Here is a 123,298-nt window from a genome sequence, read left to right on the forward strand (position 1 = left end):
GAGGCATGAGAATCACTTGAACCCGGGAAGTGGAGGTTACAGTGAGCTGAGATTGTGCCACTGCACTCCAGCCTGGGAAACAGAGCGAGACCCTGTGTCAAAACCAAAAACAAGCCAGGCGCAGTGGTTCACACCTGTAATCCCAGCACTTTGGGAGGCTGAGGCGGGCGGATCACCTGAGGTCGGGAGTTTGAGAACAGCCTGACCAACATGGAGAAACCCCGTCTCTACCAAAAATACAAAATTAGCCGGGCATGTTGGCGCATGCCTGTAATCCCAGCTACTCAGGAGGCTGAGGCAGGAGAATCGCTTGAACCCGGGAGGCAGAGGCTGTGGTGAGCCGAGATCGTCCCATTGCACTCCAGCCTGGGCAACAAGAGCAAAACTCCATCTCAAACAAACAAACTAATGTGAATTTAAGATTGAAGGCTTTGAAAAAAATGTCACCTGCAGCCCGGTCCCAGCCCACCAGGGATTTGCTTTCACCTTCTCTTGCCAGCAAGAATACTTACATCTGATTTTCAATACCAGAGAATCCAGGTGTCTTCATGTTCTTCCAGTTTCCTGGGCCATTCTCACTCCATGTATACATTAGTCTCCCCACACAACCTCCCACCTGTCAGGCAATCCCCCTACCCCCATTCTTATCCAGACATTTGTCTTCCCACATCTTATATTACAAATATATGTAAACTATAGAAAACCCAGAAAATATCACATTTCTTTAGTTTAAAAAGAGATAAGATTTTGGCAGGTAATGTATTTAAGGTAATTAAGATAGAGGGAACTGTCAAGTAGGCTATGTTCCAGAAGGGTGAGTCTAGTTTGGCTTGAGAATAACTGAAGATGAGGTTGGAAAAATAGGTTCAATTCAGATCACTTGATGATCCTGAATGTTACACACAGTAAAGAATTTGGACTTGATTTCAACTTTCTAAGCCTGTTTCATCTGTACAATTAGGAAAATTACTATGTTGTGAGGATTAATGGAGAGAAGCAAACACATGGGAGAGATATCCTGTGACAAATGGAGCGGATGTTATTAGGAGTTGGAGACACAGATTCTTTTCCTTAGTGTAAACTATCCCCACCTCTCAGGGTGGCCTGAAATTCAGTCTCTCATTTATCTTATTTTTCTGTAATGCACATCTTAACCACCAGAGAGAGCCTGATACAAAGGAATCTCAACTCCAAGTACAACAGAGAAATTAAGCTGGGCATAAGATGTGGAATCCTGGATACAACTGCAGCGATTCTCAATGGTAGGGTAGGGAATGGATCCCAGTGCCTCCTCTATGGGCCTTCTTAGACCCATCCCAAGGAGAGGGGGTGGGGCATGCTGCCACAACCTAGGATTTAGCAGCTAGCCAGAGGTAAGGTCACCAGGAAAGAGGTGAGGTGGGTAAGGATAAGGGCCAGATCTAGTTTAGGGACCTGAATTTCTGTATCTCAAGCAAAAGAGACTCTCAACTCTGCTCATAAGCCACCAGGCCCAACTCCTTCCTGGGCTACCCCATGGCAGGCCAGGTCATCTAGCTGGCCCGGGAACTTTAGAAAATTTCTAAAGAGCAGGGGGTGCATCGTGGGGAAGGAGGAAGGGGAGAGAGTGGCGTATCTAAGAGCTGTCTTTAGGGTGACATCCACATGGCATCAAGACCTCAGCCTTTAGGTCTATCAGAAAGGGCAGTGGGACCTAGCTTCTCCAATCATGATTCACTAGCCTGGCATCTTAACAGCATTTTTACAAAACCTCCTTTGCTTTCTTGGATTTTTGTTACGAATGTTAAAATGAAAGCCTAGGGACATTGAACAATTTACCTGAGGTCGAAGAGCAGCAGCCAAGGGCAGAAGTGGGCCTGTAGGCAATAGGAGTGGCTCTGAGGGGCTGAGGAAAGGGAAGGCAAGCAGGTAGAGCAACAGCCTGCTTGTCGAGCTGCAAGCATTGGCTCTTGGCCAGGCCTCATACCCACTCCTCCAGGGCCAGCTCTGCTGCCAGGCCCCAGGCTGCCAGCCCCACCTCCACACTCCCACCCCAGTCCCCTGAGAGCCCATCACCTTGGCAACAGCCAGAGAAAGGCCCAGCTAAAATATTTATGGCTCAAAACAGCCTAGAGGCTTGGGAGGGGGGAAGAGGGAAAGGCTGATGTCATCCCTTCTCAGCTTACAGGGGAGGTGACTGACATACAGGGCAGCTGGGTGGGTGGGCCAAGCCCAACAAGTCGGGGCTCTCAAAGGAAGATCCCAAGGGCCATAAGTGGTAACAGGAGGAGGACAAAGACTGTGACAGGTGACAGGACTGGATAAGACCCACAAGCCTGGGAAAAGAGGAGGAAGAAAACTTAAGGGTTGAGCAGTATTGTGTCTAGACCCCATGCCAGGCATTTCAAACACATCATTTGCTTCTCAGATCCCATTCAGTACGTAGCAATTCTTTTTTTTTTTTTTTTTTTTTGAGATGGAGTCTCGCTCTGTGGTCCAGGCTGGAGTGCAATGGCGCGATCTCGGCTCACTGCAAGCTCCGCCTCCTGGGTTCACACCATTCTCCTGCCTCAGCCTCCTGAGTAGCTGGGACTAGGGGCGCCCACCACCACGCCCGGCTAATTTTTTGTATTTTTAGTAGAGACGCGGTTTCACCATGTTAGCCAGGATGGTCTCCATCTCCTGACCTCGTGATCTGCCCACCTCGGCCTCCCAAAGTGCTAGGATTACAGGCGTGAGCCACCGCACCTGGCCAGTAGGTAGCAATTCTTATCCTACTTTGATGGAGTAAACAGGCCCTACAGCTCTTCTTAAAGCAAAGAAAAAAAAAAAAAAAATTAAAACAAGCTCTGGAAATATGCAAATGATGAGCTGGGATTTGAATTCAGATCTGTTTGGCTTCAGCCCTGTAAGCTTTCCTATAAAATTCTGTGGCTCCCGAGTAGAAATCCTAGCAGACTGAAGGTATAGCGGTCTAGGAACCTAACACCAGCTCCTCAGTCAGTGACTCAGGTTCTGTGCCTCCATTTATATATGATGAAGATGCCATCTGATTCCCTAATTCCCCACCCCAAACTCCTCCCTTGTCAGCCCTGGACTCAGAGCATCCAATGTAAACAACAGGGTGACAAACTCATCGAGGCTGGCCTGTGACTTTTCTAGTTTTAGCACTGGATAGTCCCATATCCCAGAAACTCTCTCTTGGGTAAACCTAGATGATCTGTCATCCTAGACGAACCCCTCATGCAAACATAATGCTTTAATATTTCAAAGCACTTGTGGCTGTGAGAGGTACAAACAGGTCAAAAGAATAGGCCATGAAGTCTGATAGTATAGACCATGAAGTCTTTTTCTAACCATAGGCAAATTTTTTATCCTCCTTGAGTCTCAGTTTTTCTCATTTTCCTGGTACATACTAAGAAATCAGTAAATTATTAGCTGTTATTTACAGTAATCAACAATGAAGACAGAAACAGGCTCAGAGATTAAATAGCTTGCCCAGTGTAAATCAACTGACTTTAAGGAATCCCTTTCCATTATACTTCTGTTCCTGCTAAGGATGAATCCAAGCTCAATAGAATGCCCCAGGCACAGTTAAAATGCAGATAGGCTCTATTCTCTCCCTAAACTCAGTCCTTCCCCTTGTTCCTTTGTTAGGATAAACAACCAGAAGGCATTAGGGAAGAGTACAGTATCAGAGGTCCCTAGCCTCTCAGGAAGCTGAGTATAATCAACCTAGAAATAGGCCAGAGGAAACCAGAAGCCTATCAAAGGCTGACTTTCCAATCCTTCAAGGGAAAATGGCAGAACAAATAGCTGGTCTAGTATAGCTGGAAGGAAAGTGAGAGCTAAACAAGGGGGCTTTGGCTCTCTCCCAAAGCTGATAGAAGCTACCAGAGTGGGACCATTCATCACTTGACCAAACCTTTATTGAGGTCCTCAGGGGCAGATATTTGTTGGGGAGAAATATAGTACAGAGGTGGAACAGAAAAAGCCCTACCCTTTATGACCTTTTTGGACAAGGTAAGTAATAAACAATGAAGAGAAAAACAGGTTCAGATGTTAAATAACTTGCCCAAATTAATTGAATCTTCTCACTTGGCTTTCCTCAGCCTTTTATGGAAGGGCAGTGATCACCCTCCCTTGGGAGCCCTCTGGAAGGGTTCAAGGACTCACAGGCTGACACCCATAACACAGGTGTGGTAGTGGGGAAACAGAAAACGGTGGTAGGGTGTTTCAGTCAATTCTATGGGAGGCTAAAGGGAAGCACACATACTGGGAATGGCACAGTAGGAGTTGCCAGTTAATTCCCATCTAGGAGGCCATGCTACGGATACCCATTAGTCCCCTTCAACTCTTTAAAGTCTTGAACAGTTTAATTGTTAGCACCACAGTCCCCTGCAGCCCTGAGGACTCCATTCTGGGCCTAAAGACTCTTAAGGGATCCTGACTGGCTTTCTGTGGGTAAATCTGACAGATCAAGTAGAGTGAAAGAAAACTGCTGATCTCCTCTCCTGGGTTTCTCTGTGTTCAGCAAATGCCCTCAGGCCAGCCTTTATACAGCAGGTAGCTCTCCAGGTTTCAGGAGTCCTCTGATAGCTGCAAAGACACAAGGTAGAAAATTAAGAAAGCTCCCCTATTAGGGGGCTTCCCAGCTTCCCACCTGACCAGGATGCTTCCCTCACAATTGCCCCATCCCACAGCACAACTCTACTTGTTTCATTCAGTACACAAGTTTCTTGGGTACACAGATGGGTAGAAAACAGAAGTCCACAGCCTATGAATTCTCTTTTTACTGTCTGTCAGGTAATGAAAATGCAGTCTCACGCTCAATATCTCCTGTCCTTGGCCATATCTCAGCTGAGTGATCCAGGGAAGAATCAACAAAACCTTTGGGGGGCCTATCCAAGCTTTGAAGCCTCTATAAACAAAGGGAAAAATGCTTTCTGCTGTCCTAGAAATGTGAAAAAGATGAACAAAAATCTTTAAAGTCTTTTGAAGAATGGAAATCAGAAAATAGGCATCTTATTATCACTATTATTGGTAACTCAATGTTAGGCTCAAGGGGCGATGGATGTTATGAAGGATTCATCCCAGCACCAAATACTCAGGGTGGACTAGAGGAGACACATCTTAAATCTGCGGCACAGGGAAGGGGCTTGATCTCATGCTAAAACCTATAGCAATGCTCCTTCTTCTTCTTCTTTCTTTTTTTTTTTAAAGAAAGAGTCTTGCTTTGTCACTCAGACTGGAGTACAGTGGCAACATCATGGCTCACTTCAGCCTTGATCTCCTGGGCTAAAGTGATCCTCCAACCTCAGCCTCCATATACGATCACAAACACACACCAACATCCCTGGCTAATTTTTAAATTTTTGTCTCCATATGTTGCTCAGACTGGTCTCAAACTCCTGGGATCCTCTTAATGGCTTGCCAGAGTGCTGGGATTATAGGTGTGAGCCACCATGCCTGGCCAGTGCTTCTGATCTTTTAAATGGTGCTACCATCTCCCTTAGTTGTTCCAGTCAGTAACCTGGAGCCTTAATATGTTCATTCTATCGCCTAAAAGGTTTTTTTTTTTTTTTTTTTTTTTTTTCCTGAGACAGAGTCTCGCTCTGTCACTCAGGCTGGAGTGCAGGGGCATAATCTTAGCTCCAGTACTGCAGCCTCTGCCTTCTGGGTTCCAGTGATTCTCCTCCCTCAGGCTCCCAAGTAGCCGGGATTACAGGCATGCACCACCATGCCCAGCTAATTTTTGTATTTTTAGTAGAGATGGGGTTTCACCATGATGGCCAGGCTGGTCTCAAACTCCTGACCTCAGGTGATCCGCCCACCTCGGTCTCCCAAAGCGCTAGGATTATTACAGGCATGAGCCACTGTGCCTGACAAAAGTTCTTGAATTCATTGACTTCTCTATGTTTGCAATATTACTCTACTATAGACCTTTTTTGTTGTTGTTGAGACAGTCTCACTCTGTTACTCAGGCTGCAGTGCAGTGGCACGATCTCAATTCACTGCAACCTCTGCTTCCTGGGCTCAAGCGATCCTCCTGCCTCCACCTCCCGAGCAGCTGGGATTACAGGCACGTGCTACCATGCTCGGCTAGACCTTTCTTATTTCTTGCCTAGACTAGCAAGTTTCTTAACAGGTCCCCATAACCATTCTCCACTCATCAGCAAGTTTAAAAATCAGACATTGAATAATTTCATTTTCCACACCCCCCTCCTCCCATTCAAGTTGTCTTCAGTGGGATGTTAGGACTGCCATGTGTTAAGGGACTCTCCTCATATTCTATTCCTTTCACCCACCCTGTGAATTGGAAACCAAAACTCTATGATAAACTTTGCTTTTTAAGGTCAGCCAGGTGCAGTGGCTCACACCTGTAATTGCAGCACTTTGGGATGCCGAGATGGGAGGATTGCTTGAGGCCAGAAGTTCAAGACCAGCCTGGGCAACATAGTAATACCTTGTCTCTACAAAAAATAAAAAAATAAGCTGGGTGCAGTGGCCCATGCCTACAGTCCCAGCTACTCTGGAGGCTGAGGTGAGAGGATGTCTTGAGCCCAGGAGGTAGAAGCTGCAGTGAGCTATGATCACTGCAATGAGACCCCATCTGTTTTTTTTTTTTTGAGACAGTTTCACTCTTATTGCCCAGTCTGGAGTACGGTGGTGCGATCTCGGCTCACTGCTACCTCCGCCTCCTGGGTTCAAGCAATCTTCCTGCCTCAGCCTCCTAAGTAGCTGGGATTACAGGCGCCCGCCACCACACTCAGCTAATTTTTTGTTTTTTTGGTAGAGGTGGGGTTTCACCATGTTGGCCAGGCTGGTCTTGAACTCCTGACCTCAGGTGATCCGCCCGCCTCGGCCTCCCAAAGTGCTGGGATTACAGGTGTGAGCCACCGCACCCAGCCCCTGAGACCCCATCTCTTTCTCTCTTTTTTTTTTTTTTTGAGATGGAGTCTCGCTCTGTCGCCCAGGCTGGAGTGCAGTGGCGCGATCTCAGCTCACTGCAAGCTCTGCCTCCCGGGTTCACGCCATTCTCCTGCCTCAGCCTCCCGAGTAGCTGGGACTACAGGCACCCGCCACCATGCCCAGCTAATTTTTTGTATTTTTAGTAGAGACGGGTTTCACTGTGTTAGCCAGGATGGTCTCGAACTCCTGACCTCGTGATCCGCCCGCCTCAGCCTCCCAAAGTGCTGGGGTTACAGGCGTTAAGCCACCACGCCCGGCTGACCTCATCTCTTTAAAAAAAAAAAAAAAAAGAAAGAAAAGAAGAAGGTCCAACTAGGTGTGGTGGCTAACACCTATAAATCCCAACACTTTGGGAGGTTAACATAGGACGACCAATTTTGCCTAGGAGTTGGAAACCAGCCTGGGCAACAGATTGAGATCTTGTCTCTACAAAAAATAGAAAAAATTAGCCACCTGCCTATAGTCCCAGTTACTTGGGAGGCTGAGGTGGAGGATCACTTGAGCCTGGATCACTTGAGGGTGTAATGAGCCATCATATTGATAAGTGCTCCAGCTTGGATGACAGAACAAGACCCTGTCTCAAAAATAAAAATAAAAAAGGTCCAGATTCGTACCTCGGCTTCAACTTGCTTCAGTCCTATCCTCTGCCTATAATGTGCTGCTCTATGTCCTTTCCCCAAGCCCTCTGCCTAGCTAAGTCTTCCTTTATATGTTGGCTTAAACATCATTTCCTCAAGGAAAACCACAGTATTAGGTTGTATACCCTCATTGCACCCTGTTCTTTTCTTTGTAGAACTTAACACAATTGAAATTATTTATGTTATTTATGAGATTATCTGTTTAGTGTCTGTTTCCACAAATAGACTATAAGCTCCATGAAGCCAAGGACCATTTTATATTGTTCACCGGCCACTGGATCCCCAGTGTCTAGCACATAGTAGGTGTTCTAATGTATAATAGTGAATGTATTTTTAAAAATAACGAAAGGAGACATTTGTACTGATTTCTAGAGAGAAGCTTAGAAAGAATCACATCAGAGCATAAGATATTTCTCTTTCTCAAAGGCAGATGCAGAATTTGTTTGCTACATTCCAACCCCAGAGAGCCTGAGACCTGAGGAGCAACCATCTTATACCTAAAGCTAGGCCATGAATAGGAACCATGAAGGCTGCTGGAGTTAGAAGACCCCTGGGAATAATTAGCCCTGTATCTGAACCCAAACTCTTCTATCTCAAGTTTTCACACACATCACAGTGCCTAGAAGAAAGAGACTGGCTACCCTGAGGTGGGCACCAGAGGTTGACAAGGGAATAGCCAATTCAGGCATCTTAATGCAATATTAAGATCAGAAATAGTACCCAAATTTCTGGCAAGGTGCCCTATTTAGCTGATTAATCTGGGCTGATAGACTGGCTGTGCCTCACACTCTATCTAGAAACATCTCAACTAAGCTGTCTTTTTTAAGGAGTCCCTGGACAACCCCCGCCCCCACCCCCAATTTGCCCTGAAAGTGACAAGGCCTCCTTGAAGCAAGAAGCTCCCCAAGGTCTAAGGATGGGGTTAGCTTGTGTACATGAGAACTCCTATCGGCTCATTCCCTGCCTGAGATGCAAAGACAATCACCACAGTACCGGCTAGGAATGAGAAGTACAGTCACTGGTGAGAGGCTAGTGAATCTGTGATCAAGGAGTGCTAAGATGCTAAACCTTAGCAGCACGGCTATGAAATTCACATCCCTTCCAGATACATGTCTCTCTCTTTTTAGAAGAGAGCTGTATACGAAAGCAGAAAGTACATTCAAAACAAACAAACAAAAAAACAGAGAGTGCTACAGTTTGCAGAACACTAGATGAGACTGCATCCTCAGCTTCAGAGCCAGAATAGACAATAGAGTGGAAGACCTCCAGCCCTGGGACTGGAAAATGGATTCTAGAGGTCCGTGAACATTCTTCCCCATTACTTCCCAAAAAGGGTTGAGTCTCCTGCTTGAATGCAGCCTCCTTAGAAGCCGAGAGCAGCAATCAGGCTACAATAGGACTAGGGTGCAGTGCCCCCATAGGCTTGTGCTCCTAAGGGGCCTTGAAGAGCCAGACCTATTTTCTAGGCCAGGAAACAAAAGAACGGGTAGTTAAGGCAGTGTTGTGCACTTCCTCCTCCCCCACTAAGCAGCTGCTGTCTCAGACAGCTGTTTCCAGCCTGTCTGCTCGATGCTATTAAATATTCATCAGATGCTTGCTAGCTTTAAACATGCAACGACTATTAATCTGGGGAGCAGGAGGTACATGTGGGTCTCAAGAGAAGAGGGGAGGGCTCATAAGGATCCAGCTCTTCTTTTTTTGGAGACGGAGTCTTATTCTTGTCGCCCAGGCTGGAGTGCAATGGTGTGATCGTGGCTCACTGCAACCTCCGCCTCCCAGGTTCAAGCAATTCCCCTGCCTCAGCCTCCCTAGTAGCTGGGATTACAGATGCGCGCCACCACGTCCGGCTAATTTTTGTATTTTTAGTAGAGGCGGGGTTTCACCATGTTGGCCAGGCTGGTCTCAAACTCCTGACCTCATGATCCGCCCGCCTTGGCTTCCCAAAGTGCTGGGATTACCGGCGTGAGCCACCGCACCCGGCCCAGGATCCAAGTTTTTAAACTTCAGGAATCTGGAAACCAAGCTAGGAGTACCAGTCCTATACACCAAAGCCAGGAACTACTTCGGTGTAAGCTGATCATGCGGCCACCCTAGGTACAGAGGAGACCAGCAGGCAGCTAAGGAGGAACATAAAGACTTCAGTCTAAACTCCATCTCTTGGACTCTGTGGTTATCCTAACTTCTAGACATACATTTCTCATTCTGTATACCATGGATAATCATTGCTTCACAGGGTTGTTTGTGAGAATTAAATGAGATACTGTTTAATTCTAGGGTGTCCAATCTTTTGGCTTCCCTAGGCCACACTGGAATAACTGCCTTGGGGCACACATAAAATACACTAACGACAGCCGATGAGCTTAAAAAAAAAATCGCAGAAAAATCTCATAATGTTTTAAGAAAGTTTATGAATTTGTGTTAGGCTACATTCAAAGCCGTCCCGGGCCATAGGCTGGACAAGCTTGCTGTATATGATACTCTCAGCACAGAATTAGAACATAATTAAGAGCTTAAAATGGAGGCAGGGACCTCATCCATTGAGGACTTCTAGTGGTGAGCAAAGCCTTGCTTAACGATCCGTTAAGAGCAAAGTTTCTTTTAGTGGACAGTCAAGAGTTTTGGTTTCCATTTCGCAGGGTGGGCGAAAGGAATACGACACAAGGAGATTCCCGTAACATAGGTTAAGTCCAGACATCTCATCCTCAAACAACCCAAGTACCAGACAGGAGAGATGAGTCTCCTTTCTGAAAAAGGCAGGAATTAAAAGGCCTTCAGGCAGGAGGGAAGGCGGGAGGACAAGAAGGGGAGAATATCCCCTTCACTCTCCCACAAAGGAGTAGCGCCACTTTATAGAAGGCTTCCTTCCCTTATTTTCCCTACCTTGCCGGTACACTGGTAAACAGATGTGATGTAAGTCACTCTCATGCTTAAGGCATTAAATAGCTCAAACTTTAGAATAAAGTCCAAACCCCTTGATTAATATGTAGCTTCCAAAATCAGCACTAACTTATTCTTCCAATCTCTATTTATAGCTAATATTTGAGTGCTTACTGCGTGTCATGTTAAATGTTTTTTTTTTTGAGATGCAGTTTTGCTTTTGTTGTGTGCAATGGCGCTATCTTGGCTCACTGCAACCTCCACCTCCTGGGTACAAGCGATTCTCCTGCCTCAGCCTCCCGAGTAGCCGGGATTACAGGCATGCGCCACCACGCCCAGCTAATTTTTTGTATTTTTAGTAGAGACGGGGTTTCTCCATGTTGGTCAGGCTGGTCTCGAACTCCTGACTTCAAGTGATCCGCCCACCTCGGCCTCCCAAAGTGCTAGGATTACACGTGTGAGCCACTGCACCCGGCCTGGTGAATGTTTTATAAGCATTAGCTCACTCGATCTTCCCAAGTGTCGAAGTAAATGATATTATCCCCATTTTACAAATGATGAAATTGAGACTTGAAACTAAGGCAGAATTTGAAAGTAGTCTGCTTACACAGGGTATGGTGGCTCATACCTGTAATCCTTACCACTCTGGGAAGGTGCTTGTGGCCAGGAGTTTGAGTCCGGCTTGGGCAACATAGAGACTTGTTTCTATAAAAAATAAAGTCAAGTGGGCATGGTGGCCCATGCCTGTAGTCCTAGCTACTTGGGAGGCTGAGGCAGGAGGACAGCTTGAGCCCAGGAGTTCAAGGCTGCAGCGAGCTATGATCACATCACCGCACTCCAGCCTGGGTGGCAAAGCAAGACCCCACCTGTAATTAATTAATTAATTTAATTAGTCTGCTTAAAGCTATAATAAAGTGTTATTATGCTAAGCTATCCATTTGTCTGCCTGGCAAATTTTGATTATCCTTTAAATTGTAACTTAAATGCTATCACCTTTCTCTGGCACTCCCTAAGCCTTTCTCAGGCAGCTCCTCCAGGCTCCCTGGTATTCAGTTCTGCAAGAGAACATGATGATACACTATTGCAACTATTTTTTAATTTATTATTTTATAGGTATATTATTTTTTGAGACAGAGTCTTGCTGTCACCCAAGCTGGAGTATAGTGTCATGATCATGACTCACTGCAGCCTTGACCTCCTGGGCTCAAGAGATCTTCCTGACTCAGCCTTTCAAGTAGCTGGGACTACAGGCGTGCACCACCACATCTAGCTTTTTATTTTTATTTTTTTTGTAGAGATGGGAGTCTCACTATGTTGCCCAGGCTAGTCCCGAACTCCTGGACTCTAGCGATACTCCTGCCTTGGGGTTACGGGGTGAACCACCAGGCCTGGCCTGTTTAAAATTTTCTGGTCTCAGTTTCATCATGTGTAAAAATGGGATAATAACATCTACCTCACTGGTGGAGAAAACTACATGGCACAGAGTAAATAGTCAATACATGTCTGAATTCACAAAATGCGGTAATAACATGACTTTTTTTTCAGGATGCATCTTGTACTTGATGTGAAAAGAAACCACTCGGCTGGGCGCAGTGGCTCACACTTGTAATCCCAGCACTTTGGGAGGCTGAGACGGGTGGATCACGAGGTCAGGAGATCGAGACCATCCTGGCTAACACAGTGAAACCCCGTCTCTACTAAAAATACAAAAAATTAGTCGGGCGTGGTGGCGGGTGCCTGTAGTCCCAGCTACTCAGGAGGCTGAGGCAGCAGAATGGCATGAACCTGGGAGGTGGAGCTTGCAGTGAGCAGAGATCGCCCCACTGCAATCCAGCCCGGGCGACAGAGTGAGACACCGTCTCAAAAAAAAAAAAAAAAAGAAACCACTATGTCAGTTTAATTGGCAGCTTTTTTTCTTTTTTCTTTTCTTTCTTTCCTTTCTTTCTTTACAGCACTTAAAGACACAATTTACAATAAGCAGTCTCTTAGGGTCAATGAAATTTGGAATTACAGAAGCAGCAAGCTTTCAGCACAGAGAATGGACTTTGCTGTACAAAAATGTTGATATGCACCCTGTCCTAATGTGCTATGCAACCATGGTAAATTACCTCACCTCTTCTAGTATCAGTTGCCTAATCTATAAAAATAGGGACACACAGTAGGCATTCAAATTGAGCTCTTCTCTTTCAGCCAAACAAAGCTGCCTATTTTCCCTATCTCACTTTCTTCTTCTTTTAAATGTGGTCAAGATCAGTGGATGGCATAGACTGAGAATAAAATGAGGGAAAAAAATGAAAATGACTACTTACTAGTAGTACTGCCAGCAAACAGCAGCCTCTGTAGGGTCATACAAAGTACAGGAACATATCAAGAAGACAGTGAGCCCATGTGTTGCCTAACACACTCTAATCCACATTTTTGGTGGCCACAAAGTTCTAGCAGGTGTTAATGCATCTCTAACTTCATTCTTAGCCTGGGACAGGTGGTGGGATTTGGTGGAAGAGAGTATAAAGGTGGGACAAACCCTAAGCCTGTATCCGTAGGTAAGGAAGGGTCAGAGTATTCCCTCAATAGTAACTGTCACTGCCAAGTGTCCACCCTGGAGACTCTATGGAAACTGTGGTGGGGGAAGAGAGGGCTAGGAAGCGAGGAAGTTGGTGGTGGGAGAAGGGCATGCTGGAGCGCTGCCTCTGAACCTCTGGAAAACCACCTATGACCAGGCATGGCAGCTAGAACAGCCTCATTCCCACTTTAGCAGCCTGCAGTATAATACAGAAATAAAAGCATGCTTTGTAGTCACCCATTCTTGGGATCAAATCCTAGCTCTATCACTTACAAACTCTCAGTGATGTAAAAATAATCTGATCAGCTATTATGTATTATTGAACAGCTACTGCCAGAAATTGTATCAATAACTTTTAAGTAATAACTACTTCAAAAGGCAGTACACCTACATACATCTGTGGTTAACTGATTTTTGATAAGGGCGACAAGACCATTCAATGAAGAAAGAATAGTCTTTTCAACAAATGGTGCCGGGACAATGGGATATCCACATGTAAAAGAATGAATTTGGTCTGAGCACGGTGGCTCACGCCTGTAATCCCAGCACTTTGGGAGGCTGAGGCGGGCGGATCACCTGAGGTCAGGAGTTCGAGACCAGCCTGGCCAACATGGCAAAACCCCGTCTCTACTAAAAATACAAAAATTAGCTGGGCATGGTGGTGGGCGCCTGTAATCCCAGCTACTTGGGAGGCTGAGGCAGGGAGAACTGCTTGAACTTGAACCTGGGAGGCAGAGGTTGCAATGAGCCGAGATTGAGCCACTGCACTCCAGCCTGGGTGACAGAGTGAGACTCTGTCTCAAAAAAAAAAAAAAAATTTGAACCCCCACCCCAGGCCACACACACAAAAGTTAACATAAAATGAATCATAGACCTAAATGCAAGAATTAAAGCTGGGTGTGGTGGCTCACACCTGTAATCTTAGCACTTTGGGAGGCCGAGGTGGGTGGACTGCCTGAGCTCAGGGGTTCAAGACCAGCCTGGCCTGGCCAACATGGTGAAACCTTGCCTCTACTAAAAAATAAAAAAAATTAGCCAGGCATGGTGGCACGCACCTGTAGTACCAGCTACTTGGGAGGGTGAAGCATGAGAACTGCTTGAACCCGGGAGCTGGAGGTTGCAGTGAACTGAGATCATACCACTGCACTCCAGCCTGGGGGACAGAGTCAGACTCTGTCTCCAAAAAACAAACAAACAAACAAACAAACAAACAAAAAGAACTAAAACTAAAAAACTGAGAAAGAAACAAACAGGTACAATCCTGACCTTGAATGAGACAATAGTTTATTACCTATGACAAAAAAGAAAAAAACAGATAAACTGGACTTCAACAAAATGGAAAATTTTGGTGATTTAAAGAAAGTAAAAGTACAACCCACTGAATGGGAGAAAATATTTGCAAATCATACATCTGACAAGAGTTTAGCGTCCAGAATATATAAAGAACTTACAACTCGCTAATAAAAGACAAATTATCCCATTTAAAAGTGGGCAAAGTATTTAGATAGACATTTTTCCACAGAAGATACATAATTGGCTAACAAGCACATGAAAATATGCTCAATGACATTAGTCATTAGGGAAATGCAAATCAAAACCACAGTGAGGTACCACTTCACACCCACTAAAGATAGCTATAATAAAGTAAATGTTGGTGAGGATATGGAGCATTTGGAACCCTCATACGTTGCTGGTAGGAATGGTATAGGCTCTCTGCAGAAAACAATTTGGCAGTTCCTAAAAAAATTAAACAGGCCGGGCGTGGTGGCTCATGCCTGTAATCCCAGCACTTTGGGAGGCTGAGGCAGGTGGATCATGAGGTCAGGAGATCGAGACCATCCTGGCTAACACGGTGAAACCCCGTCTCTACTAAAAATACAAAAAATTAGCCGGGTGTGGTGGCACGTGCCTATATTCCCAGCTGCTTGGGAGGCTGAGGCAGGAGAATCACTTGAACCCAGGAGGCAGAGGTTGCAGTGAGCTGAGATCGTGCCACTGCACTCCAGCCTGGGCGACAGAGCGAGACTCTGTCTCAAAAAAAAATAAAAAATAAAAAATAAACAGAGTCACCGTATGACCCAGAACCCAGAAATTCTTCTAGGTATATACCCAAGAAACTGAAAACATGTCCACACAAAAACTTATATACAAATATTCAAAGCAGTATTATTCATAATAGCCAAAAGGTAGAAATAATCCAAATGCCTGTCAATGGATCAATGAATAAATGAAACGTAGTATATGCATACAGTGAAATCGCATTTAACAGTAAAAAAAAAAAAAAACAAAGTAGGGATACATGCTACAACATGGATGAACCTTGAAAACATCCGAAGTGAAAGGAGGCCAGTCAGCTGAGCATGATGGCTCACGTCTGTAATCCCAAACTTTGGAAGGCCAAGGTAGGCGGATCACCTGAAGTCACGAGTTCCAGACCAGCCTGGCCAACACGGTGAAACCCCACCTCTACCAAAAATACAAAAATTAGCCAGGCATGGAGGTGCGTGCCTATAATCCCAGCTACTCAGGAAGGCAGGAGAATCGCTTGAACCTGGGAGGCGGAGGTTGCAGTTGCAGTGAGCTGAGATCGCACCACTGCACTCCAACCTGAGCGACAGAGCAAGACCCCGTCTCAAAAAAAAAAACCAAAAAAACAAAAAAAACCAAAAAGGAAGCCAGTCACAGAAGACCACTTATTGTATAATTTCATTTGTATGAAATCATACAGAAAGTGGTCTTCTGTGACTGGCTAAACCCTTGGACTTAGCCTTCTGGAGGCTAAACCCTTGTCATCTTTAGAGACAGAAAGCAGAGTAGTAGCCTACGGCTGGAGGGGATAAATAGATTGGTGGAAGACAGATAAAAGGCATGGGGTTTCTTTTTGGAATGATAAAGACATTTTAAATGGGCCCTAGTGATGACTGAACAACTCTGTATATACTAAAAACCACTGAATTATACACTTTAAGTGAGAGAACAGTATGGTATGTGAATTATATCTCAATAAAGTTGTTATTTTAAAATTCCGCCAAAACTCTAGACTTCTTTGCCACTAGGACAGTTATGTCTGTCCAAAAAGAATCACTTAAAAATGCTAACATGACCTTTAATTTATACTAATAGAAGCTAACCACAGGCTGCAAACTGGTAAGCTAAAGGCCACATGTGGCATGCAGCAAATGTATTTTATTGGGACCAATAGTATTTAAAAAACTTTCTACCCGGGCTGGAGTACAGTGTTGTGATCATAGCATACTGTAATCTTGAACTCCTCGACTCAAGTGATCCTCCTTCCCCTGCCTCCTGAGTAGCTAGGATAAGAGGTGCAAGCCATGATGCCCAGCTAATGCCCAGCTAACTTTTTGTAGAGACAGAGTCTGCTATGTTGTCCCGGCTTGTCTTGAACTCCTGGCTTCAAGTGATCCTCCCAACTCAGCCTCCCCAGGTGTTGGGATTACAGGCATGAGCTGCCATGCGCAGCCAAGAAAATTTTTAGAGAAGGGAAAGACACAGTAATGAAAATGATCTTCAAATACCTGAAAGGATGTTGCTTCAGGGGTCCAAAGCAGATTCAGTTTAAATTACTGAGGTACAGGTCTCATTCAAAATGAGAGATAAAATACTTAGAGCCGTCTCTAATGAAATGGGCTGCTTTTGGAAGTAATGTTTCCTATGACTAGTATGAAGTACTATGTTACATGCTATAACCTGGATGAACCAAACACTATGCAAAGTCAAAGAAGCCAATTCCAAAAAGCATATATTATATGATTCCATTTATATGGAATGTTCAGAATAGGCAAACCCACAGAAAGAGTAGTGGCTGCCAACAGCTGGGGAGAGAAGGGAGTTGGGAGTGACTATTAGCAGATATAAGATTTGTTTTTAGAGTGATGGAAATATTCTGGAATTAAATAGTGGAAATGGTTGCACAGTATAAATATACTAAAAACTACTGCATTGTACACTTTAAAATTGTAAATTTTATGCTATGTGAATTTTTCCTCAAGACAGAAACAAAGGTAGAAAGGGACCAAATGAGATACTTACTAACTCTGTTAGGATATTATGATGCATACAGTGATAAATGTCAGGTATTATCATCAACTTCATTTGATGATAAATGAGGCACTGAAAGGGTTTTGTTTCTGACTAAGGTGACAAAGGCTCACATGAAGCAGAGCCAGGACAGATACCCAATCTTGCCTGTCTCTAAAGCTTACAGAATTGTAATAAAATTTCACAGGTTGGCCGGGTACAGTGGCTCACGCCTGTGATCCTAGCACTTTGGGAGGCTGAGGTGGGCGGATCACTTGAAGCCAGGAGTTCAAGACTAGCCTGGCCAACATGGTGAAACCACATCTCTACTAAAAATACAAAAATTGTCCAGGCGTGGTGGTGTGTGCCTATAATCCCAGCTACTCCGGAGGCTGAGGCAGGGGAATCGCTTGAACCCGGGAGGCGGAGGTTGCAGTAAGCTGAAATCACACCACTGCACTCCAGCCTGGGCAACAGAGTGAGACTCCACCTTAAAATAAATAAATAAAGTTGACAGGTAGTGAGTGATAGAATTTTACAGAAAACACTTGGATCAATGGGCGAAGCTACATGTCCAGAACAGGCAGAACACCAGCAGGCCTAGGTCCACAAACAGAACCTGCCTTTCCAAGCACAGTTCACAGTCCAAATGAAAGGTTTCCTCAAACTTCTAATCCATTTTTCTTCTTCAGACTACCCTAGGAAGAGTTGAGACTAAATTCTCTGCATTCAGGGATTCCCCACGCTAAATTTCCTAGCCATTCATGTGACCAACATCAAATGTAGGACTTGCCAGGTGCCCAGAATCTTGTTCAGTACATATGCCCCTCTCTTAAAGCTTCCAGATCTCTCGCAGGCTGAGAGGCAGGCTTGGAAGAAAAAGAAATTCCAAGAAGCCAAATTTCACTGTGAAAGGTTCTATATGCCTAGGGCTTACCTAGTTAGGCCTTTCTCCTCAGTGTCATCCTAATCCTAACACCTCAGAGCAGAGAAAAAATCAGCCAGTTAGTTGCTTAATGGCTTCAATTAATAGGAAAGCTCACTGTTGTCACAGCCCCCAACTACACAAACCAGGGAGTCAAACTCCACATCCTTTCTTCTATACCACAATTATCCCTATGAAGGATCTCCTAAGTATAAGAAATATCCTTTCCCAGCCGGGTGTGGTGGCTCACGCCTGTAATCTCAGCACTTTGGGAGGCCAAGGCGGGTGGATCACCTGAGGTCAGGAGTTCGAGACCAGCCTGACCAATAAGGTGAAACCTCGTCTCTACTAAACAATACAAAAATTAGCCAGGCGTGGTGGCAGGTGCCTGTAGTCCCAGGTACTCGGGAGGCTGAGACAGGAGAATTGCTTGAACCCAGAGGCGGAGATTGCAGTGAGCTGAGATTGCGCCACTGCAGCCAAGCCTGGGTAATGGAGCAGGGCTCCGTCTCAAAAAAAACAAAACAAAAGAAAACCAAAAAAACCAAAAAAAAAAAAAAGAAATACCCTTTCCCTAGATTAAGGACAGTATAGTATAGGGTTAAGATGACAGGTTTTGGCAACAGAAATCTTGAGCTTGAGTACCAGCCATACTAATTATGGGACCCTGGGAAGTTACTTAACTTCATTAGGTCTAAGTTACTTCTGTAAAATATGGATATTACTGGACAATTGTTTCTGGGCTACCCAGCATCCATTTCCCTTTCCTAACAACTCACCAACTGCCTTTTGAGGAACTGGTTTTTCTTACGCATGTGACTCAGCTAATCCAGTCTGATATTCCCTCTCTAAAACCTGAATCTTGAGTAGAGGCAGAAAGAGACCCGACATAGTTTGAGTTGTGCCCAAGGAGCCAGTCCTTGTTTCAAGATCGTTCCTGTGGTCTACCACTGTTGTCCCAGTTCCCTGCAGCCACTACAGTTCCCACACCAGATTTTTTAGCCTTTGCACTGAACATTGAGCCCTTAACACCTTTCTAATAAAGTCTTTTTCATTTACATTAGCCACTTTGTTGCTTGCAACCAATGAACTCCAAGTGGAACACCACCTCATCGGGTTATTAACAGGATAAACAGAGTGGGATTCAACAGATCTAAGTTGATATTGTCTGGCCTTATCAACCACTAGATGTAAATTCAGTATGGACATGTAAGTGTGGTCATGTCGTAAATAAGGTACAAATGACCACAAAAAAGATTAACCCATTGACCACCTTACAGGCCACCTCCTAGCATAACTGTTTTACAGTTATGATAAAAGGCCCGTGTTCCTTAATAGAAAGCCACCTTAACATACCTGACATGGGTCTTCACTACCCATTCTAGTCCAGGAAATGCTTCAGGAGTTTTCAGTCACCTGAAAATGGAGAAATAACAGATCAGTCTTTTGAAGAGGAAGTTTTAAAGACATACAAAATAAAAGATAAAGAGATCCTGCATGCAGTTTACACATTACAGGAGAAACATGCAACTTTTAAGAAATTTTAAGTAAAGTTTCATTGTGAATATCAATATGGGGACCTACAGGGACTCATCCTTACACAGTTTTAAATAGCTGAGCAGAAAGCTTTTGGGGTGCAGCAGGAGGTCTAATCTACAGTCATTGAAATTTTACAATGTGTCATTTAAGATGTCAGACTTTGTGCCCAGGTTACGTTACAGTTCACTTGTGATGGGCAGGATTATTAAGAGTTATGGCTAATTTATGCGGCAACATATGGTTTTTCTTTTTACAGCTATTTTTATTAAACAAGTTTTGCAAAGTTTTAACATTAAAATTAACAGCTAAAGAATTGTTTATGCAAGTTGCTGTCACAGTTTATGTAAAAGAGAAATATGTGCTATTAAAATCAGACATTTAGGTTACCTTTGGTTTTTTGCGATGCATGTTAGCTTTACACATCCTGATTCTCTTGCGATAATTTTCCTTTAAAAAGGGGGGTATAGAGTGATCTCTTTTCATCAAAACAAGACATAATGCCCTGAAAGCTGACTTCAAACCATGGTTGAAAATTCAGTTATTTACATTTTATCACAATCTACAAATACATTTTTTTGTTGGTGTGTTTTAAAAAGAAAAAAAAAAATGTCCATCATGCACTGCTGCAGGCAGCTTGGCACTTCAATACAAGAGGATTTTTCACCCCCGAGCAGTTTAGGTGGCTCTCTTAGGGAAGCCATGAGAACCCTGAGAATCAGCATAGAGTAGAAATGGGACCAACCAATTCCATCACTTCCTCTCTTGGTCTCTTAGGAGGGGGTTCAGAGCCAGCCTATCATGCCAAATCCTGCCCCAGCCCAGCTGAGTTATCAGCATTTCTGGGATTGAAAGAGAAACCCTCAAGGGCACCCAGAGTTGGCTGAACTGTCATGCCTAAAGGCAGATGCTGTCCCCTTCTGAGCTCACAGAAATTATTTGGTGTCACACTTTAGAGCCACCTAGGGGTTCTACAGAAGGTGCAAACCAGGCTGGCTTGCACTTTTAAATACTGAGACCTATCTATGGAAACCAATCCAAGTTTCAGCTCAGTTGAGTTGAAAACTCTCCATAAATTAGAATTTTTGATAGGATTGGATACAACAGCTTCCAACAACTTCCAGGGGGTGAAAAAGCTTTGGTTATTTTTAAACTAAAACTTAACAACTCCATCAACTTTTTTTTGGTAAACTTAAAATAAAATCCCCCCCACCACTTTTAAGAATGTTTCCAACTTTTAACAAGCCCATTAACTTTAGAGTTAATTTAAGTTTATTTGAAAGAGAAAACTATTTTATGGTCCACCCAAAAAAATGACAATTCATCACATTTACTTTGATTAAAAAAGGACTAAACTTTATTGACAAACTGCTGCAGACATTTTGACATAAGTTTAAGCTACCTATTTAGGCAGACTTACACATGTAGCATTTAATCTTCCGAGAACAAAATGGGAGGACGGTACAAATCCAATTAGGACTTTAACTTATGTACAAAGTGGATTTTGATTCCTTTTTCATTCAGCTGCAGTGTCCCTTTTTATATCATGCTAGTGTTGAGACATACTTGACTAACTTGGGAACAGTTCGATATATTGACAACTGTCAACTTAAGAAAATCAACAGCTTTTGGCCCCAGCGTCCAAGTGAACTTTTCATGGAGTGCAGAATCTCAAATGGACAAAATACTTTGTCTTTTTAAATACTGAAAATTTAATTATTAGTACTATGACTGAAAGATTCTTCATGGCTAAAAAGCTCTGCATCAAACTCAATTCAGGAGGCCTTCCCTCCCCACCACCATCAACCTCTTCAAAACCTACTCCCTCCCTCTAAGTATCTCTCAACACAGTATGTCTGGGGCTAGATTTCAAAACCCACGTAATGAAAAAGTCAGTTTTACAAGCCTAATTTTGTTGTTTTTTTATATCAATTAACGTTAAAAATTGCATCAACTATTTAATTCATGAGGATCTTTCATATTAAAATTTAACCTTAAGATTCAACCGCCATGTGCTTTTATAAAGGAAACATTTTTTAGAGACGTCTGAGCTCACTTTTACATGGTGGTGCCTACTGCCGTTAATGTTTGTGATTTTAAATCTTAAACAGCCCTGAATTTTGAAATGTAGCCTAGTTTGGGATTCTGCAACTACAACTTTACGGGATGCCTCAAATCAAAACTAAGAGAAACTTAACAAGCCTTTACTTCAGAACCTTTAAGCAAGCAATGTCATTTTTGAAACTAACAGGTTTGTGTGTTTTTTTTTTTTACTCAACTTCTTTTTTTATTATAAAAGGTACACTTCTGTTTATATTTAAACAACAAAGAAAAAAGCATCTACACACTTAAAAAATTAATTCGATATTCCTAAATCTATTTTAACTCATTTTAAAATACTACATACAGAAGCCAGAATGCAGAGTTAAGAATGGAATAAGGTGGGGAGAAGAAGGGGACCACGAAGAAAAACACTTAGACAATTACTTGTCTGTTGTGGGTAAAGCAACAGGAATCCTGGGAGATACAAGAAATCAGTAACAACTTTGCTCATAACTGATATTTTCCCCTCATGTTTGTTTTTAATAACGTCCATATGGGTGCTCTCTGTATGCTCCCTTCACTGGCCTAGCAGGAGGGGCCTTCAGCGACGGCCTGGTCCCATTCCAGTCGTCCTGGCCTGTGGGGAAAACAAAGACAGTTTATAAACCATGTGGCGACAGCACTTAGGGATAAGCAGGGATAGGTTACATAGTAAAGATCACCAAAAACACTGAGTTTCTTCTAATGTCTTGACACTTCCCCTGGTGTTCCTTGCTCTCTACTTGGCTTGGCCCTCTTGGGCAGCCTGGGCAATTTTTCAGTTTTGAGTGGAAGGACAGAAGGGAACAAATCCAAAAAGGCTGCCATTGACTCTGGAGTAATCTCCCACAACGAGGTTCTTCATAGACAAATGTGATCTGTACTCCAGTCCCCAAACCTGGAGATACCCAACACCTTGCCTGAGATAGTGAGGAACTCATTAATCTTAGTGAGTCTGCAATGGCCTTTCCTGTTCCCAAAACAATTTGGCAGGTACCCTCAGGTAAGGTGGGAAGACTTCTGGAAGTCTTTCAGATTGGAAGCAGGCAGCCAGCCCCACTTCCATGCAACAGCAAGTCATGTTTCCTTACGGAGAAGTGTCCTCTAGCTCCCTGGGAAAAGCAAGCAAGGGCCACTTTCCATGGGGCCCTCCACCAGCAGAGCTGATACTGCTCTCTCTGGTAGAGGGATGTGCAATCAAATGTTGCACTGACAGCACTGTTTAAGATAATTCCAAGGCTGCATGCGGTGGCTCACGTCCGTAATCCCAGCACTTTGGGAGGCCAAGGCAGGCAGATCACAAGGTCAGGAGTTCGAGACCAGCCTGACCAACAGGGTGAAACCCCATCTCTACTAAAAATACAAAAATTAGCCAGGCGTGGTGGCGCATGCCTGTAATCCCAGCTACTCAGGAGGCTGAGGCAGGAGAAGTGCTTGAACCTGGGAGGCAGAGGTTGCAGTGAGCTGAGATTGTGCCACTCCACTCCAGCCTGGACAACAGAGCCAGACTCCATCTCAAAAAAAAAAAAAAAAAAAAAAGAATAATTCCTTATCTCCTTTCTTAAGTCAACAGGTGAGAGAAGCCAGACAATGTGGTTCACATCCTCAAATGGTTCTCCTTTGTGACAGGGAAAAGCCTGAGGAATATGATCACATAATTCTAGATGTGACCTCTTATGAAAATAAATTGCGTTAAACTTATTCTTCCCACACCTTACACACGCTAGTTCATCCCTGAAGTATTTTTCCAGCTGCCTGTATTCACAAGTATCTGCCTCCATCTCTATAGGCCTCAAACTCCTATATAGATCTAAAGTCACACAGAACCCTAATTATACCCCTAGTATAACACACATGTCCATCACTTTCCAAGTGACTTCTGGGTATCAACAAGACAGTTTCTTTTTCTTTTTTTCCTGACGTATACAGATCATCCTGGACAGTTTATTTCTCTAATTCTGTTAATCAAAGCAGAGATCAGAACGGATTAACTGTGGCAACGTCGTATCAGGAGCACAAAGAGAAGCCTGCCTCTTTCAGTTTGGTCTTTTCTCCAGCAAAACAGAAATGCAATTTAGTCAAACACATACAGAGGCCCCACTGTACTGCCTCACTGATGGAGGGAAATACTTGGGTGCAATCACACACAGTGTTAGTGATTGGCAACTGTCCAGCGCTATTTCGCTAAAACTGGTAAAAACAGTTTCCTTGGGCAAGCAGCTGATTGGCTACTTCATACTGTGCTGAGTTGGGCTCAGCTTGTCTGTCTCTGGGAGGCCCTAAGGGGCTCCTCTTTTTCAGCTAGGGATAAGGGGAGACTGTCAACCAGTATCTTAGCGTGAATTGTCAATCGCTGAGCCCCTGCCAAGGACTCTCTGGAAGTCCCTCAGGTATGCTGAAAATACCTTATACTGAAAAGGTAGCTCTCGCTGCATCCACTGCCACATAGTATTCCCAGTGAGGCCTATTAACACAGGGCCATAACTGGCTCTTGAGGACACACTTGAGCGATGTGTTTTTAACCAAACCTCAGGGAAGGCAGCCTTGTCCTGCTGCTGTTGCAGCCTCCATAGCTCTCTTGGGATCAAGGACTGTGTTGATGTCTTCGAGCCAACAAGAAGCTTGGTGCCAGTACTGTCCTGAATTATTGGCTCTAGCCCCTACAGCCTCTAATCTGATTCTAATAGGCACTATTTTTTTTTTTTTTTGAGACGGACTTTTGTTGCCCAGGCTGGAGTGCAATGGCACGGTCTCAGCTCATTGCAACCTCCGCCTCCCAGGTTCAAGTGATTCTCATGCCTCAGCCTCCCAAGTAGCTGAGATTAAAGGCGCCCACCGCCACACCTGGCTAATTTTTTTGTATTTTTAGTAGAGACAGGGTTTCACCATCTTGGCCAGGCTGGTCTCGAACTCCTGACCACAGGTGATCCGCCTGCCTCGGCCTCGCAAAGTGTTGGGATTACAGGCATGAGCCACCACGCCCGGCCCTAATAGGCACTATTCTTGCCCCGCAACCTGGTCTGGCTAGCTGCTTGCCATCTAGGTCCCTTTCAGCTGACATTTCCTTTACAATGACATTCTTTTCAATGAGATCTAAATTTTTTTTTTTAATGAAATGGGGTAGATGAGTACAGTTGTGTATGATTAAGTTCTTGTTATCTACCAAAGTGGCCTAGATATCGGCAGCAAAGGCCCAGAAATACAACCCAGGTCTAGCTATTTCCCTGCCTAAAGTAGAAAAAAAATAACATTAGCTTATAAGTCTGCTGCTCCAACCAGGGCCAAGCTGGTCTTGAGCCCTTGTTTAAGACAAACACTACCCTTCCAAGAGTAACGATACCCCACCTCACTTTAGCAGTCCCTCTTTCTACCATGTACCGCAAAATTTAAGTAAGAGCAGAACTCTTACTGTCACATCTAGCAAAATCTTGGCCTTCTAAAGGTTTATCCGTAGGTGTGTTTGTCTGACTTTCAATACTTTAGTCACCAGCATTCTCCCAGGCACTTACTTGTACATTCTGCCCCACCACAGAGATAAAGACATACCATAAGCTTCATAAGAATCTTGAACCTCCCCATGTCCATAGTCATAATATTCTGAGTCCCTGAAAGCCAAAGGCAGAGTGTTAGGAAGCTACAGAGTAACTATGTTTCAACTTTCTCTCAAATACTTCCATAAGTCAGTCATTTTACTAAGTGTATTAATACAGGAAAATACTCATTCTGCCCCATCCCTAAACCGTAAAGTATTTCCAAAATATGTATAGACTATGTACTTATAAAATAATTGACAACTATTGCAAAGAAAAATGGATATCACAGAATATAAAGTGAAAAAGCACAATCCTAAATTGACCCTTTTAATATAGCATATATATACATGTATTCATAGGGCTCACCAGAAGGAAAAAAGAACTGTTTTATCACTGCTGTAGAATTCTGGAACTCTTTTTCAATCAATTCACAGGTAAGCTATATATATGGACACACAAGGAAATGGTCTTAAAGAGAAATGCAGAAAAGAACCTAAGTTATGGTAATGGAATTCAAGTTTCTTGTAAAATTTTATGCAGCTTTAATGTGGTTTTGATATTTTAAAATAATAAATCAAAATAACATAAAGGCATTTCTCCTTGTTTCCATGTAGTCACAGCTTGGAAATTTTTCATTTGTTACTCTCAGGTTCTAAATTATAATTTAAGGTTCACAGTTATCCAGATTTACAAATCCAAGTGTGTGCTTCACAGATGTCAAACGCAGAGGAAAGCATTGCATGGTGGCACGCACCTGTAACCCCAGCTACTAGAGAGAGCTAAAGTGGGAGGACTGCTTGAGCTCAAGAGTTCAAGACCAGTCAGGACTGCGGGGGTTGCAGAGGAGATACCCTCAAAAGGCGAACCATTCTGCTCCTTAGGGTTGTACTGTCTAAATCTCTCTGTTCCTTCAACTCCCTCCATCCATCCTCAGGACAAAAAACAGTGCTTATACTGCCTGACTCACCCTTGACTCTGGCTGTAATAGCCTTCGTAGCCTTCGTAACTTTGTTCTGCGTATGTATCATCATATCCCTAGAACAACAACAACAAAAAAATGAAATAAAAGATCAAAATCATAGAGAGTAGGAAAGGTAATTACATCCCATGGGAGTAGGTAGGCTTCTGAATTAAAAGGACATGACATTTCCCTCCAAAATGTTAATGCCTACTGTAGAATAGTCAAAAGAGAAAGGGTTACTAAACAAAGAAAACCCAAACAAATATGATATGCCACAGAAGAAGTGTGGGCAGGAAGTAAAGTACAAAATCGAGCTTTAGTATTATCAGTACTAGTAGTAAGAAATTCATTATAAAACACTACATTAAAGTACATTTTATTTCTTGTTTAATCTACAGGCGTATAGTAAAACCCTGCCTAAAATGGAAAAATCTTCTAATAGTTCAACATTCACTGCAAGAGAAGAGGGCAGATTGCAAATCTTACAGGCAGTCCATGACACCTACATAAAGGACCGAGGCCCTGTCATTCAACTTCCTTTAGCAGCCTTCTAGGTACTGGGAAATGGCACATTGTTCAAATTTCTTACATATTCTTCATATGTTTCTGGTGCAGGAGGTGGAGGCAAAGGTATCCTCTGGATGCCCGCTGTCCGTGCTCTTGGTGCTGGAGCACCCCTCACAGTAGGTGGGGGTGGCACGCCTCGAGTCACAGTGGCACCTCTGGTGATGGCTCCCCTTACTGGTGTACCACGTACCAAAGCCCCCCGAGGTGGTCCAACACCACGGCCCCTACAAAAAGAAAGTTTATCTTAAATGGAGCTTTTTATAAACAGGCCACTTTTATGTTCTGATTTGTTTACAAATTCTGGAATTAGGCAGATTTTATGAAGCCTTAACTAGGCTATTATTAAAGCACAGAGGAACGTACAGGGTAAAGGACCCACACTGCAAGATCCCCCAGGTCCTATAGAGGACCAATTCATCACTGCACTGCCTTGGGTAGGTCTGGAGAGTCTGAATACTCTATAAAGGTCAGTCACAAAAGGTAGAATTTTAAAGTCAGACCATTAACAAATGCTAAGACTGTCCAAAATTAGAAGACCAAAAGTTTCAGCTAGACTGCAGCACTTGGCTATGGTCAAAGTGCCCAAGATCTAGAACTCTATTTTTTTTTTTTTTTGAAATAGAGTCTTGCTCTATCATCCAGGCTGAAGTGCAGTGGCATGATCTCGGCTCACTGCAACTTCCGTCTCCTGGGTTCAAGCAATTCTCTTGCCCCAGCCTCCTGAGTAGTGTGGTGTATGCCACCACACCTGGATAATTTTTGTATTTTTAGTAGAGACAGGGTTTCACCATGTTGGCCAGGCTGGTCTCAAACTCCAAATGTCAGTTGATCCACCTGCCATAGCCTCCTAAAGTGCTGGGATTACAGGTGTGAGAGTATGGTTGTAGAATTCTGTTCTTTATGCAACATACAAATCCTGAGACCCTTCCTAAGCTAGAAATAAGAGCACCACTAAAAGAGATGACACTAGTAGTCAAATTCACATCCTATTTCTGGGTGTCTCCATTATTTTTACCTGGGAACAGGTGGTGGAGGAGGTGCAGCTCCCCGGCCTCTCACTGGCACCCCACGTCCACGAGAGGGTTCAGGTACTCCATTCAAGTAGGACAGCTCTAGAAATTGCTCCTGACAGATATCATCCATCATATCCTGGGAACGAAAGATACAAGGAGTATTGTATGGTATCTACACTTTCTACTGAGAAATCATCTGGTCCACGGGAGCCTTGAATTCTAAGAAGAGCTCTTGAGAGCCCAGATGAGGTCTCAGGTCATTCCTTCTCTGAAGTCAAATGGCACCCTATCTGTCACCTCTTTGAGAAAAGTCTTGATGGTAGACCCCCTCATTATTCATAATGTGGTCTCTGCCTAGCTCTCCGGATCACTTCCATTCTCTCTCTATATATAACCTCCTCACAAGCCAGACTGAACAACTTGTAGTTCAGAGCCTGGCATACTCTTACATATCCATTCTTTGCAAATAGTTTCCTTTTCCTGGAATAATAAAAGCCACTACCATTAATGGAGCTGTATGCACTTGGCTCTATATAATAAGCTTTATATAGATTTTTCAGTTTAATCTTCAAAATGAGGGCCGGGTGCAGTGGCTCACGCCTGTAATCCCAGCACTTTGGGAGGCCGAGGCGGGCAGATCACAAGGTCAGGAGATCGAGACCACCCTGGCTAACACGGTGAAACGCTATCTCTACTAAAAATACAAAAAAATTAGCCGGGCGCGGCAGGCACCTGTAGTCCCAGCTACTCGGAAGGCTGAGGCAGGAGAATGGCGTGAACCCGGGAGGCGGAGCTTGCAGTGAGCCAAGATAGCGCCACTGCAGTCCGGCCTGGGCGAAAGAGTGAGACTCCATCTCAAAAAAAAAAAAAAACAAAACAAAAAACAAACAAACAAAAAAAAACTTCAAAATGACCCTGAAATAAGTAGGCAGATCTCCACATTTTACAGTTAAGAAAACAGACTCAAGGAGTATACATCAACCAGCTTAAGAACACAGAGCTACTAAATGGCAGACTCTAGATGTGAATTCAGAATTACCTGTCTCAAAATCTAGGTGTTGGATCAACAGGCTTTTTTGTCCTTATACTGTCTTTTTTGTCCACCTGAGGGATTCTTAATTCATCCTTACAAGACTTGCCTAAATAAGTGTCTCTTGAAAAACTTTCTCTTGATGCCACCCCTACAACTCCTCTTTTCTCAAAGTACCACATAATTCCCTATACCCAAGCACTTATCACATAATTTTAGAATTGTCTGTCACTAAACTGTAAGCTCTTTAGGAGCCATTTTTGTAACTTTACACCCAGCATAGTATCAGACATCTGACAGATACTTAAGAAATGTTTGGGACGAACAAGAAACCTGAAGCTCAGAAAAGTGAAATGATAACCTGTTCAGGAAGACACAGATAGACAGACATACATAGTCCAGTGCTCTTCCTACGGCACCGTGAAGCATTGCTGGTATAGTTAATTGTTCTAAGGGGAAAATGGAGGGCTCTGGTCACAGATGCAAAAATAGCCTCACTTTTTTTTCCTCCACAAGAGGGAAAAATCAAATGCCATTGGCAAATCTTTTCACACTTCCTATTGAGAGCCATTCAGTCTTAATACTTCATGCATTTTTATATATCCCAGGCGTATACAGCTTCAATAGATGATGCTAGTCTTTGATGCCCCCCTCAACTCTCTAGCTCCTCCTACCTTACACATTACTGCTGCTTGAGACTCACACCTTGGAGAATCAAGTAACCAATGCCAGACCATTGCTCAGACTCCTCCAACTGCCACATCAACACTGAGGAAACCCACATCTCTCCGGCAAGCATCTTTTTCAAAAGATTCACTTACAAGCAAGCCTCATAAACCTAACCCTTCTGCGGAATATGACGTAGACTAACAATGAAGAGAGGAGATGGGCATTCCCTCTGCAGTCCTTTGGAAATTGAATGGCTTGGGTGATCAATAGAAAACCCCAAAAAGAGTAAATAGAATTTCCTTAAGATTATTAACCAGCTGTGTTTTTCTCTAGGATATGTTAAATGGTCTGTTTCATGTTGAACATTCTTTTTTTTTTTTTTTTTTTTGAGACAGAGCCTCACTCTGTCACCCAGGCCGGAGTGCAGTGGCGCAATCTCGGCTCACAGCAAGCTCCGCCTCCCGGGTTCATACCATTCTCCTGCCTCAGCCTCCCGATTAGCTGGGACTACAGGCGCCTGCCACCACGCCCAGCTAATTTTTTTTTTGAATTTTTAGTAGAGACGGGGTTTCACCATGTTAGCCAGGATGGCCTTGATCTCCTGACCTCGTGATCCACCCGCCTCGGCCTTCCAAAATGCTGGGATTACAGGTGTGAGCCACCGCGCCCCGCCTCATGTTGAACATTCTAATGAAGATGAGGTACTTGAAAGCAAAGCAGCTGCTAAGACATTTGAGACTGCTGGAATCCTTGGAGTTCAGCATTATGGGTACACAATGCCTAAAAACTTATTTATTTATTTTTTTGGAGATGGAGTTTCACTCTTGTTGCCCAGGCTGGAGTCCAATGGTGCAATCTCAGCTTACCACAACCTCTGCCTCCTGGGTTCAAGCGATTCTCCCGCCTCAGCCTCCCTAGTAGCTGGGATTACAGGCATGTGCCACCACGCCCGGCTAATTTTGTATTTTTAATAGACAGGGTTTCTCCATGTTGGTCAGGCTGGTCTTGAACTCCCGACCTCAGGTGATCTGCCCTCCTCGGCCTCCCAAATTGCTGGGATTACAGGCGTGGGCCACCGTGCCTGGCCCACACTGCCTATAAATTTTTGCCCTATCAATTTTCACATCATCTGACACCACATTTAGTTCTAATTCCCTCATTTAACATTCAAGAAAACCAAGGACTGTATCTTACCTCCTCCTAGTTTTCTGATGAACACATGACACTTACTCAATTCTACTTAATAATATTCCAAATCCTTCATAAGTCTCCAGATTCATCCTTGTTATTAAATATTCAACAGTAGTATGTTAACTCTGACAACCACCAGGCCTTGCTAAAAGGCAAAAATAGTACCATTTCCTATTTATTCAAAGTAATATTCCAACCAAGTATTCAAAGGTGGTAACAAGCAAGATAGATAAACTGGCCTGTCCCATCTCTATCTAGTCCTCAGTAATAGTCTGAAAAAAGCTGCTCACCTATCTGTTAAACATCAATAGTCAACCTCTTCCAAACTAAACTCGTCCTCAGCAAACTCCTCCAGGAAAGAAATCCCTGAGTGTGCTCAGGTCAGAATTTAACCCAATAACACTAGATGCTATAAGCTTCTTGCTGCTAGCCTCTACTCTCTACAGCATGAACTTCTTGAGTGCAGAGACCCACCTTAGTCACTTTCCTAACACAATCTCCTTGTTCCACACTACTACCAAAATACTCAGCTAGGTGAAGACCCTGTTAAACCTTAGTTAACCAAATATCAGAATGCAGGCACACTGTGGACCCGAGATACTGACAAGATACCGGTACACAATGAAAACCACATTAGACAAGGAGGGATAGAGTGGCCTTGGAGCATAATGCTTTGAGAACTAGGTGCAAGTAACGAACTACCTCAGGAAAATGAACATAAGTGCAGAATTTGGTATACATACAGGTTATGCAGAGACCTTAGTTAAGAACCCCTACCTTCACAACAGCATAAGATCCCAGTTCTCTTTTGCTCAGAAGACACAGGATATGGATTTCCTTACCGGTACTAGAAATTTCTTGACTTCCTCCATGGCATGGGCCATAAGAGCATAAGCCTCACATGGGGGTCCAAAGACTTCAATGAAGACATGCAGATCCATATTCAAGTGGGCATATTTGGGGTCTCCACCTTTGCGCAGCTCTTCCTCCTATGGAAAAATGCAGAGAAATGTCACACCATGGACTAGGGAGAAAACACCACCTTTACCTCTAAGCCAAAGGAACAGCAAGAAATACCCCTAATGTCCATGAAAAACAGTAAAGTTAATTGGTATGAGCTGAGAAGAATTAAACAAAAAAAAAAAAAAAAAGAAAAAAGAAAAACAGTAAAGTTTAAGAAAGTAAAACAAGCAGCCAGGCGCGGTGGCTCACGCCTATAATCCCAGGACTTTGGGAGACTGACGCGGGAGGATCACAAGGTCAGGAGTTCGAGACCAGTCTGACCAATGTGATGAAGCCCCGTCTCTACTAAAAATACAAAAATTAGCCGGGCATGGTGGCGCACGCCTGTAATCCCAGCTACTCAGGAGGCTGAGGCAGGAGAATTGCTTGAACCCGTGAGGTGGAGGTTGCAGTGAGCCACTGCACTCCAGCCTGGGCAATAGAGCAAGGCTCCCTCTCAAGAAAAAAAAAAAAAGTAAAACAAACTCTCAAGAACAGTAATTTGCACAGCCTGCTAAACTTGCACATGGTCTGCTGCTTACAGTTAATTGTTGTCTTAAATCCCTGAGATATCCACTGGAGCTCTTACTAAAAGCATAAAGAAGAAAAACTTAATTCTAGTCTCTATTCAGATAATAGCTGTTTGCCAAGCATTTGTTTTTAAATCACAGGTAGAGCTGTTAATCACCACGAGCTCTGCTTATCTGCTTATATGGTCTAGGGAGTGCTAGGGGAAGAAAGAAGTCAGGACAGAGGGAAGAAAAGCTCATGTAAATCTCATTAGTTAGAACACACTTCAGCCGTAACTATATGCATCTAGCAAGAAATGACCTGAGAAAACAAACATGTGTCCATTAGGCTACATAAAAGGAGGGTTGAAAGAATTGGTTTTTGGACTGTAGCAGGAATATCTCATCAAATAAGGTGACCCCAGAAGGCTAAGACTATTCTGTTTTGGTGAGAAGTTTCTTGTCACAGAGTACACAGCGTATGTGGCTACGGCATGGGGAAAAAAAAGACGCATTAGATTCTGTAGTCAGGATTACTCATGGTTCCTTTTGGAAAACATTCTTTTAGTGAGCCTCACATTCCAAACTGGCTATAAAACAAACCAACTAATCCTCAAACTCATCTGCTCTCACAACATTATTGTTCTCACTTTTCCAGGTTACAAAAAAGGGGGTGTGCTATTTGCATTTTAGCGTCTTTTGTCTGCTTTAGACTAAATTTTAGTATATTCAGTTCCCCTTTCAAGTTTTCACAGACAATCCTACCAATGCGCAATATGCTACTGCTGTTTCCATTACTATACAGTCAAAAAGTCCAAAAGAAAACTATCACCAGGGCACACCTAGGCTCTTCCAGGGTTGCCAAGCAAGTAAATTAACTTGGTGTATAATCTCTTGCATCCAGTGCAAACTTAAAGGAGCCACATTCTGTGTACACATACAAAATTCTTGCCTCTATAAGACATCCATACTGCATTCTGGGCAAGTAGAAGGCATTAGGATGTCCTCTTGCCTCACCAATGTGAGCTTACCTTGGCTTTGTCTCTCATTGAGCCCTTTCCCAATACAGAGATCTTTGCACCAGTCTCTTCCTGCAGTCTTTTGATTGTATTCCCTTGTGGTCCAAGAATCTTCCCCACAAAATTGAACTGACAGAAAATAGAGGATTTCTAAATATACATGCTACTATATAAAAACATTTCCACATAAATTACCTCACTTGATTTTAAACAACCCTGCAAAGGTAGAGTATTACCATTCCCATTTTACTGAAGGACACTGAAGCCATATTAATGAAGTGATTAGCTTAAGGTTATGAAACTAGAAAGTGGCAGTTCCTAGACCTGAATTTGGCTTTTCTGATGTATTCTGGTGCTCTTCCATAATACATTAAGACCTTTACTATTTTATTTTTTACTTTATTTTGAGACAGGCTCTCACTCTGTTGCCCAGGCCAAAGTGTAGTGACACAATCATGGCTCATCACAGCCTCAACTTTCTGGACTCAAGTGATCCTCCTGCCCCAGCCTCCGGAGTAGCTGGGTACAGGTGCACACCACAACACCAGGCTAATTTTTGTATTTTTTGTAGAGATGGGGTTTCGCTATGTTGCTCAGGCTGGTCTTGAACTCCTGGGCTCAAGCAATCTGCCTGCATCGGCCTCCCAAAGTGCTGGCATTACAGGCATGAGCCACTGTGCCTGGCCCAGCACTTAACATACATCAACATTTTTAAGGCAGTGACCTCAGAACAGAAGAGACTATATAGCACCCTTTGATAACACGCTGGATAAACTAAATGTAACCAAATGCTTTCCTAAAAAAAAAAAAGGAAGAAAAAAAAGCATTTACTTAAAAGTAAACTTTTAGTAAGAAAATAAAATTAACTTCAACCGATTGAGGATTCATATTATATTTCCTTTTATTTAGATTTCAGGTTAGTCTTTTGACAAAGAGCAACTCTTCAGGTTTTAATTTTTTTTTCTTTGAACTTGTAGCCTGAGCAATCATTTGAGAAAGAAACTTTTTGATAATAAAAAGATGATTATATTTCCTTCCTGGCTATAGCTATGTTATTAGTTAAGAACTTAGATATTTCAACTCTCAGTAACAGGTACTACAAGCATGAAAGAGAAGCTTCACAGGCTTAAGTTTCTAAAGCATCACAATCCCCAGGAGTCTTTATTATAGCCCATGACTCTCTCATAACTATAAAGATAACTCAAAGATCCAAAGCACTTTTTGCCTTACCTTGGGATACTGCTTGACAGGTATCAGCACTCGCTCTTTCAGTTTCATGTTCTTATGAGAAAATAAATCCAAATAATTCTCCTCATCATCCTTTTTTGAGTCTCCTTTCTGAATCTTCTCAATTTCTGAATAGGAAAAACAATTTATTTTTGCCCTGGTAAATAAATGCAAATTTTGAAGTCTGCTTAAAGCAATAACATGGAATACCATATAGTGAAACCAAATAGTTCACACAAATGTGCCAATTTCAGAAAGAAACTAGCTGAAAGCACTAAAGCTATATGAAGTTGACTAGACAGCCCAAAGCCTGCTTCTAATAAAAGAAGTGTACTCTTCCACCCTCACCTGAAACCATGACAACAGAGACATTTAAATGTTTCTTAAATCAATTTAACAAAATTAATTGGGTGAGATGGGGGAAAGGAGAATAAAGAAACAAACAAAAAAATCAAAATCTGCATCAAGACAAAGCATAATCTTACCTTGAAAAAAACAAAAGTAAATAATCTAAATATACAATGGATAGTTCCATTAAAGTTCCACGGTGACATTAGTACTCTAGATACTAGTCCTTAAGAGTCTGAAAGACCTTATTCTTACTCTGCTACTCACTAGTCGTGTGACCTAAGACAAGTTAATAAAATACGTAGATATGCCTAATTAAGGCCAATTTTTCATAAAGTACTTAATATATCGTTACCGTTATCTAGCCCAAATTCAGCCAATGCCTAAATGATACAAAATGCACAAGGTACTTTTTTTTTTTTGAAATGGAGTTTCGCTCTTTTTGTCCAGGTTGGAGTGCAATGGCATGATCTCGGCTCACTGCAACCTCTGCCTCCTGGGTTCAAGCGATTCTTCTGCCTCAGCCTCCCAAGTAGCTGGGATTACAGGTGTGTGCCACCATGCCCGGCTAATTTTGTATTTTTAGTAGAGAAGGGTTTTCTCCATGTTGGTCAGGCTGGTCTCGAACTCCCGACCTCAGGTGATCCGCCTGCCTCAGCCTCCCAAAGTGCTGGGATTACAGGCGTGAGCCACCGCGCCCAGCCACCAGGTACTTTTTAAAAAAAACATTTTATTGAAGTATAACTGATATGTAAAAAGTTATACATAATTAATGTATACAATGATGAGTTTGGAGATAAGTATACACCCATGAAACCATCACCACCATCATGGGCACAGACATATCCATCATCACCTAAAAGTACTTTCAATTCGCGGGTTAAGACAGTTTCATTAGATAGAAACTTGGCATACAAAAAGATTTCCTACCATTAAGGAACTTCATTCATTGAGTGACTGCAAGTGTTTGAGTGCTTCCTATAGTATGGAGAGGCAGATGAAGGGAGGGCTATAATAGGTACAATCATTAACCACTATGGAGGACTTAATAAGAGCCAGACATCTGTCTTGCAAAGCACAGGAGATACAACAGAGCGAGTCAGACTGGTCTCTTGTCTTCACTGTTTATATACTGGAGTTCCCAGACTATACAGGTGGCAATGAAGTATAGTTAAGTGCTATAACAGGAGTTCTAATAGAGATGAGGGCAGAGTGCCCAAGGATGAGCAGCAACTGAAAGCTTATATGATCCACTGAGAGTAGTTAAAAAAAAAAAAATTGGCCAGGTGCTGTGGCTCACGCTTGTAATCCCAGCACTTTGGGAGGCTGAGGCAGGAGGATCACAAGGTCTGGAAATCGAGACCATCCTGGCTAACACGGTGAAACCCCATCTCTACTAAAAATACAAAAAAAAATTAGCGGGCGTGGCGGTGGGCACCTGTAGTCCCAGCTACTAGGGAGGCTGGGGCAGGAGAATGGCATGAACCCAGGAGGCGGAGCTAGCAGTGAGCCGAGATCGCGCCACTGCACTCCAGCCTGGGCGACAGAGCGAGACTCTGTCTCAAAAAAAAAAAAAAAGTATATATAGTATATATATATACGTGTATATATACTCCCTAAAATCAGTGGAACATTCTAAATATCAGAGAATAGTCTGTAATAGAATATTACATAACATTCCCATCTTCTATAATTTTAAGGCGGGGGTTCTCAAACTTCTTCATGCATCACAATCACCTAGAAGAGGGCTTATTAAACTAGATTGCTGGGCTTCAAAGCCAGTCTGGGATTTGTGTTAGGAATTTGCATTTCCAACAAATTCCCAGGTAATTCTGATATTGCTGGTCCAGGGACCATACTTTGAAAACCATTGGCTTGAAGTATAAAGACACCCTACCTCAAACACGTTCCACAAATCTATACCCTTAACAGTTTTTATTTATTAATTATTATTTTTTGAGACACAGTCTCGCTCTGTCACCCAGGTTGGAGCGCAGTGGTGCAATCTCTGCTCACTGGAACCTCTGCTTCCCGGGTTCAAGCGATTCTCCTGCCTCAGCCTTCCAAGTAGCTGGAACTACAGGCATGCGCCACTATGCCCGGCTAATTTTTCTCCCTATTTTTAGTAGAGATGGGGTTTCACCATGTTGGCTGGGCTGGTCTCGAACTCCTGACTTCAGATGATCCACTCGCCTCGGCCTCCCAAAGTGCTGGGATTACAGATGTGAGCCACCGTACTGGCCTAACAGTTTTTAAAATAAATATTTAGAGAGGCGCAGCTGTGAAATATATAGACGAAGAAAAGTAACTGACTCTGACATGCCTTAGAGAATTTAGAATTTCAGACTGAATGCTTGTTTGTTAAAAAGCCTAATTTCAGATGCTATACTATACCATGAACTAATAGACACATACTTCCTGGTTTTCTGACAATTAAAATTGCCGACGAATTGTAAATATCCTTAATTAAAAACCTTTACTCCTATGAGAACTGTAAATGACAGTGCTCTTCACAATCCTGTTTCAGTGCTTGGAATAGAAAACAAATTTGACCTTACAGTTAACAGAGTAATGCTTCATTCAACAGTCTACTTGTGAGGGTAATCCTAACCCTAACCCTTACTGTTTGGTGGCAGATCCTGACCTCTACTTCTTTTCCCCTACTGCTAATATACTTTTTCTGATCAATCTTTTTGAGCCTACTGTACCTGACTACACCACTTTCTAAGTTCTCAGACTGGAAAACTTAGTTATTCAATCCTCAAAGTCCTAGAAGAACAAAGATGCCATAATTCTGATCTGAGAACATCGCCAAGGAGCTTTTAATAATGTGGAACAGGCCAGGAGAGGTGGCTCATGCCTGTAATCCCAGCACGTTGGGAGGCCAAGGTGGGCAAATCACCTGAGGTCAGGAGTTCGAGACCAGCCTGGCCAACGTGGTGAAACCCCATCTCTACTAAAAAAATATATACATAGGCCGGGCGCGGTGGCTCACGCCTGTAATCCCAGCAGTTTGGGAGGCTGAGGTGGGCGGATCACCTGAGGTCAAAAATTCGAGACCAGCTTGGTCAACATGGGGAAACCCCGTCTCTACTAAAAACATAAAAATTAGCCAGGCGTGGTGGTGTGCACCTGTAATCCCAGCTACCGAGAAGGCTGAGGGAGGAGAATCGCTGGAACCCGGGAGGCAGAGGCTGCAGTGAGCTCAGATTGCGCCACTGCACTCCAGCTTGGGCGATAGGGCAAGACTCCATCACAACAACAAAAAAGAATGTGGAACAAATTAGATACTTCATTTTATCTATGTCGCTTTGTGCTTCTGAGGGCTACCATTGAGTTAGACCTTTCAACTGTATTTTATACCACTTTCCAGAAACCTTGGTCAGTGCAAGACGATTCAAAGTCTGTTCATCTGCTATACTCCTACAAGAAGGTGTGTTTATATGCAATGTAATGCACTCTGTGAATTTAAGGCCTTTCATTTTTTCATTTCTTAAAGACCAGTGTGATAGTATAAGACCTTTCTATAACATGGATTCTTCTATTTTTGAACTACTCAGATCTTAGAATCCTTCTGTCCAATTATTTCACAACTTTTTAAAGAATAGCAGTGGCCAGGCATGGTGGCTCACACTTGTAATCTCAGCATTTGGGGAAGCTGAGGCAGAAGGATCACTGGAGCCCAGGAGTTTGGGACCAGAGCGGGCAACATAGTGAGACCCCTTCTCTATAAAAAATAACAAATTAGTCAGGCATGGTGGTATGCGCCTGTGGTCCCAGCTATTTGGGAGGCTGAGGCAGGAGGATAAGCAGTTGGAGGCTGTAGTGAGCCAAGATCATGCCACTGCACTCCAGCCTGGGGGTGACAGAGTAAGGCCCTGTCTCAAAAAAAGCAAAGGAAAGCATTTTTAGAGAATTCAGAGAAGGATCATTTAAATAAAACAGAGGGTTGAAAAGAGAATCAGAATTTTAACCTACAAAGCAAAGGACTGGTTGGGCACAGTGGCACATGCGCTTGTAATCCCAGTGCTTTGGGAGGCTGAAGCAGGATGACTGCTTTGAGCCCAGGAGCTTGAGACCAGCTTGGGCAACACAGCAAGACCCTGTCTCTACCAAAAATAAATAAATAAATAAATAAATAAATATATATATATATATTTAAATTAGCTGGGTGTAGTGGTACCTGCCTATTATCCTACCTACTCAGGAGGCTGTGGTGGGAAGATCGCTTGAGCCCAAGAGTTCAAGGCTGCAGTGAACTATGATGACTGTGCAACTGCACTCCAGCTTGGGTATCGAAGGGAGAGAGGAGGGGAGAGGGGAGAAAGGGAGGAAGGAAGGAGGGAAGGGAGGGAGGGAAGAAGGGAGGGGGCAGGAAGGGAGGCAGGGAGGGGATGAAGGGAGAGGGAGAGGGAAGAAAAGGAAGCAAGCAGAAGACTAAGAAGCTACTCGAGCTTTCAAGAAGCGTGGAGGGGGCCAGGCGCTGTGGCTCATGCCTGTAATTCCAGCACTTTGGGAGGCTGAGGCTGGTGGATCACCTGAGGTCAGGAGTTCGAGACCAGCCTGACCAATACAGTGAAACCCCATCTCTATTAAAAGTACAAAAATGAGCTGGGCGTGGTGGCGTGTGCCTGTAGTCCCAACTGCTTGGGAGGCTGAGACAGAAGAATTGCTTGAACCCGGGAGGCGGAGGTCACAGTGAGCTGAGATCGTGCCACTGCACTCTAGCCTGGGTGACAGAGCGAGACTCTGTCTCAAAAAAAAAAAAAAAAAAAAGGAGCTGAATTTTTTTTTTTTTTTGAGATAGGGTCTCACTCTGTCACCCAGGCTGGAATGAGTGGCACAATAATGGCTCACTGTAGCCTCAACCTCCTGGGTTCAGGTGATCCTCCCACCTCAGCACCCCCAGTAGGTGCAACCATAGGCGCGTGCCACCGTGCCTGGCTAATTTTTTTTATTTGTAGAGATGGGGTCTCCCTATTTTGCCCAGGTTGGTCTTGAACTCCTGGGCTCAAATGATCCTTCCACTTCGGCCTCCCAAAGTGCTGGGATTATAGGCGTGACCTACTATGTTCCCCCCGCCTTTTTTTTTGTTTGTTTTAAAGAGATGGGTTCTCTACTGCCTAGGCTGAAGCATAGTGACACCATCATAGTTCACTGCAGCCTCGAACTCCTGAGCTCAAGTGATCCTCCTGCCTCAGCCTCCCCAGTAGCTAGGACTAAAGGTGCGTGCCACCTTACCCAGGTAGGGCTGAATATTTATTTGATGCCTACTATATATCAAATACCATAGAACTATTACCTCATTAATCCTCAAAAATCACTCCGTGAACTGAGTTACTTACATCTGAGGCAACAAAAACTCAAAGAGATTAAATAACTATCTCTAGGTCATAAAATTGTTAAAGTAACAGAATAAGAATTAAAAACCCACGCCTGGCTGGGCACAGGGGCTCACATCTGTAATCCCAGAACTTTGGGAGGCCGAGGTGGGAGGATTGCTTGAGCCCAGGAACTTGAGACCTGCCTGGGCAACAGAGTGAGACCCCATCTTTACTAAAATTAAAAAAAAAATTTTAATTAAATTAGCTCAGTGTGGTGGTGTACAACTGTTGTCCCAGTTACTAGAGAGGCTGAGGCAGGATGATCACTTGAGCCCAGGAGTTGGAGGCTGTGGTGAGCCATAATGGTGCCACTGCATTCCAGCTTGGGTGACAGAGCAAGACTCTGTCTCTAAAAAAAAATTAATAAAAAATTTTAGAAAACCCCCAAAACTGAGGCCTTTAGGCCTTTTCTGACTTTCTTTTTTTTTTTTGAAACGAAGTCTCACTCTGTCGCCCAGGCTGGAGTGCAGTGGCACAATCTCAGCTCACTGCAACCTCTGCCTCCCAGGTTCAAGCAATTCTCCCTACCTCAGCCTCCTGAGTAGCTGGGATTACAGGCATCTGCCACCACGCCCAGCTAAATTTTGTATTTTTAGTAGAAAGAAGGTTTCACCATGTTGGCCAGGCTGGTCTTCAACTCCTGATCTCAGGTGATCCACCCACCTTGGCCTCCCAAAGTGCTGGAATTACAGGCGTGAGCCACCGCGCCAGGCCTCTAACTTCTAATTTCATGCTTTTCCTATTGTCTCTTGATGAGTGTGTGTTTGTGGGGGGCACACTTTATTTAAGCAAGGAAGAGCTGACTTTTATAAAATTTTGGGAAGTACAATTTATACCCTCAGACACTGGCACGTGGCCTAAAGGTAATAAAAGGGCTTTATGGGTGTCTCAGATGTTCAGTTGTCTGATGGTCTTTCTTTTTTCTTTTTCAACTCTGTATGTCTCTCCTTGTCCTTGCTTTCCCCGGAGAGCTAGAGTAGACTGAAATGGGAAGACAAAAAATCAAGGAGGAGCTTCCTAAAAATGGTTTAACCTCAGGCAAAAGTACTTTCTAGACAACCCTTTTGGAACTGACTCCTTTAAGTAATCTTTGCTTGGGTCTCTGGAGACCTTGGATATCCCAAGGGCCAAAGAAAACAAAGCTGAGGTGTAAACAACACAAGAGGTGACCCATTTGTTTCCCAGCCACTCAGAATAATCATATCTTATCCAATGCCTTCTATGTGTCAGGAATTTTGTATTTATTATTTCACTTTGTCTTTGTAACCAGTATTATCTTCATTTGACAGATGAAGAAACCCGGGCTCAGAAAAGCTATATAACTTGTCCAAGATCTCAAAACTAATTAGTGACATAGCAGATACTTAAACCCAAGTCACTTCTTATACCAAAGAAAGTAAATTCAATTAACCTTTCAAAATTTCCTTCATCTTTTACTATAACTTAACCTTTCCCACCCCCCACTTTTTTTTTTTTTTTGTAGATTTTATCCCAACCAGACTGTAAGCTTCCACGTTGCTTAATATATCTTGGAGGAAAGACAAGGGTTTTGAAGCTAGACAAAGTGGGTTTGATTCCCAGCTCTCCTACATGCTTGGTGTATGACTTTAAAAGAGAATGTTAATAAGAAAAATAGTAAGAAAAAAAGAGAGAGGGCGAAAAAGAGATGTAACGCACACAAAAAAAGTTAATATTAGAGAAGTTTGGGAAAATTATATACCAACTTTATCAACTGGTCTGGCTTAACTAAAAAATCAATACAAATGTATCATTAACTGAACTTTTTTTTTTTTTTGAGACAGGGTCTTGCTCTGTCACCCACACTGGAGTGCAGTGGCGCAATTTTGGCTCACTGCAACCTCCGCCTCCCAGGTTCAAGCAATTCTCCTGTCTCAGCCTCCCGAGTAGCTGGTGACTATAGGCGCATGCCACCACACCTGGCTAATTTTTGTATTTTTAGTAGAGACGGGGTTTCACCGTGTTAGCTAGGATGGTCTCGATCTCCTGACCTTGTGATCCACCTGCCTCGGCCTCCCAAAGTGTTGGGATTACAAGCGTGAGCCACCGCGCCCAGCCAACTGAACGTTTGATATGGCCTGCATAAGGAACAAGACAATGGTCAAGATTTTCTAAGTATCCAGAGCGAGTATTTCTAGGAGAGCAAGATTCTCAGAACTGCTCTAAAAGGTCAGGGTTCATTTCATACCCTCCTCTAGACTCCCACCATACTTGGTTCTACACTTCTAAACACAGCACTCCTCCTTTGCCTGTTGTTAACAATCTCTGGACTCCTTCCATTGCTGAGTGTCTGTAATTCTTAGTACAGTACAATGCTTGATACACAACAGGCATCTATAATCATTAACCGAATTAAAAGAAATGTACCGGCTGGGGCGCGGTGGCTCACACCTGTAATCCCAGCACTTTGGGAGGCCAAGGTGGGCAGGAGATCGAGACTATCCTGGCCAACATGGTGAAACCCTGTTTCTACTATGGTGAAACCCTGTCTCTACTAAAGATTTAAAGATTTACTCTAGCTAAATCTAAAAACTGGTTGGGCGTGGTGGCGCGTTCCTGAGTCTCAGCTACTCAGGAGGCTGAGAGAGGAGAATTGCTTGAACCCGGGAGGTGGAGGTTGTAGTGAGCCGAGATCATGCCACTGCACTCCAGACTCCAGCCTGGGTGACAGAGCAAGACTCCATCTCCTAAAAAAAAAAAAAAAAAAAGAAAAAAGAAATGTGCCGCTGGGTGTGGTGCCTCACACCTATAATCCCAGCACTTTGGGAGGCCGAGGCAGGCAGATAACCTGAGGTCAGAAGTTCAAGACCAGCCTGGCCAACACGGTGAAACCTTGTCTCTACTAAAAATACAAAACTTAGCCGGGCGTGGTGCCGCCTGCCTGTCAAAAATTAGCCAGGTGTGGTGTCATGCGCCTGTAATCCCAGTTACTTGAGAGGCTGAGGCACAAGAATCGCTTGAACCCGGGAAGCAGAGGTTGCAGTGAGCCAAGATTGCGTTACTGCACTCCAGCCTGAGTGACAGAGTGAGAACCTGTTTCAAAAAAAAACAAATACAAAAAAGTATGGTTAACACCCTCGACTTCCCTTAAACAACTCACATGACTTTATCATCCCCAAATTTATAATTCTCAACTTTTCTGTTGGTATCATCTTTTGGAATCAGAAGTACCGTAAGCTTACTATTGCAAAACAACTTCATTCGTTTTATTTATCAAATTACTTACTGTTTCAAGCAAGAGCACAAAGCCAATAGGTTCTTTATCTTTTTTGGAATCATTGGTCCCTCTGAGAATTTGATGGAAGCTACTGATTAGCAACCCAGAAAAAAATACAAACTCATAGTATATTATATACAATATTGGCTATTGGTATAGAAAGGCTGGGTATTGGTTAAAAAAAAATCCCCCAAAGGCCTGTTACAAGCCCTTTCATATGGGCTCAATTTTTACATTCCAGGACAGTAGAAAACTCTGTCATATTGACTATGGTCTCCCAAATCTTTTCCTTAGTGCACAATTTAGAGCTTTGCAACTTTCAAAAAAAATTTTTTTTAATTTTAAGGCAATTTTAGATTTATATGCAGTTTTAAGAAATAACAGAGATCCTGTATACTTTAGTTTTCCCCATAACATTTTGCATATCTGTATCACAATCAGAAAATTAACATTAAAATAAGAAAATTTGTTGTACAGGTTTCATGGAAAAAAAAATTAACAATTCATTGACTTTATTAGGATTTCACCACCTTTACATGTACTTGTTTGCTTAGTTCTATGCAATTTAATCAGACTCATGTGACCACCACCTCAGTCAAGATACAGAACAGTTCCATCATGAGGATCCTTACCCTTTGATAGCCAGTCACCGTTTTCCCTCATCTCTCACCACTGGCAACCACTAATATAGTCTTCATCTCCACTATTCTGTTTCTTCAAGAATGTTATATTAATGAAATCATATAGTATGTAACCTTTTGAGATTGGCTTTCTTCACTCAGCTTAATTCTCTTGTGATCAAGCAAGTTGCTGCATTTATTAACAGTTCCTTTTTTTTTTTTTTTTTTTTTTTTACTGCACAGTACTGTTCCACGGTATGGGTGTGCCAGTTTATTGGAGGCATTTGGTTTGTTTCCAGTTTTTGGCTACTATGAATAAAGCTGCTGTGAACATTCGTGTACAGGTTTTGTGTTGAGTTTTAATTTCCCTGAAATAAATACCCAAGAATGCAACTGTTGAACGATATGGTAAGCACATTTTTTTTTTTTTTTTTTTTGAGACAGGATCTCACTGTTGCCCAAGCTGGAGTGCAGTGGCACGATCTCAGCTCAAGGCAGCCTCGACCTCCTGGGTTCAAGCGATTCTTCCACCTCAGCCTAAGACCAATCTCCTGGGTTCAAGCGATCCTTCTGCTTCAGGCTCCCGAGTAGTTGGGACTATGGGTGTGTGCCGCCATTCTCAGCTAATTTTTAAATTTTCTGTAGAGACAAGCTCTCACTAGGGCTCAAGCAATCCTCTCACCTTGGCCTCCCAAAGTCCTGGGATTACAGGCATGAGCCACCATGCCCAGCCAATAAGCACATTTAGTTTTGTAAAAAACAAAAAACAAACAAACAAACAAAACCTGCATTGGGCTGGGCATGGTGGCTCACACCTGTAACACAGGTACTTTGGGAGGCTGAAGAGGGAGGATCACGGTCAGGAATTCGAGACCAGCCTGGCCAACATGGTGAAACCCCATCTCTACTAAAAATACAAAAATCAGCCGGGCATGGTGGTGGGCGCCTGTAATCCCACCTACTCGGGAGGCTGAGGCAGGAGAACTGCTTGAAACCGAAAGGTAGAGGTAGCAGTCAGCCAAGATCGCGCCACTGCACTCCAGCGTGAGCGACAGAGCGAGACTCAATCTCAAAACAAACAAACAAACAAAAAAACAAAACCTGCAATATCACAGATAAATGTATACTTAACGATATTCTGCTTTATCTTACTAGGCTTTGTTTTATAGAAATAGTATTATACTGTATGTAGTCTTATGGGACGTACTTTCTTCATATAACATTAGATTTTGGAGATTTCTCCATGTTGTTGCCTGCAGCTATAGTTCATCCATTTTCACTGCTGTACAAATATTTTCTTTTTCTTTCTTTCTTTCTTTTTGTTTTTTTTTTGAGATTGAGTTTCACTTGTTGGCTAGATCTCAGCTCACTGCAACCTCTGTCTCCCGGGTTTCAGCAATTCTCCTGCCTCAGCCTTCCAAGTAGCCGGCATTACAGGCACCTGCCACCACGCCCAACTAATTTTTGTATTTTTAGTAAAGACAGGGTTTCACCATGTTGGTCAGGCTGGTCTTAAACTTCTGACCTCAGGTAATCCACCCGCCTCGGCCTCCCAAAATGCTGGGATTACAGGCGTGAGAAACTGTGCCCAGCCAAATATTTTCTGTTGTAAATCTATCACATTATCCAATGAATGGTGAAACAAGTTGCAACATTTTGTGAACAAGGTACACCATTTCATGAATCAAGTGCTCATGTATAAGTTTCTTTGAGCATATTCCTAGAAAAGGTGTTGCTGGTTTTTGTTTTTTTTTTAAGACAGAGTCTCGCTCTGTCGCCCAGGCTGGAGTGCAGTGGCGGCGCAATCTCGGCTCACTGCAAACTCCACCTCCCGGGTTCAAGTGATTCTCCTGCCTCAGCCTCCTGAGTAGCTGGAATTACAGGCTCCCGAGTAGCTAGGATTACAGGCACGTGCCACCACGCCCAGCTATCTTTTGTATTTTTAGTAGAGACAGGGTTTCACCATGTTGGTCAGACTGGTCTCGAACTTCTGACCTCAAGTGATCCGACTGCCTCGGCATCCCAAAGTGCTGGGATTACAGGCATGGGCCACCGCACCTGGCCTTACTCTCCAGTTTGTTTGTTTGTTTGTTTTTGAGACGGAGTCTCACTCTGTCCCCCAGGCTGGAGTGCAGTGGCGCGATCTCGGCTCACTGCAAACTCCACCTCCCGGGTTCACGCCATTCTCCTGCCTCAGCCTCCCCAGTAGCTGGGACTACAGGCGCCCGCCACTGCGCCCAGCTAATTTTTTTGTATCTTTTAGTAGAGACGGGGTTTCACTGTGTTAGCCAGGATGGTCTTGATCTCCTGACCTCGTGATCCACCCGCCTCGGCCTCCCAAAGTGCTGTGATTACAGGCGTGAGCCACCGCACCCGGCCTGTTTGCTTTTTTGAGACGGAGTCTCACACTGTCGCCCAGGCTGGAGTGCAGTGGTGCGATCTTGGCTCACTGCAACCTCCGTCTCCTGAGTTCAAATGATTTTCCTGCCTTAGCCTCCTGAGTAGCTGGGATTACAGGCGTCCACCACCACACCAGGGGTAATTTTTTGTATTTTTAGTAGAGACAGGGTTTCACCACGTTGGCCAGGCTGGTCTCGAACTCCTGACCTCGTGCTTTGCCTGCCTCGGCCTCCCAAAGTGCTGGGATTACAGGCATGAGCCACCAGGCCCGGCCCTTATTTTCCAGTTTTAAAAGCAGGTTTTGCTAGCCCTGTAGAATGAACTGGGAAGGTCTCAATGTATTTCTAGAGAATATTCTAAATAAAGGAATTAACTATTTTGAAGTTTCAACAGACTTTGTAAAATGTTTTCCACTGTATGCTTTTGAAGGATGGATTTTTGAGTATCCCTCCAAGATCTTTTGCAGATTGCTAATCTATTCAAAATGTTTATTCTTGAGTCACTTATACTAACTTGTATTTCCCTAATTGTAGAAAGTAGAAAAATAGGCCGGGCGCAGTGGCTCATGCCTGTAATCCCAGCACTTTGGGAGGCCGAGGCAGGCGGATCACCTGAGGTCGGGAGTTTGAGACCAGCCTGACCAACATGGAGAAACCCCGTCTCTACTAAAAATACGAAATTAGCCGAGCGTGGTGGCACATGCCTATAATCCCAGCTACCAGGGAAGCTGAGGCAGGAGAATTGTTTGAACCTGGGAGGTGGAGGTTGCGGTGAGCCGAGATCGCGCCATTGCACTCCAGCCTGGGCAACAAGAGTGCAACTCCGTCTCAAAAAAAAAAAAAAAAAAAAAGGAGAAAAAGAACACTGGTATCTATACAACAGCATTTTACTTACTATATAAATATATTAACACAATAAGGTAAATTATTTCTCTTCCAGAAAACAAAGATAGATGATTGAATCCTTATGTCTGCAGACATATTCGAATATATACAACAGCATTTTACTTAGTATATAAATATATTAACACAATAAGGTAAATTATTTCTCTTCCAGAAGACAAAGATGGATGATTGAATCCTTATGTCTGCAGATACATTCGACAGTCATCACAGCTGAATATCAATCTGGCTAACATAGAAGTCTACATTCAAAATCTACATCCCTCAAAATTTTGTCTTTTTTTTTTTTTTTGAGACGGAGTCTTGCTTCTTCACCCAGGCTGGAGTGCAATGGTGCAATCTGGGCTCACTGTAACCTCCAACTCCCGGTTTCAAGTGATTCTCCTGCCTCAGCCTCCCAAGTAGCTGGGATTACAGGCATGTGCCACCACGCCCGGCTAATTTTTGTATTTTTGGTAGAGACGGGGTTTCACCATGTTGGCCAGCCTGGTCTTGAACTCCTGACCTCAAGTGATCCGTCTGCCTTAGCCTCCCAAAGAGTTGGGATTATAGGTGTGAGCCACTGTGCCCGGCTGTCATCATTTTTTCATCAGTCCCACCTTCAATGAAGGTGAATATGTATTATTTCGTGAAATATTTAATAAGAGGCCACTCTGTGCAGCACTCTTCAAGGCATAGAAGATACAACGGTGAACAAAGTAGACAAAAGATTCCTGCGCTCTGGTGGAGCTGACATTCTAGCCATGGAGAATGGGTAATCAACAAACAAATACTGTACATAACGACAATATAGTGCAACAGATGCTGATAGTGAAAAAGTAAACCCAGGAAAGGAAGAGGAGAGCTGTGTAGGTGGTATAGGAAGAGTGCTCAGGGTCTCACGGTACCTTATTGGGAATGGTCAAAGGTGCCTGGAGGAGCCACAGTCCCACGCAGTAGACTCTGCTCTCTGGTTTCCTTTTTGTATCTTAGCCTTATCATCTTCACTGCCCTGTTAACACTGTGATACTTTCAAATATACTTTTTTTTTTTGGTCACCTATCATCCCAGATAAATTTTAATATTTTGTCCCACTATAGCTTAAAGTACAATTTGCAGCAGGCACTATAGTGAGGGAACGGGGAAGGTGTGTAGACTGACCAAAAATCCTGGTTACGATGCTTACTAATTTTGTTACCTTAGGCAAATTATTAATCTCTGGGTGTCTTGGTTTCCTCATCTGTATAAGTGAGGATAATAAAAGTAAGTTCTCATTTCATTTTATAGGTTAAATATTTAATGTAAAGTGCTCAGACCTCAAACATTAAGTGTTAGCTATATTTTTCTTCCGTGTGTTCTTTTCTTTCTTTCTTTCTTTTTTTCCTTTTTTGAGATGGAGTTTAGCTCTTGTTGCCCAGGCTGGAGTGTAATGGCGCAATCTGGGCTCCCTGCAACCTTCGCTTCCCAGGTTCAAGTGATTTTCCTGCCTCAGCTTCCAAAGTAGCTGGGATCACAGGCGTGCGCCACCACGCCAAGCTAATTTTGTATTTTTAGTAGAGACGGGGTTTCACCATGTTGATCAGGCTGGTCTCCAACTCCTGACCTCGCGATCAGCCCGTCTCGGCCTCCCAAAGTGCTGGGATTACAGGTGTGAGCCACCGCGCCTGCCCCTTCCATGTGATCTTACCAGAGCTTAAATACTACTATTCTATCTTCTCAAAGTCTCACTTCCGCACAATGGGTTGTGACTTCACTGCAATCCCCTTGCAAGATAATTCAGAAATACCTTAAAAGCCAGGCTCAACATACATTAACACTTATCCATGCTAGAAAGAATTCATACATCCCAAACCAACATTAACCTCAATCACATTTCTCCAATTTCAGTTGGGTTTTAAAAAAATACATCCAGAAAGCCCAAGTTAAAAATAAAGAGCACTCTCTTAGTTAAGCAATGAGGGGAGACTGAAAATTAAAAGTAACTTTTAAGGATCAACAGTTTTTGACAGTTATCTTAAGAAAGCATAAAAGATGACCACCACACTGGTAAAGATCCCTTACCTTACAGTGTTGGGAGACAGAGAACAAAGGGAGGGAGATAATATTTTCATAATGAACTGTCCATTATATTAACCTTGCCAAAGAGTCCAACTACTCATTCAGTGTTGAAGGATGTGAATTTTTACTTGCTTACTAAAATTTAGGTATCATAAAAAATATTTATTAAAATAATATTTTAACTAGAAGCGAAAGTCAGACAGCTTTAGGGAAAAATCAGAGCGACTAGATGATTGGCCAGTGCTGATGAGGAAAAGAGCGCTAACCTACAGAACAAAGACTCTCATTTCTAATCTATTTCACTACTGAATCAAAAATGTAAAAAACAGCAACAAAAAGGCCAAGCCTTTCAGTACAGGCATCATGCAACTTCTCTCAATTTCTGTCCATCTCGTTGGGAAACGTCATGTGAACTACGCGGGAGTCCCTATCGTCCCATTTCACTGTCTCTAGGGTTATTTCACTCCTTCAACGACAGTGAACACACAGTGTAAAATGGCTCAGTAGCAATTCTTATTTTATCAGCCTTAGTCGGAAATCTGATTCGGAAACCTCAAGCTCCGATCCACATAAATCGCTCCTTCCTCCCAGCAACTTAAGCTGCGGTTACCGCTAAGTCCGGTTCGGCCCCAGCGACAGCAAGGCACTGGACAGGGCATTCCAGCCTCACCCCACCTCACCTCGGCCCTTCCTCCCACGGTCCCTCCCCGCTCTGGCTGTCTTCACCTCCTACACCTCGGTCGAGGCGCTCATCGCCACCTGCGATCAAAAAGGGTTTCCCTTCAGGGAAAGGGGGAAATAAAGGTTCATTTCTGGAAGAATCTGCGCGCCCGGCAGCCGCAAGAGGAGGGAGGAGGGAAGAGTCGGGAAAGGGGCGGGGAGCTCAGCACTATCCATCAAGACATTAGCGCTAGGAGATCGCAAAGTCGCCTTCGGGCCTCCACTGCAGCCTAGAAATTCTCCCACGCACTCCGGGCTGAGGTGGGAATGTGGAATCCAGGCTCCCAAAAATGAGGATGAGACCGGAACTCCCGACTGCCTCGGTCCCGAGGGGGCGGGAAGCGAGAGGAACAAAGCCAGGGCCACTCATGCCCGGGATGGCCGGGCGACCCAGAGGGACACGGGAGGCCCCCTTACCTGCCGTCAGCAGCTGCATGGCGTGAGTGAAGGACGGGTCGAGCGAGTCCTTCTCGGCCATGAGTTCGGGCAGGTACTTGTTCTCTGGCTCCATCTTGACCGAGGCTGTGGCCGAGGGGGGCAGCAGCGGGGTCGGCGCTGGCCCGCCCACTGTCGCGTCGGGACCCGTGGCCGAGGGCGGCAGCAGCGGTGGCGGCTGCGTGGCGGGCGAGGCCCGGGCGCCCCCGCGGGATCCCCCTCCGCCTCCCCGGGACCGGTGAGGCAGCGGCGGCTGCCGAGACGGCGTCTGACGCACCGAGGGGTGGGCACCGGAGGGGTCCATGGAGCCGCTACGGCCCGAAGACCGGCTCATGCGCGCGGCGGGGTCGTCCCGGCGCTGCATCTGGGAGGATGTGCGATCCAAGGAGCGAGAAAGCGACGCGGCAGCGACGGAGGCCCGAGCGGCGGTTGGCGGGGGTGGCAGAGCGGGAGCGGTAGCGACCGAAGCCGACCCGAGCGACCCAGCGAGAGAGAGCACCGGAAATGAGGCGGCGCGCGTGCGCAGCCAGCCACCGGCACCGCCCTTGGGTTTCTCCGCGGAGAACAAAGTCCCCAGTCCGGCCACGGCGCCTGCGCACCGCCGCGTTGTCCGAGAAGTCGCCTCCCGACTCTGGCTTTCCCTCCGCGCCCGCCAGGCCAGAGCTTGATGCGCATGCGCGGGAGGCAGCCGGCTCCGTTTGTTTCGTTTTCCACGTGACTCGGCGCTAGCGGGACACGTGTCTCCTCCCCTTTCTGGCGTGGAGGGGGCGGGAGCTGTGGAATGTCTTTGTCTGCGCGCGGGCCCGCGGAGTGTGGGGCGGAAGACCTGTTACTCGCGGGGCCACGCCCTCTCCAACGGCTGAGCAGTGGAGGGAGGCTGTGGGGAGTGGGGTGGGGGGCGGTCACCGAAGTAAGGAAGTAAAAGACTGCCGTGAGGGACACGGAAAGGGGAGGGAGAGAGAATTGAGACCGCCTGGGGAGGAAGACAGGAGTGAGACAGACTGCACAGGGAGAAAGGAAGGCTGAGGGAGAGTCTGATGCAGGGGGAAAGTTGGGGAAGGGAAACCTGGAGCGAGAAATTGAGGAAGGACGGCTTGGTGGAAACACTGAAGGCGATTGGAGTACTTGAACTAAGAGGGATGGTTCAGATCAGAGATCTGAAGTCTAGCAAGGAAAAGGGTCCCAGACATCAGGGAACACAAGAAGTTGTTTCCAGTATATATATTTCCAGTATTACATATATTCCAGTCGGTTCTAAAACGGTTGACATTGTTGGTACGGGAAATCTTAAGCAGCATTTTAGCTCTTTTTACATAGTTTACTGCTTTCTCTGAATTGTGTTTGTTTCGCCGTCATTATTGCCAATTAAGTGTTTCTTCCTTCAAAAAGTGAGGTAGAGACCAGATCCTTAATCCACGTTGGTTGCATCATTAGGATGGCTTCTTCTACCACTCCAGACTTGCTCAAAGAGACCCTTGCCACTACTCTCAAAGGCAAGGTACATAGTGGACAGTCGCCTACGACGTTCTCCACATCCTGGTGTGCTATATGCAAGTGGAGCCTTAGGTCCCTACTTGTCCCATAAGCCATCAAAAGCCTGGTGCCCTCTCTAACTTTCCCTTCCCTCCGCAGATTATTTTCTTCTTCCATTTAAAGCACTCACTCCCATCTCTTTTCCTTCTGGATTAGTTCTCCTAATGAGCCCACACTTTTCAAAAGTCTTTGGGGACCGGTGCGGTGGCTTATGCCTGTAATCCCAGCACTTTGGGAGGCCTAGGTGGGAGGATTACTTGAGGCTAGGAGTTCGAGAGCAGCCTGGACAATATAATGAGACCTCATCTCTACAATAAAAAAAGTTTCCGCCCGGCTTGGTGGCTCATGCCTGTGATCCCAACACTTTGGGAGGCCGAGGTGGGCAAATCACCTGAGGCCAGGAGTTCGAGACCAACTTGGCCAACATGATGAAACCCCATCTTTACTAAAAATATAAAAATTAGCCGGGTGTGGTGGTGCATGCCTGTAATCCTAGCTACTTGGGAGGCTGAGGCAGGAGAATTGCTTGAACCAGGGACGCGGAGGCTGCCGTGAGCCGAGATCACGCCACTGCAGTCCAGCCTGGGCAACAGAGCGAGACTACGTCTCAAAAAAAAAAAAAAAAAAAAAAAAAAAAAAAAAAAAAAAAAAAAAAACGAGGAAAAAAGGTTTATTCGGAAATTGTCTTCTGAGTGCCTGGAAACTTGATTTTTGGATGTGAAGCTTAGAACCCTTTAACTAGAGAACCTAAAGGCCTTCTTTAAGGGGTTAAGGGAGAGGATTTCCAAATTACCCACAGAAATGAAAACAAAACATGTATCTACATAAATTATATATATGTAATATAAAATATAGGCCAGATGCGATGGCTCATGCTTGTAATCCCAGCACTTTGGGAAACCGAGGCGGGCAGATCACAAGGTCAAGAGATCGAGACCATCCTGGCCAACATTGTGAAACCCCGTCTCTACTAAAAATACAAAAATTAGCTGGGTGTGGTGGTGTGCCTGTAGTCCCAGCTACTCAGGAGGCTGAGGCAGAAGAATCGCTTGAACCCAGGAGGCGGAGGTTGCAGTGAGCTGAGATTGCAGCACTGCACTCCAGCCTGGGGGACAGTGCGAGACTCTGTCTTGGGAAAAGAAAGAAAGAAAGAAAGGAATTAGCTGAGTGTGGTGGCGTGCACCTGTTGTCCCCAGCTACTTGAGAGACTGAGGTGGGAAGATCGCTGCTTGAGCCTGGGAAATTGAGGCTGCAGTGAGCAACGACTGCCCCACTGCACTCAGCCTGGACGACAGAGTGAGACCTTGTCTCAAAAAAAAAAAAAAAAAAAAAAAAAAAAAAAAGGCCAGCGCGGTGGCCCACTCCTGTAATCCCAGCACTTTGGGAGGCCGAAGTGGGTAGATCACCTGAGGTCAGGAGTTCAAGACCAGCCTGGCTAATACAGTGAAACCCCATCTCTACTAAAAACATAAAAAAGTTAGCTGAACGTAGTGGCATGCACCTGTAATCCCAGCTACTTGGGAGGCTGAGGCAGGAGAATTGCTTGAACCCGGGAGGTGGAGGTTACAGTGAGCCGAGATCGCGCCACACTGCACTCCAGCCTGGGCAACAGAGTCAGACTCCGTGTCAAAAAGAAAAAAGAAACAAAAAAATTAAGTGCTGTTGGAGTTCAATGCAGAAGATAGATTTTGGCCAAGGAAGAATAAGTTCCAGGCAAAGGGAAGTGGAATAAATGAGCAGAGATGAGAATGTGGGAAATGTGTTCAGGGAATGGGAGTAATCCAGTGTCAGACTTGAAGGAATAAGTGGGTTGAGAGAGCAACTGCATGAAGAGGGGGGAAGGGGCAAGGAGAATTTACAGTTCCTTTGCAACTCATTTCCACTGCCACCCTTGAAGATCCTTCTTGAGTGGTGGTGTTACAAATGGCTGAAGCGTCCTTGCCCTGTAATGAGATGCCCAAATAGAGATACCTTGAGCTGAGGCTAATAAAACTTTGATAAAGGTTTGTCTGAGAAGGAGCTGGGTAGTGGTATCTATGGCCTTTCTAGACTAGAATCAACAGTTACTGCATATGTATATCAAAACATGTTGTAGCCATAACTATATACAATTTTAAAAACACTGGAAACAAAACAAAAAATAACCCTCAGTCTTTCTGGGTGCTTGCCAGATCTTTACTTGCTTTCCCTGAGAGTAGGCTGAGCGGGAGAGATGTGCTCTTCTTCCAGGCGAGAACCCTAAAGGTAATGTCAGGCCAAGAGTGGTTGAGGTTGCAGTGTATGTATCCACTAAGTGATGCAGCAGCCTTCTATTTTGGGGGCCCTTCTCAGGGGGTAGGGAAGAGTAATTTCTGCTCTGAAAGCCTGGAAGTCGGGAGTTTATTTTGTGTTCACCACAGTATGCTACCCCAGGTCCACCTGAAGGTTAATGTTGGAGTGGGGCAAATTCAAACAACCCGGCAATGCCTTGTCCTCACTGTGAATCATTTGGAAGACCTCTGAAACTTAGTTTTCTCTTCTATAAAGTGGGGTAATGCCATCTACCTTGAAGGCTTGTTGTGAACATTAACAAATATCAGTGTAAACCTCCTGATAGTAGGGCTTATAAACAGAAGTAATCACTATTATACCCTTTAGTACCTGATGAAGATTTGTGGGTGCTTTATGTTGGCTATGGATCTGAAAGTCCTACTCTCTCTCTCCTTTTTTTTTTTTTTTTTTTTTTGAGATGGAGTCTTGCTCTGTCACCCAGGCTGGAGTGCAGTGGCGGGATCTCAGCTCACTACAAGCTCCACCTCCTGGGTTCACGCCATTCTCCTGCCTCAGCCTCCCGGGTAGCTGGGACTACAGCTCACCACCGTGCCCAGCTAATTTTTTTGTATTTTTAGTAGAGACAGTGTTTCACCGTGTTAGCCAGGATGGTCTCGATCTCCTGACCTCGTGATCCGCCTGCCTCAGCCTCCCAAAGTGCTGGGGTTACAGGCATGAGCCACCGCGCCTGGCCAAGTCCTACTCTCTAATCTGTATAATTTTCATTGAGTATAGCTAGGCTTGTTTTGGGGGGAGGAGGAGGTTCCAAAAAGAGCAAGTTTCTTCTACCCTTAATCCAGTTACTATGGTATAGGGTACAGCAGCAGTGCATAATGGTTCAGATGGAGGTTGGTAGCTCTGCCTCTTACCTGCTGGGTGATTGAGCACAGTGTTTTGCTTTGCTGCGTTAGTCAGGATTCTTTAGAGAGACAGAATAAATACAGTATATAGATAGATATAGACATTCAAGAGGGGACTTGTGAGGGCAATTGGTTCACATGATTATGGAGGCTGAGAAGTCCCATTGGAGGCCTTCTGCAAGCTGGAGACCCTGGCAAGCTGGTCGTGTGGCTCAGTCCAAATCTGAGATCCTCAGAACCAAGGAAGCCAGTGGTGTGATGCTTAGAGGATGAAGGCCTGAGAACCCAGGGGCTGCTGGTGTAAGTCCTGGAGTCCAAGGGCTGAAGAGCATGGGGATCTAATGTCTAAGGACAGGAGAAGAAGAGTGTCCTAGCTCCAGGAAGAGAGACAGGAAATCCCTTCTTTGCCTTTTGTGTTCATTCTGGGCCCTAGCCCATTAGCTGGCGCCCGCCCACATTGAGGGCGGATCTGTACCATTCAGTCCACTCACAGGCCACTCTCTTCTGGGAACACACTCACAGACACACCCAGAAATAATGCTTTATCAATCCTCTGGGTATTCCTTAATCCGGTGAAGTTGACACCGAAAATTAACCATCACACTAGCTCAGACTCCTCTTTCCTCTCCTTGATAAAACAGAGATGGCCGGGTGCGGTGGCTCACGCCTGTAATCCCAGCACTTTGGGAGGCCAAGGCGGGTGGATCATGAGTTCAGGAGTTCGAGACCAGCTTGGCCAACATGGTGAAACCCCATCTCTACTAAAAGTAAAAAAATTAGCCGGACGTGGTGGTGCGCACCTGTAATCCCAGCTACTCGGGAGCCTGAGGCAGGAGAATCGTTGGACCCTGGGAGGCGGAGGTTGCAGTGAGCCGAGATCGCGCCACTGCACTCCAGTCTGGGCGACAGAGCAAGACTCTGTCTCAAAACAAACAAACAAACCAAAAACAGAGGATATAACAATGCCTGCCCCAGGGCTGTTAGGGTTAACACATATAGGGTTAACATGATAGTATCTATAAAGCACTTAGCACAGAGGCTGGCAATTAGTAGGTACTTCATAAGCAATATTGGCCATTGTTATGATCACCACACGCATTTATTGAGTACCCTACTGCAGACTTTCACTTTCACATGAATCCCTACGGGAATGACTAGAAGGACTGAAACTTGCCTAGAGCTCCTGACCTGTGTGATCTCAGCAGGTGGGAGATCTGCAGGCCCCATCTACCTCTCCTGCATTGCAGCCAGTTCCCAGGAGACAAAAGGCCCCAGCCCTGGGCAGGAGAGTTTCTTTTCCAAGAGTGTAGTTCAGGTGGCGCGGTGGCTCATGCCTGTAATCCCAGCACTTTGGGAGGCTGAGGCTGGTGGATCACAAGGTCAGGAGTTCAAGACCAGGCTAGCCACGATGGTGAAACCCCGTCTCTACTAAAAATACAAAAATTAGTCGGGCGTGGTGGTGGGTGTCTGTAATCCCAGCTACTCGGGAGGCTGAGGCAGAGAATTGCTGAAACCCACGAGATGGAGGTTGCAGTGAGCCGAGATCACACCACTGCATTCCAGCCTGGGTGACACAGCGAGACTGTCAAAAAAAAAAAAAAAAGAAAGAAAGGAAAAGAAAAAAAAAGTGTAGTTCATTTGTTCAATTTTAAACACCTACTTGGAGCCAAATATGTGGAGGGAAGGGGAAGGAGATGGGGAGACCAAAATTCAACATTAAGAGAAAGTCCCTACTCTCAAGGAGACAAATATGTAAATCAAGTTGCCATGTAGAATGAAAGGTGTTGTAATAGAAGACTGTGCAGAGACACATAGGTATGCACAGGAGAGAGTGACTGACCAACTGCCCAGATGAGGTAGGAAAGCTGAGTATTTGGGAAGTGGCCAGGTGGAGGGAGGGCCAGGGCATTTAAATGTTGGGAGTTCAGCAAAGCTTGGTCCTGTGCCGGTACTCCTTCCTCCATGTTTACAGCTCTGGAATTCAGATCTCCAACTCAAACTTCTGAATTCCAAATCCAGAAAGCCAATTGCATCCCTGACATCCTCATCTGGATGTCTCAGAGGCTCCTCAAACTCAACATGTCCCCAGTAGAACCCAAACTGCAGGCATTAGCGGTGCTGCTCTGGGCCCAGCTCCCCTTTCATGGAACTTTTCCTCTCTCCGGCCTGCTCCAGCGCAGAAAGAGAACATGGGGCCCGCAGATTTGAAGGAGTCACTCACTTTGAGTCTTGCCCTTTGCCACCCTCATAATAGTCTGAGTCCTGCCCACAGGGTCATCAGGCACTCCCACAGTAGGCACCTTTGGTAGGGGCATAGGGGATCAGAGCAAGGCTGATGTGACCAGTGATAGCCTTGTGTGAAAAGTCCCTAGAGAAATCCCAGAAATACTTGAAGGAGACTTTGCTGGGGCAAGAACAGGAACTTGGGATGATTAGCATTCACGTGGCTTTGTTTGAATCCACAGACCGCTGAGGCTTGTGTGATGTTTGCATTATAATCATCTTTTTTTTTTTTCCTGCCTGTCCTGCTAACCAGAAGGTGAGCTGCTTGCCAGTTGCAGTGGGTCACATCTGCAATCCCAGCACTTTGGGAGGCCAAGGCAGGCAGATCACCTGAGGTCAGGAGTTTTTAGACCAGCCTGGCCAACATGGTGAAACCCCATATCTACTAAAAATACAAAAATTAGCCAGGTGTGGTTGTGGGCGCCAGTAATCCCAGCTACTCGGGAGGCTGAGGCAGGAGAATCGCTTGAACCCAAGAGGTGGAGGTTGCAGTGAACCGAGATTGCATCACTGCACTCCAGCCTGGGCGACAGAGCGAGACTTCATCTAAAATAATAATAATAATAATAAATAAAAAATAAAAATTACCCAGGCATGGTGGCGGGCACCTGTAATCCCAGCTATTTGGGAGGCTGAGGCAGGAGAATCGCTTGAACCTGGGAGGTGGAGGTTACAGTGAGCCAAGATCGCATCATTGCACTCCAGCCTGGGCAACAAGAGTGAAACTCCATTTCAAAAATAAATAAATAGATAGGCTGGGCACAGTGGCTCCCAATCCCAGCACTTTGGGAGGCTGAGGTGGGTGGATCAGCTGAGGTCAGGAGTTCGAGACGAGTCTGGCCAACATGGCAAAACCCCGTCTCTACTAAAACTACAAAAATTAGCCAGGTGTGGTGGCACCTGCCTTTAATCCCAGCTACTCGGGATGCTGAGGCAGGAGAATTGCTTGAACCTGGGAGGCGGAGGTTGCAGTGAGCCGAGATCGCACCACTGCACTCCAGCCTGGGTGACAGAGAAAGACTGTCTCAAAATAAATAAATAAATAAACAAACAAACTCCCACTCTGCCCTTTGCCTTCGCCACTGACCTGCTCCTCCTCAGTGTCTGTATCTTAGGGAACAGCACCCCTAACTCACTGCACACCCTGGATATCTGAGACTTGTTCTGACTTCCCTCCTCTGCCTCATCACTCTACCCCCACCACATACAAACCATTCTTAAGTCCTTTGTTGCTTACCTCATAAATACTGAAAATTCCATCCACATTTCTCTGTCTCCCCTGCCTCTGCCTCCATCTGAAGTGCCATAATGCCTCTCTTGAACTTCTGCCACCTCTGACCTGGTCTCCTACTTCCACTCCTTTTCCCCTTTTCTATTTTCAACCCAGAAGCCAGAATAGTATTTTTCCTATTGCCTTTAGGATAAAGACCTGAGTCCTGTTAACATGTTTGACCTGCCCCTACCTGTATGCCTGACTTTCTTTTCTTTTTTTATAGAGATCAGGTCTCACTGTATTGCCCAGGCTGGAATGCAGTGGCGCCATCATAGCTCACTGCAGCCTCCAACTCCTGGCCTCAAATGATCCTCCTTCCTCAGCCTCCCAAGTAGCTGGGACTACAGGTGCTACTGTGCCCAGCTACACATGGCTTTCTTACCTCATCTCATGCCATTCTCCTCCCTGGTTCCTGTGCTTAGCAACCCTGGCCTTTTTCAGTTCCTCAAATAAGCCAGACTCCTGCTTCCTCTCGACCACACCCATTCTGGTTCCTTAGCTTAAAACTCCAATCACTGTCCCCCTTCCTCCAATCCAGTCCCTTTTCTTTTCTTTCTTTAGCTCCTCCTCTTTTCTTTAGCTACGGTAATTCCTATATATTCTTCCGATATAGTCAATTGCCACTTCTTCAGGGAAGGTGTCCAGGCCCCCTAGTGCAGATTGGCTTAGCTCCCTTTGTTACATGCTTTCATGGCTCCTTCCTAAAACAGCACCTTTTAAATTTACCTCTTTGGGGCTGGATGTGGTGGCTCATTCCTGTAATCCCAGCATTTTGGGAGGCCAAGGTGGGTGGATTACTTGAGCTCAGGAGTTCGAGACCAGCCTGGGCAACATGGCGAAACCCTGTCTCTACCAAAAAAAAAAAAAAAAAAAAATTCACTGGGTGTAGTGATGTGAGCCTGTGGTCCCAGCTACTTGGGAGGCTAAGGTGGGAGGATTGCTTGAGCCCAGGAGGTGGAGGTTGCGGTGAGCCGAGCTCATGCCACTGTACTCCATCTTGGGTGACAGAGTGATACCCCATCTCAAAAAAAAAAAAAAAAAAAACCACACAAAAATTTACCTCTTTGTGATTATTTGAGTAACCTCCATCTCTGCAACTCAAATGTAAGCTCTATGAGAGCAGGAACTTTGTTTCTGGTGTTTAAGGTTATGTCCCCAGCACAGTGCTGGTCTGGATTGGCTGATCAGTAAATATTTGTTGACTCAATGAATATCAATAGGAACAGCACATGCAAAGACAACAAAACTTTACAAAACTTGGTGTGGGTCCCTGGAATGGCAAGTTGCGGGATATGAGCTAGATTTGGATGAGTGGGGAGGGGCTCATGGAAGATGGCAGGAGATAAGGCCAAAAGGTAGTCTGAGCCGGGCGGGCTGGCTCACGCCTGTAATCCCAGCACTTTGGGAGGCGGAGGCGGGTGGATCACGAGGTCAGGAGATTGAGACCATCCTGGCTAACATGGTGAAACCCCGTCTCTACTAAAAATACAAAAAAAATTAGCCGGGCGCGGTGGCGGGCGCCTGTAGTCCCAGCTACTCGGGAGGCTGAGGCAGGAGAATGGCGTGAACCCGGGAGGCGGAGCTTGCAGTGAGCCAAGATCGCGCCACTGCACTCCAGCCTGGGTGACAGAGCGAGACTCCGTCTCAAAAAAAAAAAAAAGGTAGTCTGAGTCTTGATGCTCAGATAAGGTGATAGAGTGCCAGTGGAGAACAGTGAGATAACGTGGTCAGACGCGGAAAGGAGGGAAGAACACCACAGCTCACAGGTTAGATTTAGCCTGTCCATATGTTTTAAAATTAGGCCTATCTAGGCCGGGCGCAGTGGCTCACGCCTGTAATCCCAGCACTTTGGTAGGCCGAGGCGGGTAGATCACAAGGTCAGGACCGGCCTGGCCAAGATGGTGAAACCCCGTCTCTACTAAAAATACAAAAATTAGCCGGACGTGGTGGCAGGCACCTGTAATCCCAGCTACTTGGGAGGCTGAGGCAGAGAATTGCTTGAACCTGGGAGGTGGAGGTTGCAGTGAGCCAAGATTGTGCCACTGCACTCCAGCCTGGGCGACACAGTGAGACTCCATCTCAAAAAATAAAATAAAATAAAATAAAATAAAATAAAATTAGGCCTACCTAACTTTAAAAAATTGAATTAGTTGCCAATACTTAAACATTAGGAGATTTCACATTTTTAAAAAAGTTCTGGATTTCTGGTTTTTCTTGAAACATCAGATGTTCTAGGGACGTACAAGAGTTCTGGGCTCATACTCCTCCAAGCAATAACTAGCTTCTGCCTTTAGATGGCACTACCTCTAACTCCCCAGGCGTTTATGCTACCAGCCTGCCTCTTTAAGCGTTTGATTGAGGTAGTGATCCTGTCCTAGATCATTCTGGTCGTGGAATGGGAGAGGAGACTGCAATGGCAGTCAGAGAAGCCCAGGGAGAGAAGGGAGTTCACCCTCAATTTGGAGATATGTAGACCCAAGGGACACTATATTTGGGCTCAGTCAGGCTCAGGCCTGGGGCTGGGGAGGGGGATAATATTCAGAACTTAGGGCCACCCTTTCACATTAGAAGCTTAGTTTGGGCTCAAAGAGAATATAAAAGCAAAGGAAAGGCTGGCTGATCTGAGAGCAAGCTTTGGAATTTTAGCAAAATAAATGCCACCTTCTGGGCTCAGGCTCACCTCTGTCCTCTTCATGCCTCAGAGAGATAAAAGATGAGTAAAGCTGTGGACCTCACTATAGAAGAAACTGGCAGTCTTGAGGGAAAGGAAGGCATTTAAAGAACTAAATAATAGGCTGGGTGCGGTGGCTTACACCTGTAATTGCAGCACTTTGGGAGGTCGAGGCGGGTGGATCACCTGAGGTCAGGAGTTCGAGACCAGCCTGACCAACATGGTGAAACCCCATCTCTACTAAAAATACAAAAATTAGCCAGGTGTAGTGGCAGGTGCCTGCAGTCCCAGCTACATGGGAGGCTGAGACAGGAGAATCGCTTGAACTTGGGACCTGGAGGTTGCAGTGAGCCGAGATCATGCCCACTGCACTCCAGCCTGGGCGACAGAGCGAGACTCCATCTCAAAAACAACAACAACAACAACAACAACAACTAAGTAATATATGCAAGATAATAGAATGGAGAAGCATTTATTCATTTAACAAATATATTTTGAACATGTACCATGTGCCAGACACTGTGCTCAGTCCTGGGGACATAGTCATGAAAAAGACAGATATTGCACCTGCCCTCATGGTGCTTATACTAGCTGGTGTGGGAAGTGGGAAGTAAGGGGATGATGGAATTAATTCTTTTTTTTTTTTTTTTTTTGAAACACTCTCGCTCTGTTGCCCAGGCTGGAGTGCAGTGGTGTGATCTCAGCTCACTGCAACCTTAACTTCAGGTGATTATCATGCCTCAGCCACCCAAGTAGCTGGGATTACAGGCATGCGCCACCACGCCTGGCTAATTTTTGTATTTTTAGGAGAGACCAGGTTTTGCCATGTTGGCCAGGCTTGTCTTGAACTCCTGACCTCAAGTGATCCACCCACTTTGGCCACCCAAAGTGTTGGGATTACAGGCGTGAGTCACCATGCCCGGCAAATAATGGAATTAATTCTGAAGGAAGTTTAGATGGGGTGGGAATTCTGGAAGGCAAATGTTTGAGCAGGGCCTAGAAAGAAGAATACAATTTTACTAGGGACTGGGGTAAAGGATAGAAGGTCTATTTTGTCAGAGGAAAGAACAGAAAGAGGGGCACAAACTGGTGAGAATCTGTGAGATGCTTGAGAATAGCAAAGTTATCAGATTGGAGTGATTCTTGTAGGAGAGAAGGAAGCAATTGTTTAGACCCTGAGATGCCTTCTAACGTAAATACCATTGTGTTTTTTTTCCTAGAAATTGAATTATTCACAATGGAACTGTTTCAAAAATCACTAAAATGAGAAAGCAATCCAAAAGTGAAAACGCTGTTGTCTTAGTGTATAAAGTTTCACTTCCCAGCACTTTGGGAGGCCAAGGCAGGCATATCACCTGAGGTCAGGAGTTCAGGACCAGCCTGAACAACATGGTGAAACCTCGTCTCTACTAAAAATACAAAAATTAGTAGGGCATGGTGGCGTGCACCTGTAATCCCAGCTACTGGGGAGGCTGGGGCAGGGGAATCAATTAAGCCCAGGATGCAGATGTTGCAGTGAGCCAAGATCGCACCACTGCACTCCAGCCTGGGTGACAGAGCGAGACTTTGTCTTAAAGAAAAAAGAAGTTTCACTGTAAAACAAGATGATCTTTTAGAAGTAACATAACACTGGAGAACTTACACATCAGAATGAGAGGTGCCTGAATTTCCCTTTGCAAATTCTCTTTAGAGCCTAAAGTTTATTCTTCAAAATATTGACACAGGTGACAAATTTTATTTATTTTTTATTTTTGAGACAAGGTCTCACTCTGTTGCCCAGGCTGAGTACAGTGGCACAATCATGGCTCACAGCCTCAAACTCCTGAGCTCAAGCGATCCTCCTGCTTCAGTCTCCCCAGTAGCTGGGACAACAGGCATGTACCATCATGCCCAGTTAATTTAAATTTGTTTCTTTTGTAGAGATGGGGTTTCACTGCCATGACCAGGCTGTTCTTTAACTCCTGGGCTCAAGCGACCCTCTGCCTCAGCCTCCCAAAGTGCTGGGATTACAGATATAAGCCACCATGCCCAGCTGTGAATCTAGTTTTCTTCTGTAACTTTTTTCTTCATGCCATCTTGTCTAAGAGCTTGTGTAACTTTTGAAGTGATCCTGAAGTCAGTTCTAAAAGATGAGGCCCCAAAATACCTTTGAGCAATATGGCACTGTCAGAGCAAGGATAGACACACCTGCCCAAGGTGACTACTTCGAAGGCAGCATTTGCTCCATTCATGAGGCATGCATGCATTAATTCATTCAATGAATATTTATTACATACCTACCGAATAGATGCCAGCCATTGTACTGGATGTGGGGTAAGCGGTAAACAGGATAGACAGGGTTCCTGCTTTTGTGCTGCTTTCTACATAGGGGAGACAGAAAAACACCAAGTAAACAGGGTAGAAATAAGTTCTAGAAAGATGAGAAAATGGCCAGGCATGGTGGCCCATGCCTGTAATCCCAGCACTTTGGGAGACTGAGGTGGGCAGATCACCCAAGTTCAGGAGTTTGAGACCAGCCTGGCCAACATGGTGAAACCCCGTCTCTATTAAAAATACAAAATGTAGCCGGGAGCGGTGGTGCACACCTAGTCTCAAAAAAAAAAAAAAAAAAAAAAAAAAGATAAAACAAGATACTGTGATAGAGTGACTGAGAAAGGATGGGTTGCTACTTTAAGTACGATGGTCCAGGAAGGTCTCTCTCGGGGGTTCCTGATCGGGGAGAAGAAGCCAGCCATGGCAAGTACTAGGGGAAGAGCTCTCTGGACAAACGGTGCAGCGAGTGCAGCTACCCTAAGACAGGTACTGGTGGAGTGAATTCTAAGAAAAAAAAGAAAGGCCGTATGGCTGGGGAAGACAGTGAGCACAAGCAGGTAGAAGTGAGGTGGGTGAGGTAGGTAGGGTCACAATGCTGCATGGCCTTGTAGGCTGTGCTGAGCTTTCTCTAGCTGTTGTGTAGAAATTGGGAGAAAAACGAAACCATGAGGACCAATTAGGAGACTACTACACTAAATATGCAACAAATATTTACTTATTGAGCATTTACTATGTGCCAGAACTATGCTAGAGGCTAAGGATATAATGGTGAATAAGATGTGGGTTCCTATCCTCAGGATACTGATGATGGCGGGGGGCAACACAGATAAATACACTGGCAATTGCAGAGCAGAGTGGGTAAAATAATAAGAATAAGATTAAGTACAAGGTGTTATAGGAGTACAGAGGAGGGTCACCTAACCCAGTCTCAGGTTAAGGAATGCTTCCTGGAGGAGGTGTCATCTAGGCTGAACTTAAAGGACCTCAGGAGTTAGCCAGGTAAAGGGCTGGAGAAGCGCATCCCAGACACATGAGAGGTTGTAGAGCGAAGAGAGAACTTGGTTGTTTGAGGACCTACCTGTAGTTCAGAGGACCTACCTATCTTAGGGGTTTATATCCTGTTAAAAAAGAGATTGGTCTAAGTTTATTTTATTCTTTTTTTTTTTTTTTTTGAGACAGAGTTTCGCTCTTGTCACCCAGGCTGGAGTGCAGTGGTGTGATCTCGGCTCCTTGCAACCTCCTCCGCCTCCTGGGTTCAAGTGATTCTCCTGCCTCAGTCTCCCAAATAGCTGGGATTACAGGCACCCACCACCACGCCCAGCTAATTTTTGTATTTTTAGTAGAGACAGGGTTTTGCCATGTTGGCCAGGCTGGTCTCGAACTCCTGATCTCAGGTGATCTGCCTGCCTCAGCCTCCCAAAGTGCTGGGATTACAGGTGTGAGCCACCGCACCTGGCCATCTACCGTGCTTGGCCTATTTTATTCTTATAAGCCTCTTAAGTTTGCATAGGAAAGGCATTCAAAGGTTTTTCAGCAGTGGAATGACATGGTTCATGGTTGGGCCTGCCCAACTCTCACCTGCCTTTCTCCCTACTCTCAAGTTAGTCTTAACAATCAACTGCTGAGCTGAAACTTTGAATCTGATATTATACTCAGTGTTGATAAAGAAGAGAGCATATTGGTCCTACTGAGTAGCTAGGACTACAGGTGTGCACCACCATGTCTGGCTAATTTTTGTATTTTTAGTAGAGACAGGGTTTCACCATGTTGGCCAAACTGGTCTCGAACTCCTGACCTCAAATGATCCACCTGCCTTGGCCTTCCAGAGTGCTGGGATTTCAGGTGTGAGCTACCATGCCCACTTCCTACCTAGGTGAAAAGGAACAAAGGAGGGAAAAATCAAGATGTTTTTAGTCTCTGAGTATCGGAAAAGGACTACCCGAAGAACTGCCTGAGACCACTTACATCCTATCATCAGTGAGGCCACAGCCCAGAGGTAGAGTGTAGTAAAGAGACTTGAGGCCTACTTTAAGTTTTTTTTTTTTTTTTTTTTTTGAGATGGAGTCTCGCTCTGTCACCCAGGCTGGAGTGCAATGGCACAATCTCGGCTCACTGCTAGCTCTGCCTCCCGGGTTCACGCCATTCTCCTGCCTCAGCCTCTCAATTAGCTAGGACTACAGGCGCCTGCCACCATGCCCAGCTAATTTTTGTATTTTTAGTAGAGACGGGGTTTCACCGTGTTAGCCAGGATGGTCTCCATCTCCTGATCTTGTGATCTGCCCGCCTCAGCCTCCCAAAGTGCTGGGATTACAGGCGTGAGCCACTGCACCCGGCCTACATTTTTTAAATGAACTTTTGGAAAATCTAATTTTTCAAAGCTTGGGACCAGTCAGTTGATTGTGTGACCCAATAAGCTGACTCACTAGGCTTGTCCCTAAGCTCTGGGGAGGATGTGTATAAAATGGATACCTTATCAGCATGGTTGGTCTGCATTTCTTGGGACAGCAGTTCACTACCTCTGCCAAGCTCACTAGGGCACTTATGACTCTAAAATACCTTTTTTCTTTTTTTTGAGATGGGGTCTCACTCTGTCCCCTAGGCTGGAGTGCAGTGGTGCGATCTTGGCTCATGGCAACCTTGACCTCCTGGGCTCAAGTGATCCTCCCAGCTCAGCCCCTCTGAATAGCTACAACTATAAGCACCCACCACCATGCCCAGCTAATTTATGTATTTTTTGTAGAGACCAGGTTTTGCCAAGTTGCCCAGGCTGGTCTCAAACTCCTGGGCTCAAGCAATCCTCCCACCTCAGACTCTTGAAGTGCTGGGATTATAGGTGTGAGCCACTGCACCCATCTTGAGATACTTCTTTTGACAGGACAGGCTGATCCTACTTCTGTTCACATTGCATTTACTTACTGGGAACTTAGAATCACAGGAATAAGGAATAATGATAGCCAACATCTATATGTGTTTGGTTATTTAATTCTCACAACAGTCCTGTGATGCTGGTACTGTTATTCCCATTTTACAGCTGAGAAAATAAAAGCACAAGGAGGGGGCCGGGCACGGTGGCTCATGCCTGTAATCCCAGCACTTTGGGAGGCTGAGGCGGGCAGATCACGAGGTCAGGAGATCGAGACCATCCTGGCTAACATGGTGAAACCCCGTCTCTACTAAAATACAAAAAATTAGCCGGGCGTGTTGGCAGGCGCCTGTAGTCCCAGCTACTGGTAGTCCCAGCTACTCAGGAGGCTGAGGCACAGGAATGGTGTGAACCTGGGAGTCGGAGCTTGCAGTGAGCTGAGATTGCGCCACTGCACACCAGCCTTGGGTGACAGAGCCAGACTCCGTCTCAAAAAAAAAAAATAAAAAATAAAAGCACAAGGAGGTTAAGTCACTTGCAAGGTTACTGGGGATTTGAATTCAGGCAGTCTGACTCAAGAGCCCAATTTTTTTTTTTTTTTGAGATGGAGTCCTGCTGTGTTGTTCAGGCTGGAGTGCAGTGGTGTGATCTCAGCTCACTGCAACCTCTGCCTCCCAGGTTCAAGCAATTCTCCTGCGTCAGCCTACCGAGTAGCTAGGATTACAGGTGTGCACCACCATGTCCGGCTAATTTTTGTATTTTTAGTAGAGACGGGGTTTCCCCATGTTGGCCAGGCTGGTCTCGAACTTCTGACCTCAAGTGATCCGCCTGCCTTGGCCTCCCAGAGTGCTGGGATTTCAGGTATGAGCTACTGTGCCCAGCTGAGAGCCTAAATGTTTTAAGCATTATATCAGGGGTGTGACTTACTTAGGGATTTAAAGACAAAGATTTAATCATAAACCCCCAAAATTGGCAAATTCTGGCCCCTAGTTCTGTAAAATTTGGTTTACTTATACTGACTTCAATGATTATACAGTGGTTTCAGTGTCCTACAAAATAAACTTACAACTCATTAAAACATAATTTCTCTGTATCATGTTGACCTAAGTTAATGAATTTATTCTAAAACTATTTTATTTTAAATATCTATGATAAAATTTAAATTAAGCAATTGTGCTTTCTTTCTGAAAGTTTATCAAGTTTTTTTTTTTTTTTTTTGGTGGGGGAAGGGAAATGATCCAACCTTCTAAAAAACAGCCTAAAGGAAACTTAAGTTGGGGTCTTTTCCTCTTGATAAATTTCCCTGTTATAAGCAGAGACTTCTGAAATCTTTCATTCATCTAAGAGCCCAATACTTATAATGCCTAGTAAGTAATAACTATTAGAAATCACAATTGCTAATATTTTTAAAAGAATTTAGTACATGCCAGTCTCTTTGTAAGCCTTTAAGTCTGGGAGATAGGACAATAGTTGTGCCCACTTTACAGAGAAGAAGAAACTGAGGCTCAAAAAGTTTAAATCATCTGCCCAAGTCACATACATGGTGAACTAAAGCTTGAAATCCAGGGCTGTCTGATTTCAAAGTCTGAGCTCATAGCTCCCAAATAATTGTGGAGATTTGCTCTAAGAAACACTTATTTAAATGCATGAGGTTGATTACTATAATGAGGGTGTTTCTCCCAGAATTTTGAACATGAAGTCAGACCCTTTCTTTCATCACAAACTGCTCCTCAGTTTAATCATAGATATTAGATCAAATTATGAAATGGGAAGCATTAGGGGCCATTATCCTTTTTTCTTTTCTTTTTCGTTGGGGGTGGGGGAGGCGGGGCAGAGTCTCGCTTTGTCACCCAGGCTGGAGTGCAGTGGCATGAACTTGGCTCACTGCAACCTCCACCTCCCAGGTTCAAGTGATTCTCATGCCTCACTGGGACTACAGGCATGTGCCACCATGCCTGGCTAATTTTTTGTATTTTTAGTAGAGATGGGGTTTCTCCATGTTGGCTAGGCTGGTCTCGAACTCCTTGACTCATGTGATCTGCCCACCTTGGCCTCCCAAAATGTACAGGCGATAGCCACTGCACCTGGCCTCATTATCTTTTTTTCTTGACCAACACAAAACCCACTTGACACTTTGTTGATGTGTTACAGAGCATATCACAGTTTATGAATCCACAGAAATAATTACCACATTGTCATTTGCAATTGTTCTTAATAGCAAATTTAAAACATCTCTGTGAAAAATGCTGAAATAGGCCTAGCGGACATATTCTCCACTGTGTGGGGTGAAGCCATGAGAGCAGGGATATGAGTGATAATTAGGCATCAATTGCATGGCAAAACCCAAGTATCTGAGGTAGGGGTCTGCCCTGTATAACTTAAAAAGAAAATTACAAAATAAGAGTGGTTATGGTTTTCTTGGTTTTGTTTTTGGTGATGAAAATATAAAGTGTTCTCAAATAACCAGAATATCCCTTGAACACTTTCATAGAGAGGTGGTAAAGCCACCAGCGAAAATTTCCAATTCAGATGTCACACCTTAAGACAAACTCTGGATAGTGTAGGAATGGCTTAGGAAATCACAGCCAGCTGATTCCTGGGAATGCCATCAAGGAGACAGCAACCTGAAAGTTGAGGTGATATCAGCCAGGCATGATGGCTCACACCTGTAATCCCAACACTTAGGGAGGCAAAGGCAGGAAAACAGCTGGAGGCCAGGAATTTGAGAACAGCCTGGGCAACATAGTGAGACCCTGTTTCCACAAAAAGAAAACAAAAAAGAAAGACAAGTTTTGAGGTGATGTCAAAGGATGTGGCATATGCCTTAAACAAGTCACCAGTATACAGTGCCGTCTGCATCCAGGGTGGGAGTGGGAGTGATCTTTCTCACATTTCTACTTAATAACTCATATGTTTTTTTTCCTTTTTGTCCCTGCAACTCTGGGTTCGGTAGGTTTGGAAGTCCTATTTCCCAAGGGAGAAACGCTTCCTTCAGGGAACACAGACATTACATTGGTTCTTGTAATTTGGAAGCTGAGACTTTCCACTGGTCATTTTGGACTCTTAGTACTACTGAGCCAATGGCAGATAAGGAGTTTATTATACTATTGGCTAGGGTGATTAATCCTGCATGGAAATTAGGTTGCTGCTACCAACAGGGGCAAGAAGACCTATGCTTATTCCCAGTGGATACACTAGGGTACCTCTTAGTACTCCCATACCTAATAACTATCAATGTAAAACTATAGCAAAGCAATAAAGACAGGACCACTTATGGCTTGAATCCTGTGGAAATGAAGGTTTGGTTCATTCCACTGAGTAAAGAATTTCCTCTGGCTAACATGTTGGCAAAGGGTGAGGGGAACATGGACTAGAGAGTGGAAGAAGGCAGCTATGAGGACCAACTCAGCCTCACGACCATCTCACTGTGGCAGGGTCTGTAGCTACAGTAGAGATTTTTTTTGTTTTTTTTTTTGAGATGGAGTCTTGCTCTGTCGCCCAGGCTGGAGTGCAGTGGCACAATCTTGGCTCACTGCAACCTCCGCTTCCAGGTTCAAGCAATTCTTCTGCCTCAGCCTCCTGAGTAGCTGGGACTACAGGAGCGCACCACTTCACCCAGCTAATTTTTATATTTTTAGTAGAGACGGGGTTTTGCCATGTTGGCCAGGCTGGTCTCGAACTCTTGACCTCAGGTGATCCACCCACCTTGGCCTCCCAAAGGCTAGGATTACAGACGTGAGCCACCACACCCAGCCACATCTTAATTTTTTTCTGGCAATGATTACTTCCTTCCAAGACAATAGCTCCTGTCTGTGGCCCCTCTTCCAGGGCTTGGCGTGTCATTGGGTTCAAGGAAACTGCATTTCCTCCCCTTGCCTTTTTGAGCAAGCACAGTCGTGGTGGCTTCCTGCTATTGCTAGCCTCTGGCTGCCTCAACCTCCCATTTTGGTTCCCTCAACTCTACCCATATCTCTTGAATATTCCCTTCATTAAAATTTCTTGAATTATCTGAGTTTAGTTCAGTTTCTTGCTAAGACCCTGAATGATAGATCGATCATTTAATGGTGAATTGCAAAATTACTGAAATAAACTTGAGTTTATTATTAAAAATAAATGAATCATGCTGGGTGTGGTGGCTCATGCCTGTAATCCAAGCACTTTGGGAGGCTGATGGGGGTGGATCACCTGAGGTCAGGAGTTTGAGATCAGCCTGGCCAACATGGTGAAACTTCATCTCTACTAAAAATACAAAAATTAGCCAGATGTGGTGGTGTGCACCTGTAGTCCCAGCTACTCGGGAGGCTGGGCAGAAGAATTGCTTGAACCTGGGAGGCAGAGGTTGCAGTGAGCTGAGATGGCACCACTACACTCCAGCCTGGGTGACAGAGTGAGATTCCATCTCAAAAAAATAAAATAAAATAATAAAGTCATAAAACATATTAAGAAGGATTGAGGGAGGCTGAGGTGGGAGGATTGATTGAGCCCAGGAGGTGGAGGCTGCTGAGCCATGATTGTGCCACTGTACTGGAGCCTGGGCAACAGCATGAGACCCTGTGAACTTTGGGAGATTGAGATGGGAGGATCACTTGAGGCCAGGAGGATCACTTGAAGCCCGGCATGATGGCATGCCTCTGTAGTCCTGAGGCAAGAGTTCAAGGTTGCAGTGAGCTATGATCATGCCACTGGGTGACAGAGCGAGACCCTGTCTCTAAAAAAATAATTTTTTTTTTGAGACAGAGTCTCGCTCTGTTGCCCAGGCTGGAGTGTGGTGGTGCCATCTTGGGTTACTGCAATCTCTGCTTCCCAGGTTCAAGTGATTCTCCTGTCTCAGCCTCCTGAGTAGCTGGGACTACAAGTGCATGCCACCACGCCAGGCTAATCTTTGTACTTTTAGTAGAGACGGGGTTTCACTATGTTGGTCAAGCTGGTCTTGATCTCCTGACATCGTGATCCTCCTGCCTTGGCCTCCCAAAGTGCTAGAATTACAGGTGTGAGCCACTGCACCCGGCCAAAAAAGAATTTTTTAATGTAAAAATAAAATAAAATAAATTTATTGAGCAGTTACTATGTGCAAATTAGGTATTTGGGATATAAAAATTAACGGGAGTTGCTGCCTGTCATACAAGCCAACTGGGATACAGATGTGTACATAAGCTGCACGGTATGGTAAGTACTCTCTAACAGAGTTATTAAGGTGCTATGGAACAGATTTGAAGTTTTCTCATTTATTTCACATATTGGATTTATTTAGTTTCCCCTGACCTCAAAATAGCCAATTTGGGCACATAAAATCTACAATAAACATAATTATTTTTAAAAGATTATTTTCATATTCTATCTTAGTATATTAATTTCCAGCGTAACAGAAAAAAGATTTGGAGGGAAACCCACCAAAGTGTTCCCAGTTGTTACCTTTGAGAACTGGGGAGAAGAGAAAAAGCTTTATAATCACTTTACATAGTTCTACATTATTTTAATTTTTTCAATTTTTAATTTTAAAAAATTTGGTAAAATCTCTATGCAATTAAATATGTAGTATAAATAAAAGAAAAAAGGAAATAATGCTTATGGCAGACCTTGGAGGACAGAATATTGATTTGGGCCTTAAAGAATGAGTAGGAGGGGCTGGATGCGGTGGCTCATGCCTGTAATCCCAACACTTTGGGAGGCCAAGGCTGGCGGATCACGAGGTCAGGAGATCGAGACCAACCTGGCTAACACAGTGAAATCCCATCTCTACTAGAAAATATAAAAAATTAGCCGGGCATGGTGGCGGGCACCTGTAGTCCCAGCTACTCGGGAGGCTGAGGCAGGAGAATGGTGTGAACCCGGGAGGTGGAGCTTGCAGTGAGCCAAGATCTTGCCACTGCACTCCAAACTCCAACCTGGGCCACAGAGTGACTTGGTCTCAAAAAAAAAAAAAAAAAAAAAAAAAAAAAAAAAAAGAATGAGTAGGAGGGCCAGGTGTGGTGACTCATGCCTGTAATCCCAACACTGTGGGAGGCCGAGGCAAGTGGATCATCTGAGGTCAGGAGTTCAAGACCACCCTGGCTAACATGGTGAATCTCTACTAAATATACAAAATTAGCTGGGTGTGGTGGCGGGTGCCTGTAATCCCAGCTACTCGGGAGGCTGAGGCAGGAGAATCCCTTGAACCCAGGAGGCAGAGGTTGCAGTGAGCTGAGATCGTGCCACTGCACTCCAGCCTAGGGGAGACTGTCTAAAAAAAAAAAAAAAAAAGAATGAGTAGGAGAAATTGCTGGGCGCTGTGGCTCATGCCTGTAATCCCAGCACTTTGGGAGGCTAAGGCGGGCTGATTGCTTGAGCCCAAGAGTTCTGAGACCAGCCTGGCCAACAGGGCGAAACCCCATCTCTACAAAAAATACAAAAATTAGCTGGGCAGGGTGGCATGCACCTGGAGTCCCAGCTACTTGGGAAGCTGAGGCAGGAGAATCGCTTGAGCTGGGAAGTAGAGGTTGCGGTAAGCCGAGGTCATACCATTGCACTCCAAGCCTGGGCGACAGGAGTGAAACCCTGTCTGAAAAAAAAAAAAAGAATGAGTAGGAGGAATACATGAATTAGAGAAAGAGGAGAGGATAAAACATAATTACAGAATATCTTATTCTTTTTTTAGATTGCTGTCATACCTCCTTCACGGCTGCCCCTGTAGTTTGTTGATAGGATTTTTTTAGAAAACAAATCTGTATTGAGTCCCTGCTCTATGCTAGTGTAATAGATACCAAGGCAGTGCAGGTCATAGTTCCTGCTCTCAAAGCATGCACAGTCCCAATGGGGAGTTAAGACATCTCAGAACAGTTAGAGACAGCTCATGGTTAAGTGCCAATGGCTTTGGCCCATGAAAGAGCAGAAAAAGCTGAGTACATTGCCAAGGTTTGCTCCTGGGAGCCTTGGAACAGTGGTAGCATTTATAAAAATGGAAAGTTGGGAAAAGCAAGAGGTTTGGGAAGCAGATATACCTATAGTGAAATATCACAGTCTATATAAATTACTATTTGGCTATGCAAATGAGAAAGGCTGCAAAAATAATGTTTAGACTGCAGGGTGCCAGGAACTGTAATAATTCCTACCTTTCTAGGTTGTATGCAGAGCATTGTGCCATGTCGTTTGCTTACATTATAATTCAATCTTCACCACTGTATAAGGCCTTTATGACCCCTATATTTTGGATGAGAAAAATGAGGCTTGGAGAGGGTGGGTTACAACCAGTGGGAAAGTGACAGATTAGGATTTGAACACAAGTCTGTTCAAATCACTGTGCTGTGTCATCCAGGAGGATGTGGGAGAGACCATCTCTGCCTTCAGGTATACGTTGAAGGCACAGGCAGGTGATCCAGCAAGCACTGACCAGTTCCTCAGACATTCAGCTCTTCACCACCACCACCCCTACACCCCCAACACCATCAAAGGGAACTCAGAGGAAGTGACCACTGTTGACCAGAGTGGTCAGGGAAGGCTTCAGGAAGGAGTTGAGTTTTGAGCTAGGCCTTGAAGGATGGATGAAATTTGAATAGGAGAGGAAATGGAGGGAAGAGACTCCAAGCAGAGGAGGATGCAAATGCAAAGGAGAGGAGATGGACATGGTGGATAAGGAATGAACAGAATGGAGGATCTGGATTGGGGCCAAATGGAAAGCCAACTCTAGAAAATCTAGGTATGGAAGATCTTGAATGCTCTTGAATCTACTGTAGGAAGGAAAAAGTCTTAATAGGATTTCGAATAGAGATGGAAGGGTGGTAGAAAAAGAATATCTGATGGTGAGCTTCAAGTGATATTTTTGGTGAGGTTGCGATACTCAGAATGGATGGGAACTGGACGTTTAAACTAGATCAGGCCTGAGTTGATATTGGCAAGAGGGAAAATGGAAAAGAAGGAGATGGATATGAAAAATATTTTGAAGGAAAAAGAAGATGGAAATTGACTGGATTCAGAAAGAGAGGAAAGAAAAAAGAGAAGGATCTGGGACTTTATGTCGAGGTGGCCAGGAGAATAATGATACTTTTGAGATCAGGAGGAATGGCAGGCTGAGCTTGGTTTTGGTGACGACATAGTCTTTCTTTTGGGGAGAACAGGTAGAATGTGGGGGCCACAGGACTGTGGAATAGGCTAGGGAAGCTGAAGATACTGTGAAGAAGGGAGGAGAGAGAGAGAGAGACAGAGAGAGAGAAGCAAAGATTGGGGTACTGGAGTCAAGAAAACCAAGGGGGAGGAGGTCTCAGAGGTGGCCACCAGGGTCAAATAGTAGAGATGACAAGAAGAATCAGGACAGGAAAGAGACCACTGGCTTTGAAAAAAATCAATATGCTCCTCCACAGTAAATCACTTTGAGGAGACTGTCACCTCTCTGTAAAAACTACCACATGAAAAAGGTGAAGGATGCCGGAAAGAGAATGATGATTCGGTACCCACAGCAGCTAATATTTCCTGAGCATCTTCTGCATGCTTGGGCCCTGGTAATAACAGGACTTTATCCTGTTGACAAGGTAGGTGTTATCGATACCTTTCTACAGAGGGAGACTGAAACCTAAAGAAATTAATTAACTCTCCCAAGGCCACATAAGGCAGAAATAATGAAAACAGGATTTCACACCAGGTCTGCATGGTCGTAAAGTCCCCACCATACACCATCTCTCCTCATTGTCCATACTGCAGTGTGCACTGATGGCTCCATAATAATAATATGGGTGGGGCATGGCGGCTCACGCCTGTAATCCCAGCACTTTGGGAGGCTGAGGGGGTTGGATCACGAGGTCAGGAGATCGAAACCATCCTGGCCAACATGGTGAAACCCTGTCTCTACTAAAAATACAAAAATTAGCTGGGTGTGGTGGCGTGTGCCTGTTATTTCAGCTACTCAGGAGGCTGACGCAGGAAAATTGCTTGAACCAAGGAGGCGGAGGTTGCAGTGAGCCGACATCACGCCACTGCACTCCAGCCTGGTGACAGAGCGAGACTCCGTCTAAAAAAAAAAAAAAAAAAAGCCTGGTGTGGTGGCTCAAGCCTGTAATCCCAGCAGCACTTTGGGAGGCTGAGAGGGGCAGATCATGAGGTCAGGAGATCGAGACTATCCTGGCTAACACGGTGAAACCCCGTCTCTACTAAAAATACAAAAAAAAAAAAAAAAAAAAAAAATTAGCCAGGCGTGGTGGCGGGCGCCTGTAGTCCCAGCTACTCTGGAGGCTGAGGCAGGAGAATGGTGTGAACCCAGGAGGTGGAACTTGCTTTGAGCCAAGATTGCGCCACTGTACACCAGCCTGGGCGACAGAGCGAGACTCTGTCTCTAAATAAATAAATAAATAAATAAATAAAATAAAATAAAATAATAATATGGACAGTGACCGTTTAGTGAGCACTTCCTGAGCACCATGCTGCACTAAATAGTTTACATATATTAACTTCATTCTCATGGCAGCCCTTTGAGGTAGGTATTATTAATCTCATTTTGCAGTGAGGAAATTGAAGCTCAGACAGGTTAAGTGACACCATCGAAGTCACATAGCCAGAAAGTTGTTGCAGTGGGCTATGTATGAAGCTATCGGTTTCTATTGCCTCCTCAGAATTTTTATTTTTTAATTTTAGAATGAAATTCTTGCTTGCTCCAGGCTGGAGTGCAGTGGTGTTGTGATCACAGCTCACCGCAGCCTTGACCTCCTTGGCTCAAGCTATCCTCTCACCTCGGCCCCCAAGTAGCTGGGACCACAGGCATGTGCCACCACACCTGGCTAATTTTTTTTTTTGTAAAGGTGGGGTCTTGCTTTGTTACCCAGGCTGGTCTCAAACTCCCGGGCTAAAGCAATTCCCCCGCCTTAGCCTGCCAAAGTGCTGGGATTACAGGTGTGAGCCACTGCGCCTGGCCCTCCCCAGAATTTTATTTTATTTTTTTTTTTTTTGAGACGGGGTCTCACTCTGTCGCCCAGGCTGGAGTGAAGTGGCACGATCTCGGCTCACTGCAAGCTCCGCCTCCCGGGTTCACGCCATTCTCCTGCCTCAGCCTCCTGAGTAGCTGGGACTACAGGCACCCACCAGCACGCCCAGCTAATTTTTTTGTATTTTTAGTAGAGACGGGGTTTCACCATGTTAGCCAGGATGGTCTCGATCTCCTGACCTGGTGATCCGCCCGCCTTGGCCTCCCAAAGTGCTGGGATTACAGGCTTGAGCCACCGCGCCCGGCCTTCCCCAGAATTTCTTACAGAAAATTTCTACTCGGGATCCAGTAGGTGACCAGCTAGTGCTCTGAAGCTTTGTATGCCATTAATTGCTTAACGTCAGTATCACATGCGCTCTGGATGATTCTCGGTGGCTCCAATGCTGAGCGTGTGGTGGTTGACTCTACCGCATCAGTATCACTCAAGACTGCTCTATCGAGTTACAATGCCTCCTCTTTGTCAGGGTCCTGCCTTCCCCCAGGGCTTGAGGACAGTATGTGGCTTTTGAACTTGCTTTTCATCAGGGATGGAGAAAGCATGCGAGTTCACCCACTGCCTCAATTGTTAGAAGTGTCTGGGCAGAATCAGGCATATGTGGCTGGCCGATGTCTCTCCCTGTTAGTTCCAGGGGCCAGCTTCGCCTTCCTGTCTGAACTCGGCAGGGACAGGCTGGCTGGGTCGACAGAGGCATCTGCCTGGCAGTTGGGGGCCTGTGAGAATAGCTCTAGTTCTCACCCAGCAGCCTGAGTTGTGGCCTGGGCAAGACCTAGTGAAGGTACACGTTAGTCACAGCAGCCTGGGTGGGGAGGGGGCAGGCATGGGGAGTTCCCTGTGGAGTTCAGGGCAGAAGAGAAGAGCTCAGCTATCACTGTGTGACTGGTAGGGCAGAGTGAGGAGGGGCGTTAGGCCAAGTGCCTCTCTTCCCCTTGGTCGTTAGTCGAGAGCCTCAGGGAAAACGCCAGCCTTCCTGATCTGATCTAATTTCGAGCCCCCCTGCTGTATGACAGAATGATTCTCTCTGCACATGGTCAGCCGCAGATTTTTCTCAAGGTGAAAGCAATTAGGGCTTCATTCTCTCCTCCCCCAGCTGCTAGAAATAAAAGGAAGATGGAAGAGAAGCTTCTGCCAAGGTCAGCCAGAATGCCCAGGCCTGTTCCTGTAATTGGCTCTGCCACCTGCTCACACCTCTCACAGGTTGTTGTGGTCTCAGGCATTTTGGTGTCCCCCAGGGCTGAGGCAGTGAAGACAGCAGGAGCTACTGCTTTTACATCTCTCTCCAGGATAAGAAAGAGGGCATCTTCACCCTGCCCTGGGTGGGGAATGTGCAGGAACTGTGTGAGCCAGGCCTGGGCGGCACACACAGATGGAGCTGAGCTGTTCTCTCCTTTCTCTGGAAGAATCAAAACCCAGGCAAGAGAAAAGTCATTGGAAGGTGGGAGAACTCATTCATTTGGTCAACTGCTAAACCAAGCACTTTGCTAGGCGTTCCTGGTCCCTGTAGTCTTGGAGCCAAGGGGAACAGAGTGGGTGCAGGAGGTGGAGGGATGGGGAAGTCAACGGGCAGGCGATTCCAAAGGTACCAAATGTCACAAAGGAGGACAGCAGGATACCACGGGAACCTGACCTATGATAGAAATTAGGTTCTTGGCTTTTTTTTTTTTTCCTTACTTTTTAAATGTATTGTCATAGAGATGAGGTTTCACTGTGTTGCCCAGGCTGGTCTTGAACTCCTGGGCTCAAGCAATCCTCTCTTCTTGGCTTCCCAAAGTACTGGGCTTACAGGTGTGAGTGACCAACCACATCCAGCCTTTTTTTTTTTTTTTTTTTTTTTAGAGAAAGGGCCTTGCTTTGTTGTCCAGGCTGAAGTGCAGTAGCATGAACAGGGCTCACTGCAGCTTTGACCTCCTGGGCTGTAAGTGATCCTCCTGCCTCATCCTCTAGAGTAGTTGGGACTACAGACATGCTCCACCATGCCTGGCTAATTTTTAAATTTTTCAGAGAGACAGGGGTCTCACCATGTTGCCCAGGCTGGTCTTGGCCTCAAGCAATCCTCCTGCCTTGCCTCCCAAAGTGCTGGAATTTCAGGCGTGAGCCACTCCACCAAGCCTACCCCGTTTTTAAGAGTCTCGGGCTGGGTAAGGTGGCTCATGCCTGTAATCCCAGCACTTTGTAGTGTAGTGGCTAGTCTCTACAAAAAAAAGTTTTTAAAAAATGAGCTGGGCTTGGTGTGGTACACCTGTGTTTCCAGCTACTTGGGAGGCTGAGGCAGGAGGATCACTTACAGCCCGGGAGGTTGAGGCTGCAGTGAGTTGTGTTGGTGCCATTGCACTCCAGCCTGGGTAACAGAGCAAGATCCTGTCTCAAAAACAGATAAATAAAATAAACAAATAGAGATAAAATCTCATGGTAAAATATTTAAAAATAAAGGATAAAAATTGAAATCAGAAGCTCCAAATTACTCCCCACCATCCTCCCTGGTGGTAACAGCTGTTAACAGAGTGTTATGTACTTTTCCGGGGGACTTTCCAAATGTATTCAAGTGTAAGTACATATACAGGGCCGTCCTCTTTAAAAACGGGGTTGTTACTACGCTCCTATCCAGCTGGTGACTTCCCCCGCCTCCACTTCACAATATACCCAGGGCATTTTTGCCATGTTAGTACAGAGAGCTTCACCTCATTCTTTTTGGTGGCTGTGTGGTATAAGGAAGTGATTTTTGAAGGGTAAAACCTGAAGAATAAGTAAGATTAGTAAGGCAACGGGATGGTTCTCTAAAGCACTGAGCCTGGGAAAACAAAAGCAACATAGATCTCTCTAACTATATCTCCTAATGTCTCCCTTCCTTCTGCGTTTAGACCCCCCGCTCCCTCTGCTGCCACATTTTTCTCTAATTTGCAAAGCAGTTCAGCTGTCTTTGTCTTGCCCTAGCTCTGGAGAGCTTCATTCTTCATGCTAAAGCAACTTATGAAGTATTTTCCCAAACAAAGAACCCTCTACCCAGAGAAAAATTGTGCCACTCCCCTAATAGACAAAAGTAGCTGCAGGCAGTTGTGGTTTAAAATAGCAATTAAGAAAAAAAAAAATCTGTTACACCATAAAGCACCTGGCAGTTCATAAATGGTGGTTATTTGTTACTAATATTATTTTACACGTGTTGATGGATGGGTTGGCTGCTGCAAGTTCCTGTCCTTCATCCTGGGGTACCCACCTCTTGCTTGGCCGCTTTTCAAGTGTAGGGATGGTTGTCTTACTTGTGTTTGTACCTCTAGCTCTCAGCACAAGGCCTGGCATAGAGCAGACACTCAGGAAGTGAGTGTCGAGTTGAACAATGAAGGGCTGGGTGTGCTGTTCCAAGCAGATACTGAGTCACAGACATTGTGGGCCTGCTGTGATCTGAGCCCCAGTATAGATGCTTTGGAACAGTAGAGAAAACAATCAAAAGAGAGGCTCTTGTCCTGGGGAACTTCATCAAGATGGGCCTCATGAAACTGTCACATCATATCACAAATTGTAAAGCATCCACAGTCCCTGGATCAGTGCTAATTTTGGCTTTGGGAAGAGGGGATAAACTTTCCTTCACCCCCACCTTTAGGTATAAAATAGATACGGTAATGTGCACAAACCTTAAATGAGCAACTAGATGAATACTTTCTGGTTTTTTTTTTTTTTTTTTTTGAGACGAAGTCTCGTTCTTGTAGCCCAGGCTGGAGTGCAATGGCGTGATCTCAGCTCACTGCAACCTCCACCTCCCAGGTTCAAGCAATTCTCCTGCCTCAACCTCCCAAGTAGCTGTGATTACAGGCACCTGCCACCAAGCCCAGCTATTTTTTTGTATTTTTAGTAGAGAAGGGTTTTCACCATGTTGGCCAGGCTGATCTCAAACTCCTGACCTCAGGCGATCTGCTTGCCTTGGCCTCTTAAAGTGCTGGGATTATAGGCCTGACTCACCATGCCCGGCCTACTTTCTGATTTTTTAAATTAAAAATATTTTGTTTTTGTTTTTGTTTTTAGAGACAGGGTCTTGCTATGTTGCCCAGGCTGGAGTATAGTGGCTATTCACAGGTGCAATCATAGCTTACTGCAGCCTCAAACTCCTTGGGTCAAGCAATCCTCTTTCCTCAGGCTCCTGAGTAGCTGGGACTATAGGCACATACCACCACACCCAACTTGAAGTTTTATACATGTATACACCTGTATAACCATCAACCAGATCAAAATCCGGATTATTTCCAGGACCCCAGAAGGTTCTCTTGGCCGCCTTTCAGACATACCCCCTGTCACAATAGAAACGATTATTTCTGACCTCCATTACCATCAACTAACTATACCTGTTTTTGAGATTTTTCTAAATGGAATTGCATGGTGTACATTATTTTTGTTCTGGCTTCTTTCACTCAATATTATAGCTATAAAATTCATCCATGTTAGTACTTAGTACTTGGTTTTTTGTGTATGTGGTATAGTATTCTATCAAATGAACATATAACAATGGAGACATTTGGGTTGTTTCTAGCTTTTGGCTATTCTGAATAATGCTGTTACAAACATTCTTTTACATATGTCTTTTTGGTAGACTCAACCATTTATTTTTCTTGGCTATATATATTTGAGTGGAACTGCTAGGTCAGAGGGGATACGTATGTTTAGTTTTAGTAAATACCGCCAGTTTTCCAAAGTGGTTGTACCAGTTTACACTCCTTTCAGTGGTGTATGAGAATTCCAGTTGTTAATATTGTCAGTCGTTTTAATTTCAAATTTCAGCCATTCTGATAGGTACGTAGTGGTATCTCACTGTTTTAATGTATCTACCCACATAGTAATAAGTAATAATATTTTTTGTTTTGAGACAGGGTCTTTTTCTGTTGCCGAGGCTGGGGTGCAGTGGCATGATCATGGCTCATTGTAGCCTCAACCTCCCAGGCTCAAGCAATCCTCCTGCCTCAGCTCCCTGGGTAGCTGGGACTACAAGTGCATGCCAACACATCTGGCTAATTTTTAAGTTTTTTGTAGAGATGAGGTCGGGCTATGTTGCCCAGACTGGTCTTGAACTCCTGGCCTCAAGTGATCTGCCCGCCTCGGCTTCCCAAAGTGCTGGAATTACAGGCATGAGCCATCAAGCCCGGCCAGTAATAATGTTTTTACATGCTTGTTTCTTGTGCTATTTGGCCATCTGGATGTCTTTGTTGAAGAGTCTGTTCCCACTTGGTCCCCTCACCCAAGGATGTCTCTCCTACACTCAGTAACCATTTGATGACCTTAACTGATGGTCATTCAATGGTCATCCTTGTGCTGATCACACCCAGATCTCTGTCCAGAGATCCTGCTCCCAAATGCCAAACCCACATATTCAGCTGGCTCTTTGATATCTCTAACAGAATGACCCATGTGCCCCTCAGGATCAATATCCAAACTAAAAGCTTCATCTCCTCTTCAGCCCCCAATCCATTTTCCTTCCTTTCTGCTCAGGCCACTCCAGGGCACCCAGACTGGCCCATCATCTTCATCCTCATGGACTCTGTGAATGTTTAGGCCCCAATCTCACACATTTCAAGAAATGTGGCCAGGCATGGTGGCTCACACCTGTAATCTCAGCACTTTGGGAGGCCGAGGCAGGTGGATAACTGGAGGTTAAGAGTTCGAGACTAGCCTGGACAACATGGTGAAACCCTGTCTCTACTAAAAATACAAAAATTAGGCAGGGGTGGTGGCAGGCGCCTATAATCCTAGCTCCTTGGGAGGCTGAGGCAGGAGAATCCCTTGAACCTGGGAGGCGGAGGTTGCAGTGAGCCGAGATCACGCCGCTGCACACCAGCCTGGGTGACAGAGCGAGACTCTGTCTCAAAAAAAGGAAGGAAGGAAGGGTGGGAGGGAGGGAGGGAAGGAAATAAAAATATGCACAGCCTGTTTCCTTTCCCCACCCCACACCCTCCTTGCCCTGGATACCTCCTTCTTGGGTCTCAGCTTACATGCCACTTCCTCTGGTTTAGGTGTTTCCTCTGCTGTCTTCCAGTGCCAGTTCCTTCCTGTCAAGTCATTTATCACACTGGCTTATAATTACCAGTGTCAATGCCTGAATCCCTGGATCATCTGTTGTTTTGCCTGCTCAGCATTCTTTCCCCTCCTCTCAGTAGTCTAGTTTTCGCTAGGAGCCATCTCTCCATTCTTGCTCCGTGTGTTGGGGTGTGGCTGCAGAGAAGGATGTGCATATCACCCAGGCCCGACAAGTCAGCATATTCCATCCTTTAGTTCTGTAACTGGGTCAATGTTAAGCACAGCACCAAGGTAGTTGATCAGAGCAATCTTAGGATTTTTGCTGGAACAAATGGGAAAGAAGCATTCTTTTTCTGAGGGGGTTACTACGGGGCTAAGATGAAAGCCTGGAGCCTGGGGGATCCTGGTCTGGGGAGTGACCCAGGCCTACCTCACCACACATTTTGGTGGGCGATCTCCCTTCCACATTACTAAAGCACATAGATTCTACAAAAAAGCATATCTCCACAGCCCTTTTGCAATTCTGGTGCAACAGTGGATTTTCTAATTATCTTCATTTAGCTTTGTTGTCAAACTACAGAGTAGTAGGGGTTTGTGTGTGTGTGTATGTGGTTTTTTTTTTTTTTGACATGGAGTCTCACTTTGTCGCACAGGCTGGAGTGCAGTGGTGTGATCTCACCTCACTGCAACCTCTACCTCCCAGGTCAAGTGGTGATTCTCCTGCCTCAGCCTCCTGAGTAGCTGGAATTATAGTCATGCACCACCATGTCCGGATAATTTTTTTGTATTTTTAGTACAGACGGGGTTTTGCCACGTTGGCCAGGCTGGTCTCGAACTGCTGACCTCAGGTGATCTGCCTGCCTCAGCCTCCCAAAGTGCTGGATTTACAGCCGTGAGCTACTGCGCCCAGCCTGAGTAGTAGTTTTTGAGAGCACAGATTCTGCAGTAACTTAAGGGTTTGAATCTAGCACTACCATATGTCACATGTGACTTTGAGCAAACTGCTTAGACTCTCTGTGCCTCAGTTACGTCATCTGTAAAATGGAGATGATAACAGTACTTACTTTATAGTGTTTTTGTGAGAATTAAATGAATTGATTAATGTAAAAGGACTTGTTTACACTGTGGGGAAAATACCACCTGGGACATTTCACAAAGGAAGTGAAAGCAAGGCCAGGTTTCCAAGTGGCTAAAGATGGCTTTGCTGGCAGTGGGGAGTGTGACAGGCTAATAGCCTGAGCGTCTTACCAGTAACTGCTAGTGAATTCCCTTGTTTTCTCTATTTCATCTGTCGTGTGTTCTTAATCTCACACTGACATCTCTGATGAAACCCTTTTCAAGTGTTTGGCATCTCACGGGGGTTTGACAGCAAGAGTGGTAGCCAAGTGGGTTTAACTCCAAAGGGATAATGGTGGCGTTTGCTGCAAAAACTTGAGAGGTAACATTGTTTACAGTGTACAGAGTATTTCATTTGCATATTAAGTTCACTGACTGCGATTCTAGCACGTATATAACCATGTTACACAGAAAATTCAGAAACTCCTCCCGCTACTACCTAACTCTGGAACTGCACATACCTGGGACACAGTAAAATATTGCAATCTTAATAATATAGACTTTGGCCAGGCAAGGTGGCTTATGCCTGTAATCCCAGCACTTTGGGAGGCTGAGTTGGGTGGATCACCTGAGGTCAGGGGTTCGAGACTAGCCTGGCCAACATGGTGAAACCCTATCTCTACTAAAAATACAAAAATTAGCTGGGCATGGTGATGGGCACATGTAGTCCCAGCTACTTGGGAAGCTGAGGCAGAAGAATTACTTGAACCTGGGAGGTGGAGGTTGCAGTGAGCCGAGATTGCGCCACTGCACTCCAGCCTGGGCAATGGAGCAAGACTCTGTCTCAAAAAAAAAAAAAAAAAAAAAAAAAAAGAGAGAGAGAATATAGGCTTTGGGGTTGGTCATACCTGGGTTTAGGTTTCATCTCTGCCTTTTGCTTGCTTGTGTGAACTTAAGCTAGTAATTTATCCTTTCCGAGCCTCACTTTTTTCCATGGAAATGGATAAAGTAATTTCTCCTAAGGTCGCCTCATGGTACAGTCCAGGGCTACCAATCACAACATATTCTATATATCGGTAGCACATATCTTACAAGGTGGATGTAAAAATTAAATGAGATGGTTTCTGTATTGCAAATAGCTCAGCAATGGGCTGATAGCACTTAGTACATCTTGGTACATGTTAGTTGCTATTATTAGGTATTTATGTGCAGAAGTCCTTCTGATAATAATCGTCATAATAGCAAGAGTGGAGTCGGGAGAACTGATGAGGAAGGCTTTCTGAGGAAATTCTAAGTTGTTTTATTTTTATTTTATTTATTTATTTATTTATTTTTTTGAGATGGAGTCTCACTCTGTCGCCCAGGCTGGAGTGCGGTGGCGTGATCTCGGCTCACTGCAAGCTCTGCCTCCCAGGTTCACGCCATTCTCCTGCCTCAGCCCCCCGAGTAGCTGGGACTACAGGCGCCCGCCACCATGCCCGGCTAATTTTTTTATATTTTTTAGTAGAGACGGGGTTTCACCATGTTAGCCAGGATGGTCTCCATCTCCTGACCTTGTGATCTGCCTGCCTCAGCCTCCCAAAGTGCTGGGATTACAGGTGTGAGCCACCACGCCCAGCCGTTTTTTTTATTTTTTTAATTTTTTAAATCGTATGTCCTCTGGTGTTGAAACTGAAAGATTCTAAGGTTTAAACTGGATTTGAAAGGTGGGGAGTAACTCATTTTGGCAAAGAAGATTAGGGTGAGTGTCTTGGGAATAAAAGAAAGAGGGAACAGGTGTCTGCGTGACCAAAATGAGATACTTGGATGCAACTCAGCCCTGTCCTCAGGGCACTTGTGGGCTTCTGCCAGTAGTGGGGAATCCCAGAACCTTCTCTGGCTTGGCTACAGAAGGAAACAGACATCTCCTATGGAGAGAAAGGAAAGTCACGGAGCTGCTGTCTGGTGGTGACTGGGGCCACAGTGGCAAGCAGAGAGATGTCTGTGGGGCAAGGGAACTGGCAGGGCGAGGCCTGAGGGTCAGCCCAGGATTGTGGTCGCTGGGAGGCTGAGCTAGAGGCTTCTACCTCCTGCAGAGTAAGCTGGGCTGGTCTGTGGATTCTTTCCAGATTCTCAGAATTCCAACCTCCTATAGGGTCTTCTCTAGGGAAGGAGGGACACGGATGTATAGAAAAGACCAAAGGGAATGATGAGAGTTTGAAAACTCTGGTCTGGCCAGGCTCAGTGACTCATGCCTGTAATCCCAGCATTTTGGGAGGTCGAGGTGGGAGGATTATTTGAGTCTAGGAGTTCAAGACCGGCCTGGACAACAAAGCAAGACCTTGTTCCTTTGATTGTTTATTTGTTTATTTATTTAGAGACAGTCTCGCTCTGTTGCCTAGACTGGAATGCAGTGGTGCGATCTCAGCTCACTACAACCTCTGCTTACCAGGTTCAACCCGGAGTAGCTGGGATTACAGGCATGTGCCACCAGCTTATTTTTGTATATATATATTTTTAGTGGAGATGAGGTTTCACCATGTGGCCCAGTCTGGTCTCAAACTCCTGACCTCAAGTGATTTACCTGCCTCAGCTTCCCAAGGTGTTTCCCAAGATTACAGGTGTGAGTCACAGTGCCCGGCCCTGACTCTGTCCCTTTAAAAACAAACGAACAGGCCAGGCGCGGTGGCTCACGCCTGTAATCCCAGCACTTTGGGAGGCCGAGGCGGGCGGATCACAAGGTCAGGAGTTCGAGACCATCCTGGCCAACATGATGAAACCCTGTCTCTACTAAAAATATAAAAATTATCTGGGCGTGGTAGCATATGCCTGTAGTCCCAGCTACTCAGGAGGCTGAGGCAGAAGAATCGCTTGAACCTGGGAGGCAGAGGTTGCAGTGAGCCGAGATTGTGCCACTGCACTCCAGCCTGGAGACAGAGCGAGACCGCGTCTCAAAAACAAACAACAAACAAACAAAACAAAAAAACCCCTCTGGCCTGAGATTCCAAATTGTCACCAGCCATCACGGGGCTGGTGGAGAGACAGTCAGACCAGGCTGTGCTGCTTTCTGGGAGAGCCAGCCATCTCCCATCTGCCCCTGCAGACCCACGCTTCACTCTTCTCTGTCCTGTTCTGTGTCTGCCTTGTCTGGACACATCAGCAGGCTCCTTTGCCTTCCAGCTCCTTTTTGGGCTCAGCCACTGGGGACCCTGGGTCTGAGGGGCCAGAAGGGAGAGAAGTTGGGTAGTTATTCCCTTGCTCCCTCCACAGGTTGACAGGGTATCCTTGATGGGCAGTCACAGCTCTTCTTAAGGAGGCCTCTTTTCCAAAATTCCCTCCCTCAGGACATGCTCTCCCCTGTCCCTTCAGGCCTAAGGGTGGTGGCAGTTTCTCAAGTGTTGCTAGCCCCGGGCCACTGTGCTGTCCCTATGGTTTCTCTGCACCCACTCATACCATCGTAAATAAACCCTCTTCAAATTATTCTAATTTTAGTGTGTCATCTGTTTTCACTTGGGACCCTGACTGATACATTTGCCAAATAAGGGTTCTTTTGGTTGTCTTAAGGGAAAGAGAGAGAGAATTATTGCCTCATTATTGCTTCATGTACCCGAAACGATGTACAGACATTAGACATGTTTGTTCAAGAGTTTAGGCAAGAGCTTACTTAGAGTTGGCAGCTTCAGTCTCTTTCTCTCCTTCAGCTCTAGTTCCTCTGGGTGTGCTTTGCATTCGGGCACTCTCTCTACCTAGCAACTTCCAGCAGCAACAAGCTTATATCCTCCCAGTGTCAAGTCCAAAGAAAGGTTCATTTCAGGCCGGGTGCAGTGGCTCATACCTGTAATTCTAGCACTTTGGGAGGCCGAGGTGGGTGGATTGCTTGAGTCCTGGAGCTCGAGATCAGCCTGGGCAACATGGCGAAAACCCATCTCTACAATAAATACAAAAGTTAGCCAGGTGTAATGGCACACGCCTGTAGTCCCAGCTACTCGGGAAGCTGAGGTGGGAAGATCACCTGAGCCTGGGAGGTTGAGGCAGCAGTGAGATGTGATTGCACCACTGCATTCTAGCCTGGGTGACAGACGGAGACCCTGTCTCAAAAAGCAAACAAACATAGCCAGGTGCGGTGGCTCACGCCTGTAATCCCAGCACTTTGGAGGCTGAGGTGAGTAGATTACCTGAGGTCAGGAGTTCAAGACCAGCCTGCCAACATGGTGAAACCTCATCTCTACTAAAAATACAAAAATTAGCTGGGTGCGGTGGCAGGTGCATGTAGTCCCAGCTACTCAGGAGGCTGAGGCAGGAGAATCACTTGCACCTGGGAGGCGGAGGTTGCAGTGAGCCGAGATCACACCACTGCACTCAAGCCTGGGTGACAGAGACTCTGCCTTAAAACAAGAAAAAAGCAAACAAACAACCAAACAACCCCCACCCCAACAACAACAAAAAACAAACAAAAAAGGTTCATCTGTATCCCAATGGATCTGACAAAGTTCCAGTATTCTCATGGACTTGGCATGAGTCACAAGGCTACCTCAAACCAGTCACTGTGACCAGAGGGATGGAACACGTAATTGGCCAGATGTGGGTCATGTCTTGCCTCTAGAGCTTGGAAGAGGTGTGTTGACCCCACCTAAGTCAACAGGCCTGATAGTAGGGGCAGGCAATTCCCAAAAGTCAAGGTTTTCTCACCAGAAGGAAAGGAAAGGCACAGATGCTGAGTAGGCCCAAACCATGAATCTGTTTTTTTTTTTTTTTAAGACAAAGTCTTACTCTGTCGCCCAGGCTGGAGTGCAGTGACGTAATCTTGGCTCACTGCGGCCTCTACCTCCCAGGTTCAAGCAATTCTCATGCCTCAGTCTCCCAAGGAGCTGGGACTACAGGTGCCTGCCACCACATCCGGCTAAGTTTTGTATTTTTTGTAGAGATGGTATTTCACCATGTTGGCCAGGCCGGTCTCAAACTCCTGACCTCAAGTGATCCACCACCTCAGCTTTCCAAAGTGCTGGGATTACAGGCGTGAGCCACTGAGCCTGGCCTCCATGAGTGTATTCTACTTGGCTGTGTGAACTTGGATAAATGACCTAACCTCTGGAACTTCTGTGTTCTTTCTTCCAATACTATTAAGAATAATGATTATTGAGCAGTTACTGTGTGCCAGGACCTACATTGAGGGTTTTAGATGAATCTTTGTTTGGTAGCTCTCATTGTTTCCCCCTCTTTATAGATGTGCAAACCAAGACTCAGAAAAGTAAAGTGGGCCAGGAGCAGTGGCTCATGCCTGTAATCCAGGCACTTTGGGAGGCCGAGGTGGGCGGATCACCTGAGGTCAGGAGTTTGAGACCAGCCTGGCCAACATGGCGAAACCCCGTCTCTACTAAAAATATAAAAATTAGCTGGGCATGGTGGCGGGCATCTGTAATCCCAGCTACTCAGGAGGCTGAGGCAGGAGAATCGCTTGAACCTAGGAGGGGGAGGTTGTAGTGAGCTGATATCATGCCACTGCACTCCAGCCTGGGTGACAAGAGCAAGACTCCATCTCAAAAAAAAAAAAAAAGGGCTGGGTGCGGTGGCTTACACCTGTAATCCTAGCACTTTGGGAGGCCAAGGTGGGAGGATCACGAGGTCAGGAGATTGAGACCATCCTGGCCAACATGGTGAAACCCCATCTCTACTAAAAATACAAAAATTAGCTGGGTGTGGTGGTGCGTGCCTGCAATCCCAGCTACCTGGGAGGCTGAGGCAGGAGAATCACTTGAACCAGGGAGTCGGAGGTTGCAGTGAGCCGAGATCGCGCCACTGCACTCCAGGCTGGCGAGAGAGCGTGACTCTGTGAAGAAAAGAAAAGAAAAAAGACAAGACAACAGGCTTTCTCAGGGCCACAAAAGCCTAGACATGGCAGAGTTAGAATGTGAACCTAGATTTGTTTGACAGAAGAACACACACCTCTCTACCAAACTGCTTCTCAGTTGGAGCCTAGCTTGCAGGGTGTTGTGAGGATTAAAAGAGATATAATACAAATAGTACAGCAAAAATGTATTCTACTCTTTGTGCACATACTGTGTGCCAGCCCCTGAGCCAAATGTTGCGTGGACACACGTTTAAATCTTGCAACAATTTCTCACTCTTGAAAACATCTAGCATAGCCCCTTGCCCAGTAGGAACTCAGTGGTAGCTTCTCTCCTTTTATGCTCCCTGACTTTTCTCTTCATGTTGGTTCCAGCATTTTTTCAGAATTTTCATTGTTCAGTGTTGCACAGGGTCCCTGAGCTATTTCTTCTGCTGCCTAGAAGCTGAGAAGAATCAGGGTCATGGCCCTTGTGCCTGGAGAGGTCCTTATGGGGAGAAAGGGCTCAGTGAGAGGAAAGCAGGTGGGAAAACAGGCCTGGGGAGGTGATGTGATTAACATCACAGCATCAAGTGTTTTTCCCCTGAGCAACTTTGGACATTTTAAAAACATCTCAGCCGGGTGCCGTGGCTCACTCCTGTAATCCCAGCACTTTGGGAGGCTGAAGCGGGCAGATCACGAGGTCAGGAGAGCGAGACCATCCTGGCCAACATGGTGAAACCCTGTCTCTACTAAAAATACAATAAATTAGCTGGATGTGGTGGCATGCACTTGTAGTCCCAGCTACTTGGGAGGCTGAGGCAGAAGAATCGCTTGAACCTGGGAGGTGGAGGCTGCAGTGAGCTGAGATCGCACCACTGCACTCCAGCCTGGGCGACAGAGTGAGATTCCGTCTCGGGGAAACAAAAACAAAAACAAAAACATCTCCAGGGCACTGGGATTCACCCTACTGGGGAAGTGGGAGGCTGGCAGGGGGCAGGTTGCCTGGCAAGCTGGCCAGAGGACCAGGTACACCTTCTGGTTTGTCTCCTAATCTCCTGGATGGTTTCCATACTGAGACCAACTGTCCATTGTCTTTGACTCTTCCTTTGTTGTCCAATCAGATAACAGGACCTACTGATTTTCCCAAATTCTTGCTGTTACCTGAGAGTTTGTTGAAAGCTTTGACTAAGTTTTCTGCATTGGGAGTGAGGGTAGGTACAGAATCTTTCATTTTCGGGTTTCCAGTAACTAAACGCATGTTTTGTTTTGTTTGAGAGACAGAGTCTCTGTTGCCCAGACTGAAGTTCAGTGGCGTGATCTCAGCTTACTGCAACCTCCACCTTCTGGGTTCAAACAATCCTCCCACCTCAGCCTCCCTAATAGCTGGGACTACAGGCATGTACTACCACACTCAGATAATTTATTTTTTTTAATTTTTTAAATTTTTTTAGATGGAGTCTCTCTCTGTAGCCCAGACTGGAATGCAATGGCATGATCTCGGCTCACTGCAACCTCCACCTCCCGGATTCAAGCAATTGTCCTGCTTCAGCCTCCTGAGTAGCTAGGATTACAGGCACACACCACCACACCCGGCTAATTTTTGTATTTGTAGTAGAGATGAGGTTTCACCATGTTGGCCAGGCTGGTCTTGAACTCCTGACCTTGTGATCCATCCGCCTTGGCCTCCCAAAGTGCTGGGATTACAGGCGTGAGCCACCGCGCCCGGACAATTTTTAAATTTTTTGTAGAGACAAGGTCTCGCTATGTTGCCCAGGCTGGTCTCAAACCCCTGGGCTCAAGTGATCCTCCAATTTCAGCTTCCCAAAGTGTGCTGGGATTTACAGATGTGAGCCACTGCACCCAGCCTGTATGGTTTTTTTTTTTTTTTGGTTTTGTTTTTTGTTTTTGAGACAGAGTCTCTCTGTACCACCCAGGCTGGAGTGCAGTAGCATGATCTTGACTCACTGCAACCTCCCATCTCCTGGGTTCAAGCGATTCTTGTGCCTCACCTTCCTGAGTAGCTGGGATTACAGGTGTGTCCCACCACGCCTGGGTAGTTTTTGTATTTTTAGTGGAGACAGGGTTTTGCCATGTTGGCCAGGCTGGTCTCAAACTCCTGGACTCAAGTGATCCACCTGACTCGGCTTCTCAAAGTGCTGGGATTACAGACGTGAACCATCCCGTCTGGCCTGTATGTTTAATTGAACGTAATAATAGTCATAATTTTTTCAGAGCCTCCGGTGAACCACTGACTTAACTAATCATCAAGTTTAATCCTCACAACAACCTTGTATCATAGCTACTGTTTTTCTTTCTACTTAATATAAGAGGGAAGTGTGACTGGTGTAAGGTCATGGGGCTAGCAAGTGGCTAAATGGTAAGCTAAAAAGCAGCTTGGACCTCTCTTTTAAACTCGAGACTTGTATGACCAGCTGCCTATTTGACACGTCCCCTTAAATGTCCAATGGGCACCTCAAACTTAACATGTCCAGGACCAAGTTCCTGCTATCCACTCCCTGACCCCTAACCTGTTCAGTTAATTGCCACTGCATCTTTCAATTGCTCAGGCCAAAAATCTTGAGCTATCCTTAACTTCTCTTTCTCATACACCCTAGCTTCAATCCATCAACACACTTAGTGAGGTCTACCTTCAAAATATCTCCAGCATTGACCCCTTCCAACTCTCTCCGCTGTTCACGTTCTGGCCTAAGCCACCAACAGCCTCCTCACTGCTCTTCGGGTTTCTGCCTTTGCTTCCCCTAATCTCTCAACAGATTCAGATATGTCACCCTTCTGCCTGAGCACTGCATTGGGTAAATGGATGAGTAGAAGTCCAAGTGTTTACCCTGAGCTACAAGGCGTTATCTGAACTGGCTTTTTTTGAGATGGAGTCTCACTCTGCCACCCAAGTTGGGGTGCAGTGGTGCAATCACAGCTCACTGCAGTCTAGACTGGCTGGGCTCAAGCCATTCTCCCACCTCAGCCTCCTGGGACAACAGGTGCATGCCACCATGCTGATTTTTTAAATGTATTTGTACAAACAAGGCTGCGCTATGTTGCCTAGGATGGTCTTGAGCCCCTGGGCTCAAGTGATCCTCCCACCTTGGGCTCCCAAAATGCTGGGATTAGAGGTGTGAGCCACTGTGCTCAGCTGAGCGCTTTTTTTTTTTTTTTTTTTTTTTTTGAGACGGAGTCTCCCTCTGTCACCCAGGTTGAAGTGCAGTAGTGCAATCTCGGCTCACTGTGACCCCCACCTCCCGGGTTCAAGTGATTCTCCTGCCTCAGCCTCCTGACTAGCTGGGACTACAGGTGCATGCCACCACACCCAGCTAATTTTTGTATTTTTAGTAGAGATGGGGTTTCATCTTTTTGGCCAGGCTGGTCTCAAACTCCTGACCTCAAGTGATCCCTCCACCTCGGCCTCCCAAAGTGCTGGGATTACAGGCGTGAGCTACCGTGCCCAGCCTAAACTGGCTTCTTGAGACATCTCTTCCCTCATTTTCCAGCCTCTCCACCTGCCATCACTCTGCTACACATACTTTTCTTCAGACCACACACTCTCACTTCAGAGCCTTTACATGTGGTACTTATTTGGTCTGGAATTTTTTATTTCCAAATGCCCATTGGTTACTTCCATATTTCTTTCAGGTCTTTAATGCCATCTTCTTAATGAGGCCTTTCCTGGACACCTTACCTAAAATTTCACACCCTCCACTGATAGTACCTATTTTCCTTCCCTGTGCTATTTATTTTTCCTTAGGATGTATTACCACCTAAAATACCATATATCCTGGCTTATTGTCAGTCCCACTAAAATGTATCCCCCGCTATGGCAGGATTTTGATCAGTTTTGTTCATGGCTGAATCTCCAGCTCCTTTAACAATGACTGGCACGTCCTCGGTGCTTGATTCACATTTGTTGAATACATGTATGAATAAATGAATTTAGAAGAAGAAATGAGGTCTGTTGACTCATTTAATTGCTCCATGCTACCTCTCCAGACTAAGCGTGTCTGTGATATACCTGTGGCTATTTGGTGGCACTCATATCACGCTCTCAGTGCTGCGGGAATTCTTAGAAGAGTAGTCTATAAATAGTACTCTCTTTGCTTGAAAAAGCTCTGAACCATTTGAGAAATAAGACTAAGAAATAATGCATATGAAGACCAAAATAGCAGCCTTATTATTGATAAAGCTGATATTAGAGAGAGTGACCTATGTCTGTCGATAGGTGCGCACCCAAGTACTGACCCCAGAATTGCATCAGCTTAACCATGGATTCACAGGCAGTGCCTGATGAAGTAGAATTTAAGGCATACAGAGACAGGCAGAATGCATCCTTTAGGAGAGAAGTGTGCAGAGCTGCATATACCAGTTCTTTATCACAGACTCATGGATGGATTCAGTCACTTGCCTCTTTCAGGGGAAGCAGAGAGAAGCCAGGAGTGTTACACTATGGATGCCTTTCCCATGAAAGGGAAAGATAGGAGTATTTTCCATCTAACAATCCCCAACTCTTAAACAAAACAAAACAAAAAGAAACAAACAAAAAAACAGCTTTATTGACTAGGTGTGGTGGCTCACACCTGTAATCCCAGCACCTTGGGAGGCTGAGGTGGGTGGATCACTTGAGCTCAGGGGTTCGAGACCAGTCTAGGCAACATAGTGAAACTTCATCTCTATAAAAAATACAAAAATTAGCCGGGTATGGTGGTACAGCCTGTAGGCCCAGCTAGTCAGGAGGCTGAGGCGGGAGGATCGCTTGAACCCAGGAGATGGAGGTTGCAGTGGGCTGAGATCCTGCCACTGCACTCCAACCTAGGTGAGAGTGAGACCCTGTGTCAAAAAAAAAATTAAAATAAAAAATAGCTTTAGTGATATGTGATTCACATACCGTAAAATTCACTTTTAAAGTATACAAGTCAGTGGGGTTTTTTTGTTGTTCTTCTTTATTCTGAATACAAGTCCCTTATCCAATCTATGATTTGTAAATATTTTCTCCCATTCTGTGGGTTATCTTTTCACCATCAGGAGACAGTGTCCTCATAGAATGGAACAACACATGCTGGGGCCTATTGGAAGGTGGAGGTTGGGAGGAGAAAGAGGATCAGGAAAAATAACTAACGGGTACTAGACTTAATACCTGGGTGATGAAATAATTTGTACAACAAACCCCCATGACACAAGTTTACCTATACAACAAACCTGCACATGTAACCCTGAACTTAAAAGTTAAATTAAAAACAAGAGATGGGCTGGGCACACTGGCTCATGCCTGTAATCCCAGCACTGTGGGAGGCTGAAGCAGGTGGATCACCTGAGGTCAGGAGTTCGAGACCAGCCTGATCAACATGGTGAAACCCCGTCTCTACTAAAAGTACAAAAGTTAGCTGGGCGTGGTGGCAGGTGCTTGTAATCCCAGCTACTCGGGAGACTGAGACATGAGAATTGCTTGAACCTGGGAGGCGGAGGTTGCAGTGAGGCAAGATTGCACCATTGTACTCCAACCTGAGCGACAGAGCAAGACTCTGTCTCAAACCAAAAAAAAAAGAGAGAGAGAGATGGTGTCCTTTGAAACACAAAAGTTTTTAATGTTTACAAAGTCCAATTTATCTATTTTTTTTGTTTTGTCTGTGCTTTTGAGTATCATATCTAAGAAACTATTGCTTAATCCAATGTCGTGAAGATTGATTCCTATGTTTTCTTCTAAGAGTATTATGCTTTTTTTAGCTCTTACATTTAGGTCTGTTACATTTTTGATCAAATTGTTTATATAGTGTGAACAGGAGTTCATTTTAATTTTTTTTGCATGTGAATATCCAGTTATTGTTTTCATACATTTGTTCAAAATTGACCACAAATGTAAAGGTTTATTTCTGGACTTTCAGTTCTATTCCATTAATCTATATATTTATTCTTTTTTTTTTTTTTTTGAGACAGAGTCTTACTCTGTTGCCCAGGATGGAGTGCAGTGGTATGATCTCAGCTCACTGCAAGCTCCACCTCCCGGGTTCAAGCGATTCTCCCACCTCAGCCTCATGAGTAGCTGGGATTACAGGCATGTGCCACCACACCTGGCTAATTTTTGTATTTTTAGTAGAGATGGGGTTTTGCCATGTTGGCCCAGCTGGTCTCGAACTCCTGACCTCAGATGATCTGCCCCACCCTCGGCCTCCCACAGTGCAGGGATTACAGGCGTGAGCTACCACGCCTGGCCTATATATTTATTCTTATGTCAGTACCATATTGTCTTTATCACTTTAGCTATGTATAAATTTTGAAATCAGTGAGTTCTCCAAATATTTTTTTTCAAGATTATTTTGACTATTCTGTGTCCCTTGCATTTCCATATGAATTTTAGGATGAGCTTGGTAATTTCTGCAAAAAAAAAAAAAAAAAAAAAAAACACCCAAAAAAACACCAGCTGAAATTTTGATAGGAATTGCATTGAAAATGTAGATCAGTTTGGGGAGTATTGCCATCTTACTCCCCAGAATGCCATCTGTTCATTCCAATATAGGAACACGGGATGTCTTCCCATTTATTTAGGTCTTATTAAATTCCTTTCAACAGGCCAGGAGCGGAGGCTCACGCCTCTAATCCTAGCACTTTAGGAGGTGGAGGCGAGAGGAGCATTTGAGCCCAGGAGTTTAAGACCAGCCTGGGCAACATAGTGAGACTTTGTCTCTACAAAAAATGAAAAAAATTAGCCAGGTTTGGTGGTATACACCTGTAGTCCCAGCTACTTGCGAGGCTGAGGCTGGAGAATCTCTTGAGCTTGGGAGTTAGAGGCTGCAGTGAGCCGTGATAGCACCACTGCACTCCAGCCAGGGCAACAGAATAAGACTCTCTCCATAAAACCAACCAACCAACCAACCAACCAAACGAACAAACAAACAAAAAAAATGACGCAAAGTCTTTTAACATTTTTATAGTTTTCAGTGTCTGAATCTTGTTATTTATTTATTTATATTTGAGACAGAGCCTTGCTCTGTCGCCCCAGCTGCAGTGCAGTGGTGCAATCTTGGCTCATTGCAGCCTCAACTTCCCATGCTCAAGCCATCCTCCGCCGCAGCCTCCCAAGTAGCTGAGACTACAGGAGTGCACATCCAGGTAATTTTTTTTTTTTTTTTAGACAGAGTCTTGCTCTGTCGCCTAAGCTAGAGTGCAGTGGCACGATCTCGGCTCACTGAAAGCTCTGCCATCCGGGTTTCATTCTCCTGCCTCAGCCTCCTGAGTAGCTGGGACTACAGGCGCCCGCCACCACACCCAGCTAATTTTGTGTATTTTTAGTAGAGACAGAGTTTCACCACGTTAGCCAGGATGGTCTCGATCTCCTGACCTCGTGATCCACCCGCCTCGGCCTCCCAAAGTGCTGGGATTACGGGGGTGAGCCACTATGCCCATCCCATGCCCAGCTAATTTTTAAATTTTTTTTGTAGCTACGAGGTCTCACTGTATCATCCATGCTGATCTTGAACTCCTGGCCTCAAGCGATCTGCCCACCTCAGCCTCCCAAAGGGCTGGGATTACAGACATAAGTCACCGTGCCTGTCCAAGTCTTGTATAATACTTCTTTTGTTAAATTTCCTCCTACGTATATTATTCTTCTTGATGATATTGTAAATAAAAATTATTTTCTCAATTTCATTTTCAGATTGTTCATTGCCAGTGTATAAAAATTCAACTGATTTTTGTGTATTGATCTTGTATCCTGCAACCTCACCAAACTCATTTATTAGTTCTAATAGTATTTTGTGAACTCCTTAGGATTTTCTATATTCGAGATCATGTCATCTGCAAATACAGACAATTTTACTCCAATCTGGATGCCACTGCAACCTCTGCCTCCCAGGTTCAAGTGATTCTCCTGTCTAAGCCTCCTGAGTAGCTGGGATTACAGGCACCCGCCACCACGCCCAACTAATTTTTGTATTTTTAGTAGAGATGGGGTTTCACCATGTTGGCCAGGCTGATGTCGACCTCCTGACCTCAAGTGATCTGCCCACCTCAGCCTCCCAAAGTGCTGGGATTATAGGCGTGAGGCACTGCACCCAGCTCCCAAAAGCTTCTTTAATCTTCATAATACCATGAGGTTGATGTTACTAATCCTATTTTTTTTTTTTTTTGAGATGGAGTTTCACTCTGTTGCCCAGGCTGGAATGTAGTGGCATGATCTCGGCTCATTGCAACATCTGCCTCCTGGGTTCAAGCAATTCTTCTGCCTCAGCCTCCCAAGTAGCTGGGATTACAGGCGTGTGCCACCATGTCCAGCTAATTTTTGTATTTTTAGTAGAGACGTGGTTTCACCATGTTGGCCAGGCTGGTCTCGAACCCCTGACTTTGTGATCTGCCTGCCTCAGCCTCCCAAACTGCTGGGATTACAAGCATGAGCCACCATGCCTGGCCACTAATCCTATTTTAGGAATGAGAAAATTGAAGTTCGAAGTAATTAAGTGATTTACTTAAGGTCATATAATTGGTAAGTCTCACAGTCTAGATTTGAACCCAAGTCTTTCTGATTCCATTATATCCAAAGGTCTTTTGAAATACATTTTAAATTTTAAATAAATTTTACCTTGAAAATGTAATAACGTGCATGATAAAGAATTTAATAGTACAGGCTGGGTGCGGTGGCTCATGCCTAAAATCCCAGCACTTTGGGAGGCCGAGGCGGGTGGATCACGAGGTCAGGAGATCGAGACCATCCTGGCTAACACGGTGAAACCCCGTCTCTACTAAAAAATACACAAAATTAGCTGGGTGTGGTGGCAGGTGTAGTCCCAGCTACTTGGGAGGCTGAGGCAGGAGAATGGCGTGAACCCGGGAGGCGGAGCTTGCAGTGAGCCGAGATCGCGCCACTGTACTCCAGCCTGGGCGACAGAGCGAGACTCCGTCTCAAAAAAAAAAAAAAAAAAAAAAAAAAAAAAGAATTTAATAGTACATAAGGATATCCAGTAGGAAGTAGTTCTCCTTCCTACTGCCATGCCCTCTTTCCTCCATTCTCAGAGGCGGTCATTATTGGAGGTGTTTCCTTCCAATATGTTCTATACATACCTAAATAGATATATCTACAGCTATACAAATTCTTATTTTAAACAGACACATAAACTTATTTTTTTCTTTTAAAAACAATCTTAACAATGAATCTTGAAGATTATTCCATACCAACACATCCAGATAGATTTATCTGTCTTTTTTTTTTTTTTTTTTTGAGAGGGAGTTTTGCTCTTGTTGCCCAGGCTGGAGTGCAATGGCATAATCTTGGCTCACTGCCACCTCTGCCTCCCAGGTTCAAGCAATTCTCCTGCCTTGGCCTCCCAAGTAGCTGGGACTACAGGCGCCCACTACCACTCCCAGCTAAGTTTTGTATTTTTAGTAGAGACGGGGTTTCGCCATGTTCGCCAGGCTGGTCTCGATCTCTTGAGCTCAAGTGATCTGCCTGCTTTGGCCTCCCAAAGTGCTGGGATTACAGGTGTGAGCCACTGTGCCCAGCCTCATTTTTTTTTTTTTTTTAGAGTCTTACTCTGTCACCCAAGCTGGAGTGCAGTGGCGTGATCACAGCTCACTGCAGTGTCAACCTCCTAGCCTCAAGCGATCCTCCCACCTTAGCCTCCTGAGTAGCTGGGACTACCGGTGCACACCACCACACCTCAGCTAATGTTTTGTATTTTTTTGTATAGAAGAACTTTCGCCACGTTGCCCAGGATGGTCTCAAACTCCTCAGTGCAAGCAGTCCACGCACCTTGGGCTCCCAAAATGATGGAATTTCAGCCGTGAGCCACTGTGCCTGACCCTTTTTTTTTTTTAAGGCTAGTTAAGTCAAGTGAAGCTGTGGGAGTGGAAAAGGAATAAAGAAATATTTTAAACAGTTGCATACTATTCCATTTTAGTAAATGGCTGTCCTACTGAAGGATGTTTACATTCTGTCTCTTTTTTTTTTTTTTTGAAACAGAGTTTCTCTCATCTAGGGTAGAGTGCAGTGGTGCAGTCTCAGCTCACTGCAACCTCTGCCTCCCAGGTTCAAGCGATTCTCTCGCCTCAACCTCCCAAGTAGCTGGGATTACAGGTGCCTGCCACCACACCCAGCTAATTTTTTTGTTTTTTTGTTGTGTTTTTTCGGGGTTTTTTTGGGACGGAGTCTTACTCTGTCACCCAGGCTGGAGTGCAGTGGCGCGATCTCGGCACACTGCAACCTCTGCCTCCCGGGTTCAAGCAATTCTCCTGCTTCAGCCTCCCGAGTAGTTGGGATTACAGGCATGTACCACCATGCCCAGCTAATTTTTGTATTTTTAGTAGAGACGGGGTCTCACCATGTTGGCCAGGCTGCTCTCCAACTCCTAACCTCAAATGATCCACCTGCCTCGGCCTCCCAAGGTGCTGGGATTACAGGCGTGAGCCACCATGCCTGGCCATTTTTTTGTATTTTTAGTAGAAACAGGGTTTTACCCTGTTGGCCAGGCTGTTCTCAAACTCCCAACCTCAGGTGATGCGCCTGCCTCGGCCTCCCAAAATGCTGGGATTACAGGCGCCCAGCCTAAATTCTCTTTGGCTGTAGCAAACATCCTTGTGTTAATTTCTTTGGACATGCCAAATTGCCTTGGGAAATACTTTGAAAAGTAAAAAGAACCATACAAGGGCAAGGGCTTTTATGATTAGGATGATTGTTGTTGTTTTCCTGCAACTTTGCCTTCTCTGCAGTCTGAAACCCCAAGTTCTGACCATGAGTGCTCTCTCTAGTGGACAGGCATGCTCTCCATCACTTGCTCTAGCTGTCAGAAAAGAGTGTCTCCTGTAAGTCTCTGGCTTGGAATAGACAGCATTGTTCAGATAGGTTTGCAGTCTTTAGGCTTAGGCTGCTAAACCCTGATTATGGCCCGTTTTGGGATGGGGTGCTGGGCTACTGATGCTGGTGTGCAGCACATTAACTGCAGGGATAGCCAGAGGTCACACTTCTGGGGATGACCTTGACTTTCAGAGTAGACTGGGTGAGCTGTATTTTGCTAGATCAAGCTCTGACCTGTTCTGACCACAAGAGGACAGTAGTGAGCTGCCTAGCGCTTCTGCCAGGCTCATGGAAGGCCCTTCCTATACAGGGAGTGTCTGTCTGGAGTAGCTCCCTGCAGGACTGGGCAGCCAGGTAAATTCTCCTCTTCCTGAAGAATGAAGGTATGTGCTGGTCGTGGTGGCTCATGCCTGTAATCCCAGCACTTTGGGAGGCCGAGGTGGGCGGATCACCTGAAGTTGGGAGTTCCAGACCACCCTGACAAACATGGAGAAACCCCGTCTCTACTAAAAATACAAAATTAGTTGGGTGTGGTGCCTGTAATCCCAGCTGCTTAGGAGGCTGAGATGGGAGAATCGCTTGAACCCAGGAGGCTGAGGTTGCGGTGAGCCGGAGATCGCGCCATTGCACTCCAACCTGGGCAACAAGAGTGAAACTCAGTCTCAAAAAAAACAAAAACAAAAACAAAAGAAGAAGAAGGAAGGTATGGTAGAGGAAATCTGGTCGAATGTGATTTGAGGACAATATAGGAGAAAGTAAAATCAAGGTGGACTCCTCATGAAAATAGCTTCATTTTTTTTCCTCATAAATATAATGTATGCAGATTATAAAAACTTCAAATAATACATAAAAGTACAAAGAAGAGGCCAGGCGGGGTGGCTCATGCCTGTAATCCCAGCACTTTGGGGGGCTGAGGCGGGAGGATCACGAGGTCAGGAGATCGAGACCATCCTGGCCGACATGGTGAAACCCTGTCTCTACTAAAAATACAAAAATTAGCCGGGAGTGGTGCTATGCACCTGTAGTCCCAGCTTCTCAGGAGGCTGAGGCAGGAGAATCACTTGAATCTGGGAGTCGGATGTTGCAGTGAGCCAACATCGCACCATTGCACTCCAGCCTGGGCGACAGAGCAAGACTCCGTCTCAAAAAAGAAAAAAAAAATACTAAGAAGAAGAGAAAGATCTCCTGAAGTGTCATGGCCTGAAATAACCGCTGTTCAAATTTTTGGCAATACTTTTGTTTTTTGGAGTTTTTTGTGGCAATTTTTTTTTGAGCGGTAGCAAGGTTTATTGTGAAGAGTGAAAGGACAAAGCTTCCACAGCGTGGAAGGGGATCCGAGCAGGTTGCCCTTTATTTGGCAATATTTTTGAAACCTGCATTTTGTACTCGGAAACTGTTGTGGATATCTATCTTTGTAAATACCTTTAATGTTAGAGGCCTCAGGACTTGTACTTGCATAAATGCTTCTTAAGTTTTTCCACCCAGTAACCCCAGAGGCAGAAAAGATGAATGCTGTGCCAGACAGGTAATGCATGAGACTCTGTGTAGGGTCTGGAATGTACGAGAGCAACAGAACCTTCTTTGAAATACTGGGCTTTCACCTTAAACATTCAGACAAATTCTGCAGTATACCCCATAACATTTTGAATTCTGTTCATTAGTTGTTTTCATTTAAAAATAATTCTGTCCTTTCTCCTCCAAATCTGTATAACTGTCTATTGTATGAAGGTATCATCATTAATAAGCAAACAGTGTTGGACACTTAAGTCACTTCCAGTTTTTCTCTAATGTAAACACTATTGCAATGAGCATCCTTATGCATATGTATTTTCTCTTGTTTGATTATGTCATTAGAATAGAGTTCCAGAATGGGCTCCTTTAAAAATAAAGCTATTTCTTTCCCCCTCAATGCTTTTAAAACATTGGTACAAGGCCAGGCATAGTGACTCACGCCTGTAATCCCAGCACTTTGGGAGGCTGAGGCGGGTGGATCACTTGAGTCCAGCAGTTCTAAACCAGCCTGGCCAACATGGTGAAACCCTGTCTCTACTAAAAACACAAAAATTAGTCAGGCATGGTGGCAGACACATGCAATCCCAGCTATTCCGGAGACTGAGGTGGGAGAATTCCTTGAACTCGGGGGGCGGAGATTGCAGTGAGCTGTGATCCTGCCACTGCCCTCCAGCCTGGGTGACAGAGTGAGACTGTCTCAAAAAAAAAAAAATTGGTACAAATGAGATGAAAAAGGTGCTGATGGGGAGAGGGGTTGTCCCTTTAAGCCTCTTTTCTGGTCTCCCGGCTGGGACCAACCAGGGGATGCTCTGGGCTTGGACATAGCCCCTCTTCTGTGCTCAGCACACACAGGTGATATGGGTTCTCTGTGCCCAGCACTCTGCTAAGCTCTGATTTCCACCTTCTCTCATTCAGTCTGATAAGATAGGCATTATTATTCTTATTTTACAGAGGGCCAAGCCAGTCCCGTGAATCCAGCTGTTCTGGCCAAGGTGACACAGCTAACAAATGTATGTTTGGGTCTTGATTCAGGGACCCAGGTTCTTTGTCAGCACAGTGAACAAAACTGCTTAGCTGCAGACCCGTTCCTAGGACAGTTGTCTAAGAACCTTTTGGTTACAAGCAAAAACAAAAGATCAAAAAACCACTAGAGCTATTTTAAGTTAAAAAAAACAGGGTGGAGGATAACGGTGAGAAGGAATTAGAGAAACCCAGAGAAATCTCATCGAACCCAAGAGGAGAAGTAATTAGTCTCATGAGGAATGAGGAAGCAGTGCTCTCTCTCTTTCTGTTTCTTTCTGTCTGGGAAATCATGGCCTCCAGCCTCTGCTTCTATAAGTACGTCTTCGTTATTCTCTACCCTGTATCTACCAAAAAAAATACAAAAATTAGCTGTGCGTGGTGGTGCGTGCCTGTAGTCCCAGATACTCGGGAGGGTGAGGCAGGAAAATCGCTTGAACCCAGGAGGTGGAGGTTGCAGTGAGCTGAGCTCGCGCTACTGCACTCCAGCCTGGGTGACAGAGTGAGACTCTGTCTCAAAACAACAACAACAACAACAACAACCTATAAGGAACCTGTCTAGCTCTTTCTATCTCTCAGACCTTTTTCTGTGTTTGCTTCATTCCTAGGTAGGCCTTTTCCTCATGGTGGTAAATGGCTACTAGCAGCTCTATCTGGGCTTATGTTCTCATGAATTGGCTTCCTCAGTGGAAAGCCAATTTCCCCGTTCCAATAGTTCCAGCTCTGATTGTCCTTGATTGAGTCATAAGTCCATCCTGAACCCATCACTAAGGCCAGAGGATAGGTGTCTCTGACTGGTGAGCCCTTGGTCAGATGACCATTGCCAAGCTGAGGTGGGTCAGCCACATTGAGTAGAGGAGGGACAGTTCTCCAAAGGAAAAATGGGATGCCATTAACAGAGACTCCAGAACCTACGAAACAGTGGATTGAGATTTATACCAAGAACCTCCAAGGATATGTTAAAGATCATGGTGGAGGGTGAAGAGATGCCTTTCATTCTTGTATTCCATACACATTATTAAGAGTTCTATGTGTACTCAGCACTGCTTGGCTCAGGGGATGAAATAGGGAATCAGACAGACAAAGGTCCTTGCTCTCACAGAGCCTAACTTCCAAGGAGCATGCCAACAAATAAATGTTTCTTGAATATCTACTACGGACAAAACAGTGTTCCAACCCCATTTCTTCCCCTTTGCACATATAAAGAGAGATAAAATGTGGCCTTTCACTCAAGAAGTTTAAAATATACCACGGCAGATAAAATAGTAGTAAATAATAACAGGCTTTGGGAGGCTGAGGTGAGAGGATTGCTTGAGCTCAGGAGTTTGAGACCAGCCTGGGCAACACAGTAAGACCCCATCTTTACAAAAAATAAAAAAATTAGCCGGGTGTGGTAGTGCATGGCTGTGGTTCCAGCTACTTGGTAGGCTGAGGTGGGAGGATTTCTTGAGCCCGGGGGGTCAAGGCTGCAGTGAGCTGATTTGTGCCATTGCACTCCAGCCTGGGCCATAGAGTGAAACCTTGTCTCAAAAAATAATAATAATAAATGGTAAATGCCCGCAGTTATACAAGTGTTTTGGGAGAGAGGGCTGGAATGAGGAGGAATACTACTGCTAATGGCAGTAATAATAAAAGTGGCTGACATCCATTCAGGGCTTACTGGGTGCCAGGCACTGTGCTAAGAACTTTCTGAACAGCATCTCATTTTATCCTAGTAACAACTCTATGAGGTAAGTAGCCCATTTTACAGAGTAAGGAAGGAACTGAGGCTCAGAGAAGAGAAGTGACTTGCTTAAAGAGCACACAGCTGGGAGTTGCAGACTCAGCAGCTGAACCTTGGTTTGTCTGGCCTCAGCGCCCATAACTTTTAGCTATTACATAATCTTGGGCCTGGAAAGAAGGGCGGGAGGTGTTGGGCCAGGAAATGTGGACATGTAGTAAATCTGGGGGGCAAGGAGACAGCGGGAATAGGTTTTGTTCTTCTTGCTCTGCAGAGGGCTTCCTCTGCTTCTCCATACACATGGCAGAAAGTGGCTGTCTCCAGCTTTGAGTCCTATGCCTAAACCTGACTCTCTGGCACCAACTGCAAACTGGCAGCCCTATAGGCCAAATATGATGTAAAAAAAATATTCTTAGCCTGTGGCATTTACAAAAATGAATTAGTGCCCCAAATTCAAAAATTGGGAAATCTCACACAAAAATCTGGAAAATCAGAATATCTGACAAGTCTGGGCCCATATTCCCATGGCAACCATCTGCTAGAGCAGAGATGCAGCTGCTACCTTTAGCCAAGGCACACACTTTCCATTTGCCACAATTGCCGCCATTCCCCATTGTCTCTCACTGGGCTGTTTCACTCATTGTCATTACTATTGTGACCCCTGGGAGTGTTTGAACTAGAGTCACTATGTCCCACTTTCAGAGTCCCAAGAGATATAATTCAGCCCAGTGTGGGTCAGATGGGCACCCCTGGTTCAAAACACTGTGGCAATAGCAGGGCAGGCGTCAGCAAGGTCAGCGAGAGTGTAGGGGGACCTCTTCAGCAAGGCCTATGGGCAACGGTGGGGTCTGGGGAAAGGGAGTCTAGATGGGCAGACACTTGAAAGGAGTTTAGTACCAAGGGGGAAGAGATTGAGGCTGAGAGCCCCCTTATGAGACATGTAATAATAGGCCTGTGTGGTGGCTCACACCTGTTATCCCAGCACTTTGGGAGGCTGAGGTAGGAGAATTGCTGAAGCCCAGGAGATCAAGACCAGCTTGGGCAATGGGGTGAAACCCCATCTCTACAAAAAATACAAAAATTAGCCAGGCATAGGGGCACATGCCTGTAGTCCCAGCTGGTTGGTTGGCTGAGGTGGGAGAATCTGAGCCTGAGGTGGGAGAATCATCTGAGCCTGGGAAGTCAAGGCTGCAGTGAGCCATGATCGTGCCACTGCACTCCAGCCTGGGCGTTGGGAGTGAGACCCTGTCTCAAGAAAAACAAAAAACAGGCCGGATGCAGTGGCTCACACCTCTAATCCCAGCACTCAAGGAGGTCGAGGTGGGCAGATCACCTGAGGTCGGGAGTTCTAGACTAGCCTGGCCAGCATGGCAAAACCTTGTCTCTACTAAAAATACAAAAATTAGCTGGGTGTGGTGGCGCACATCTGTAATTCCAGCTACTCGGGTGGCTGAGATACAAGAATGGCTTGAACCCAGGAGGCAGAGCTTGCAGTGAGGCGAGATCACACCAGTGCACTCCAGCCTGGGCAACAGAGCAAGACTCTGTCTCAAAAAAAAAAAAAAAAAGAACAACAACCACCACCAAAAAATGTATCAATCCAGGCTTCAGGTCATGATGAGGGCCTAAATTGAAGCAGAAACAGTGGAGACAGGCCAGGTGTGGTGGCTCACGCCTGTAATCCCAGCACTTTGGGAAACCGAGGCAGGAGGCTCACTTGAGCCCAGGAGTTCAAGACCAGCCTGGGCAACATGGCGAAAACCCATCTTTATAAAAAACACAAAAATTAGCCAGGAATGGTGGCAAGTACCTGTAGTCCCAGCTACTTGGAAGGCTGGGGTGGGAGGATCACTTGAGCCCAGGAGGCTGAGGCTGCAGTGAGCTGTGATTGTGCCACTGCACTCCAGCCTGGGTGACAGAGCAAGACGAAAGAAAGAAAGAAGGAAGGAAGGAAGGAAGGAAGGAAGGAAGGAAGGAAGGAGAAGGGAAGGGAAGGGAAGAAAGAAAGAAAGAAAAAAAGAAAGAAAGAAAAGAAAGAAAAAGAGAAACAGTGGAGACAGAGGGGAGAGGGGAGGTTTATTTATAAGATGTTAAGAACATGGTGATTGGTGGGCTGGGCTGGGCAGAAGCAAGAGTGACATTTGAGCTTCTGGCTTGGGGAACAGGGTAAAAGGTGGTGTCATTCATCAAGATTGGGAACCTAGGAGGAGCAGGTTTGGGGGAAGATATAGAGTTCAGTTTTGGCCTCGTTGAGCTTGCTGTATGTGGCAGCGTGCAAGTGGAGCTGCTTGACAGGTGGGTGGCTCTTGGGGGGAAGATCTGTGGTTGAGATACAGTCTGGGAAGTCATCAGCAAAGAAGTAGAGGTTGAAGACACAGGCACAGCTTAAAAGTGGGAGGGAGCGTGAGGGGTAGAAAGGGAAGAGGGCTAAGAGCAGAACTATGAGAAGTGACATTTAAGGGCTGGAATGTTGCCAGCAACCAAGGAAGAGAGAAGGAGGAGGAGAACCAGGGGTCTGTGGCCTCACAGAAGCTCAGGAAGGAGAGTTAAGAAAGAAAGTGGTCAGGGTGAGGCATGGTGGCTCATGCCTGCAATCCCAGCACTTTGGGAGGCTGAGGTAGAAGGATCACTTGAGGCCAGGAGATTGAGACCAGCCTGGCAACATAGGGAGACCCCGTTTCTATTTAAAAAAATTAAATACAAGCCCGGGCGCGGTGGCTCATGCCTGTAATCCCAGCACTTTGGGAGGCCGAGGTGGGCAGATCATCTGAGGTCAGGACTTTGAGACCAGCCTGACCAACATGGAGAAACCCCGTCTCTACTAAAAATACAAACTTAGCCGGGTGTGGCGGCACATGCCTGTAGTCCCAGCTACTTGGGAGGCTGAGGCCGGAGAATTACTTGAACCCGGGAGGTGGAGGTTGCAGTGAGCAGAGATCGCGCCATTGCACTCCAGCCTGGGCAACAAGAATGAAACAACATCTCAAAAAAAATAAATAAATAAACAAATAAGTATGAAAGAAAAGAAGCCAGGCACGGTGGCTCACACCTGTAATCCCAACACTTTGGGAGGCCGAGGTGGGTGGATCACTTGAGGTCAGGAGTTTGAGACCAGCCTGGTCAACATGGTGCAACATCGTCTCTACTAAAAGTACAAAAATTAGCTGGCGTGGTGGTGGGCGCCTGTAATTTCAGCTACCCAGGAGGCTGAGACGGGAGAATTGCTTGAACCCGGGAGGTGGAGGTTGCCGCAAGCTGTGATCTCGCCACTGTACTCCAGCCTGGGCGACAGAGTGAGACTCCCTCTCAAAAAAACAAAACAGGCTGGGCACGGTGGCTCACGCCTATAATCCCAGCACTTTGGGAGGCTGAGGTGGGTGGATCACCTGAGGTCAGGAGTTCGAGACCAGCCTGTCCAGCATGGTGAAACCCCGTCTCTACTAAAAATACAAAAATTAGCCGGGTGTGGTGGCACATGCGCCTGTAATCCCAGCTACTCAGGAGGCTGAGGCAGGAGAATCACTTGAACCTGGGAGGCGGATGTTGCAGTGAGCCGAGATCACGCCATTACACTCCAGCCTGGACAACGAGAGTGAAACTCCGTCTCAGAAAAAAAATAAAAAAGAAAGAAAGAAAGTGGTCAACAGCGTTGACTATTTAGAGGAGGCAAGTAGGAAAGGCCTGGAAAAAGTCTTTGGATTTGGTGATGAAAAGATCATCACTGAGTGTGATGACAGACAGTTCAGTGGCCGGGCAGAAGTCAAATGACAGGGACTGAGAAATGAGTGGACAGTGAGAATGGGAGTCAGGGTTTCGACTCTCCTGAGGCCTGGGATACGGAGGGAAGGAGAGAGTTTGTCCAAAGGCAAAAAGTTTGTGTCAAACAAGATTCCAGAGAAAGGCCTGGCTGCTGTTGAGAGACCCAGGAGTAGCTAAGGCCTTATTCTGGGTTCAGGAGGGCCTGGGAAGATGCTGTCTTGTTTGTGAACCTGAAGTGAAAGCTCACCAGAGGGGCCAGCAGAGGGAACTGCCCTGTGAGAAGGCCCCAGCTTTGCGGCTGGGTTTTCCCCACTCTGCATCTAGTTTCCTTGATCCACTGATTATCTTGGGCTGGTTTTGCTGAATGACTCAGGAGCTTGAGCAAGCTTTGCTACTCAGTTTCACAGCTCTGGGGGAGGGGAAGTTGGATTCCTTTCTGATAGCTGGGAAACAGTCATTAGATATTGAAGGAAGAAGGACAATTGGGCCCCAGCTTCAGAGAGAGAGAGAAAAAAAAACGGCTCTCCAAGCCTTTATTTATTTATTTATTTATTTATGAGATGGAGTTTCGCTCTTGTTGCCCAGGCTGGAGTACAATGGTGCGATCTCGGCTCACGGCAATCGCTGCCTCCCGGGTTCAAGCGATTCTCCTGCCTCAGCCTCCTAAATAGCTGGGATTACAGGCATGTGCCACCATACCTGGCTAATTTTGTATTTTTAGTAGAGACAGGGTTTCTCCATGTTGATCAGGCTGGTCTCGAACTCCTGACCTCAGGCGATCTGCCCACCTCGGCCTCCCAAAGTGCTGGGATTACAGGCATGAGCCACCATGCCCGGCTCCTTTATTCTTAATAAAAATAACAATATCTAACAGTTATTGAGTGCTTTTACCATTGCCAGGCAATGTTCTATGGCCCTCCCGGCTTTATCTCTGGGGTTGACTACTTGTTATTATCCTTGTTTGACATAGGGAGTTGAGAGTTAGGTGAAATGACTTGCCTGGGGTATCCAGCCAGTCACTGGAAGAGCTGAGACTTGACTGCCAAAAGCCCATGTCCTTAACCACTGTGCAACACCGCACCTCTTAGGACCTCTCTAGGTGACCCAGCAAGGCCTGTGGGATTGAGGAGGGGCCTCCCAAATGAAGATCCTGGGCAAATGGCTGGAAAACAAAATCCTTAAAAAGAAGCTTCTCCCCTGCTAGGATTTCTGCTGAGAAGGAAGGGACAAGATCCCCTGAGCTTGTTCTGAGGCTCCTTATCACCTGAGACCCCCTTCTGTGATTCCTTTCCCCCACTTCAGCTTAGATAAAGGGCCTATTCACAGCCTCCCTGAGCTGTGTCTGGAAGCTGGCCCTGGCAGCAGCTAGTGGTTTGTCCCCTGTCCTGGCTCCTTCCTCCCTGCTTGCCTCCCCTGCCCCTGATTTGACACCTGGTATCTCTTTCCCGTGTCCCTGAGCTCAAGGCATGTGAGGCCCAGGCAGGCACAGTATCACTTTCTTCCTGAACTGTCCCTGAAGCAGGGATAATTTTGTATGCTGTCTGCCTCCTACTCTGTTGTCAGTGCACACTTCCAAGGGTTCCTGTGGAATCCAGGCTCCCGTAAACACCCAAAGAGGAGGAAGTGAGCCAAGCACTAAGCCTGTGATTGCATCAGGACTGACGCACTCTCTGCCTTTTCCCCTACCTCGGTCTCCAGGGGAGCCACGTGGGCAGGCCACTGGGTCAGGCCCAAGCCCTCTCCCCTTCATTTGGCTGAGGGGAAAAGGGGGATGCTATGGAAGGAACACAGACCTCCAGCAGCACCTCCTTGGCCTGGAAGGGAAGTAGCCAACACATTTGAAAGCTGAAGAGAAGGCAAAGGTGGGGTGGCCTGAGGAAAGGGTCTGAAAAGGCTGGGAAGTAAAGTTTTTGGCGTGTCAACTAAGTGCCAGGTTCTCTATACATGTAACACTATTAACAATAGGTCGGGTACAGTGGCTAACATCTGTAATTCCAGCACTTAGGGAGGCAGAGGTGGGAGGATGGCTTGAGGCCAGGAGTTTGACACCAGCCTGGAAAGAAAAAAAGAGAGAAATTTTTAAAAATAATAATAACAATAATAATATCTGACTATGAGGCTCTCGATCAGGAATTCCATTTCTATACTTAAAAGCAACTACCATAGGGGCCAGGCGTGGTGGCTCATGCCTGTAATCCCAGCACTTTAGGAGGTTGAGGTGAGTGGATCACCTGAGGTCAGGAGTTTGAGATCAGCCTGGCCAACATGGTGAAACCCCAATTCTACTAAAAATACAAAAAATTAGCTGGGCGTGGTGGCACATGCCTGTAGTCCCAGCTACTCGGGAGGCTGAAGCATGAGAATTGCTTGAACCCGGAAGGCAGAGCTTGCACAAGACCGGGCGCAGTGGCTCACACCTGTAATCCCAGCACTTTGGGAGGCTTAGGCGGGTGGATTACCTGAGGTCAGGAGTTCGAGCCCAGCCTGGCCAACATAGTGAAACCCCGTCTCTACTAAAAATACAAAAAATTAGCCAGGCATTATAGTGGGTGCCTGTAATCCCAGCTGCTAGGGAGGCTGAGGCAGGAGAATCACTTGAACCTGGGAGGCAGAGGTTGCAGTGAGTACAATGGTCATGCCATTGTACTCCAACTTGGGCAACAAGAGTGAAACTCCAAAAACTCCATCTCAAAAGCAAACAAACAAAAAAGCAGCTACCGGCCAGGCGCAGTGGCTTACGCCTGTAATCCCAGCACTTTGGGAGGCTGAGGTGGGGAGATCCCCTGAGGTCAGGAGTTCAAGACCAGCCTGGCCAACATGATGAAACCCCGTCTCTACTAAAAATACAAAAATTAGCCGGACACGGTGGCGCACGCCTATAGTCCCAGCTACTGAGGATGCTGAGACTGGAGAATCACTTGAAACTGGGAAGTGGAGGTTGCAGTGAGCCGAGATCATGCCACTGCACTCCAGCCTGGGTGACAGAGTAAGACTCTGTCACACACACACACACACAAAAGCAGCTATCATTTTATTGTATGCTGGTGCTATGCAGTTTACATACATATATTCTCTTATCTAAGTCTAGAAACACCCTTATGAGTTATGATTACCCTTTTACAAAGTAAGGAAACTGAGACTCAGAGAGGTGAAAGTTCAGAATTCTCCCAGTCACTCAGCTGGGCATTGGAGAGTTAGGGTGTGGTGGATCTAGGTCTGTCTTCTCTTTGCTTCATCATTATGTATTAATGAATGTCATTTTCTCAATAAGAGTAATGCAGTTACTATTAGCTTTGACTTACAATGGGGAAACTGAGGCTTGGGAAAGTGAGCAGACTTGCCTGAGGACAGAGTACAAGTCTCAACACATCTCACCCTTAATTTTGATGCCCTTACGCTGATCTCTTATGGGCTTGCCAGAATGTTCGTAAGAGTCCTTGTCAATGCAGCTGAGGCTTCACACAGTTTCCCAGCTCCCCACGAGGTGACAGAACCAGCACCTGCCTCAGTGAAGTCACTTCTCATCCTAGCTTGTGATCATCTCCTCTGTACTCCTGGCTCTCTGGGGGCCAATTCCAGCTCTTCACAATCATCTCTGTGTATCTGCTAGTGTCTGACCCAGAACAGGGATTGTTGTTTTGTTTGTTTGTTTGTTTTTGAGACAGAGTCTTGCCCAGAAGGTGTGCAGGCTGAAAAGCTAAGAGGCTCAGAAGCCCCAGACTTTTGGATGTCATCAACAGTTAAAAGTTTTAAAAATGAGGAGGGAGACCCAGATATGGTTGCTAGCTTTTAGTCTGGCTAAATAAGAACATTAAAACTCTCAGCCAGGCTGGAGTGCAGTGGCGCAATCATAGTGATCATAACTCGCTGCAACCTCCACCTCCCAGGTTCAAGCGAGTCTCATGCCTCAGCCTCCCGAGTAGCTGGACTTACAGGCATGCACCACCATGCCCAGCTAATTTTTGTATTTTTAGTAGAGACAGGGTTTTACCATGATGGGCAGGCTGGTCTTAAACTCCTGGCCTCAAGGGATCCACCTGCCTCGGCCTCCCAAAGTGTTGGGATTACAGGCGTGAGCCACCGGCCTCCAGGGGTTGTTTGAATGAAAAACATAAAAAGGGATTCCTTGAGGAGCTGAGATTTGAACCTAGGTCTGTTGGGCTCCACCTGAGCCATTTCCACTTCCTCTGCCTGCTGTTGGCCTCCCTCCCCTAGAGACGCCTAGATGTGCAGGCTGAAAAGCTGGGGCAAGGCAGCATGCAAGCTGATTTAGAATCCTTCCCCTCCCCTCCCCTTTCTTTTTTCAGAAGCCAAGGAGAAACATGAAAACTCAAATGTGCCCTGAACCAGTCTCAACCCTGAAGTTAAGGAATGCAAAAGGTGAGGAGTCACCATGGTAACCGCAGTGGCAGGTGTGTTGGTGAATCCTTTGTTTCTGCAGCATCGGCAGGCAAGGCCTGCCCAGTGCCTGTCTGAGGGTTTGTGCTATCTGGCTACAGGGCAGCTGCATTTCATTCATTTCTCTTAATGGGACATTATGGGAGACTTTTGCTTTTCATTGCCTCCATTTTCTTATAAGTGGAAGGGGAGGGAAAAAAACCATTTTGCTTCCCTTCCCACCCACTCAGAGAAATGCCCAAAAAACACCAGCATTCCCATCAGAGGCTCTGCTGCCGCTGGTCATGAAACCCCATCATCACTTAAATTGCTCTATTTTAAAGGTTTGTGAAAACTGCACCAAATTGATTTTTCCCATATCACTTCAATCTGTTATTTCTGTGGTCTCTCTTCTTCATTGCTACATTTCCCCGGAGCAGGGGAGCAAATCTATATGGAAACTCGAGGTACTCTTATGTGGTTTGGGAACCAAAAAATAAAAGTGTTTTAGAGGCTATCAGATTGTTGTCTTTCTGTTACTTACTCATGGACTTATGTATTTATTTTTACCCTGGGTCTGTTGAAAAGCATTTGGCTCACAGATTCTGAACTTAATTTAGCTTCAGGCCTTAATCACCGTTGAGCAGAGAATTTTATAATCACTGGGATGGAAAGAATCTTAGATGTCATCTGGCTCAGAAGTCCCCAGACTTTTGGATGTCATCAACAGTTAAAAGTTTTAAAAATGAGAAGGGAGACTCAGATATGGTTGCTAGCTTTTAGTTCGGCTAAATAAGGACATTAGAAAAAACACAACTATCATGTAGTACCACCAACTGTTTCATAAAAGAAAGCACATTCTAATATGAAAAAAGGTAGGAAGGAATGGTATACATTCTTAGAATAAAATACTGTTCCTTAAACAATACATTTAGGCCAGGCGCGGTGGCTCACGCCTGTAATCCCAGCACTTTGGGAGGCCAAGGCGGGCAGATCACGAGGTCAGGAGATCGAGACCATCCTGGCTAACACAGTGAAACCCCGTCTCTACTAAAAATACAAAAAAAATTAGCCAGGCGTGGTGGCGGGTGCCTGTAGTCCCAGCTGCTCCAGAGGCTGAGTCAGGAGAATGGCGTGAACCCGGGAGGCCGAGCTTGCAGTAAGCCCAGATCGCGCCACTGCACTCCAGCCTGGGCGACAGAGCGAGACTCCATCTCAAAAAAAAAAAAAAAAACAAACAAAAAAAACCCAATACATTTAGTAAATAATTCACCCTTTTATACATATTTTTTTCCTTTTTCCACATACTAGCACCAGTCTGAGAGCAGACGTTCGAGAACCATTCATCTTCTTTACTATCCCTGCCAGTATTTCTTGGAGATGGTATCTTGGCCTCTGCTTGGATACCTTTGGTAGCTGGAGCACTCACTACCTTCCCTCTTTGGATAATTCAAGCTATTACTTCTTCTTCTTCTTCTTCTTTTTTTTTTCTCTTTTTGAGATGGAGTCTTGCTCTGTTGCCAGGCTGGAGTGCAGTGGCACGATCTCAGCTCACTGCAACCTCCGCCTCCTGGGTTCAAGCCATTCCCCTGCCTCAGCCTCCTGAGTAGCTGGGACTACAGGTGCAAGCCACCATGCCTGGCTAATTTTTCTTTTTTCTTTTGTATTTTAGTACAGATGGGGTTTCACCATGTTGGCCAAGATGGTCTCGATCTCCTGACCTCATGATCCGCCCACCTCGGCCTCCCAAAATGCTGGGATTACAGGTGTGAGCCACCACGCCTCGCCTCAAGCTATTACTTCTTTCTCGTAGCCCTTTCTTTTCCTTCCTTCTTCAGGCGGGTTAGATGTCCGTTTTATGTGTTCCCTTATTTCCCCTGCAGGCAGTTACCACTTTATTTATTTATTTATTTAATTTATTTATTTCAGAGATGGAGTCTCACTCTGTCACCAAGGCTGGAGTGCAGTGGTACAATCATAGGTCATTGCAACTTCCATCTCCCGGGCTCAAGCAGTCCTGCCACCTCCACCTCCTAAGTAGTTGAGACCAAGGTGTGAGCCACAGCACTTGGCTAGTTAGCATTTTTGTAGTACTCATCTCACGATGTTGTAATTGCTGGTTGAGACATCCATCAGTTTCTAGACTGTCAACTTCTTGAGGGCAGGGTCTATGTCTGTTCACTGTTGGGCCTCAGACCTATTATATGGCAGAAGCTCATCAATAATTGTTGACTGAAGGAATGAGCTTCTATCCACTGGATTAATGATATCATGAAATAATGGTAACAATGGCCATGAAATTGATATTTGTTTCATGTGTACTATATGCTAAGCATTTTATTCAAGTTTGATCAGGAACAGACTTTTATGTGAGGACATTTGGAATAAGATGAAAATTATAGTTGATGAAGCATATTGTTTTAAAAGGAAGTCTCTCTGGGAATTTATCCTACAGAATTTCCCTAAAAGTGCTCCAAGGCATATCAAAGATGTATGTGCAAGAATGTCCACTGCAATATTGCTTCCAATAGCAAAAAATTGGAAACAACCGGGATATTTACCAATAGGGAACCTGTTAAATAAATTATAGTTCAGTCGGCTGGGCACGGTGGCTCAGGCCTGTAATCCCAGCACTGTGGGAGGCCGAGGTGGGTGGATCATGAGGTCAGGAGTTCGAGACCAGCCTGGCCAACATGGTGAAACCCCTTCTCTACTAAAAATACAAAAATTAGCCAGGCGTGGTGGCATGCGCTTGTAATCCCAGCTACTCTGGAGGCTGAGGCAGGAGAATCGCTTGAACTCGGGAGGCAGAGGTTGCAGTGAGCCGCGATCACCCTCCATTGCATTCCAGCTCTGGGTCACAGAGCAAGACTCCATCTGGGAAAAAAAAAAAAAAGAGTAATAGTTCAATCATACTGTGTAGGTAGCCTTTAAAAAGAACAAGGTAGATCTAAACGTACTGTCATGGAAAACTGCCCAAGACATATTGTTAAGGGAAATAATTCTACTTGTTAAACACACACATACATATAAATACACAGAAAAAATATGAATGTACAGAAAAAAATCTGGAAGAACAATATAATCCAAATTGTTAATAGTGGTTCTTTGGCCGGGCGTGGTGGCTCACGCCTGTAATCCCAACACTTTGGGAGGCCAAGGAGGGTGGATCACCTGAGGTTGGGAGAGTTCAAGACCAGCCTGGCCAACGTGGCAAAACCCCGTCTCTACTAAAAATACAAAAATTAGCCAGACATGGTGGCGCATGCCTGTAATCCCAGCTCCGGAGGCTGAGTCAGGAGAATCGCTTAAACCCGGGAGGCGGAGGTTGTGGTGAGCCGAGATTGCGCCACTGCACTCCAGCCTGGGCAACAAGAGCGAAACTCCTTCTCAAAATAAAATAAAATAAAATAAAAAAGTGGTTCTTTTTCTGGGTAGGATTGCAGGAGACTTTTGCTTTATTAAGCATCCATCTCTGTAATTTAAAAAATGTGTAAGAAGCATGTCTTTTTTTTTTAGCAGCTTTATTAAAGTATAATTTACATGCCATAAAATGCATGTGTCATCTTTACAGTAGTGGTGGACAGATAATTTATTTATTTATTTAAGACAGTCTTGCTCTGTTGCCCAGGCTGGAGTGCAAGTGGCATGATCTCGGCTCACTGCAACCTCCAGGGTTCAAGCGATTCTTGTGACTCAGCTTCCCAAGAGGCTGGAATTACAGGCATTCACCACCATGTCTGGCTAATTTTTGTATTTTTAGTAGAGACGGGGTTTTGCCATGTTGGCCAGGCTGGTCTCTAGCTCCTGGCCTCAAGCAATCCGCCCACCTCGGCTTCCCAAAGTGCTGGGATTATAGGCATGAGCCACAGTGCCCGGCCAGGGCCAGATTTTAAAAAACACAAATAGAAGGAAATATTTCTTTTTTTCTTTCTTTCTTTTCTTTTTTTTTTTGAGATGGAGTCTCGCTCTGTCGCCCAGGCTGGAGTGCAGTGGCATGATTTCGGCTCATCGCAACCTCCGCCTCCCGTGTTCAAGCAATTCTCTGCCTCAGCCTCCCAAGTAGCTGGGATTACAGGCGTCTGCCACCATGCCCCACTACTTTTTGTATTTTTAGTAGAGATGGGTTTCATCATCTTGGCCAGGCTGGTCTCGAACTTCTGACCTCGTGATCCACCTGCCTTGGCCTCCCAAAGTATTGGGATTACAGGCGTGAACCACTGCGCCCAGCCAGAATGAAAGGTTTCTATGCAAGCACAGTGGCTCATGCTTGTAATCCCAGCACTTTGAGAGGCCAAGGTGGGAGGATTGCTTGAGCCCAGGAGTTTGAGAAGGAAAGGTTTCTGACATTGAGGCTAATCTAATCTTTTGTCCCTTTGCCTGCCCTTCTGTTTCCTTCCCCATAATGGTTTTCCCTCAGCTCCTTCTCAGACCCTCAATATATCTGAGTGGCATAAAAACTCTTTTTCTAGGCCAGGCACAGAGGCTCATGTCTCTAATCCCAGCACTTTGGGAGGCCGAGGCAGGCAGATCACCTGAGGTCAGGAGTTTGAGACCAGGCTGGCCAACATGGCAAAACCCTGTCTCTACTAAAAATACAAAAATTACCCGGGCGTGGTGGCAGGCGCCTGTAATCCCAGCTACTGGCGAGGCTGAGGTGGGATAATCGCTTGAACCTGGGAGGCGGAGGTTGCAGTGAGCCAAGATCACGCCATTTTACTCTAGCCCTGGGAGACAAGAACAAAACTGCATTTAAAAAACAAAAAACCCACCTCTTTTTTTTTTTTTTATGTGTGCCTATAAAAGGAGAGGTTCCACTAGATGATTTCTAAGGTCCTTTCAGGTACCAGTTGGGGTGAGTTGATAGTCCTGGTCTCTCTCCTACTAAAACTTGTTCTTAGGAAGGATCGGTGATTTTTTTTTTTTTGTATTATTAGTAGAGACGGGGGTTCACCACATTGGCCAGGCTGGTCTCGAACTCCTGACCTCTGGTGATCCACTTGCCTTGGCCTCCCAAAGTGCTGGGATTACAGGTGTGAGCCACCATGCTTGGCCAGGATCTGGTAATCTCATTCTCATTACATGAAAATAGCTGATGAGGCCCAGTTTATTTTTCTCTCTTGTGATATTTGCATTTTAACAAAAGATGAACTATCATTTTTGGCTTCAAACCAAGAAGAAAACCTCCAACTGTTCAGTTCCTACACATACAGGGGTAAGGGATATGTTTGAGTGGGCAGGACAACCTTTTCGGCATCCTTGAAAACACAGCAGCAGATAGGAAGTTAGGATCATTGATGCGGAGATGGGTAGGTACTCAAGGTTGCCACTAGGTAAAATGGGACCCACTATGGGTGGGAAAGTCAAGATTTTGGCCATAGCACTTGGCAGAATTAAGAAAGCTGTGGACCATTGGGGAAGGAGTCCTCTCAATTTCACATATGACCTTAATTGCCCCGTTTAAGCTAGTACTTTGAAGTTTCAGTGTGTAGAAACATTATCACCAGTCAGATAGCATATATTAAACATTTATACAGGTACAGATAATCTAAGTCACTCTGAAAGAGGTTGATATAATGAAAAGAATTCACACTGTTAGACCAACATCCAGAATGTGGTAGACTGTAACCCCGTTCTTATTAGGAGAGGCAGACACACAGTGGTTGAGGAAGTGGGGCCCTGGAAATATATTTGCTGGGTTCAAATCCTCCTGGCTCTATCATGTACCACCAGTTGGGTGGCCTTGGTCAAGTGGCTTCACTGTTATTTATCTCAGTTTCTCCATGAAATGGGAAAAACAGGGTAACAATATTAATAGTAATGTAAAATGGAGATAACAATAATTCCCACCCCTTAGGGTTATGAAAGTTAAATTAGTTAATACATATCAAGTGCTTAGAAATGAAAGTTAAATTAGTTAATACATATCAAGTGCTTAGAACAGTGCCTGGCATGGCCGGGCACGGTGGCTCACGCCTGTAATCCCAGCACTTTGGGAGGCTGAGGCGGGCGGATCACCTGAGGTCAGGAGTTCGAGACCAGCCTCACCAACATGGAGAAACCCCATCTCTACTAAAACTACAAAATTAGCTGGGCGCGGTGGTGCATGCCTGTAATCCCAGATACTCAGGAGGCTAAGGCAGGAGAATTGCTTGAACCCGGGAGGCAGAGGTTGCGGTGAGCTGAGATCGCGCCATTGCACTCCAGCCTAGGCAACAAGAGCGAAACTTCATCTCAAAAAAAAAAAAACAAAACAAAACACTGCCTGACACATAGTAAGTGCTCAATAAATGTCAGCTATGAACATCATTACCTCCTAATCCCTTTGTGTAGGAAACCTTGATGCTTCATTTCCAACAGCTCTAGCTTCAGTTATTAATAAATCCTTTTCTATTTTCCAACTGCCAAATGGGGAAACTGAGTCACAGGGTATCAGAGAATGCTGTGAAGGGAACACAGAAGGCAGGGCAGCGCCAGAGGTTCAAGTGCAGTAGGCCCTTCATATTCCTGAATTCAACCAACCAGGGATCTAAAATATTCAGGAAAAAAAAATAGCATCTTCACTAAACATGTACTTTTTTTGGGTCATCATTCCCTAAACAATACAGTATAACAACTACATAACATTTACACTGTATTAGGTATAAGTAATCTAGAGATGATTGAAAGTATACGAGAGGATGTGTGTAGGTTATATGCAAATACTATACCATTTTATATTTTTTATTTTATTTTTTATACTGAGTCTAGCTCTGTCGTCCAGGCTGGGGTGCAGTGGCGCAATGTCGGCTCACTGCAACCTCCGCTTCCTGGGTTCAAGCGAAGATTCTAGTGCCTCAGCCTCCCGAGTAGCTGGGATTACAGGTGCCCGCCGCCATGCCCAGCTAATTTTTCTATTTTTTTAGTAGATACGGGGGTTTCATCATGTTGGCCAGGCTGGTCTCGAACTCCTGACCTCAAGTGATCCTCCCGCCTCGGCCCCACAAAGTGCTGGGATTACAGGCGTAAGCCACCGCGCCCGGCCCATTTTATATTTTATAACAGGGACTTGATTATCCGCAGATTTTGGGATCCGCAGGTGTCCTGGAACCAACCAATCCCTCACGGATAGGGAGCGACCTACGGGCCTGCAGTCCCCGAGCGGCTCCCCGTCCCCGCCAGGCCTCCGCTGCCCCATGTGAAAGATGAACTAAAGAGGCTGAGTCACGTTTCTCAACTTTTCCCTCTCCCTCGTTGCCAGTTCCCGAAGTCGTTTTCTTCTCTGGCCGAAATCCAGTCCCGCTTGATGGCGGTGGAGCTGGGGATCCTGACTGTGGATCGGCCCCGGGAAGGATCCCGCTGAGGCCGCCGCCTTCCCGTCCACTCAGGCCCCAGCCGAAGCTTTCCAGCTCCCGCCGGCACCGGGACAGCGAGCCCCTCCGCGCGCGGACCCACGCCCCGAGCGACCCTTGACTTCTCCCGGAATTCACAGCTTCACTCCCTCCCCTCCCCCAAAGGCGGACGCAGGGGAAGCTCTAGTGCCTGAGGAGGCCGCAGAGTGCGAACTGCAGCGGCTCAGGGTACGACACCAGGGCTTCCTGCACAGGCGGAGAGGCCAGGGGCGGGGGATTCATGCAAACAGCTGGAGCCAGCGCCCTGCCCCCTCCGCCCCGCCCCTGCAAAAGAGGGCTGTAAAATTCCGGAAGAGAGATTAGAGGCAGGGGATGGGTGGGGCGGTGAATAGTACATTTCTTCCTCCCCCTGCCTCCTCCTACCCGGTTATCACTCTGGGAGGGTTGAGTCGTCTCTTGGCCTTCTCTTGTCCGGTGCACTGGCAGCGTCCAGACATGGGGCTTGAAACCTCCCATGCTCATCGGAACTTTGTGGAGCCTGGATCGCTTATTTCGCAGCTCATGACTCCATCTGGTTTCGGGCTCGGAAATTTTGGTTGTTACTTGCAACTGGGTCTTTTCAACTGGGTCTTTTCCATAAGAGTGCTTCATAGGCCTGTCTGTGCATTTGTTAGTAGTTCCTATTTATTGAGCGAACTTTGCAATGGAGGCATACTTTATTTAGTGTTGGAGGGAAGGAACATGAAGGCTTAGAGAGGCTGCGAAACCTCAAGGCCACACAATGGCAGAGCCAGGAATCAACTCAGCGATTGGTTCCACACATTTCCCACCACATCCTGCTGATTCCTTTGCTTCAGGTCTTTAAAAGGCGAGACTTATTTGTTAGGGGGTAGGGAAGTAACATTTATGGACCGTCTCCCACTGTGCCAGCTACTTTAAATATATTGTCTTTAATCACTTAATTTGTCACAACACTTCAAGACAGATGTGATCACCATGCCCATATTACAGATGAAGAAAACTTTAGAGGTGAGGAGTTTAAGGGCCAGAGCTGGGATTCCTGTACAGTCATACTGCAAGGCCTGTGCTGTTTCTAAAACCACAGTTAATGTCTGCATAGTGTTTGACAGTTTACAAAGCAAAGTATTTTCAAGCTCTTCATTTTAGAGCTATAATCCTATTTCATAGATGAAGAGAAAGGTTCATTTGTGAAGTTACAACATCTCTTGAAGATCACAAAACTAATGGTAAGTTGCAGAATCTGTAATTTTGAAATAAACTGCAGAGCTGGTGGTATCAAGGCTCATTTCATTTATTCATTGCACGGTGCCAAGTACCAACTAATAATAATACTAGCTAACATTTATTGAATACTTAACATGAGTTCAATGCATGAGTTATGCACACTAAGTCCTTTAGTCCTCAAAAAACCTTTTTTTGAAGTTTACCTTTTCTGTTTTACAGATGGGGAAATAGTTATTTCATCAGGCAGATGAAATAACTCCCCCAGTCTACATGACAACAAAATGGCAATGCAAAGATGCCAGATGAATTAGTGTAAAATCCCAGGGTGGGAACCAGTCACCTGTTCCCAACCTCTGTGTAAACCACTTTTCTGAGGGCTTCAGTTTCTTTACCACACGATCATGACTTGTTTTCTTGTTTTTCTTTTCTTTTCTTTTTTTGAGACACAGTCTCACTCTGTCGCCCAGGCTGGAGTGCAATGGTGCAATCTCAGCTCACTGCAACCTCCGCCTTCCCGGTTCAAGTGATTCTTCTGACTCAGCCTCCCGAGTAGCTGGGATTACAGGTAGGCACCACCACGCCCAACTAATTTTTTTTTGTATTTTTAGTAGAGACGGGGTTTTGCCATGTTGGCCAGGCTGGTCTCGAACTCCTGGCCTCAGGTGATCCGCCTTCCTCGGCCTCCCAAAGTGCTGGGATTAATAGGCATGAGCCACTGTGCCCGGCAGACCATTACTTGTTTTTCTAACCCCTGTGTGTGGTGGGCCCACATAGCTCCTGCTCTTAAGGAGCTAATGCTCTGTAAAATTAGCCAAGAGTACTGCCAGCTTGCCCCACAGGGGCACTGGGAAGATTAATCAGCGAATGGCACTTGGAATGCTTCAGCAAAAGCACTGGATAAACTCAGGGCACTTATGCGTGAAACTCACTGCTAGGGGTGTTTCCTGCTGTAATAAGGCACCTGCAGCCCAGTTCCTGATCTGTTTGAGGTGTGGAGAGAGTAAAACCATGTTACAGCCTTCTGTGGGAAGCCATTTGGATGTCGGGGTGAGAGCATCTCTCTGCTTTCCGGAGGGTAAGGGAATGTGGCAGTGGTGTCATAGTCTAGGACCTTTCCCTCTCAGAGGCAGATATTTTTTTCAGCATTTCACAAGGGTTTCCAGCTTATTCTGAGGACACCAGTTATTGACTGAAGTCAGAAACGAATATCATGATTATTTGGGCTTCAGAGGCATACAAACCTGGGGTGAATCCTGTTTCTGTCATTTCGTCTCTCTGAGCCTCTGGTTCCTTCTTTTTTTTTTTTTTTTTTTTTTTTTGAGACGGGTCTTACCCTGTCGCCCAGGCTGGAGTGCAGTGGCATGATCTCAGCTCGGTTCACTGCAATCTCCGCCTCCCAGATTCAAGCAATTCTCTTGCCTCAGCCTCCTAAGTAGCTGGGATTACAGGCGCACGCCACCACGCCTGGCTAATTTTTGTATTTTTAGTGGAAACAAGGTTTCACCATGTTGGTCAGGCTGGTCTCAAACTCGTGACCTCGTGATCTGCCTGCCTCGGCCTCCCAAAGTGCTGAGATACAGGCGTGAGCCACTGCAACTGGCCTTTTTTTTTTCTTTTTTCTGAGACAGAGTCTCACTCTGTTGCCCAGGGTGGAGTGCAGTGTCGCGATCTCAGTTCACCACAACCTCCGCCTCCCAGGTTCAAGTGATTTTCCTGCCTCAGCCTCCCAAGTAGCTGGGACTACAGGCATGTGCCACCATGCCCGGCTAATTTTTGTATTTTTAGTAGAGACAGCTTTTCACTATGTTGGCCAGGCTGGTCTGAAACTCCTGACCTCATGATCTGCCTGCCTTGGCCTCCCAAAGTGCGGGGATTACAGGCGTGAGCCACCGCACCTGGCCTTTCTCAAGTGTTTTCATACGTTATTATCGATACATGAAAGAGCCCATGAGGTAGCTGATTATTATTTCCATTTAATAGTTGATAATACTTCCCTTTTTTAATGGGGGTAATAGTACCTTCTTAATAGGGTCATTTTGAATCATAAACTTGATAATAGATTTTATTATTTATTTATTTTGAGATGGAGTTTTGCTCTTGTTGCCCAGGCTAGAGTGAAGTGGCGCGATCTTGGCTTACTGCAACCTCCGCCTTCTGGGTTCAAGTGATTCTCCTGCCTTAGCCTCCTGAGTACCTGGGATTATAGATGCCTACCACCACTCTCGGCTAATTT

The 123,298-nt window shown here is 45.5% G+C and overlaps 1 protein-coding gene across 2 annotated transcripts; it reads right to left on the minus strand.

The window, feature by feature from the left end:
- Positions 1-3,889: 3,889 nt before the first annotated feature.
- Positions 3,890-53,250, minus strand: KHDRBS1 (KH RNA binding domain containing, signal transduction associated 1). Of its 2 annotated transcripts, XR_004671569.3 has the most exons (11): positions 50,395-53,250; positions 34,335-34,459; positions 33,117-33,233; positions 31,417-31,563; positions 27,687-27,820; positions 26,694-26,895; positions 26,111-26,178; positions 25,157-25,215; positions 22,016-22,208; positions 19,349-19,408; positions 3,890-4,578 (listed from the first exon to the last, which is right to left on the minus strand). XR_004671569.3 is itself a non-coding variant. In XM_003828137.6 (9 exons), the coding sequence occupies exons 1-9, from the start codon at positions 50,774-50,776 to the stop codon at positions 22,111-22,113; spliced, it is 1,332 nt and encodes a 443-aa protein (XP_003828185.1). In that variant the 5' UTR covers positions 50,777-53,250; the 3' UTR covers positions 20,863-22,110. The 2 variants fall into 2 exon arrangements, 1 of the variants encoding a protein (XP_003828185.1); XM_003828137.6 differs by lacking the exons at positions 3,890-4,578; positions 19,349-19,408 and having other exon boundaries at positions 20,863-22,208.
- Positions 53,251-123,298: the final 70,048 nt, after the last annotated feature.

This window comes from Pan paniscus, chromosome 1 (assembly GCF_029289425.2).
Source record: "Pan paniscus chromosome 1, NHGRI_mPanPan1-v2.0_pri, whole genome shotgun sequence".
Taxonomy (NCBI): Eukaryota; Metazoa; Chordata; class Mammalia; order Primates; family Hominidae; genus Pan; species Pan paniscus.

Bases quoted from the DNA above. Each gene is read 5' to 3' on its own strand.
- KHDRBS1 (XM_003828137.6), bottom strand. From the start codon at position 50,776: ATGCAGCGCCGGGACGACCCCGCCGCGCGCATGAGCCGGTCTTCGGGC. The intron at 27,821-31,416 runs GTAAGGAAATCC...TTTCGTTCCCAG, and splicing joins TCAAGAAATTTCTAGTACCG to GATATGATGGATGATATCTG. The intron at 25,216-26,110 runs GTGAGTCAGGCA...TTTGGCTTTCAG, and splicing joins TATTACAGCCAGAGTCAAGG to GGACTCAGAATATTATGACT.